Here is a 144,179-nt window from a genome sequence, read left to right on the forward strand (position 1 = left end):
AATACCAGTGGAGAAAACCAAAGAATCACCTAATGTCTATTTCAACTGGAAAAGAAAAAGAAAGCTAGGCATCTAACTACAGATCTAACTAATAGCATTTACAGAGGAAGAAAAAGGAAGTTTGTGGAAGCCATGGCATTGGGGGAGAGGCCATCAGGGAAGGAGGGGGGCTGAAAGGCGTGTCGGAAGAACTGAGGCTGGGAATGAGTGTTGAAAAGTCTGTGCACAGGAAGAGCTGAGGCTGGGAATGAGTATGGAAAGTCTGTGCATCTCCTTTAAATAAAGCCTGAGTCCACTCTTGATAGAAACTCAAATCTGAGTTAGGCGGAGATTTTTCTCTTGTTTATTTTTTATTTGAAAAAAAAAATTAAACATATAAATTTAGTCAACAGTAACATCATGGGAGCCTTAGGAAGGAAGTTTCATTTTACAGGAAGCCTTACTGCCTTACTTTATAGACTTAATTTATTCTACAAGTAATCTGGGAAGATCCAGGAGCAATGGGACATTCTGGCAGATCAATAAATGCCACAAAACACTTACCAGTATGTAAAAAAAAAAAAAAAAAAAAAAAAAAAAAAAAAAAAAAAAAGAAGAAAAAAAAAAAAAAAAAAGAAAAAAAAAATGAGGCTGGAGGGTAATGTCATTCTCCCTTTGCTAAACCATAAACCTGCTTATCCGGTGATAAGATTCCAGTAGTGGGCAGCCCTATGGCTTTTTGGGGGATTCCCAAGCAAATCATTCTGAGTGCCAACTTGTTTGGGAAAATGTCAACAAACACATCCATGGAAATAGTGGGATGGGTTGTATACCACACCCTCCTTATGCCAATCTACTGCTCACTGTCTACACTTGAGAGTTTCTGTTGGCTTCTCCTTTTATCATAAGGTGTCACAAGTTCCCACCATACTCTTTTGTGAAATCACTATAGAATCAGCTTCTCTGAAATAGGACCCTAAAAACTGTAGGACATAGAAACTTAATGTACCCTTTAAGAAAGAGAAAAGGATGGTCACCAAAGCACGAAAGTGACTTAATCTTTCCTACTCACAATTCCGATTCTAGAGTAGGAGAGAAACTCTTCTGATAGCCCTGGATACAAAGCAGTGTTTCCTTCCTTGATCTTCTATGAGATTCCACTGGGTGAACCCGAGTCTGGCACAGGTGTTCTAACCAGGTTTAGGAGGACCATTCTAGGGTCATCCTGATACGCCTCAAAGACTCAAGACTCGTGGTTTAGAAACTGAAGGACCACAGGTCAAGATGGAAGATGGACAGGTGTTTATTATGAATCAACTTACACCCTGCTATGCTTCTGACAAAGTAAACTAAAAAAAAGTCATACTGAACAAAAGACCTCCAGGGTTTGATATTTCAAAAACAAAGATAAATAGCTTACTACAGATAAATAGTGTCACCCTTTGGGGATCTCTCAGAAGCATCTGAAAATTTTCCAGTAGAGAGGGGAGTCTATGAAAAGGGTGTGTAACCTGTACACCTGATCTCCCACCCCACTGGAAAGCAATGCCCAAGGACTGGACTGCTGGAGAGAAAATATGGACCCATTCACATTTCCTCCCAGAGATCAATTCCTCTAAGCCCTGGGGAAAGTCCCTAGCTGGTGGCTGTTACCTGGGACTTAGGGTAGGGAAAAAGTTCAATAGGGACCAAGAATATGCATTTGCTGGAAGCCATCCATAGCATACCCTGGAGATGCAAGACCTCTAGGAAGGAACTGGAAAAATCAAATTCTTAATGGAGTGTTCTTTGGGCCCTCATTTCAGAAAGCAATGCTGCTTTGAAAAATTGGAATGGACTTTTAAAAAAGTAAAAGGAATAGAAAAATTTAAGCTAAAACTATCCCCAATAAAAAATAATCAGTAGCACATTGCATCTGTTAAGGGTCCCAGCTCCCAGTGATGACATGTCTTCAATTTTGGTGTCTTTCCAAGTTAATGGTGTTGGCACTACACCCCAATCTTCATGTCCACGTTCTGCAGATTCCGGGTCTCATCAGCAGTCATACACTGGTCTGGAGTCTCTGATGGTTCCTTATTCACCAAATGCACCATTTCCTGAGACTTGCTGGCCTCCCCGTTGAGCTCGCTTGGTTTCCTGTCCTCCACCTTCCCATTGCCACTGTTGATCACCAGCTTCTTCTTCTGCCCACATCTGTTGATTTTTAAAAAAAATCATCTGAGAAAAGGTGCACAATCAATCAACCTACCAACCATCATCGTCATGACTGACACCACTGGGGATAGTGCCTTCATCGTCAGGAGAGTTTAGCATTGTCTTCTGATGTGCTAAGCACTGAGCATGGTGCCTTTTCTACTTGGCCTTCCTAACTCTTAATGCCAGCATTTGTTTGTTTGTTTGTTTGTTTGTTTGTTTGTTTGGAGAGACAGTTTCCCTGTGTACCCCTGTCCTATCCTGAAACTCCCTCTGGAGACCAGGTTGGTCTTGAACTCACAGAGATCTGCCTGCTTCTGCCTCCTAAGTGCTGGAATTAAAGGTGTCTGCCACCACTGCCCAGCTGACACCAGCACTTCTTAAAGTGAGGTCCCTAGTCTAGCAGCAGAAGCACCTGGGGACTTCTCAGACATGGAAATTATCAACTCTATTGCTTACTGAAGAAGAAATCAGAAAGCAGTGGGACCCAGGATCTGGGGGTTAACAGACTATAATTGCACTTACTCTGGAGGCTGAGACAGGAGGATCACAAGTTCAAGGCCTTCCTGGACTACAAAATGAGTTCAAGACCAATCTGGATAACTCAATGAAACCCAGTCATAAAATAGAAAGGCAAAGAGGTCTGGGGATATGTAGCTCAATGGTAGAGTACTTGCCTAGCATGCATGATGCTCTAGGTTTGGTCCATGGTACTGGATCACAAAACAAACCACCACACTGTGGAGGCTTCTGCTACAGTCAGCTTTGAGAATCAAGACTCTAGAAACCCAAAGATATTATTCCACCCCATCCTCTTTATAGTTGATGACATTCTTGGGGGTCTGAAAACCCAACAGTCTTTCTAAGTTAGTCAACAAGCAAAGAGTCAGTATTCAAATCTTGATCCGTCTGACTGTGGAGTCAGATTCTCCTTCCTCCGTACTGTGCAGTGCAAATGTTTGCCTTTGAAGCATTAAAGTTCCTCGGCCTCACATAAACTATGACGACTGTGATCATAAATCATTTTGATCTGTGTACTCAAAAAAGTTCCGCTACTTCCTCTTTCTGCCAACACCTCATTGCCTTATCAGTATTATTGCAACATGTACAGAGAGTAAGAAACCAACACTGTTCCAGAAGGATAAGGCCATATTGATTTTTCCCCCCAAGGTTGGTTAACTATCTCATAGTCCTGATATAGGACATTTAATACCAATGTAAGGAAAACCATTTGTTGCCACTATAAGGTTTCTTAGTAGTGTTACTCAAGATTCTCAGCTGGGAGAAGGACTTCTGGGGAAAAGTATGACTCTGACCTTGCCCTTGTGATTCTGATAGCACAGCCTGATTCAAAGCTTCCTCTTTGTTGTAACCTGGACACTGCTGTGCATAGAGCTGTCAGATTAGGCTAACAGAAGCAAAGTGTTATAGCTTCCCAACTATGACGGGCGAAAATAGATGAGCACTTAATAAATGTGTGGTCAATTCCAAGGAAAGTACAAGTCATTTTCTGTAACCCTTATTAAAGCAGCTATTGGTCCCATTTTGCAGCAGTGGGGACTGAGGTCCAGAGCACTCGAAGGGCTTGCTTGAGGTCACAGAAGAAGTAAAAATGACACAGTCCATATTCAAATGTTGGGCTTTGGACTGAAAAGGCTGGGCTCCACCTGGCCTTGCCAGTGCCGAAGATTTGGAAACAGAATGAAGTTGGAACACTTCTCTTGGCTGCTGGATATTTCGTGGTCTAGAGTCAAAACATCTATTATTTGTGATCACGGGCTCTTCCCTGTAAGACTGCCAAGGCCATAAACTTTAATCTCCTGTTTAGGGAAGTCAAAAATATACTGCTTCAACAGGAAGCAGATCCTGTATCTTCCTGCATAGGTGTGGGGGAGTGTGGAAGGAAAGATATTCTAATTGTGAAACAAATGGTCACATAGGGGAGGTCCACATAGACAGTGGGGTGCATGGTGAAGGGCTTCAGAAGGCTCCATACTGAGATCTTAAAGCTGTGTGACCTGAAGCAGCTCATTTGACTTCTCTGAACCTCAGTTTATCCCCTGTGAGAACTGCCAGCCTCACAGGATGGGAACAAGTACTTCAAACAGGGAACTCTACAGTTGCTATTGACTGCTTTATGAATAATGTGGGCTGAACAAAATAAGGCCCGGGATAATCAGGAGAGAACCTGGAATATAGGAAGCATTCAGGAAGTGCTAGCCATGGTGTGGTTAACAGGATGAAAACCATGTGGTAGGAATTCTAGTGGTTTCTTCAGCTTCATTCACTGTGACCACCCTGACAGGGATGACGACATCCTACAGAGACCTTTGTGCCTCTCCTTTTGGCTATCAGACTGTCGAAACAAGGGACCCCAAGAAATTAGAATTTCCCCAAGAATCTCATACTGGGGGGGAAGAAAATGGCTAAAATCTTGGGGTCAGCCTTGTCTTTGGGATAGAGTTTCACATAGTTCTCCTAAGCTGTTAACAACTGCCATGCAGGACAGCCTGGAGCCAAGACAATGCTGGGTCAAGGATGGGTGGGATCATGTCTTCCCCAGAGTCATGAAGCTGTCCATACCTCTTGCCCTCTGTTTAAACCTTAACCTCGTGTCTGAACTCTGAAGATGGATGGGGGGAATGGCTTTATTTGTTCCTCTTCCCAACGTTGACTCCCTCTCCTTTCTCTGCTTTTCATGGTGACTTGCTTGTTTAACTGGCCTTTTGGGTATGGGTGGGTAAGTTCGCTGCTAGACCTGACCCTAACCATCCCAGCACGGCACCTGCCTTCCTCTATGCGCTGGTAAGATGGCTCAAAGGCTGGAGGGCACTGCTGTATTATTCCAAACCCAGGTGGCATAGCCTGTGTTCTCAGAGGAAAGTCGCCTAACTTAACTAAGTCTCTCTTGCTTATCAACCAGAGAGTTGAGAGGAAGAATGAAAACAGAGGAAAGTGCTCTGTCAGTATAAAAATAAGCCTGTGCATGCAGGCAGGACCAGATTAATGTTGTTACTCTAAATCAGTGGTCCTCAGCCTTCCTGATGCTGCAACCCTCTCATACAGTTTCTTGTATTGTGGTGACCCCAACCATAAAATTATTTTTGTTGCTACTTTGTAACTATAATTTTGCTATTGCTATGAATCTTAAAATCTGATGTAAATGTAAATATCTGATATGCAGTTGGTTTTAGGTGACCCCTGAGAAAGGGTTGTTCAACTCCCAAAGGGGTCACAACTCATAGGTTGAGAATCAGTGCTCTAAAAAAAAAAAAAAAAAAAACAACTGATTTTTAAGACAAGTAACAGAAAATGTGTAGGCAAGCCCACTGTTTTGACCCACAGCCCTCTAGATTTCTGTCTCTACTACCTGTCTAAGTTTTTTCAGGAAAGTTACTTGGGTTTATCCTAAGAAACAATGCAGTCCTGGGGGCTTTGGACATTTAATGAGCACTTTCAAAAGACTGTTATTTTTCCATTCTTCTTAGTTATAGGGCTCAGCAGAGAAGATGGGTACTGAAGCATCTCTGTAAGCCATAGGTTGAATCAAAGAGTGGTGTCTTATGCCACACTACAGCTGGTATCATCATAGTCATGGCTTAGAGACTACAGGTCCTCACAAAAATTCATTGCATCCCTGACTCTTCTTCCCTTGAATTGCAAGCACTTATAGAGCACTGGGCAAATGCAGGAGAGGGAGCAAGCCAGCCCTAGAAACGGCGGGCAGAGCAGGTGGGCACTGAATTTATATAACATTGTTGGAAGTTTTCCTGTCTCCTGCCTGGTCTGCAGCTGTTCAGACCCAAATAAACACACAGAGGATTATATTAATTATAACTGCTTTGCCCTTAGCTCAGGCTTATTACTGACTAGCTCTTACACTTACTTTTAGAGCATCCTAGAATTTATCTCAACTTAGACAAATAACTTGGTAATGGATGTTATGGCTTTTCTATCTAAAAATCCATTCAGATATTTATGAATACTTTTTGCAGTGTATTAGAACTGTGACATCTAACAAAGTAGCCACCAGCCACTTGTGGCTGTTTATTTATGGATTTGCTTCTTTGTTTGACCTGTTTGTTCTGAGACAGGATTGGCTTCAAGCTTACAGTCCTTCAGCTTCAGCTTGCTAGGATTCCAGGTTTGTGCTACCATGCCCACCCAGTCTTACATACAGTCAAATTTAAAATAAATATAACTTAAAATTCACTTATTAAAATTTATCTTAACAAAATTCATCCTTATGATGAATCCTCTAGCTACCTTGAGGCATCCAACTGAATGCTTTGTCATGCTGCTCTCTTCTCTACTGATGGCAGCCTGAGACCTGTGCTATGATCTGCCCTTCCCTTCCTTCAACTTGCTTCATTTCTAAACAACAGTCTTGCCTAAGGGCGAAACTTCTTACTTCTGTGGTAGAATGAGTCTAAAGTGGTTATGGTTGTAGACAGTGGGCATGAAGACGGCCATCCCTGGAGGATGTCTCATGAATGTCATTAGGCTGCAGAACCAGTTCAGGTGAGCACAGATCGCAAAGATCACAAGGAGCCTGAGTGCTGTAGAATGCAAGGCAAAGCTTGCCAAATCATGGAGGCTTGTTACTAAGGAGAGGTTCCCGAAGAAGACCATTATTCTCATAAAGAGAAGGCTGATGAGGCTGGTTCTGCACAGCCAGCACAGAATCTTTCAAGAGCAGTCCTGAGTTCTGAAGTCTTCTTTGGGAAGGTCCCATGGCTTTTCTCCTCTCTAGACACATCATGGAAATTCTTCAAGGGGAAGGAACCTAAAGGCTGCTGCTATTGGGCCCCATCCAATATCTACCAACCCAAATGGCTCCTGATGCAACTTGCCCTTACAGGGAGCAGAGAAAGTACAGAAAGCTGTAATTCAAGGGCCCTGGTTTCATGCAGGGCAGCAGGGAAAGCTGGTATGGATCATGTTAGTGGTGGGAAAAGTTAAGGAAATTAAAAGTTAAGGGAACATCTCCATGGTGACATCTGCAAAGATACACCATCAGTATCTTTCCTAAACAATGGTTTTGTTTATTATTTTATGTGCATGAGTGCTTTGCCTGCATGTATGTATATGCACCACATATGTGCCTGGTACCTGCAGAGTACAGAGGTCCAGAGCCAGTGCTCATAACTGCTAAGCCACCTTTCTGATCCCTCTCCCCATCAGCTCCTTTAAGATGCTGTGACTCTAAGTGAACTTTGCCACAGACCTTGGGTGTTAGTATCTGTAGCTGATGCATTGAGCACCAAGGATGTCCTCAATAGCAGCTAGATGGAATTGGTAGTGTGTGTGTGTGTGTGTGTGTGTGTGTGTGTGTGTGTGTGTGTGTCTGTGTGTTGTGTGTGCGCAGGTGTGCACATGAGTGTGGAGGCCAAAGGCCGATGATGTTGAGTGTCTTCCTGAGTCAGTGAACCTGGAGCTTACCAATTTGGCTAGACTGACTGTCTAGCAAGCTTCAGGGAGAGACTCTTGGGTCTGCCTCCCCAGTGCTGGAATTGTTAGTTCCCACACTATGAGCAGCTTTCTGTGTAGGTTCTGGGGGTGTGAAACCCAGGCCCTCACTTGTGCTCAGCAATACATTACTAACTGAGCCATCTTCCCAGCTCCCAGTAGGTCTTAGGCCCATTCCATTTAAGCCTCAAGACTGTTTTAAAGAAGAGACAAAGTCTTCATTTTCTCTCATTCCTCATCAGGGCTAACAGCCATAGAAGCCCGAAAAGGATGCTGTTGAATAAATGAATCCCCTCTGGAGGCCTCATTTTCCACCCAACTTTCTTTGATGAAAATAGGGTTCCATATCTCTCTTAAATGCAGTGCTCGAAGCAGAAAGGCTCCTGCCTCCTAACAGGATTAGAGATGGGCTATTAGCTTTAAGAAGACAACACACATTACGGGGCCTGTGCGGCCGTTAACCACCCTTCAGCAGTGTGGCAAATCTGTTTTCAATTATCAAATCAGGACACAGTAATTTATGGCGTCCATGAAGCTGCTTTCCCAGTGAGAGGCTGGTTTAGCCACATTCTGCCTGTCCCTGTTTGCCTGTTGCCAGGGTGATGGCTGGCCTGGGGACAAGAGAAGGAGAGGCCAGGAGGGCCGTTCTCTGCTGCTGAGGAGACAGGGAACTGTGTGGGATAAGATGCCACAATGTGCAGACTCTAACTGCTCTTAGGGACAGCTGAGACGCTTGGGGAGGGCCTCCCACATCAACAGGGAACGTCTCCATGGTAACATCTGCAAAGCTTATGGACTGTATACGTGATACATCCTAGGGTTTGGAATCAAAGGCTGATTCCAAACAAAAGGAAATTCATATTTAATTGAGCAAAAATAATCCAAGAGCAAACAAGGAAGCCAAGAGGAAGAATAGAACCTCTTTGAAGGGCTTCCCTAACTTACATATTTAAGTTGAACTAAAAATAAACTTGTTCCTATCTAGTCATAGGAGCCCAGAGGAGATCTCTTAGATTTCCCCTGGTTTTGGTTCTGAATGTGGTCAGTGCTCATGACTAATATTTTCGTTATGCTCTCGAAGTATATGGATAGCAACGCTGTGACTTGAGTGGGTACTTTAATTAGCTCCAAGCACAGTGACAAAAGCATTACTGGTTTCTGCAGATGATGAGAAAGCCTACAAAGACTGTGTTGGGCACTCGAAATAGTTGCTTATTGCTTCTCAACAACAACAACAACAACAACAACAACAACAACAACAACTTCTTTCCAGACTTCTCAGAATCTGAGGTATTTGTGGGGAGGCTATAAGATGGCTTAGAGGCACTGCAAAGGCAGGCCAGGTTAGCAAGAAGACTAACCTTCCATGAAGCAGTCACAAAGGATATTTATGAAAAGCTTAATGTCTCAGCAGATACTTGGGTAAAAAATACAATGAATCTTTCAAGTGTCTGGGATGGAATGTAGACTTAGATTATATTTGTATAGTATCTGGATTAAAGTTCACATCTCCTGTTGCTAGAGTAACTATGTTTTTGCATTGCACCTTGGGTAGCATTTTAGTGGGAAGCTGGTTATAAATTAATTAAATATATACATTACTTAAATAATTTTCTGAATTTTGAGCCTTTGTTAAGGTGGAGGAGAGGGGCTTCAAGGATGTAAGGAGCCCGTTTGCCCATTCTGTGGTGCTGAACATATTCTCTTGCCTAGGAAATTTCATCATTATTTCATAGGCTTCACTGTGATAAAGATTTTCCTAGGCAATGCCCTGAATCCCTTCAACTTAAACTTTTAGAAAACACAAAATAATATCCTTATAGAGAAACAAACAACAAAACAAACACAAGACCCATGCCAAAATTGGGCAAAGATTATAGAAGGTTCTATAAATTTCCAGTGGTCAAAGGAAGATGACCAATTCTTAATTTGTTATACAGCATTTTGTGAATTATGAACAAACTTAGTAAATGCTTGTTTAATGATCCAATGGCTGAATATATACTTTATATAACTTCCCAGTGACATATTTCATAACTTTTATCAGATAGTCACCATAAGGTTTAACCATAGAAAATTTAAGAACAGTAAGATTCAACCACTGTTTAAAAGGAGGGACTGTGGTGTTTATTTCTCTGAAAAATAGGGCAGAGAAAAGCTTCTTAAACAATGACATGCACAGGACTCCCTGGGATCTAGTTAAAGTACAAGCTCTGATTCAGGAAGTCTGGTATCAGGCCAGAAACCCTATATGTCTAACAAGCCCCAGGGTGCCAAGGCTACAATCAGAGCACAGATAGAAAGCCCAAGTTACAGCACCCCTCAAAGTGGAAAGCTGAAGGTTCTCTCTTACCTTCTCCTGCTGTTGACGGCAATGCAAACAGCAAGAATCAGAGCCAGTGCCAGGAGGGATGCCAGGATGATGAGCCATTCTGATGAGAGTGAACCAAAGAACATACATGAGCCTCACAGACATACTTTATGAAATAAAGAATGCAACTTAAAAATTGTTCTGCTCCAAATAAAACCCCGGTCAACTCTGCAGAGCCGTCTGACCACTAGGTATAGCTGGAACAGTCTAAAACAAGCTTTGCTGTAGATGATCCATCCAACAGGCTTCTTGCATTAGTCTTTTATCAAGTTGTCAAGTCCTGCTGGAAGAAAAATATCCAAAACACATCAAATAGCCTGTGGAAGCCTGTACATGTTTTTGGTGAAATGTTAAGTAGATTAAAGGAAACTTCTATTTCTCTTAACAGAAACATTCCATGTCTATGTAAGAACATCTGCCTTACATCATTCAAAACAAAGATGGAACTCATAATTTAGTGGGTAAAGGACGTTCTGATGGTGAGCATTAAAGTAGATTTCTACCCTCATTCCAGTTATTCGGCTCTACTTGATAGCAGATCCCAAAATGTTCATGCTTTTTCATTTAGAAGTCACACTTCCAAAAAGTTATAGGAGCTCAATGATGGCTGTAAATATGTCCATCCTTGTGCTATTTATAACCATGAAAGTTGAAACTGACCTAATGTCCAATGGTGAGGGATTAGATAAATAAGTCAGGATATACATTTTGTTATGTGCTGTAATTCAAGGGAAAGATATTTAATGACATGGAGAGTGGACTTGACCAACAGAGAACATTCACTGCATGGCATACAGCAGTTTTTAAATAAATTACTTTGAAAAAAAACTATTAGGAAGAACATGTTAAGATGGTTACTTATCTATTTTCAGGTAGTGAGAGAGTAAGTGATTTGCATTTCCATCCATTTGCTAAGTTGTATTTCCTAAAATTTACTTGATAATTGTGCACCACTTGTGGATGAATGCAATATTATGCACATGTTTTAAACTCAGGTTTCAATAAGATTGACAAGTTAAATCAATTCAGTTGCAGATGTGTGCAGTAAATGAGGGCTTGACAAAGAAAAAAGAGAGAGTTGTCGGTCACTGTCCACTTCTCCTTGGAAGTCTTGTTTTCCTCCTTTGTCAGACTGCGCATCCTCTTTGGCTCCCCCAAGAAAGTAGAGGCACTGTTGGGATGACACCATTTCTGTTCTTCGCCTCACTCTGCCTGACTTCCAGTACTGAGCGGTCCATACTCCTTTTCACTACACTGGAATTAATCCACTTGCTTGAATCCAGCCTGTCCACCCCGGCCTGCTCCTCCCTAAAAGTTCACTCCCTCTTTCTACATGTTCTGCCTCCTTAGATGGTCAGCAAGCGGAGGCAAAGGAGTAAGGCCCATGGGAGAAGCTGGTTTGGAGTTCCCCCAAAAGAAAGAGTTAAAGGGGTAATTTACAACATTAAGAGAAACTTCCTTTATGGAATCCCCCCTTTGCACGTGCTCAGTTTCAACCCCAAGCTAAAAGAAGAAATTGAATCAAATGGTAAATCTTGCAACATGGGACAGTCAGGTGTCAAAGCTCCCCCTCCCTGCATATGTAATACTTTCTAAAAAGTTTCTTATGGCTGAATTAACAGGCTGTTCCTCAAGGAAAAGTAGTTTGGGAAGCAGAAGAATGTTTTCACTTCACCCAACACAGACGGTCCAGTATCTCCTCCCTGCCTGCCAATGCAAAGGGAATTATGCATTTCATCTCCAGTCCTAGAAATACAGGAGAAACTGGGTTGAGATAGGAAGGACCTGGGTGTGCCATGGATCATGATCATTTCATGTGGAAAGGGTGCTTTAGTAATTGACATATGAGTTCTTTGAGGAAGGCCTCACAGTGTGAGCTCATTCAGGACATGAGGGACCTACAAGGGTAAAAGAGAGGCCTCTTTCCTTTCGTACAAAGAACGGTAGGTATCATATTTTTGTTTATCTTTAAGCTTGCAAAGAGGTGCCAGACATGCCTTTGATGAGGTCTCTCCTAGGACATTCTGAGAATCTCACCGTAATTATCTTACTTTTGCTTCACAGTGTGAAACTCACCTGGAATCTGAGGTCTCCTCCCAGGACCAGGCGTAGAGTTGGCTCCACTGTCTTGGCTTTCACTTGAGTGTCCTAAGGGGAAAAGCAACAAGCTCTTTCAGTTCAGGTTTGGAATGTATAGCCAGGAGTTCCTTCCAGAGCGTTCTCCTGGGCTACCCTCCAACCTCTGCCTCAGTAGACACTATAAATAGATTCAAGACACAGACGTTTATAAAGCAAAAGATATTATCTCTTTCCTCACCTCCCAAGAAAGTTCAGTGTGACTAAGCTAAGGCTTACAGATTTTATTTTTGTTTCAAGGAACAGTGATGGGCAGTGTTTGAACTTGAACTCCAGTGTTGGTTGACCCTGAGTTTAGAACCTAATTTATCAGCAACTTGTGCCAGGCCAAGTTATCATCTCTGACCCTCTGTTTTCTCACTTATAAAACAAGGATCATAACAGAAACACCTTCATTGTTGTCTTACAGAGGCTTAAAGAAGTATATGATAATAGCAGTTGTGTGTAGTTACAACATTCTGTGTTTAAGACCTTGCCTACAATTTGTGGTCCTGTAGACCAGCAAGACCTCATCACTATGGAGCCTGCTACTAATATAAAAATCTCAAGCTTAGCTCCAAACCTCCAGACACAACATCTTCATGTTAATAATATCCATAATGTATTCATATGCTTCAGAAAGTACACACACACACACACACACACACACACACACACATAATAGGCAGGCAAATCTTTGTGAGTTCGAGGCCAGCCTGGTCTACAGAGCGAGATCCAGGAAAGGCACAAAGCTACACAGAGAAATCCTGTCTTGAAAAACCAAAACCCAAAAAAAAAAAAAAGAAAGAAAAAAGAAAAGAAAAGAAAAGAAAAAGAAAGAAAGTCCAAAGTGAATCTAAAAATCACATGGATTGTGCTAGTTAGTTCTTTGTCAACTTGATGTAAGCAAGTCTGGGTTATCTGTGAAGAAGAAACTTCAATTGAGAAAATGCCTCCATCACAATATCCTGTAAGCAAGTCTATGTGGTATTTTTCTTAATTAATGATTGTGATGGGAGAGCCCAGCTCACCAGGCAGTGCCACTCTGGACAAGTAGTCCTGGGTGGTATAAGAATTCAGGTTGAGTAATTCACGGGGAGCAGTCCATAAGTAGCTCTCTTCCATGGCTTCTGCTTCAGTTTCCACCTCCAGGTTCCTGCCCTGACTTTCTTCAGTAGACTGTGACTCAGGATATGAAAGCCAAATTAGGCTTCCTCCTCAAAGAAAGGTTCTGTTATGGTCTTATCACAGCAATAGAAGGCAAACTAGGACGAATGTTTATAGGCACTAATATGAACACTGATATTTCTTTGAGGGAGGGGAGACACTGGCTTTTTCTGTCTATTAATGAAAGGTTACTAGTCTATGATAATACAGTGAAACATAATAGAAAAACAAATGCTTTCTACTGTTAAAAGACAAAATAAGGAAATGAACAAAAAGCTCAACTTGGAAGGAAGCATTGTGAGACATACAGTCTATGAGTCAGAATTCAGATGCCTTTTTAAAATGAGGAAGACATCACATTTCAAAAGAAACTTCATGGTGTTCTGTTTTCTTTCTTCCTTTACTCTTTGCCACTAAATAGCAACCTGTTCTGGAATCTTGAAAGCCACCAAGAAGAGGAAAACCCAGGTAAGATGTTTGGCTAGTCCATTGACGAGGATGACTGGGCTTCAAAGAAAATATTTTCTGAGAGAGTCAAATGTTAGACTGCAGAGTGGACGCTAAAATCGAACCACATAGGATGATTTCAGCTTGTAGAATTTGGTGCTCTGCTAGAGCTCCCATAAAATGGAAACAAGTAACTTTTGTGCTGTTTCCACAGCTCCCGTACTATTTTGAGAGTGGCCTCTATTTCACAGATCTCAAAGGAGTCTAAGGTAATTTTTCTACCCACCTGCCAGTGTCCTGGCAATGGGCAGGTTTGTGCAAGCACAAGTCATGACATATCAGCCATCCAGACTGGAGAGCTTAGGCCTTGAAAACCATTGTAAAGGAAAAGTCACTCCCACTGGTCTCCTTTGTCTGACTCATGGCAGCCTTTGATATTTGAAAGGGAGGCCATTAATAGATCATAATCTATTTATTTTCCTTTTCCAAAGAAGTGCTCCCAGCAAGGAAAGATCTAGGTGTGTGCACAAGACGAAACCTCCTGTTGGAACAATAGATACCTGCAGAGGAGCCAGAGGAAAAAGACCAGTTCCCGCCCACCTGATTCTCACTTCAAGCGAGAGGATGGGCCAGAGACAGCAGGCTTCCCTTGTACCCAAGAGCTCCGTATCCAATTAGGGTGGAACGGGCCTGGAGAACAAGTTCTGCAAAGCAGGACACTGGGAACACCAGTTTGGAGATGGAGCCCAACCACAGATGTGGGCACAGAGACCATTCAGTTGGCTTCAACGGTGAGAAAAGCAATGGAGAGTGGAGCACACAAGCCAGCAGAAGGGGAGGGGCTTAGATCAACTCAGACTCTGATCCAGTTTGTATCCAGATCGGGCAAAGATTAGGCCCTTCCCGGGAGCTTCTGTGTACAGCTGGTCCACAGACCACATTCCCAGTAGTAGGGGCCTCTTGGCTTTGGAAGCTATGCCTTCAAATAGTAACCTGTTATGTTCTCAATACCTTGCGTTCCACACAAAACCTAGATTACTAAGCTAGGTGACATGATCTTTTTTACTGACAAGAAATCAAAAGCTGGAGAAGACCTTAGCTGTGCTAAGGACCCGGTGAGCTTGAAACATCTTTCTCTACTTCAGGATCATTTCTAACGAACCCTACACCCCAGAGCTCCTACATTTAAGGGCTGTTATCAAAGTCACCATGTAAATATCCATCCTCAGATTCGCTGGAACCCAGGAGGCGGTGCTCATCCCAAACTCAAGCCCACAGCATAGGATGCTAATTTATATGGATTTCCTGGCTCCTGTGGACCACATAGATTTGTGATCATCAGGAGCTCATGGTAGGAAGTGCTTAGAGAGCTTCTCTGTAACCCCAGCATTAAGGATTACAAGTAAGCTTGCCTCATGTCAGATTTTGCTGCCTGGAGTAATATTTTCAGGGGTTGATCTGAGTCATAGCCAACAGCAATCTATTTAATAATGCATGTCTGGCAGTAATTATGGTCATTATGGAATTTTCTTCCAGACCAGACTTAGGAAAGGCAATATGTGACCCCAGGACTGAAACTTGGCTCCACCACTCTCTGGTCATACCAACTTGGTAAGTTGCTTACCTTCTCTTACCTTTCCTTAGTCTCCTCATCTGTAATAAGGAGATGATAATAGTGTTTTCATATATTATAGGGTTTGCAAGGTAATTAGATGAGTTAATAGAAAATGAACTCTAAACTCTGGCATTGGGCTTACTTACCCCACTGAAATATCAATTTCATGTAGTTCAATGTATACAAATGAAAAGTTTTGCTTAATTTTTCTGACACATAGTAAATTCTGAAATGCTAGCTGCTTTATCAGGTGCCAGGAATTGTGCTAAACACTTTCCTGGTATTCATTCTGTCACTGGTCTTTAAAGGGCACCCCATGACACTATCTCAAGATTATCAGCTAAGACATTGAGTCTCAGACCCTGTGATCATCTTGCTCAATTTATAGCTAGAGAAATGAGAATCAAGCCAAGAGATTTTATGTTGAAAGAGTTCTCTTAGTTACCACTGAAATGGGGGCAAAGGTAAATGGGGGTTGTCCTAGTTAGGGTTACTATTGCTGTAATTAAACAACATAACCAAAACCAAGTTGGGGAGGAAAGGTTTATTTGGCTTACACATCACAGTCCACTGAGGGAAGCCAAGACAGGAACTCAAACCTGACTGGAGGCAGGACCTAATGCAGAGGCCATGGAGGAAAGTGGTGCTTACTGGCTTAGTCTTTGTGGCTTGCTCAGTATGTTTCTTATAGAACCCAGGAGCACCAGCTCAGCAGTGGTGCCAGCCACAGTGTGATAGGTCCTCCCACATCAATCACAATGAAAATGCTCCATAGGCTTGCCTACAGCCGGATCCTACTGAGGCATCTTCTCAACTAATGTGCCCTCCTCATCAACGACTCTGGTTTGTGTCAAGCTGACATAACACTAACCAGCACAGAAGTACTATGTGATTTCTTCCAGACCCTTTCAGATGGAAGCTCCTTTTCTAGAGTGCTGTTTCTCAAAGTGTGGTACCCATCCCAGCAGTATCAGGGTGACTGGGAATTTATTAGGCATACAAATGCTTGGGCTCCACCCCAGACCTACTGAATCAGAAACTTCAGGGTGGGGTCCAGCAAAGTGACTTAATAAGCCCTTGCTGTGACTGAAAATACATTTTTTTTAAAACTGTGAAACAATTCTCTAAGGACACTGACTCATGCTTCATTAGCAATCATCAGGTTCAGTGATTATAATAGTAAGTGACTAAACATTTCAAACTCACCATCCAATTCAGATCCATGGGTCACGGTGAATGAACGCCCGCTGGGGTCCTTGGTCAAGTCTCCATCTCCTAGAATAATGGGTAATAAAAAAAAAAGTCAGTGCTGTGTGTCACTCACACTGTCATCTTTCTTTCCATGGGTTGTGTTTTCAGAAAGACATCATCTGCTAACAGCGAAGAAGTCACCGCTCATATTTAAGACACTGATGAGTGGGATAGAGCCTTAATCAAAATTAAGGAGACTGAGGCAGCACAGGCCATCCTGGAAGGCCAATTAAAGTAGGGTGTGGGTAGAACCCCAAGTGCATAGCTAAGGACTATTCTGGGGGAAACAGTATGATGCTTCCACAGGGCTGGGTTTTGAATGGGACACTTCTTAGTTTGGATAAGGGTTTTAATACTGGAATAGGATCACTTAAATAGGTGTACTCTGACTTAGACAATGCAGCATGAAAGAGGTTTCTCTGAGTCTGCAACAAAAGAATCTTAGGGATGAATGAGGCAAAGACTCAAAAGAAAAAATAAATTATCCAGAGAGGAGAAAGGTCAAACATAAGTGAAAACAAAAGTGAAATAATGTGAGTGACATAGAGCTGGGAAATCTCAATTGGTATTTTATTTTTCAAAAGTTATGCCTGAATTTTCAGCTATTACTGTTATGATCCCATCTTCCCAAATATCCATCACCAGAAAACTTTAGGTGGAGACAAACTCAAGAGGGGCTAAATTTAAGTCCAAGGATCAAATTTTAGGTTCATCATATGGGAAACACACACAGAGAAGAAGGGATCCTAAAATTGGTAGAGATCATTACAAAGGTACCTAGAAAGAGAACACAGTGAGCTGCTCATCACCATTCCCTGGTCAGGAGAGGGCTACTTGTAATTGCTTCTAACTTTATGAGAGAGACTGCTTTTTTCCTCGGGTAATGGTTATCATAACAGACAATAGCACTTGCTGGAATGCCACACTGAGAGTCCCACCACCAAAATCACCATTTCCAAAGCCATCACCATCACCAGGCCCATCACCGCCACTACCATTGCATGATTCAGTGCTTTACATTAAGTGTACAGATTGAGAAATATATGTGGACAGAAATATACTTTGTGAATCTTCTGGAAGAGAACAGGGAATGAGAGTCAGGCCATTTACTCATCACTGAATTCACAGAGAACGGAAGGAAATCCAGATACCACCGCCTTTCTTACATTGATCAGATGGGATCAGTACCAATGTGTACTGATTTGGTAGAAAGCATTTTATTTGCTAGCAATTAGACTCTGCAAGCCACCTAAAGAACTACAACTAAGATTGCCTTTTCAAATTGAAATCCATTAAGTTGCATGACAGATGGGGTCATTTAGCATGGGAACACTTGTGGCACTCCTAGATTTGATTGCTTCTGAGGGAATTAACAATAGCACTTGGAGGTCTGAATGAAGAAAAGACAGTTATTAATAAGGACACTTAAGCAAAAGCCTGCAGGGTGTAAGGGGGCTTGGGCTTGCCAATACTGCTGAAGAGTATATTTAAAGCTCCTTTTCCTGATGCCCTGGAGTGAAAAGCCAAAGAAAATATGCCATGCACATGATATTCTGGGTTTTCTTTCCCTCTGTCAATCAGAACTTCCCCATGGCCATCTGTTCTACACATGTGATTCTCATGAGACCATTTTCTTGTCTTTTGGGAAAATAGAGGAGGTAGATGTCTTTCTACAGTGTGTGTGTGTGTGTGTGTGTGTGTGTGTGTGTGTGTGTGTGTGTGTGTGTGTTTAAGGTTATTAATCACTAATGTGTTAGTGATTGAGTGGTAAGAGGTACCTGGATGATAAGCATGAGTGGAAGTAATAGTTTCTTAGCCAGAGAAAGTGCTTTGTACTATCCCTCTCTACAGTGTTAGTTTCTTAATACAAACAAAGAAATAAAGAAATAGAGAAGATTGCCTATTTGAGAGAAAGGTCTCATTCTTGATCCATGTCAAACTTAGTTGAGCAAGTCATATGTTTACAGCTACAGTAAAAGTGAGGATCCCAGTTTATTAACAGTAAATCATGAATTTTGAAGCACACCATAAGTAGAAAAGGTTTATGTACCAACCCATCACCAAAAATGAAATGAACAGTCCATCACCAATTAAAGATAATTTCATAGCAAAGATACTAGTATATGAAAATCATTTGAATGTTTAGTTAAGCTTTAGCAAATAGGCAGAATATGTTAGCTGAATTAAATGAAATTGCTGATATTAAACTGTTTTTATCCACAAAAATATCAGTTTCACATGGTTCAAGTTAATATACCACAGAATGATGAAAAGACAAAGCAAGAAAACCCACCAGGAGAGCCAAGTCACAAAAAATAAATGGAGATTACACCAGGAAATGGAAGCATTATTTTATCTCAAATAAGTCCAAGTTAGCTGGCACTAGAATTGATGACCAATGATGAAAACTATTTCCATGGCAAAATAATAATAATAATAATAATCTAATCACAACCTGCACATAAAATATGCCCTACAATAGGAAAAACATATGTTGTTTCTCCAGAGGAGCCGACCATATGACAAATGGCCAAATTACCTGGTAAGGAGCCGTCAACATTAAAGTTGGAGTCTGCAGCAATAGTAACTTCAGTTTCTCCAAAGACCCCAGTCTTAGCAGGGGTCACTGGGGTGAGAGTCCCATTTTCCATTGTGTCTGGGTAGTGAGGAGTGTAGCCTTCCAGAGAAGTAGTTGCGTCTTTGGGAAGGCTTGAACCTCTTCTTCCGTCTTCACCACCACCCCTAGCTGCGTGGAGGTGGAGTCAATGACAAGCCCACACCTGTATGGTCACCACCCACCATGTGCTTGTCTTCGGAAGGTAAAGTTGCAGAGACAACTTTCTCCTTGTTCTCCAAGACCAGATGCAAATGGGACTGAACAAAAGCGATGTTGTCCAAAAGACACCAGCCGGATAGCACTCAACAGAAGAGATTTCTGTGACTACTACCCAGAAGAGGCATTTACCACAAGATTTGTCTGAGTCATCAAGGGGAGGTTAATCCCATTGTGACCATGAACTCAACTCAGGTACTACAGGATTTTGAGCTTTTTTTCTCAGTTGGATCCACCTCTGGGGAAGGGGAAGAAACAAACTATTGGATGGAAAGGTGAAACCATTCTGTCTACAACTGGAATAATAAGTTCAAGATCCAAAAGACCTGAGTTTACTGACTTAATTTTTTTTCCTGTGCCAGAAGGGTATTGCTTCTTAGTCACCAAAACCATGTAATTGTGGTCCAGAAGACAAATAGAAATAATATTAACATAATGGATATCAAGGAAATCTTAGAGAAACAATAATCATTTTCAAAACCAGGTTACTAATCTAATAGCTTTAAAATTCAGCAGAAAAGTTTGTACATAATGTACAATGGCTTCTGAAAGGTCTATAAAGCAGAAGAATCAGAGACCACCACCAGACACACCTTTTAATTAAAATTAACATATAAAAACAAGCAACGAATGCACCACCACCAAAGATACCACAAAGTACCCATAACTTATAGATTTCCGCTAAATAGCCAAAGCTAGTTGATGTGACTCTTACTGCTGGATGGCAGGATAGAAGTTGTTGGGTGCTCTTTGTCTTCTTCCAGTTCTTCATGTGATGTAGAGAAGTTCTGAGAATGACTCTGTGCTGTTTCAATGAGGGATGAAGCTAGTGTTATTTAGGAACCATGATACAAGTCCTTTGTTATCCACTTACATGAATGAACTAACTATAGGATAGCAGATGGACAGATACAATAGGAGAATGATATTTGTGCCCCTCATCATCTGGTGATTGATAGAAATATACAGAAAAATTATACTTTGTCCCTAGTTAGCTTCTTTGTCTCTCAGTGAAGTTCCAAAGTGAAGCCCAACCCAAAACTTTGCTCTCCACGGACCACTCTGACCCAACTGCACCAAGGATCCCAGAATAACAAAAATCACAGAGACATGGAAAGTGGTGCTGTCGTTTTGGTTGTCCTAGACAATCAAGGTCGACAAGTTGTGGACAAAGAGGTTGTAAGGAAACCAGTGCTATGTAGTGAGTGTGAACACAAAAGAAGCAGCTCAGCTCCAGAGAACTTCACAAGGAAATACATGACTCCCTTGTAGGGAGCATTGCATTTCAGCTACTACTTTATTAGTAGGGCTGTGATCTCACCTGTTACAGGGTTTCTCTTCACTGCACCTAAGAAATGCTTGCCTCAGCAAACACAGGGCCCTCAGTGACAGGTATCAATCTGAGATTGAATCACTGCCCATATCTGAAATCACTTTGACTGTTTTGAGTTCTTTTCTTTTGTATTCTTGAGGTAGGTAGTGAGTGACCTCTGAAGTACAGGTGCAAAGGCTCCATAAAATACACCCATCAACCATGTTCACCAAAAAATAAATATAACCAGGAGAGAGACATTCACCATTATCCCAAACCAACATCAGAACAAAGGCGAACAGTAACACAAACTGGAAATACAAGTTCTGTGTTGGCAAGGGCCATTTATAGGCTTATTTATGTCTCCTTTGATGCCTAACACGGTGCTGTTTACATTGATGACAGTCAGCACAGACCTGCTGGTCTTTTTTCTATGCCCAAAGGGCTCCTATAAGGGACTCTGCCCATTATGTGTAGCAAGCAGTGAAATGAGGCCTTCTTAATTTTGGGATTTCTTTAATATTCTGCCAAGAATTTATGAATTTGGGTTCATAAATTTGGGTTGATCCTTGGGCTATCCTTATACATATGGTGAAAGTTAAGAGTACTAAAAATTTCATATTTCTTCCTGGCAGATATTTAATGACTAAAAAATATGTTAGCAAATGGCTCTTTTTGACTCCAGGGACTCCACCACCTTGGTCAGTTATTAACATGCCTCGCTCCTCCTCTCAAAGCTGAATGTGATTTCTCTATTCGCTCTGATGATCTGGCCCTCACATTACACAATCATGAAAGTAGTCTTTCTCCTTCCTTGACTGGAGGAAGGAGACTGGGAATCAAAAAGAGTCTATTAAGGGATTGGGATTTAGCTCAGTGGTAGAGCGCTTGCCTAGCAAGCACAAGGCCCTGGGTTCGGTCCTCAGCTCCAAAAAAACAAAACCAAAAAAAAAAAAAAAAAAAGTCTATTAAAACATAGAGCAACCACTCTACTAGTGATGGGCTTTGGTGTCACTCACATGAAGTTAGAGAAGAAAAATGGAGATGAATTAAGCCTCCATATCCTTCTACTAATAAAAAGTCATCGACTCTGGAGGGAACCCTGAATAAAGATAAAGTTGGGTTTAAAGAACTCCCATAAGAAAGACAGATGATAAAAACAGATTCACCCCCTGCCTGAGCTGAGCCACCTAGCAAAGACGGCCCATTCTGCCACCAAATGTGACATCTTGACCAATGTGAGCAGATGTGAAGTAGGAAGACAGGTCAGCAAAGGGGCTGTGAGTCATTATCCTTACAAGTCGCCACTGAAAGTGGTCCTGGGCTGCTCAAGTCTTCCGCCGAATGGGTATTTGGAGCTGCAGTAGGCTGCAGGGTTGTACTGTGACTGGAATCCACATCTGAAGGAATTAAATCGGTGTTACTCCCTTATTCCCTATGCCATTGCCCGAGGGCCATTTGTCTTATAGCCAAGCAATTTTTACATTCAGCCTGGAAAGAGGAAAGAAACAGGTTCACGTGTCCAGAACTGGGATAAATGACTGTTTCTTCAAGAGTATCACAGGATATAAATGGTTGTCATTCTAGGGCAGAGCTAGATGAAAGCTATCACACATTTGATTGTTTTGTTTAGTCTGAAAGGAAGTTACATGAGCACAAGATGAGGCTCAGGAACAAAGGGACAGAAATGTACCCCATGTGTGACTTGTTTCATTCCAAGACAGACCAGCACAGTTAGACACATGAAGACAAGTGACACACACAAGCATCGTGTCACCTCCTGCTCACCAGGCCAAACAAAACAAAACAATACCAACAAAAAGTTTTTAAACAGCCATTGGATTCCCTTATTCGGTTATTTCTGTTCTTTTGTTTTTGCCTCACAAACTAAACACAGAAAACAAAAACAAAAACAAAAACATACACATTACTTAATATAACTACATTGAGGAACAGGAAGTACCCATAAACAAAGAAGAATCTTTCTCCCCATAAATACAAGAAAGAAACATCTTAGGAATTCTGATTATAGTGTTCAGTGGTGCAAAATATCCCTGAAGTAATTAAAAAGGCCGCTCTTTCTGATGGTTATCACAGATCTATTGTGGGCTGGAATAACAAGTTCAGAGTGAAATAGAGGCTAAACAGTCCATAAACACCATCAATACTGCTAACTCTACAATTTTCTCAATCCGCCCACACCACTGCCTCTGGGGAGATCTAATCAGTTCCAAAGGCTCCAGTGGGAAGCACTGGGGTGTGGGGCACCCACTTTGGAACTCCAGCCTTTACATGCTAAAAGCAAAGACAGACAAGATCTCTGTTAGAGAAAAAACGTAGGGCTGATTCTACCATCAGGATTTCAAAGAAGAAAGGCCAATTATCCATGTTCAAAATTTCAAATGGATAGCCTACCAGAAATAGGCCTTGTCTGCTGAAGGTTTGCATCCACTCTTGTTCATTTTTCCTTTTATATGTAAAATTCTTTGAGAACTATCATGTCATTGTATGGTTGAAGCTGTCTTGTGTGTGTGAAACATAGCAAAGAAACTGTTGATATGACCACCCCATGACATAGTTCAGGTTTGTATTGTAGATATGAGAGAGAGGAGAGCCAGAGGCATCTGGAAGAGTCCAGAGCAGAGAAAGAAAAATATAGACCAAGCACAATTGGCAGACTGGACATGGCCAGGGGTAGGAAAGAGGGGCAGTGGGAGGGAATAGTGGAGATAGCAAGGGATAGAGTCTAGAACGCAGTGAGAGAGTTAAAGATAGAGAATATAAAAAGGATGAGTAGCTGGGGGGAGGGAAGAGCCAGGAGACTGGCATGGGGGGCTTGGAAATGTTGTAACAAGTACTTGTAAATTGTGATTGAGGGATCTTGGAAGCCAACATGGGCACAGGTATATGTCAATGGAGAGTCCTAGGTCCTTTCTGCCAGAGGTAAGGGAAATGACTCCTTTTGGCAAATGGGAACTGGTTTCACAAGTTCCTGAGGAATGCTGGCCTTTATCTAACCACCAGAAATCCTCCTATAGTCCAGCTTGAGAACTCGTTTCTGGATATTTGGACTGCCTAACAGCTTTTCATTGATGTATTTACCTATGGAATGCAATCTTCCTTTCTTCTTCAGGTTGGACATTTAATAATGATTCTGGAATTCTTTTACTGGGTTTGTTTGTTTGTTTGTTTACTTATTTATTTATTTATTTATTTATTTACTTACTTACTTACTTACTTATTAACATGGGTCTCTTCAGCCCCACCCCCAGGAGCTAAGCACATAAAACTGTGTGCTGGGTTTTGCCTGTGGCACCTCAGAAACTCAACAAAATGGTTCCAGCCTAGCCACTTCCTCTCTTTTAGGACACATTTATCCACTCACAGTGATATACCCATTCCTTGGCTTTTCTTCCTTTATGTATCTGTTCACATGCGTCTCCTTTTCAAAAAATCCTCCATCTTACTTCATTTTTATGACTAGCCAGGTTTTTGTGTTTTTTTGAAAGACCACATTCAGTCCTTTGTTCTCTAGTGGTCGTTGGGAGGTGTGGGGTTATTTATAATAAATAACTCTAGATTTATAATATCTAACTTTAGATTTCTTTAGTGTTCATTATTGAAAATATGAATTTTCTATCCATTACTGACTCATGCTGTCACATCTATTGTGCTGTTAAGTATTTTCTTTTGTCTGCTGACTTCTCAGTCTCTTTAAGCACGAATATGAATTATACATCCTTGTGTCTCCATGATATCTTACACATCTAGTGCATATGCCACATACATGGCTGTTAATGGGGTATCTGTTCACTAATATTAAGATAAGATAGTATTTCTTGAAAAAGGAAGCTATAGATGTTTTTGGATTTACTTTGGAGATAAAAGTGTAGTGATCCAACATGGAGATATATTCACTGCTACTAGAATGTATTTCAATCAGATATGTGTAGAGCATATGGCTGGCAATTTATATCCAGAAAATACATCTAAATGAAAATTCTCTGAAAAAAAGCCCTGTATTGGTTTTTGGAATGTTACATTTTTGTCATAAGGATATTTTGTTAAAAAAAAAAAAAAAAAAAAAAAAAGTAATTCAGCCAGGCAGTGGTGGTGCACGCCTTTAATCCCAGCACTCGGGAGGCAGAGCCAGGCGGATCTCTTTGAGTTCGAGGCCAGCCAGGTGTACAAAGCAAGTTCCAGGAAAGGTGCAAAGCTACACAGAGAAATCCTGTCTTGAAAAAACAAAAAACAAAACAAAACAAACAAACAAACAAAAAGTAATTCTACTCATGAGTGTGGTAGAACCACAAAATCTTCTACCTGTTGAGTCCTGAGAGCACAGAGGCTAGCAGTTCTTCCTGTTTCCCTCAAGCAGCTTGCTGCTGTTCCAGTGAAGGAAAATTGCTTTTAAATATAAAAACTAGTCAAATAATTCATAACCTTCCTTTCTTGCAAAACCACAACTAATATCTTTTGCTTTCTATTTTTAAGTGGCTTGTGTGTAAATAAGAATGAAAGGCAATAGGAAAATAGGAGTTTTGTCTCATGTACAAGTTGTCTATCCATTAAGTTCATAGCCATTCAAGGAGGGCCAAAAGTGGTCTAAATGCTAAATCCTTCAATATCACGTTATCTCTAAATGAGGCAATAATACATAACTTTAACGTTTTCTGAGTCATTATGTTGTTTATTTACATTAACTACTCACCAATTTTTTTCCATCACTTAGATTTGTCTATGAAAACCAAAATTTATCTTTGAATCTATAATGGACTCAGTCACTGAATCGAGTTTCTTTTGAAATCTTTGTACTTAGAAAGGAAAAGGATCTTAAGAATCTCCCGTCCTTAGCTGGACACAGTAGTACATGCAATCCCAGCACTCAGGAAACTAAAGCAGGAGAATCATCAAGTACTGATGACCAGCTCGGGCTCTGTAGTAAAACCACCTTAAAATAAGAAACAACCCATCTCTCCTTTAGGATGAGTAACTTCTACTCTTATCAGTCTAAGACTGACTGTTCTTTAATCTTCCTGCCAAATTCTTCACTGTCGAACTAGAACTTTGTATGTAGAGGGATGTGCACATCCACTCTTTACCAACTTGTATCATGAAATTAATTTTTGAAGGCACACAGGATGCTTAGGAAAGTAGACTGAACTAAAATCAATGGTACATTTCAAAGGGAAAAAGCATTTAGTTGATTCTAAGAAACATAGTATATTTAAAGGTCTCAGGTGTTGTTTACCATTCCTTTCTGTTTGGTGGTCTTGTTCCATTGGATGTGAGATCGGGTCGAAGAACTCAGTCCAGGAGACATCCTCTTGACTCTGCGTTGTCATTCTTTGACTTGGGTGGTTGTTGTAGGCTGAGGCTGGTGTGACCATGAAGTTCAAACAATTGTCAAGATGTTAATTGACATTTGGGCAGGGATATATAGACTGATTTTTTGAAAAGAGAAGATAATGACAATAACTTTCTAGTACTGAGGACAAAGGTGCTGCATCAGTTTAGAGTGTTTTCCCAAGTTTGGTTTCATTTGTGCTCATTTTCTTGGTCACCAGCACACTGGTTGGAGGAAGCATAGCATTGACAAGTGCTGGAATGGATAGAGGATGAGTTATAGGCATCAAGGGAAGATGAAGTCATTCTCAACACATGCTGCCATAGTCCCCTAAAGGAAGAGGGGGAAGAGCTCAAGTGCATGATGTCACTCTGTGACAAGCACATCCCACAGGGAAATGCATAATGAGCTGCTGGGGAGATACAGAGGACATCAGGTAAAGGCTTCCCAAGTGATGGACATGAAAGTGCTGCTTCTCCCAAAAGCACAGATGGAGTCCATTAGAGGCATTGCTTTTGCTCAGTGAGAAACGGCACTTGGGCACGTGGTTAGTGCCTTTGTTTTGTTCTGTGCCACTGGTGAGGCATAGGAAGAAAGGTTACAATAGCATCCCCTAGAAAGAAGCACACCAAGGAACTAGTCACCAAACCCGCTGCTCTACCAGTGATTCATTTACAAGCTGCCGTGCACTGCAAAGAGGTTACGTATCAGATTGCAGATGGAAACATGGAGATATTTTCCACTTATACCAAGCGGTCATGTGGAATTCACACACTTTGCAGGGCAGGGTGAATCACAATGCTTAATCACTCAGACAAAAGCATCATGCACAGGAGCTTGCAGATGCATGTTATCATCTGGCATCCTTCAGAGATGCTAAGATTTAAGTCTATTTCCCACAACCCCACAGTTCCAGAATGGAGAAGATGGCTTATTTGTTAATGTGATTAAACAGTTGTACATTTGAGGAGATATTCAAAACAGATAAGAACAAAAGGTCAGATGACATCACCCAATCACCCAGGTATCTTTCTTTTTCTTGTAATGCTTGGATCCACCCCCAACACTAGATTTCTAGTAGAATTCTTTCTTATAATACTAGTATTTCACATAAACATAAGGAAAAAACAGACTCATGTTATACAGTAAATGATTTTTAGAAAGCAGAAAGGGGGTTTTAATTAGCTAGTGTCTCTGTCATTGTCTCACTATGTGATGCCTCAAACTAGATAGGAAAACCACACACTTCCAGACTAGCTCTATTTCTTCTTTCATGTGCTTCTATCTGCGCCTGGCCATGTAGCTTGTTAAAAGAATTTACAGTCTGGATCTTCGTTCACTTCAATATGATGTGTTAAGAAGCTGAACACCTTGGACAATTCCTTCAGTATCTTTTTTGTGCCATGTTTTCAATGCCTAGCATTGAACTCAGAAGGTAGTTTCCACCCACATTGTGCAACCCTCCATTACCAGTTGCCCCTGCTGTCACATGGGAGTCTTCAGATGGTGTGGTGGGGTACTTCCCCTGCCATCCATTCTCAAACCACTTCTCCTGCTGGGTAGCTGCTTCTTCTGGGGTACTACTAGGAGCTGCCCAAGCTGTGAGGAGAATGCTGATGGTGAGCCATATTGTTCAGTTTCATAATAAGCCTTCTGATACATCTTTCTACATTAAGAGCAGTGATGGGCAGGTAGGTAGATACATACATACACATACAGATACATAGATACATGATGATACATACATGCTATATACATACACATAGATACATACATAGATAAATACATAGATACATGGGTGACAGATAGATAGACAGACAGACAGATAGATACAGAGACAGACAATAAAAGTTAAGGGGATAAGCAACTAATATTCTGACAGGCAGAGTCTGGAAATAAAACTCTTAATTTTCCAATCCTTTAATTTTCCAGATGGGGAAACAAGTTTCATTTGCTAAAAATCCTGTACCCAGAGTAGCACAAAGTCAGGACTAGACCCTAGCCTGTGGATTAAGATTCTAAGTATTATTCTTACTTTGATATTGTCTATGGCCTCACATATTCTGACAGAAAGAGCTTCTGTTGGAAGAATAATCTCTGTGTTCTGGTCATTTTGTAGTGAGAAATGTCTTATCTAGCAACTCACAACACTATTATAGTAGAAGACCTTTGCAAACAGGCTGGACAACTTATGACCATACTCAGCAGAAACATTCTGGCATGGAAGCTATTGGGATGCCTGAGATGTTACTACACTGATCTATCATGTGTTTGTCTAGGGACATTTTAAAAGGCTAAAATCTCTTCTTAACAAAGCTAATTCAGTGGAAGAAAAGACTATTCTAGCCAGTTGGGGAATTATATAAATAATAACAGTATCAGACAGGCTTAACCTTTCAAGCGCTGTTTTAAAAAGGCAAGATGACTGGGATAAAATCCCATCAGGCTGCTTCCTGGAAAAGTCAGAAAGCCACTGACATTTTCATCTGTAGCAGCTCATAGTGAATTTCTGATTCATCAAGATAATTAGAGACTATAAATTACCAAACCAAAATAACTTTCCTGACTTACAAAACTCACTGTATCTCATTATCTTAGAAAATGAAGTGTGAGAGTTTGTAATAGCAAATAATTTGTTAAACGAAACTCATGCTGACTTTGCCTTTGCATTTTCCAAACAATTCCTGGGATTGATTATCCAAAGGGAGGGAGGCCCGAATTGTATGTTATTTTCCCTTAGTTAAGTCACTATCTCCCAACAAATAATAAAGTTAGAACAATTTTGAATGTAATTACTTTAAAAAGTCAACATTCAAAATTGGACTGCCATGCTACCCAAAGTTTAAAGAATAAAGGAGTACACACATGTGCTCACAAACATACACATATGTCTACATTCACTTTATCAATTTTTATGTAGGTATAATGATCCTTCAAGTACCCAACCTTGACCTGGTGTTTTCAGTATAGTCAGGAGTGGGTTAGGAGAACAGAGAGCTTCAATTGCAAACCATAAGGGCTGACTCTACTCTAGAAGTTGAAAAGTCCCCTTGATGAAATCCAGAGGTTACAAATGTGGATTTTGCAAGCACTGACTGTAACTTTTCTTTGTTAACTGTATCTGGATTTTCAAATCCATCATATTTTGACATTGCATGCATTTATCCCACGCTTCTAAAGTAGTATTCTGTTTAAGTGCAAGCTGTGTTACGGTAATTGATAAGAGAGCTGTTCAAACCCAGGGGAGACTGGAATGGGCTCTGTTTTCTCTCTTTTCTTTTTTCAACAGTCTGTTTCTTTGTTAACTCAACCCCCAATCGTTATGCATATATCAAATCAACTAGGGTAATGGATAGAATGCAATGTTTGTCAGACGTGCAGTACAATGCCCAGAACTTATTAACCCATGTCTCAAGCTTTTCCTAGACTGTCTGAACATATCAATCAAACCAGGAATTCCTCAGCTCTTTGTTTCCTAAGTAGCTGTTTCGTACATTTCCTCTTTAAGAGGATTTGAAAATTGTGGTTGAGCCATACTTTTTAAAATGATGCAAGATGTTATCACAAGGATCAGTTATATTCCAAATAAGGTAGGCATCTCTCTGAGATACAGATGAAAGATGAATACATTTCACTTTTTCTTTTTCTTTGTTTTCTTGTCCTAGGTTCATAATCCATTAGTTTTTGGAAAATCTTAGGTATTTGTCTATAAGTAGAAATTACAAGAGCATCAGGGCCTTTCCCAAGTTGCTCTGAGTTGATTTTTTTTAAACGAAAGAAGGATAGCTTAGAATTTGAAAAGAAACCGTATGAGTCCTGACTTTCCATCAAGGACACAGTGGTACCATTCTACCTCAGAGTAAGGAAGAGAGTGTGAGAATAAAGAAACTGGGTGTATCACAGATCTTCATCAAAGATGATTTCAAAGATCTGCCCGCTTGTGAAGTGAGCACAATCCTATCACACATTTCTGAAAACACACACCAACTGCCAAAACAGAACCATTAGGAATCATTCACACAAAACCAGCATCTCATATTTATTTTGTAAGCATTTTGGTCTCTCAGAAAATTTGACAACTTGTCATCTTTCTTCCCTACTTCTAAAAAATTGTGTGCCTATGTGTTCCCTTCCGAGGTCTGTAGATAAATTACTTGGCAGAGACAAAAGTTGTGGTCAACAGCTGAACAACATCTCTGCTAACTTGAGTACCAGTACTTCAGAGCATCATCCTTCTTACTTGTGCTTGTAGCATGTGGGGTCTCCTCTTCATCTTGATACTCATGGTGATTGAAAGGAGGCTGCGGTTCCCAGGTCGAGTTTTCTCCATGAGCAATGGTGCTTTTTCTGTCTATATCTGTTATGATGATGGTTAAGTATACTGTGACTTTTAACCAAACAGTCTTTAATAATCCTTTACTTCCACTAAAGTACATGTTATTATACTGGTCCCATCCCTAAGTACTATCTCTAAGTACTTACTCTCAATAAATCTGAGTGATTTCAGTGATCTATTCTCAGAGAAAATGAACAGGTACAAATTTTTTGATATTACTTATTATTGAACAATAACTACTTTGTCAGAGACAGTTTCATAAACCATTCATATATATTATTTTTTATAACAAAGTGACATAAAATACCTTGTGACCAGGTAGTATGGTTGATAAATGACTCCCATGTGGGGTTGAGTACCCTCATGAAAGTTTGCTAAAGATTTGTGATGAGACATTAATTAAATATCCCACTGCTTCTGGGCATTTGGCCTTCATAGCATCACAGGCTTTGAGGGAAAGTATCATTAACAAAATGTGCATAACTCATTACCAGTCATCCTGGTGGTTGTCTGAGGTAGTGCTTCTGAGTTTGAATGACTTGGCTTCCACTGGGTCCAGTCCTGGTTCTGTTTTGTGTGGTCAGAAACCCGTGGAGTGGATGAAACTGTGACAATGATGAGTGAGGCAATAGAAAAATGTTATTTCTGGAACCTTCACTGTTTGCTTTGTACATGCCGCTCTTCTGTGGTCTACACACCAGCTCATCTATACAGGGCTGTATAGATGGTTGAGTGGAAATGGAGAGAAAGGAGAGAGCCTTCAGCTTCATCCGCCATGTTGTTTTGTATCTCAATGTCCTTCACATTCTCTCAGAGAATACCTTTGGGTTTAGAACATGAGATCTTCTGCATAAAATAGTCAAGGAGGTTGTAGCAGCAGGAAGAACAGCTTTGAAAATGCTAGCCCTCCACCAAGAATGACCAAAGATGTGAAGAGTTTTGCCAATCCATGCGAACTGTAGGAGCCCTCTGCACCTGGAAGTCCAAACCATTTGTTGGTATCACTGACAGGTGTTCTAGTTGTAGAACCTCAAGCTGAAGAGATTGACAGATGAGTTATAACACAAGAATCACTATTTTGATAGTGATTTTGCTGAGGCAAAGAAATAACCACAAGAGCCAAAGATTTCATGTAGATGGCCTTTGGAAAGAATCTCTGCCTTGTAGAACCATTTGGCTTAACTGCTTTTTTTCCAAATATATACCAAAACCCCATGAGATTCTCATTAAATACAGAACATGTTGTAAGCAAGCTACCACAGCCACTGAAAGAGGACCAAGATGCATACGTTCTTAGAAAAGAGTAAGAAGTAACCAATCACCATCAGCACAGCACACTGGAAAACAAGCAATATCATGCAAAACAGGAAGCTGGGCACAGAAGGGGCAAAGGAGATCCATTGTGACAAAAACCAGAAACTATATCTTTTGTAAAAAAGAAAAAAAAAAAGGCTATTTGCAAGTTCATCTTCCTTCAAATTTTACTTTGACACCCAGATAACACAAAACCATTTTACATGTTAAAAAAAATGTTTTTGAGTCATTAACCACATTTTTAATAAGCATGAAAAAGTGGTAGTTAGCCCAAGCCTCCAGGAGAAAGAGAGAATCCTGTTGAATTAAAGGGCGTAAGTGCTAGGAAGAAAAGTGAACTGAAATTGAATACACACCATAAAGATGGGGGGGGGGGGATGGTGTAACAACTTTATCCCCTGGAGTGTGACCAAATTAACACATTTGCAAGTGGGTCTTTTGAGATTGTTGTCTAAGGAAGCTACATCCCAAATCCAGAAGACAGTGTCATAGTAATGCTCAATGTGTGGGGTTCTTTGGGTGCTTTTCTAATATTCCTAAGTTCTGCAGAGTCTCCCGCCTGAGGAATACACCACTGAAGTATGTGTAGAGAAAACCTGGTTTGTCTCTAGTATGTACTGAATTGGTGTCTCACACTCAGATGTCTTTAATCCACAAGCTACCTTTAGATTCTGTCCTCACTAGGAAATGAAATCCTCCAATTGTAATAGGACGGATAAAGCTCCTGCTGTCTGAGAGAGCTGATACTACTCCCAAATCCCTTCTCCAAATGTTAATTGAATCAGGTTTATGATTCTCATCTCTGTCCAGCAAAATTTTAGCTTATGACAAATTTAGGGAAATTGGGCATCGGGCAGAACCTCCTTAGGAGGTTTTATAGAGCTCACAAATTGGCACATGGTTACATAGTGGTGTCACTATCTGCTTTTTATTAATTAACACTGTCTTTTTTTCAAGCTTAGCTGGCATTTATTCTTCCTTCTAGTATCATCCTATCGTATTGGTGTCCAGCAAGTTGGCTGAAACTTTATGAATTTTTTCCTTTGATTGTAACCATTTTTTATTGCTTAAGAAAGTTCTTGAGCTCTGGCTCCCATGTTTTAAGCCATTCTAGGGGCCCCCGGCTTTCAATTCAAGTTCATGTGCAACTTTTAATTCCCATACTCCAAGTGACATTAACATCTGTCCCAGAAGTCCACAAGCCTCCTGAAGGCAAAAGTTCTGGCCTTTTCATCTTTGTGTTCCCATCATCTGGCACAGCAGGGACACAGCGAATATCTGTTGTGGTGTTCTAATATGCCATTCCCTAGCCACACTAGAGAATACAGATATTCTATAAGAGAAGACATTGGAAAACAGGAAGAACACACAGTGTCTGAAACTACACGATGCTATTTTTCTCAACAATGTGTTTTGGTTTCCATTCACAAAATTTTATTTCCTCCTCCAAAATCTTTTCAGAACAGAATTAAGGTAAAATAATAGGTTCACTCATTTTTCATATCACCTGTTTCCCAAAAAAGATATTATATATCATTTAGGTCCCTCAGCAAGCCTAGCATAAGTGGTTCTACTATAATTGATTATTCTTACTGGTGCTGGAGATAAAATCTTCATCATCATCAATGCCTGATCCAGAAAAACTGGGGTATTTGTCTGTTTCATCTTCATTTTCCTCATTTGGCTCCCAGCCTGTTGGGTTGGTATTTGACTCCGTACCTGTTGTGGTGACTTGCATTAGTAGTTGAGCTGGCTACCAAGCAACCCATTTCACCAAGGAGGAAAGTCAGGCATGGGAGGTATTATGGAGTTCCCAAGATTTTAAGATGAAAGTAAAAGAGTAGGTTTGTATATCTGTAAATCCTCATCTCTAAAGCTATTATGTGGACCTTAAACCAAATGGCTATGATCTTTACGAGTCAACATTGTTCAGAGAGGCTAAGAATAAATATAGGTAGAGCTTACCTAAGAAGTCAGAGAAAAACACAGCAATGCAGGGGCCCATGCACATTTCCCCTTGCTTTCAGATGTCTTTCCTATTACAGCTTTAGAATATTCTGCTGAAGCTAGGGTGTCAGGAAAGAATAGGAATGTTTCATGTGTCCCTACTTGCTCTATCAAGACGCTTTCAGTAAAACCCCTATGTCAAGTTCCTAAAATTCCATAGTTATGATCGTATTTTTAAAGTTCATTTGTTTTCTTTTATTCTTACTTCTTATCAGGGTTCATTGGTTATATGAAGTGAGGGGTTTCATTTTGAGATTTCTGAAAAGGTATACACAGTTTCTCAGTCTTTATCTTTTATCAGATCCTGTATGTCCAATGTGAATAGAAGGACCACTGTTCATCCTCAATAAAATTTCCCATGGAGGAAAAAAAATCAACTAACAGAAATTTTCTTGCCATTTATTAATCAGCTGAGAGGGTTCAAAGAGGCTGATGACTGTGGCCCACAGTCCAGATTTTGAGAATTTCTCACTTTCAATTTTTGGATGCTGCTTTAAAAAAGAAAATGGAAACCTTAGACCTCTTCTCAGCAGTTACTGCAAAAGGTGTCTCTTTAATAAAAAGGATTCTTCTAACTTTTGGAAGTCCACATGGTTTTCTTATTATTGGTGTTCAACCCAAGACTAAATCAATTGATAAAAATCCTCTATATTTTGGTAGCCAAGCCTATGCTATTTTACATTCTCAGAAAAAGTTTTTGACTTTGGTAATTTGAATTCCATAAATAAATAAATAAAAGATCCTAGATGATCTTTTAGTGTTGAAATGTTGTTATCACAAACTCCCCCCAACTTCCCAATTAACTTTATCCTAGGCTATATGGATTCCAATAAAGTATAGAGAAGAAAAACCATGTATTAGTGATATTAAAACAAACATAAAGATACCAGAGTTCATGATCCTTCCTAAATTGACACATACATTTATAAGACAGAATGACATTTAGACTTTAACCATATCCCATAGGTTAATGAGAATTATTAAAGGCTGTCAAGCAGGCATATGATACATATCTGTATCTCATTACCAGGCATCTTCGTTGTTGTATGAAGATGACTCTTGGACTCTGATGGTTGAAAAAACCATGAAAACCAGTTCTGGGCTTCTTGCCTCTTGGGCGGTGTTTCAGGGGTGGTCATCAAGGCTGTTGTAACCATGATTGAATTGATTGTTGAAATGTTAATTATCAGTTCCTAAGAAATACCATGGTAAATGTTTTCACTCTCTCCCTACCCAGAGACTCATCTTTTCTTGACATTGGTAGTAGAAAGAAAGGGAGAGAGAGAGAGAGAGAGAGAGAGAGAGAGAGAGAGAGAGAGAGAAAGTTCTGTTTCTTTCAGGAGCCCAAATGGATGTCCATAGAATGTCAGAGGTGGAGGGCCTTAAATATCAAGTGGTTCATGCTTCCATCTTAATATGAAAATCCTGTGCTAGATATTTGTCTGAAATCCAGTTGGCAATGGAGAAGTCTCAAAAATTGCATGAGAATTGTCTAAAGTTTCAGTCTCTAAAATAGAACAAGAATGTTCTTCTAAAAACTGGAATTAAAATATCAGGTGATATTTTAAACAATTTAATATTGAACTAAACAATTTAAGATCCTCTCCAAATCTGAGCATTTGTGATTTTAGTTGCCAGCTCTTAGGAACCCAAACCCTTTGATATTCTTCACAATTGAAGGTGGCCAACCAATATCATTCCCAGGAGTTTAGGGGATGATATTCTGTCGGAAGTCACAGGTACATAACCCTATGAATCCCAAAAGCAAGTGAGAATGGGACAAGTAGAGGGACATAGAAGAAGATGTCTTCCCACCATTTTCCAAGGAGGGTGCATGTACCCTAGAGACATTGCCCATAACCATTTTCATGTCAACACTGTACTTTACAAGAAAGAGCAGTCCATTTTGAGTTCCATTTTTAAAAAATAGTATAACATACCAAGAAAAACAGGGAGAAATGAAGGGACCCAATGACTCCACCAAGATCAAAGCAACAGTCTCGATTTGAACACTCACAAAGGATGTCAATTATGTCATTGTGATACACATGGGAATATAAAATAACAGGAAACTAAAAGACAAGGATAAGTTTAAGCAGAGAAAGCTGAAGCCACCAATAAGTTTCCAAATACAACAATCAATGAAATTTCTTTTGCCAGCTATCAAGAAAGCTGAGAAACAATTCAAGAAGAAACACAGCCACAGAACCCTTCGGTTCACACTCTTTGCCCTATGAAGATGTATCATACATGTCAGCATAACAAACAGCATTTTCCTTATCCTGCCATCTCTTCCCTACACCCACCCACCTCATCATATTAACCATTGTAATGTGCTAAAAACAGCAGAACACCAGCAGAGTTTCCTTACATGATCGTTTGTGGAAAGAAAGATATAGTTCACCAGTGTCTTACAAGGTGAGCAAGTGAATAAGGCCATTTTTCCATTTTTATGACACCCTGTCTGCAGAGAGAATGCCTATTTAGAAATATGGCCATATTATCTGCCCATATAGGTTAATAAAAGAAACCCCTATTACCTCCCATTACTATAGACTGATTCCCTTTCTCAGTTTCCCAGGCAAAACTGCCAAGTCAAATACCTGAGAGCTAATGACCAAGTGTCTCCAGAGCTTTCTTGTGACCCTTACATGATGTTACAAAGCAACAGGTCATTGTCATTTCTTAGAATTTTTTCATAAAAGGTTTTTAGTGTCCAAAGAAATAATAAAAAAATCTATGCTTCTTATTCATGAATCAGCACTTCTCTCTCTTATTGATATGATTATTTGGTCAGTAGATGTCTTTCTGGAGATCACCTCATGAATGACTACCCTAGTTGTAGGGAAAATAATCTGACTCTGTATTCATGTTGCCAAAATGAAAATAGGGCATTTAGGAGACACTAAATCCACAGGTCTCTGTGGCCACTGAATGATATCAGAACGTGATGCCAGCAAGGATGCTGTCTGAATATGATAATGAACACCCACCCTTAATACCTCACTGAAGACAGGTGGCAAGCAAAAGACACAATAGTTTACCTGTAGTTGTTGTCGTGGTGGGCTCCTGAGTCTGAGTCGTGGATTGTGAATTACCAAACCAAAACCATATCCAATTATTTTGTTTCTGAGATGCTGCGTGGCTGTTTGAGTGCACAGTTGAGGCAACTAGATTAATTATGAAAATATCATTTAGTGAGATTTCCCTGTACTCTATGAAACCTGTACTCTCTGTCCTATATAGAATATCTCTTTTTATTATAGAATGAGGATTTTAAAAAGGGAAATTGAGGTCCACTTTTATCTTTTCAGCCTCCTAACATTTCACAAAATCTTAGGACAGCATTAAAAAAAGGCAGATTTGGGCATCAATTCAATGCTTCTCAGTCTTCTCTTCAAACCCCTTCAAATTATGACCAGAGAAATCTCAAGCAGCAAATTAATTGTGATGATCTGGAGGTCTTCAGTGCAGTCCAGCTTACAATGACTTCCGTTCATGTATCTTCAGAGGGTCTTTGAGGAGGTCTGCATCTTTTCTGTCTATTCAGCACTGTGCCCAGGTAGCCTGAGAAACTGCCATTTCAAAGCTCCACCCACATTCATCAAACACAAGTTAAACTTTACAGTTGAGCAAGAATTCTGTAAAAAGTGTATATTTAAAATGTTGTCACTAGATGAAAGTTTCTTCATTATCTATCTATGTATTGCTTTCCCACATAGAATCGACAGAAGCAAAGAACTATTGAACTCTATTCAAGTTAGAGAAAGGATAATAAGAACAGTTGTTAATAAAAAAAAAAAAAAAAGTCTTTCATCTGACTTTCAAGTTGGACTGGTTTCTAGAATGTTCCTCCATAAAAACAAAGTGGCAAATGCCATTGGGATAAATGTCTGAATCAGCTGGGGCTTTGAAAAGAAAATGTTTTAAATCAAACACCTCTCTGAAAATCTGTGATCTTCTCATACTGCAGGTGGTTCCTGCATGCCATGGAGAACCTACTGGATCCCACGTGAAGTCCAGCTTAGAACTGGGACATCACAAATGCCAAAGATCACATTAGTGACAGCAGAGATAGAAGACCCACAATTCCCCCAGTAAGGCACCCACAAGAGTCTACAGACTTCCCACTATAAAAAATGGCACTAAAGATGCTTAGTTTCCAGCCATCACCGTGAAGTACCCTGGAGAAAAGCAGCTAACCAGAAACGGACACGCGGAAGACAAAGGAGCATTATTTCCATCTTCCTAAATAGAGTTGTGTGAGAGGAGACAATGAAAGAAGTGTCAGCCTAGCTATCAGTTTCCAATTTGCCCCACCCAACTAAGGTCATGCGAGACAGAAAACAAATTACTCATTTGACACCCAGAAGACAGGAAGTAGAGCTGTCCAAGGCAGGAGCCTATTTCTAAATTAAATCAGGCTTCTTGATTCCAGAGAATTCCAGATGACCAATAAGAAAGGGCCGATGACACACCTCCAGGCAGACTCTTCCAAAAATAACATTTATAATTAGCAGCCAGTGGGAAAACCCAAGTCTACAGAGCCTGTTGTTCTTGCTAGCTTTCTCTGTGGCCACCCACTGAGCACCCTTGAGGAAGGAACAAGCTGGTTAAGCCAAACACAGCTTCTTCCTTGTCCTTAGCCAGCCTGGCTCTTGACCTCTGCCCTGCTACATGCTAATCTGCATCCACTCCCTCTCACTATGTCTCAGCCCTCCGCCCAACAGTGATAAGTAAGCCCTTGGGAAGCTCTTCTTTGGATTCAGAAAGGAGGATTCTATTCAGAAGGCTTATCAGTGCCAACTCTGGCACACCACATGCTACATCCAAGTAAACTTACCCTGGTGGGTGAATTAGCCTCTCTTCCTTGCCCATTAAAAGGAACTGAGCTACATGCTCTGTAAAAATGAAATCAAAATTCCTTTTCCCTCAAATCCTGAGCTATGTTTTTTGTTAAGCTTCATACACTTCTTTCCTTTGATTTCTGAGCTAGGATGTTGTAGCCACGAAGGTGGATCCACCTCTGACCCCCATAAACTAGAGCAGTGTCTTGAGCAGAGAAGACACACAATGTGGAGTGAATGGATGACAACCTCACTCACCCTGGTTTCTCTTTTGACAGAGAATAAATGACCCGGGAGGGTGTGGGATGCTTGAAAGGATATCCCTTCTGTGGACAGATAGAGTCTGTGTACTAGTGTATGTGTGGAGGCCAGAGGTTGACATAGAGATGTTTGCCTCAATTACTTTCTACCTTAGTTTTTAGATAGGATTTCTCACTGAACCTGGAGCTCATTGATTTGGCTAGACTACCTGGCCAGCAAGCTCCAGGGCTTCTGCCATTGTCCTTTATCAGGATTATAGTCCCATGCTGCCATACCCAAGTTTTTATGTAGATGTGTGGGTCTCAAACGTTAGAATGGGTCTGGTACAAAATTAAGTCCTCAAAATGGATTTGCTGACTGGCCAGCTTGAATGGGGAAGGATCCATGCTTAGGAAATGGGCTAAGGATGACATGAGACTGACGCGCTGCCTACTGCGCTAAGGAGGCGCCTGTCAGGCTAAGGATGATAATATAATTTGCCAATTACATGTGAAACTCCCACCCCAGATAGGCTGTGATTCCAGCTGCATTCAATTCTTATGTGACAGATTTCATCAGAAGGTTCTTTTTGGGTGGGAAATGTGACTTTAGTTAAAACTGTTCTGCTTCCTGATGAGACCATTAATCACTGTGTTGGCCAACATCTGACAACATTGCACACACTAGTCATAAGTACCTTTAACATAAGTTGCATCAAAAGGGTGGGGGACCCAAGAAGCTGCACATTATTAGAAACACCACCTGCCTGCTCTGCAGAAGCCACTGTGGGGAAGTAGTTCCCAGGACACTGCAGACAACAAGGTCATCAGAGAGTAAATGACAGGAGGGTGTGGGAAGCTTGAACAGACATGCCTTGTGTGTAAGTTTGAAGTCTGTATATTTGTCCATGTGTGGAGGCCAGAGGCTGACATAAAGATGTTTGCCTTGATTGTTTTCCACTTTATTCTTTGAGATGGGATCTCTCACTGACCCTGCAGCTCACTCATTTGACTAAACTGGCTGGCCAGCAAGTTGGGGGCTTCTCCTGTCTCTGTCTCCCTAGTATGATGATTGCAAGTGCATGCTGTCATGCTCAAATTTTTATGTGGATGCTGAGGATAAAAAAAAAAAAAAACACCCCAGATCCTCATGCTTGCAAAGCAAGCACTTTACCCATTGAGCTATCTCCAAGCCCCCAGAATTTGATGAAGAATTTTTTTTGGACAGACTTCAAAGAATTTTCTGGGAATGACTAGAATCCCGCACCTGTTCACATCACCCTTTCCCCTCACTCAGCAACCTGATAACAGAATTGAAAACACTCTGAGTGCTGTGGAGGCTTCCTGGCTTCTGAGTGACTGAGTAAAAAGGGCCCTATCTTGAATATTCACAAGCCAGTCCATTCCTGCCAAACCGTGAAGAAGCCAGAGTCCACCCTTGGTGAGTTGCAGCCAGGAACTGAGAAAATACACACCATCCTAGGCTACCCAGTGAAGACTTAGTTGCCCTTTTTGGTTTGAATAATCCTCCACAGAAGGAGCCCAGCCATCTGACACGCCATTCTAAAACAAGCAACAGCGGAAGTACAAAGAGGGGAATGGAGGAGATAAGAAGCTCAGAGCACCTTTCTAACAGAGCCCAGCTGCACAAACCCAAAGTCATCCAATGCAGCACACACACAGCCTTCCTCTGCTGTCACCCGCACACACCCAAAGAGCATTGGGATCTTCCCTGACAGATGGCAACCCTGAGCTCTGCAGCCAACAATGGTGCCCAGAAACCCCCTCCAACCAGTGGGAGTCTGGCCATGCTCCAGTGCCTATATGAGCAACAAAAATTGGGTTTGGTATATTTTTTCTTTTTTGTTGTTCTTTTTCTTCTTATTTGGGGGGAGGTTACTAGGGTGGAGAGTTGGACCTGGGAGGATTGGGAAGTGAGTATGATTGGGGTGCATGATGTGAAATTCCCAAATAATCAATAAAAGTGTGTTTGAAAAAAGAAAACCCTTCACATTTTGTTTCCTTAGACCAAAAACAAGGGAATAGCTTAGAAAATTCTGGTTAAAGAATATGACTGGATATTATACAATCAGAACCGCGAGGGAAAAGAAATCAGGTTAAAACAGGATTTTCAGACAAGGTTACAAAAGGAACCTGTGGAAAGGAGTGCACACTCTGCAGCCCTAACTTTAGTAGAATAGTCTTAGGCACAGTGATAGATGACAAGAATGAGACAAGCAGCACCGAAGATTCTTTCTGGAAGAAGTCTGAGGCATGGCTCAGTCACCAAGAAGAAGAGAAAAGAAGCACCTCTCTGAGGTGCTACCCCTTAGCCCAAGAGAAGAGCTACAGAACTGAATCTGGAAGAATGTGAGGAAGAGTAGACGCACACCGACCAGGAGCCCGCCTCCCCAGAGGAGATCCCCCAGATCGAGATGTCTAGGGAGGACCGAAAACAAACACTGGAGGGTCATTGGTGTTTTGTCTAAGAACTGCTATAGGAAAAACACGGTGGTTCCCTTCTCCTTACTGGTGGTTGGGGTGCTTCTGATGAAGAAGGGATCATCCTGGTCTCCAGTTGAGGGTTCAGTGGGAAGGTAGGTGTGGAAAACGTAGCCTCCTGGGGTGCTCTTCTCACTGGAGAACCCACTGCTGACATCATCATCTGTAGAATTTGCAGCATCGATGTCTTCTTGGTGTTTTCTATACTCGCCCTTCTTGCTGTAGCGGGTACCGTCACGGTTGACGATAGCTGAAGGAGACAGAGGGAAATCTTGAGTATGGGAAACACAGTAGATTGTCGTATAACATGACCTTGAAGCTACTGTCTTTTGCTTAAAAATATCTGTCTGTCTAGTGCTGAGATAGAGTGGGTGAGATGCTCTGAAAAAATGGGGAAGAGAAAGTTGAGGTACTAAGAAGTCCCCACATTTGAATCTGAGCTTTGGATAGCTCTAGACAAGGCCCCCCTGGTAGCTTTAGTTTCCTCATTAGTAAAGGAAAGGCACTGCCTTCTGCATGGGGTCATGTGATCCGTTGTGATTAGCATCCAGCACAGTAGTTAAAATAACTGGAGCTTCCATCAGTGACAACTCTCCCGCCCTATACAGTCCCTTCTGAAATATGTACAAATTTCGTTATTCTTAATTCCATCCATCTCCAGAAAGGATCTGAAATAGCAGTTTTATAGCTTCCACAAAGAAGAGAGACTTGCAATTCATTAGGAGGATTCTTTCCAAGGGGTGGCTCTTGTCAGTTTAAGGAAACCCCTATGTCTGGCTAGAAAACTGGTTTGTCTAAATATTGCCAGAGCTTCAATCAACCTCAAAGAAATAATACCTTAAAATTAGCAAATAAACACACACACACACACACACACACACACACACACACACACACACACACACCAGAATCATCTTTGGTTTAATAAACAACTGACCAGAATGAACCAGAGGAGAAAAAGTACATTTGCTATACAAGGCTACTATGTGTGTACTTCTCTTGAAATATTTTCTGCTGAATTTTATGGATGGTACCAAGGATTCCTTTTCTTTTACTTATCTAGCTTGCTTAAATGAAACTATTAGTAAAACAAATGGTGGAAAACATTCCAAGGTCTCAATCACCCTGATAATGTCTGCAGAGAAAGATCTGATAAGATTACTGACTGCTAATGACTGTATTTTCTGTTGAACTTCAAGTCAGGGCAATTAATATTGCCTTACCATTTTAAAAAACTATTTATGTAATATTTGTGTACATATGTACATCTGTATGAGTTTATGTGCACCGTGTGTGCAGGAATCCACAGAGGCTAGAAGTGGGTATTAGATCTTCTTGAACTGGGAGTTGTAACATCCATATTGGTGCTGGGAACTGAACCTAGGTTCTATGCAAAAGCAGTTAGTGCTCTCAACACTGAGCAGCCATCTTTCCATCCCTAGATAATTTATAAAGAATGGAGGTTTATTTTGCTTATGGCCCTTGTGTCTAGGCTGAGAAGTTCAAGAACACCACCCCAGTGTCTGCTTGGGATCTGCTGAGGGTCTTCTTGACTGCCATCGCATGACAGAGAACATCTTGTGGTAAGACAGCAAGTGAGCCAGCTCAGGCCTCTCTTCCTCACCTTATAAAGCTACCGATATCATCAAGCCTCATCTTCTTTACTCCATCCAATCCTACCTACTACTTCTCAAGAATCTCAACCTCAATTACTATTATGGTATGACACTTGGAGTTATGTTTCCAACACATGAACTCTTGGGGTAGACATAATCAAACCACGGTATTGATCAAATTTACAGAAATCTGGACTTGGGAGGAAATTTTCTGGAACCGTAGGAATTAAGCATTTCTTAAGCATCTGATATGGGCCAGGCACACATGAGACATGTTAGAGTTGCATGATAATTCTTACATGTTGTATCTTAGAAGCTCAGGAACAGTTGTTGCTCTAATATCACACGGTAGCTGTTGGGATGTGAGACATCCTCTGGCTCCGACAGGGCACAGGCCAAGTGAGAGGCTGGATTTACATAGTTCAGGGAGCACTCACCCCAGTACCACTGCCACTTCGTCCACACACTCTGCTGGGGGCTGGCTCCAAGGGAGCAAAAATAAGCCTTTCTCAACATTGCCCTTCTTCCCAATGAGAGAAGAAGCAAAAAGCATGAGGATTTATAAGTTAACCTGTTGGGAAGTTCTGATGAGTGTTTTCCATCTTCTAAATTGGTACACGCAATTTTGTATAGACGATCTGAGGTTGGTGTGGTATAAGAGATATTGAAACACATAACAGGAAGCTTGTGGCCTTCGTCAGCGTGTACTTAGTTATATCAACAAGAAAATCCCCATGGGAGTGTCTCCATCCCTGAGACTGCTGGAACCTGCGCTATTAGACAGAGCATGGCTCAGGTGCAGTCTTCCACAGCTAGAAGTTGAAAACTGTTATCCACCTTGTCCTGTACCTCAATTGATTTTTAAGGTTATTTTCAAATTATGACAAGTGCTGTTATTTTTCCATTTGCGTGTTCTTGGAAAAACAAATGCATTTTATGGAGGAGAAGGAAATGATCAAGTAGATGATGGTGCTGTGGAGTACACAGACAGGTTCCCAATGTGGGAAAGTGGTTTTCAAATGACTGATGTCCCAGGAATGGGGCATTGGAGTCAATCCGAGAACAGTGTCAAGCCAACATGGGAAAGAGAATGGGGTGTGGAATCACAGCCACTCTCCTCTTAGAGAAACAACTTCATAGCCAACTTGAATGGTAACAGTGGAGAACACACCAGATTCCCTTCCCAAGAGTGAGACAAACCACCTGAAACTAGAAGGGTACGTACTTATGGTAACTTGTCCTTCAAAGGAACTGGGTAGGTCTGTGACCGATGTACAGTCTTCTCCAAGGGGAGCTATGGAAAAAACAAAAAAAAAAAAAGCTTGTAATAAAAACAAATAATTAAAACCAACCTCACAGCTAATGTGTCCTATTCATCAGTTAGAACAGAGTTTTACTTCAATTTATCCTAAATGACTTTCTTTTCCTGAAATCTGGTAAATCTATGAGGAGCTTTTCTACCCTTCTTGATGTGTTTTTACAATCTTATTTAACTTCAAAAGTTCCAAAAAACTTATATTCCCACTCCAGCAACTTCATTCATTAAGACAAGAGTGTTTACAACTGTAATCCCAGAGCTGGGGAAATAGACTGGGAATACAAGGACAGAGGAAGGCATGCATTTCATATCTGGCACTGTGGAGTCTGATGTTTCATGTTTGATTAGGAATAAGACAGACATGGCCATCCTCTAATTAAGCATACTATCAAAGAGGATTCTAAAACTCTTTTCAATTGAAAAAGAAATGTGTAATCATGGTGAAAAAAGTTACAATAAAAGCATGTATAGACTATCATAAAAAAAAATCACTTGTAATCCCAGATATCAACATGGATGATGGGAAACTGTAGTGAACACACATAATGGACATGAACATCAAAAGACTATGAAGATTAAAATAGCCTAACCAATGAATTTATCTGATAATCAAACTATTTAGTAACCAACAAATTCCCAGTCTTTTATTAAAGGATTAATGGCTTCATTAATTTGGCTGATATTTATGAGTGCCTACTCCTTGTGCCGGACTTCCCAGCATGCAGCTGGGGCTGGCCACCTTGACATGGGCACCCATGCTACCTTGACATATAACAACTTGGCTTATTTTTTTCTTTATCTTTATCTTCTATTCTCACCTCTTCCTTAGGATTCCATGATATGACGTGGGCTAGCTGGTCACCCCCAGATGTTTCTAGGAGCTTTCTGGCCACTACTGCCTGGCACCCTCAAAGGTAGGACCAATAAGTCCTGACTTTGTGTTATTTCTTGAATTTTAAAAGAAGATGACAACAACTTAACCCGCCACCCCCGAGTCATGCCCAGATGCTCCGTCAGTGAGTGTGGAGCTCTTGAATTCCTGAGAGCTATAAAGTGGTGTTGCTTTAATGCAAAGGGTGGTTCCATTTGGGTACTATAGGGCTACCCGCTTCCTTTGTTTTTCTGAGGCATGGGTTAGTCTTACTCTCATAATCCTCCTGCCTACACATCTTAAGTGCCGGGGTTAGAAGAGTGTCACCATCACACTCAACTGCATGACAGCTTTTAGGATGTGCATGTCTACTTAAATGTTAGGTGACATTTTGTGTGTGTGTTGGTTTCTTCTGGAGTTGCTTTCAGACAAAGAGAAAAGAAGAAGGAAATTGATGGGAGGGTGGGTGCATGCACACACGCATGGCGGTTTGGAGGGACAGGGGCAGAAAACTGCGACAGTTGTCACAAGGAAGGCAGGCCCCAAGCATTTTAGCAAGTTCACTGTCATAAATGGTTGCGCACTCATAACACAGACAGAAACAGAAACTGGGCAGACAGGTAGTGGCTGTTTCTCAGTTACTAGAAACACTTTGCCAAATATAAAGAGACCGTTTTTTTGTTTTTCTTTCTTTCTTTTATTCAATCGGTCCTTGGAAAGCAAAAGCTGCTGAAGGCTGTAGACATTCAACAGGAGGAGAGTGAGTTTTAGGAAAAGTATTCTTGCAAAAGTTGCTGTGAAAAAATTCATAAAAAGAACCTTTAAGCAAAAAAGCCACCAGTGGTGAGGCCAGTATTCCACCCTTCCCGCCACCTGTCTCCATTGCATATCACCTTTTCATTTCCTCTTCATGTGCACTCTGATCTAAAATTCCCTTGCTCATTTTACTTTCATATAAATCTCACACCACCCGCCTCATGCTTTCCACCCCACCACAGAAATGCATGGGCTCTACAAAATGAGCAGTAAGTTCATCTGCTTGGGCCAGAACATTGCCTGAAAACAGAGACACTTAGCGTGTACTATCAGGAAAGGGAGGAAATATCTCAATTCTCCAAGAAAGCACACCTAAGATGCTGTCTCCAAAAATGGTCCACAGACATCAACAGCTCCAGAAGCCTGTAGATAAGCCTGGGAAGTGATGCACTGAGTAGTTATTAAAATGTTAATTGATTCTTTCAAAGGGCCACTCAGCATTTGCAGGTCAGGTCACAGAGGAAAAGAGCAGTAAATGGTGAGCCTACTTCTAGATCTGATTCTTAGGAATTTATAAGGTTGTCAAATATGACGTTTCTCTGGCTCTTTATTCCTTAAAAATATTCTTCAAAACCCTCTTATTTGACAGTGTAGCTAGCTACTGGAGAGATATGGGAGATACCTGCTCTCTTTGTATTAGGGCTGAGTCAATCTAGGAGATGTTTCTGGTATTTGGATGTGGAACACCCTCCAGAAACGGGCCTGTGAGTTTCCAGGGGTGAAGTTGTAATGAGCTGGGCATGTCAACAACACAGAGGCTAGTCTGACAATGATAAGAGTGTGTTCCCACGGAGCCTCTTCACGCTCTATTTCACCTAAAATTTCATACAGAAGTCAAATCTTGCTAGGATGCCAAGATGCATGGTGACCCAAATATGCAGTTACCATATTCATGCCCGTGTCCACTCATGTGACCTCATTAGATGGGGCTTCACTCTCCTAAGCAATGCACTGCTGTGAGTGTCCCTGAGCACAGGGACTTGTTAAAGAAATACTAAACTGGGTTTCCCCAGGGCTGCATTCTCAGAAACCTTGGCTCCACTGGCTCCAAAGGTCGAAGACAATAATTATTCAGTCTAGGTGCCAATCTCTGGATGCCAGGTAGAAAAGGCACTTCCTCTGGGGCTGATACCTTATAGGTGTTCCATGAGTAAATTTTCCAAACAATTCTCAAGTAAATGAGTGAATGGAAAAATCACGAATGTAAAATGTGCTCCTGAATTCTACCCTAAGAAGAGAATGAGACATCTTATGGAAAACAAGATTTAAAACATGGGCTTGAATTAGTCAACTTTATTCCTTCTCTAGAAGTCACCAGGCTCATTCATGTTGGGCCTTAGATACTGAGACATGAGGCAGAAAAAAAAAAAAAATCACAAAGCCTTTCCCTAGGGGCTGCCTTATTTTTCATTGGGAAGTCACAGAAATACGGGTTTTAAGCTTGTAGAAATTATCTGCTATGGTATTGCTGGCTCTTCTCCCTGTTGCTGGTTTACGGGGCTCTCTCCCCTGGGACCTCCTGGTTGCAGTCCCTGGGCTAGGTATAATCTAAGATTCTTTCCAAGACATTCTTGGCAGCAAGCTGGAAGCTGCCAGGATCGCCAGTTCATGTGCCAGGATGTGGACTATGCTTATCCCCAGCCACATTTATTCCTGCCTCTCCTTGCTGTATTTTCTGTTTTATTGCTTCAAGAAGATCGCTAATTCCTTTAAAAGAAGAAGCACACTTTCTGGTTCTTTCTTACCTCAATTTACTTCGCACAATAGTGTGCAGATACTACTAGCAAATAAATATTGTCTTCGAACTTAAAGAAAAATTACAAAAGCTTATCAACCCAGAGTCCATGGACAAAGTAGAAAAAGTGAAAAGTAGCATTATTTTTAAACTTTACTACTTTTAACACAGTCACTTTGGGATGAAGAAGATCTATAGCACTTCTCTTGGTTTGCAACTGAACAAACACCTACTTCTCTAAGGAGCTGAGAGTTTATCAACACTGTTGACCCCTGTGCTGAGGATGGACCCAAACTAAGGGGCATCATGAAGGGTAGGAAGAAAAGCTGCAGTTGCTCTTTGCTCCATGGCTTTGAGTCCTGGCCATAAAATAGTATGTGTTTTGCCTGTTTCAATTAAATTTCTCGGAGCCTTAACTCAAAGTGACACCAACTTGTAAACCAGCTGAGACACACATGTTTGTGTGATTTATTGCATACATTCACTGAACAAGATTCATCAGGAGAAGCAAAAATCAGAATCCAAAGACTGTGAGCAGCTGGCTGGATCACACCAAGCTGAGTCTTCACCGTCTGGTCAACCCCTTCACTCCTGACCTCTTGCACAAAGATGGAAGACCTTAACCCAGGGTGTTCTATACCTTCTTCCTGTTTATCCATCTGAGCGTTGAGTCACTATGTTGAGTATGGACAGTGCTCTGTATAGTTTCTGGTGGACTTCCCCATTTTGATGAAACTCCCTGTATGTGTTTTGTTCATACGATAGAAAGAGGTAAACTGTCTGTGATTTTTCTCCCTGTCTTGTGTATGTGTGTCTCCATGCCCCATAATACTTGGAATAATTCACTGGGTTCATATACTGCATTTCAACTGCTTGGCTTCAATACATCCTCTTCCCCAAACTCTAGATTTCTTTGAATCTCCACTCTGATCCTCGGTGCTTATGAAACAATGGTTAGGCGGCACTGACACAGCCCAAGGACACTAACCTAACCAGCTTCCTACTGTCCTTGATGCCCTCTCTCACCTTAAAAACCCACAGAGATTTTATATCTTGCCACCATATTATATTAGTTATGGTTTCATGGGGATAAAGTCTTCTGCCACTTCCCAGCCTATTGAACATCTTCCTTCCATGTTTCAGGAAAATTTACAGTCCTGGAAGATGTGACAAGTTTACCTCAAAGCTTTTCCTTTCCTGCCACATAGTTTCAACCCTTCAGGGAAATAGAAGATACAGTTTGAGAGCAGACTTTTGATTGTTGGCATTTAAAACTTTGACATTTATGGTTCTTCTCAAAAGATTCTGAAAATGTGTAGTGAACAGAATTCTTTGATTTTTTTTTTTTTTTTGTGGTAGCTTGAATCGACTTGTAAGCATGACTTTTCATGATTGGAAAAGGTTTCATAGACAAAGGATGGAGCCCAGCATCTCTATCTTCACTTAGATTTCTTGTCCTTGGTGATCTCAATCATTGGGTAAGGGGCCTTTTCAAGAAGGTCAGTGGCACCTCCTTGCCTTTTCACTAGCTCCATTAATAATAATATTCTCAGCCATTTGGCTTGCAACCCCAAACTATCAATAAATGCATACCACTTTCCTTTAGAAACTGATTCAATTTCCCAACACACTGAAGGCTCTAGCCACCACTCTATCCTACCTTTCTAACTTCTTTGCCTAGCTCTGTCCTTCTCCCACCAAGCTTTTGCCACCTTGAATTCCCTGGTATTTGTTGAGTAGAATTAAGATACTCCTGTTGCTGGCTTCATATGGCCTTCCCATTTGCCAAGAGCTCCATTCCTTTACTGTGCTCATGGCTCCGCTAAACAGTTGTTCAGATGTACCCTCTCTGTTCACCCCTCAAATGAAAAGCATCCCTGGAGCGTGTGTTTCCCTATGATGCTTTCTTCCTCAGCACTTTCCAACCTTGTGTAAAAGAATTGATATCTAATTGTTCATCATCTGCTTCTCAAGCCTGGCACATTAGTACCACGAATACAGGAATCTAGCTCTTCCTTCTGTTGTAGAGACTCTCAGGACTCTCCTGAGTGGAAGCTTCAAGAAGCTTTTACTGAACTGCTGTCAGCCAACCATGCTCCCACAGACAACCCAAAGACCATGCACTTAGAACCAACCTGAGGCATTGAAGCAATAAGTGTCATAGTGGGAGGTGTTGGATGTGAGGACATACACCCCTGTGTGGTTGGCTGCACAGATGGCATTGGGGGTGATCCTTGGAATCACTACATGGCCTTCTATGAACCCATACCTGCCAAGGAAAAACATGAAGTTATTAACATGCATGGCCAAGATTCGGTTCATAATATCCCATCAAATGACATTTAATGCAACACAACACTTCATTTATTCACCCCTAGGGAAGTTAGGGGTATCAATAACTGAGTTCCATAAATTCCAAAAATAATAGCACAGGAGAGTGAAGGAGAGCAGATCGAAGCTGACAGAGGCAAAGAGATTTTGTTTAAAAACTGGGAGCTGGTGAGTTTTCTTGTCTTTAAACAAAAAGATTCATGAATAAGAAAAAAATCGTTCCGTATAAAATTTATGGCAGCAATATTATTAAAGGCACCAGGAGGACTGAGTTACAGAAGAAAAAAGCTACACTGTGAGATTTGACACTGAATTAACTTTATATTTTCCAAAAATGACATAAAATGACCCAACCCCCATAATAGCAAGCCCTCCTTTCAGTCTGAGATTCCAGATTTGTTTTTTTTTTTTTTCTCATCCTCCTCTTTCCTCTTGTCCTCACTTTCTCCCTTGAGACCCTTGTAGTGGGTAGCCATCCCAGCATTGGCCTGGAAGTTCCAACCCCCATTGAGGCTTCAGTAATGGTCACTCACGCCCACAAGGCGGGGCGGGGGAAGGAATCAGAAGACCCAAGATCGAGAGGAGGTCTCGCTTGGTTCTGGGACCCTGGACGCTGGAGGCAGACAGAGAGAATTCTCCAGAGAACACTGCCGGACTGCGCCATACCTTTGCCAGACCCTATAACCTATCCCTTCATTTGTAAGTTACCCCACAAAATAAACCTCCCTTTTAACTACGTGGAGTGGCCTTAATAATTTCACCAATAGACCCTCACTCCTCCACTATTGCCAACATGAAGCCTTGCCCCTGGGCTGAGCACACAGCACGTCTGACTTTGTGAGCAACCCAGACCCACTGAGATAAATGGGCCATCACTGGGAGCGATCGTAGTTAGGGAAGTAGATGACAGTGGCTCACTTAACGAAGTTCTTCAAGCAACACACCATCCACTCCTGCACCGATCTAGGCATTTCCAGGAGTTTGTTGGAGCTGGAGGCTTTTTCAGGTATAGTATACATCACCACCATCCTGGTGGCCATCTAACAAAAACATGAAATGCCTCCAAACATGGCATGTGGGCCAGAAAAAAAAAAATGCCACTCAATAGGAAAGAGGTGGTGTGCCAGCAAGAGAGAGAGAGAGAGAGAGAGAGAGAGAGAGAGAGAGAGAGAGAGAGAGAGAGAGATATGCAGGGTTTGAGAAGCCCAATTCAGGCTCAAATGCATCTTCTTTTAATCACCTCTGCAGGGATGACAGCACAGACTTCAGCATCCTGCAAGACCTGTGGAAATGAGCAGGACTTGGGAGCCTAAGCTCAAAGTCTTTCATTCTGTCAGTGTTGCAATGGAAGTTGAGTGACTAATTCCTCATCTGAACTGCTTTCCCCAACATCTCCTTAGCTAGCTGGTGGGAGGGCACACAATTAAGTGGTGAGAAGTTCTCATGGACCTGAGAGCTGCCACTAATCAGGGTGGGGCAGACAAGACAGAAGTCCCTGATGAGGCTTTGGCCCAGCCTGTGAGATTATGCTTTCTGTCTGTTGGCAGATATCTGATTCCATAGTTACCTGAGGGAAATTATGAAAGTGAGTTTTGAAACATTTAATACCGGTTGTGGATGCCTTGACGAATTTCTGCAGCAGAGGTTTTTCTTTATGTATTTTTTTTCTAAATAACACTCCACAGTGAAACTATTCTTTACCCTGCCCTCCTGCATCATGTTGACAATGTATATATATTAGACATTCTAGAATTGAATATATTTTTACATTGTCTTGGTGAGTTATTGTGAATTTTCACCACAACATGCTACCTGACACTGTTAACTGCATGTACCGTACATACATGAGTTAAAGACATTAAAATTTCTATACATGTACATTTTATGAATGACTGACTGTCCACAAGGAAGAAAGACATATTTAGCAAGTCCTTACATCCTCCCCCTTACTCAGTCCCTTGTGAGGGCTTGGTCATCACATTCAGACTGCTCACAACCAAACAAGACTCCTCTACATGCAGGCAGTGTGATCCATGACAAGGTGTAAGGCTCTGTGGCTTCATCTAGAAAAAAATCTTAGTAATAAACAGCACAGTGTAAGGATTAAGATCAAGGATGTCTCTAGGATGTGGCCAGCAGCTCAACACTCTGTTTGTTCCTCTGGCTCTCAACAGATGAGAAATCTCTGAGTGTCACAAGTATGTCTTAACTGCATTTCAAAATCATAGGCCAGCTTCCTAAAACCACTTTTTTAGCCCAGTGATCTAGCCTGGGCCTCATTTTAAAATATAGCCTTGGGATTTGAATAATGGTTTTGCTAACTGGCCATCCTTCATGAAGTTAATGGGTCAGGTTCTACAGCTACGGAACCATCACTCATTCTTTAATGTCCGCCCAGACTTAGCTTTGAACACTTATAGACAGATGTCTAGCTGGTGCTGCTCAAGACAACGTTCTTAAACACTGAAACTACTCTCTACATTATCTATGCCATTTGATAGGGCAGCTACCCGGTAAGTAAAACACAGCTTGTGCCATTAAAGAACTCATTTTCATATAACCTAATTTTAATGAACTTAAATGTAACTCACCACATGTGGCTAATGGTTACTCTATTAGACAGCACAAGGGTCTCAGAGACCATGCAAGATGTGGGTGCCTGAGTCTGTAACAGAGGGCCAGGGATAGATGCAATTAACTTCCATTTAATAGCTTCCATGAAGAGGGCTGCAGTCAGACTTTCTAAAAGCATTCTGTTTGCATGTGTGTGCATATGCATGGAAAAGGAAGGGAACTGTACTGCCTAAGAAGGAGGCTGAGGTGGGGATGCAGATCACGTACTAAGATTATCCAGGTATTCTGGCTACTGGCCACGAAAACAAACAAACCTTATAGGATGCTCCTTGCCTCTTGTGATTATCATGGAACAAAATGATTGGAGGAAAGTCCTCTGGGGCCTTGACTACCTTGTACAAGACTTCTCAAGGTTTCTGATAACAACAACTTACTTTAAGGTAATATAGCTTTAAATCCTCCATACCCTTTTACTTACTTTGCCAAACCATAGCAACACAGAAGACAACCTAAAAGCTCAGAGAGAGAAAGGAGGGAGACCAGTTTGAAGAACGTGCTTTGGGTCAAGTCTGCACAGCTAAGATTCTGCCAGCTACCTATTTATTTTAAACACTGTTATTTGGTTTGTGTTTTCTTGTGGTTCCGACAATGATACTGAGTGTTTCTTCAAAGCCAGAGGAGTGCTACAGGAGCACATTAGGCACGGGGTTGCAACTGATATGACCTTAATGGCTTCCCCTGCACCCCCACCCCCACGCATGCTTCACAAAGGTGTCTTTAGCTGACTTTAAGTTCCAGTTGTCATACCGGTTTCAGGTTGACTTGGTCAAATTAATAGGTAGAGTTGCCTCTTTAGGCAAGAAACCCATTCAACTGTCAGGAAGGAGCCTTCCAGCTGTGGCCCTACCCCTCCCCGGTGGGCTCTCCCCAGTGAGGGTGCTCGTTTCTTACCTGCATGTTTCAAACCCCTGGTTCAGGGCCTTCACCATCTGGTCTATGGTGGGCAGAGTGCTATTGAAAGCTTCGCAGAGGTCAGCCGCCTCGGTCCGTGAGATGCTGTAGCGGCCATTTTTCTCCACATGAAATACACCTGCATAGCGGCAGGTTATATTCAAATCTGTGGGATCAAACGGAAATGTTAGAGGCTTTTGCATAAATAATTTGCACAAAATTAAATCAATGGTAAGAAATGCTTAGAAGTAAAGACATTAAAAGAGACAAACGGGGAAAAAGTCAACCAGCAGGTTGGGGTGATGGCTCAGCCAGTACAGGGCTTGCTCTGCACAACAGAACCCGAGTTTAATCCCCCTAAATCCACATGTAAAAAGCTGCCTATGGCCGCCAGCATTTGTAATATGAGGGCTGGATGTGACAGGCTTGGGCTCACTCCCCGGGCAGCTTAGCCTTCTTGGTGAGTTTCAGGCCAATGAGAGACTCTGTGTCTAAAAGCAAGGTGGATGACACCTGAGGAATCACAACAAATGTTTTCTTCTTGCTTCAACATGCATGTGCACATGTGTGAATAGACATGTAAATGTCAACCTACACACATGCACACTCATGAAAGCCAAATAATTGCACATGGTATCTCACACTTGAAATCCCAGCACTTGAGATATTGAGGCAGGAGAATCACCTAAGTTCAAGGCCAGCCTGGGTTCCATGGTGTGTTACAGATCTACCACAGCTACAGTGTAAGACCTTATCTCAACAGCATCAACAAAAATCCAAATAAACATCTCTACTGATATAGCTTTCAATATTTACTCTGGCTTTTGAAAGATAAATCAAGCTTAAATCTGAGATATGATACCATAAAGGACCCCCATCCTTAAAGTATTTCCAATGGCAAAGATTTTTTAAGCCTATTTTTTAATATAAACTCGTGAGAAACTGACAAAATTCCAGGGGAGTAATGAATTAACACATGTCAACTAGTAAGAAAAGTCCACACACACACACACACACACACAGAGAGACACAGACACACTAGAGAAACACACACAGAGAGAGAGAGAGAGAGAGAGAGAGAGAGAGAGAGAGAGAGAGAGAGAGAGAGAGAGAGAGAGGAAATAGTGTTAAAGGTACACTTCTGTATTTGGGACTCTGTTCCCCACATATTCTTATACTGTAGCATGTTTCCACAATCAACTGGTGTTGCTCCTTACTTTATCACTTCTAACACTATGTGCTCAGCTACACCCAAAATAAACTTCCTTCTGGTCAAGACCAATATGATCAGGCTATGGACTCCCTCCCTCTCCAGCCTGGGAGTTGCTGGCTCTGCTCCAATCACCAAGTTTTCTCTGGACTCCGTCAGGTACTCTGAGCTCCTCCAGACCTGAGAACACACACCTGCTTTCTTTTCTATGTGGAATGCTCTATCCTTATAGTCATGGATGGTTCCCTTTTCTTCTCAATTGTCACATCACAACATTTTCTCTCAGCAGTCCTAGGTACCAGGCTAGGACTTAAAAACCACATTTGGAGTCAGAAGGCAGTGGCTTTAACCCAGACTCTGGGCCCTCCAAAGTTCAAGTCATTTACCAACAAGAAAGCTGAAGCCAGAGAAGTGAAATGCTGAAGGAAGTGACTGGATTCTTTCTCTCTAGAACCACAGGCTCCTCCTGAAACTAGCTTCGTCCTATGCTTCAGAGTGGGCTGTAGTGGGAGAGGAGGGCTTTTCCCCCGGAATTGTTCTTTGGTATCTCGAACCTTTGGAGTTCTGTGTTACATAATTGTCACCAGTGTCCCAAAAGGTAAGCTTTGCATATATATATATATTTAAAAGTTAAGAAAAAGAAGCTGGGAAACAGTGGAGCAACTTCCACAGGACCGCAGCTTTTAGAAGGCCGAGGTAGGAACTTCTCTCAGATGTGCTGAACTCCCTCAAACAGGGTTTTGAAGCAGCTTTCTATGTGCCCGAGGTCCATCATGTTTAGAACAGAAAAGGGGCACACCTAAAAAAAAAAACTGCTTCATAATGACAAAAGAGGGACCATTATTATGAATTGTGGTGATTACAGGTGACATCTGCCTTCTCCTAAAGCAGGAAGCAGGTTCCGAACACCACAAAGCAGCGTCAGACAGATGAAAAACAGAGAAACAAGAAGTCACCCTTGAGAGGGCATAAGCCAATGCAAGTTGGTTTCTTTTCCTCGGTTTGTGTCATTAGCAAGCAGGTATGTTAAAAACAAAAACAAAACCCTGAAACCCTGGAAGCAGATGCAATGATGAGGAGATGCGTTGTGTGGCTCATTCCTTATCTACAGGGCCCAAGGTGCTCTCCGAAACCACTCCTGCAGCTCTTGGCTGATCAAGCAATGAGCACACACAGGAAGGAAATGCACAAAGTCCCTTTGAAATGCTATTTATTTTCACTCACATTTGCAGCTTAGATCTCAGGTGGCCAATTTCACAAAGGGAGCCTGTTGCTCAGAGAGACAGCCCTCCCAGGCCTCGCCTTGGGCTAGCATAGGAAAGGAAAGAGAAATGTCTAAATCAGCTTCCTGTAGATGAAGAAGCTGCTGGGGTGACTTCAGTCAGATGACACCTGCCAGCGCCTGCCTGGCCCAGGTGGTTGCTAGTTTCAAAATAAAGGCCGAGGCTTGGACAATGGTTTGGAGATGAGAGGCAGTTTCTTTCTTATGAAAATCCATTCTAGCTTGCCACCTGGCAGATGGAATATGCAAATGCAAGAGAAACTGATGCAAAGCTGAGACTTTTGAGTAAAAATCCCTTGAGTTCCATGTGCAGTAACCACTGTCACTTTAGAGACAGTACGTCGACACATGGGGACTATTCAGTAAGTGTGCCTGAACTTGACTATGTGTGTGCATGGCCATCAAAGACAGCACAAGACAGAGTAACTCAGCTTTCATCTTGCTAGTGTAGCCATAGGCCTGACATACTGCAGACATCTGATATGGCTACTGGGTGACAAGATTTCTCAGTAAATACAAAGTACAAGTTCCTATTTATTTTAATTTTGTGAGAAGGAATCCAGCTCCTAATCCCAATGGCATCTGGCCAGTTAAGAATGGCAATGATGTTGCCCCAGACTTCCAATATGAGTATCATGTGAGTTGTTGATAGTCCCTTAGCTTTGCATCACTCTGGCCTTAAAATGGGCCAAACCTTCAGGTCTGTGTATTATTTAAGCCCTGATGATTTGTGAAGACATCCTAACTCTCTTCCTTATATTTACACAAACCCTATTTTTTTTTTACCCCAAAGGGTATTAACAATACCAAGAGCAATAACAGTAGTAAGTACTTCTGTAGATGCCAAGCACTCTTATAAGCATTTTACAAGTGTTAACTAATCTTCTCCTTAAAACAACTCTAGGAGGTGGGTAATATTAACCACCACTCTCCAGATAGAGAAACTGAGGCCTGGAGAGGAGAAACTATAGAAACATGCCCAAAGCCACAGAGCTGCGGTGGTGGTGCAGATATCCAAAGCCACCTGGACTGAGCTTCTAGGACCCACAAGCTTCACTATCCCTTCTTCTCTTAACCCCAAGGTAGGTAACTCTCCTGGCTTCCTTATTCCTCCAATGTATAGCCAACACTGTTCCCAGGCATCACAAGAAAAGGGTGAGGTGGAAGTAGCATAGACCACAGAGCATCTCTAGCAAAGCACAGGTATCCATGGCAATGATGGGCCAAGCTTCAAGCAGGGAAGAGGAGCTTTGGTGTATCTATCTGCAGTTGTTTCTTCAGAAACAAAAGCCTCAGTTATCTCACTTGAGAGGCAAACATTAGGGCTGGGGAATAACTCAGCCTATATAAAGCTTACTGAACAAGCATGAGTTCCCGTTCTAGACGGCCAGGTGCTAGACTCTCGGAATCCAGTGCTGGGGAAGCAGACAGGCTGGCACCCAGGCCTTACTGGCCAGCTAGCCTAGCTTTCATGGTGATCTCCAGATCAGTGAGAGACATTGTCTCAAAGAAGAAGCAAAAAGATGAACAGCTTCTGAGGAATGAGAGACATGTTGTCTTCTGGCTTCCACATATGTCCAAACACCTAAAAACCTACACATGTGCACCCATATGCATACATGCTCATGTATGGGAACACATACACCATATGTGTGCACATAAAGAAGCTAATATTAAATGGCAATTGCCCATCTCAAACAAGTCCTTCCTTATGAGGATCCATTAAGAATGCTTTCTGCTGAGCTCTCTGGTCTCCAATAAGTCTCCTTTATTTTGCAATGACTTGAACTGTTCGAAGCCCCTCCCTTTGAGGGGTAGAATGGGCTCAGTGAAAGATGTAGACTGAGGCTACTTTCTGGTTCAGAGAGAAGCCTCCAGGGAGTCATGCCACTCCTTTAGAGTGCTCATTACGGTAGGCTTCGAGCAGAGCACAGGTATCCCTGCTCTCATCATCTAAGTCTGGTCTGCCTGTCCCCAGGAAGACCAGGAAAAGGAGACCACATGAGTATCGCCATGGCCACACGGGAAGGGCAATAGCTTCCCTAGTTCTGGTTTTCCCAGCCTCTGTCACTCTTTGCAGATGGCATGGTTAGGTAGCTGCTTAACCTCTCTGATGTTCAGCCTTCTGGAAGTGATCACAGTACCAGCCTGCCAGAGTCTGTGGGACTCATTAAATGAAACTTGGCAAAAGTGGAACTTATCGTAATTAAAGTTGGGAGTACTGCACACTTGTTAACTGACTTAGAAATTTCTCCAACACACTGGTAAAGCCATTTTAAAAATTTATTGTATTGAAATTAAAATATAATTACATAATTTCCCCCTTACATCTCTACATCTCTCCAGACTCCCATAACATCTTTGCTCTCTTTCAAAGCCCTTTTAACTCTCTCTCTCTCTCTCTCTCTCTCTCTCACTCACACACACACACACACACACACACACACACACACACACACACACACTCCATTTAATGTTACTTGTATGTATATGATTTTAGAGCTGACCACTTAATAACTCTGGAAAATCCATTTTAGAGATGAAGACACCAAAGCAGAAAGTGGAGTCTGGAGTCATCCAAGCAGAAGGACTAGACTTCTAACCTGATATGGACAGAAGGGCCAGACTTCTAACCTGATGTAGACTAGACTAAAAATCACTCTCTGAAAAGCCACAACTGACCTACGGCACCATCCACATTAACTCTGGTTTTTCCTAAGCCTTTCAGATCAAGAAAGATAGATCTCACTAGGGAAATCACCCGAGCAATTTAACACTTCGCTTACACTGGAGAGTCAGGGAGAAATGGGTTCTTCCTACACCCAGTCATTTCCTAAGTGGCAGAAAATTGTAACACCATCTGAAAGGGAGCCACTATGTAATTTCCACTCAGGTTTCCATTATGGGCATCTCCCCAAAGTTGCTTGAGAGGTGAGTGGGGGGTGGTTTCTGCTCTAGAAGGCAGGTAGACTCCCCATATCTGCTAAGATCCACCAGCCAGGCTTTGTTGAGAATTCTCTACTGGCCACTAAAAGTGGCTGAGCCTGGAGCTCTGTTCCTGTGACCACTTGTTGTTTTCCAGGAGAGAAACTGTTCCCAAGGACTGCTTGTGTTTTTGTGACTGCCTTTCCCTGTCTGCACAATGAAGTCAGCACCTCTGCAGTGGGTACTATCTGTTCACACTCACACAGGTTTAGGGAGCCATCTATGAGCTAGACCTCCTAAAAGTGGACAACCACATATCCCACCTGAAGACCACCAAAATACACTTACAAACACATTGTGCCCAACAGAGATGGATAGCTCTTCAGATCTCTTCCCCAGATGATCCCAAAAGAATTCAAGCTTGCCAGCATGAGCCAACCACGCACCTGGTTTCTTTCTGCCATCTCCCCACAGGTTATGAAGCAGAATTGGGTAGTTTGCTGTTGATCTAGACTGATCTAGCTGGAACCTGACACCCTTGATGGATGGTCCTCAACAGGATGATGCTCCTAGGAGACAGCCACCCTCTTGGGCAGGGAGGGGCAGCCCAAAGCCCTGGTGAGCACATCCCATGGTTTTCACTTTCACAGTGTCTGTTACTGAAAATCCAAGTATTAATACTGCCCTCTGATTTGCAGAAGATGATGCAATCCCTGAGCTTAATGGAGCCAAGTTTGGTCAGGAGCAGGGGGGAAAGAGCCATTTTTTGAGAACCATATTGGTGATTAGATCATCCATGATTAGAGGTAAGACAATGCAATGCCTTAAACAAATTATCTGTGAGAAAAGAGAAAATAAAATCTAATGACTGAGCATGGTGACCTAGACCATGATGAGGAAAGCACAACCTCAGATGACCTTAATTTCAGAATTCTGACTCCTGCTACAGTGCTCCTGTCACCTAGTGCTTTTTTATAAGAGGTTTGAGCAAGCTGTTCCCAATAAATCCATAACTCATGGTCATGAAGCATCATTCTGAAGCACATCCTGACCAAGTCATTCTTTTTTCCAGCTTCCATCTGGGAGCCTTTCAAGCCAGGATAGCCCCTACTTCCACCAGGCCTGCCAGTGCAGAAGGTTGGCAGCCTTCCCATTGTCCCCACACCACTTGTCCCATCGTCTGACTCCCATGTGATGGGTGCCTAATGAAAGAGCATATTGTTCAACATCCACTTCCAAATGAGGCCAAAATCCTTGTCAGTAGCTGGACTGCCTTTGGCTGCCCACTGCAGACCATGAGTCCCTAGTGACTCAGTCTCTCCCGGAATTGCCCCCAAGGCGGGTGAGGGTTTAATGAGCAGAGAAACCAGTCATGCACAATCATACGGAGAGAGGGAATTTCCTCCAGAATCTGTCTGGGGAGCTTTTAACTGAGCTATTCATCTCTTGGCACTTAGAGAGGAAAGGCACCCCAATGTCTGGGGGCCTGGCTGAACACCCTGACCTCTCAGTCTCTTGTCTAAGGAACAAGGAGTCCATCATAAGCCAATGGGGCTCTATGAAAGAACAACCCTACTAGAAGCCGTCACCCTGGCCATTTCTGCCAAGTCCTCCAAATAGCCAAACCATTGCACAGTCTAGAAATACCTTGTATAGTTTTCAGAATTTGGAGATAAGCCTTCTTCTTGCCTTTTGCTTCAATGTTGGGAACGTGGGCAGTGAGAACCTGCTGATGATCCCACCCTTGGATCTCGGTCCAACACCCTTTGGTGTTACCTCATTATACACGAGTTCTGTAAAGCCAAGTCCTCCTTGGGAGAACAAGCCTCCAGGAACATAGACAAGAGCAAGAAACCACAGTGTGTGCGCTCGCATGTTGCCATGACAACCAGGAAGTCCACTGGCCTCAACACCTTTGTTTTTTTTCTCTTTTGGATCTTATTGATTTAGCAGATTGACTAGCACAAACCCAGGATGTGGTGAGTGAACTGACAAAGCATCAGAAACCCACACAGGGTTTTTCCTGCTGCAGTGAGGAAAAGAAAAAAATGTAGCTCCACTTTGTCTTGCAATTACATTTTTTTCTGGGCCACTGTAATTACATCTATATCATCTAATTAGAGTACAGTTTCTGCACAAGTCTAGAGGCAGCACTTGGAGAATATGATAGATCAAGAGAAGTATGTCATGAGAGATGAGGCAGAATGAGAAGCTGTTGCTTGCTAATATCTGCACTCCAGAATAGATTAGTGGGTCCTGACACGCTGGTATGACAGAACTTCCATCTGGGAGCAGGATACACTGGCCACACCCAAACCTGCTCATTATAAGCTATGTGACCTTGAACAACTCACAATAGCAACCTGGACACATCTAGTCTTCCTCCCTCCTGGGATAAAATAAGAATATGCTCAAAAGACCTTGAATATTTTTGTGGAAATGGCCTTATATAATTCAGGACCGTGCACAATGCATACACGTCAAATGGAAAAACTATATAAAAGAAGACTGTAAGTCATAAATACTAACTAAACAGTATAATCATTGGGAATCTCAAGTCTAAATAAAACCTGGTAGCATAAACATTAGGACATCCTTGGGACTTGCGAGGTAAAAGGTCTCAGAGTATGGGTATGTACACTTGAGGCACATTCAAATCTCAGAAAGGTTTTCAAAATTCTCACAGAAATGAAGACATGATTTGGTTTCACTCTCTGAAGAACAGGATATATCAAAGTACTTTTGGGACCTTTATCGTCTTGTCAAGTAGGAATTTATCTTACCAAATAATGCATTACCCAAAACAGTCCTGTGAAGCCTGGAGAGTGGATGCTATGCACCCATTTTACAGATGGAAAATGGAAGGAATGAGAGATGCAGGGAGAGTTTGATGAGCACAGACATTGCCTCAGATGCTCTGGGTCTACTGGTTTCTGTTGCTTTGGGTCGATACCAGGGACAAGAAGAGCAACAGCAGTCACAGAGGCGTGGTGTTCAGCTTCTTTCCTTGACTGCCAAGATATCTTGGTAAAAACCATGATGGATCAGACGAGTGAAAGTACAGTTGCTTGAGGTGAGGCCAGAATGAGTGCTTCAAAGTAGACCTAGAGCCTGAGTCTGCCTGCTGTTCACCCCACCGCAGTACCCAGCCCTGCCCCATCAGCAACCCTAAGGCAACATCTAAAGCAGTCTGGAAAAGTCTGTGGTAAAGGCCAGTCATTAAATGATAATCATCATTTGGTCAGTCTTAAAATGAAAGTGCCAGGAAAATGGGTCACCCCACATGATGTCTATAGAAACAGGCAATGAGCAATTAACACAGGGTCCTGAAGCTCCAAGGTTGTCCCACATAAAATACATCATGCAAAAAATGCTTTAGACCTAGTATTTTGTAACTTGTATTTCTCCCCTTGTATGAAACATAAAAGCACCTTGCAACTTAAAGTCCTCTATAAAGATCACCATGAATTGACCTTGCAGAGAGGAAATAGCAAAATCAGAACTTTCTTTGTAATCTACCATGACTGTCACTGGGTAAAATGTGGGCCTGACAAAATTTGAAGACCTAGTAACTGAAGTAAGGCTTATTATCCTTCAAGATGGAGTCATCTAGAAGAGGATGTAAGGACCACTACCAGTTCCTACAAAGCTCAGCTACAACCTACAGCTACAGTCAAGTTCCTATTTTGATTTTCCTGCCTTTAATCTGTCTCTTTTCCAGTGAAAGTGGAAAGATTCCAGAATGTATGAAGCTGCTACTCTGTGTGGGATGGTAGCCCAGATGTCCTAAATAGTCTACGTCATGGGACTCTCTGAACAACTTCTGGAAGTTGAATAAATGACCTTCGTCATCTGAGAAGTAAGTGAGGTGCAACTAGCCCAACATCTTTTTATAAAAGTAGCAAAAGCTAGAAGCCAGGCCAATAACACAGAGACTTAGTTTGTGGAAGCCACAGCTGCCTACTTGGGACGTAGAGATTCACACTTAAGATGCAAACCAACTGTAGGGCTGAGTAGGCTGGGGAACTCTGGCTCTGATAACTCCAGCTGAGCCCTTGGCTGGGCTTCTCAGCTGTGCTAACACGAGGGGCACATGGTGTACCCCTCATCTCACAGCTCCCATGAGATAAGTGCTGTGACCATCACAAGCCTTTATGCAGACAGCAAATGACAAAACGGGGCCTGAGAAGTTAAGCAGCCTGTTCAAGGTGGCACCATTAGGTGTCAAGCAAACTCCTTCCTGTCTAGTTATAGCAGCCATGCGTGGCTGTCTCTTACTGCTGCACTATGGCTTCTAGAAGTCCCAGGTGAGAAGTGAAATCATGTCTCTTCCTAGACAGTTTGGAGACCATGGACTCAATACTCTAATTCCATGCAAATAGAGTTGGTGGATGGGAGCTAATTACTACTTTCTTCCCTAAGCTTAGATAATTTCATACAGAAATCTGCACTGCACTGGGACTTAAGAAGCAGAGAGCTGTGCCTAAACAAGGTGGACCTTTTAGGGACCTGCATGAAAAGGAAAATCTTACAGATTGGATTTCTTCTTGGCTGGAGTAGTAAACAGGTCAATTATCTCTGCTCCACCATGATCCCCCCTCCCCCCCAAAAAAAGCCATCAACAAGCAAATAAACAAAAGCCCACCTAGTTCAGATATTACTTAGATTGATACTTTCAGGCTGTGTCTCCACATTGTCACATTCATTCAGAGGAATCATGACGGTCACACTCTAGTGACTACCAGCTCTCTACCTCCAGTAACCTCTGCCTGTTGTTCAAAAGCTTTATCTGAATGAGTTTGGGAGTAAAATTAAGTTGCCCATAAATCTTAACACATATCTGCAAGCAGCCCTTTATCTAGCTCACCATGTAACCAATAAGGTGGATTAAGCTGGAACAACCCCAGAGGCTAAGATGGTGTCTTAGTTAGGGTTACTATTGCTATGATAAAAACACCATGACCAAAAGCAACCTGGGGAAGAAAGGGTTTATTTGGCCTACAGATCCTGAGTCACAGTCCACTGAGGGAAGTCAAGGCAAGAATTCTAGCCATATGGGAACCTGGAGGCAAATGCCATCAGCTCAGGAATTGTCTCACCCATAATGGGTTGGGCTCTCCCTCATCAATCACTAGTTAAGAAAATGTACTACAGACTTTCCTACAGTCTGATATTATGGAGGCATTTTCTCAATTGGAGTTCACTCCACTCAAATAACTCCAGCTGTGTCAAACTGACATAAAACTAGCCAGCACAGTTGGGAATAATAATGAGTTCTGGGCTATGTAGAAAGACCTCACCTCAAACCGAAAATACAAAACAAGATTTATGCCTTTAGATTACTTTTTCACTGTCTTCAAGTATATTAACGAGCAGTAAAGTCATATAGCTATAAAAATATGTATTTGCAACAACAAAGCATTGTAATGAATAGGCAGAGTTCTAGGTCCCCACCAATTCCAAAGCTGAAGGCACAGAAATTATCAGGTCACATTTCAAACTTGCTATCTCCCTTTTCTCATTTTCTCTTTTTGTGCCGAGTGCTAAAGTGAACAAGAAAGGGGTGTGTGTGGAGATGTCTGTCCCTATATAAGAGCCTGGCTGCTGTTCATTCTTCAGACACCTTTGAACACACAAACATTATAAAACAGAGGCTGTTCTGTGGGGAGAGTTTTAAATTCTGGGCTGAAAGATTCCCAGGATTAGGACTTTTCCAATCACCCAGTAAACCTAGGGGTTGTAATTCACACTTCTTCCTGTGCTTTCAACCTGGAAAACTACATTTGTGACAGCAATGCCAGTCCCAATGCCAAGCTCTCAGAACTCATTTCTACTAAGCTTTCAGATCCAAGTCAAGCCACAGGGTTTGGACGAGAATCTTGAGCACTTGTTACACGCTCACACAGAGTGGGCCAAACATAACTTCCTGCTATTAAGGGTTATGGCTCATGCAAAGACCCACGGGTCTGGAAACATAGGAAGATACAAATAACTCCTCTATCTAGTTGTCAAAAGAAAAGAAGGTGTTGATTTCCCTTCAAATAAATGGCCATTCAATATGACAAGGGAGCACACGTGCCAGGGGCTCTTCTTTCACTACAGAAAGCTCTAGAAAGTTCTAGGTGAGAGCAAATTGCCACTTGGGATAAAATGTGTACCTCCCAAAGAACTCGCCATCCTGTAATAAGGGCATGGTGAAAGGTGTTGACTCAGAGGACCATGCATAAAATATGGATGTATGTGCCAGCTATGATTCTGAGTGCAGGAGATAAGGACAAATCCCCGCCATCAAAGTGTATATGAGGAACAGACAGCAAACAGATAAGCCACTAACCCATGGATGAGGCAGTTTCAGGTACCAAACGTGCCATACAGAAAACAAAAGAGGGCATTGCAGGACACAATGGTGGGGCTGCAATGGTGGGTAATCAGGGGTCTTAAGCTCAGTCTCCTAGGAAACCAGGGGCTTCTTCTATTTGTTTGTTTATTCAATTTGGATGGGATCTGACACCTGAAATGATGACTGATCTCCATTGTCAACTTGACTGGACTTGGAGTCACCTGGGAGACACACTCCTGGGGATGCCTGGGAGGTTTTTGCAGAGAAGCTTTACTGAGGAAGGAAGACCCACCCTGATCTTGGCTGGCACCATCCCATGGGCTGGGGTTCTGGACTGAAAGAAAACAGTGAGAGGAATGCCAGAATTCTCTGTTCCCTGTTTTCTTCCCAAAAGTGAGGGGCCCAAGCTGCCCACTCCAGCCACCACAAACTCTGTCATGCTTTCCCTCTCATAATGGACTGGACTCTCCTTAACCACCAGCCTGAAGAAATCCTCTTTCCTTCAGCTCTCTTTCTGTCATAGCCACGAGAAATGTAATGCACTTGACGAAAGGAAATCTCTCCTCTACTCCATCCCCAGATTAAACTAAATTTGGAATTCATCCTTGCCTTCCAGAGTTCAAAAGGAGATGCCCCTAGAATTTGGACTCTGTAAGGTAGACAAGAGAGAATTGGAAGGTAAGTATATGATAACTGAAAGTGCTGGCATTGAGACAAGCCATTCCATTTGGATGATAAGCTGGTTACAGGATTGGGGAAAGTAGGGCTGTATCTGTCCCTCCTAGATCTTAGCCAGAAATCCAAGGCAATGCAGGGTTCCAGAGTGGCCCAACAGTGTGACTCGGTCATCTGTGCCAGTTTTACTTTAATTCCTGGTACTTGGAAATGGCAGGGATTTAACCATGTGAAATGTAAGATTGTAACAGACCAGGTCATTATCCTAAAGTGGGGCCCTACTATCAGCAGCTACAGTATGCAGGGAATATTTAACCTTTAAGCCTCAGGTTCTTCATCAGTAAAGTGAAGGTAATGCTTTCCTCACGGAGTGCTTTGAAGGAGGAAATGAAGAAACACAACTACAGCACTTGGCAAAGTGCCCAAGTCTTGGCAAAGTTCTTGGTAGCTACTGACCAGTATCTCAAAGATACCTCAAAGATTAAGGTGTCTTCAAAGAAGCCTAGAGGTAAAGGTATCTCTTATGCCAACTTAATTTATGGTCACTCACTATATCCTTGATTAAAGCCAAAGACTCCCAGCCCTCAAGTTGATTAGGGACCAGGACATAGACCCTAGTTACCGAGATATGTGGCTTCTTACAATTCAAATGACAAGTAAGAGATTATGGATTAAACACACACACACACACACACACACACACACACACACACACACAGGAAGAGGATGAAAGTAGATAGGTAGATGGATGGATGGATGGATGGATGGATGGATGGATGGATGGATGGATAAGACTTAATGGATCTAGCAAATTAGAGAGATCCAAGTAGTTTCTATAAAGAACACCACACTGGGAAGAAATCTGCCCATCCAGCCAGCGTGGGTCCCATTGGGGCCAGACTCATTTATCTCTATGTCCACAGTGGTGGACATAGAGTGTGGCACCAAATAAATTCCTCTTTGGTTTAGTAGAGGGACGCATTAATTTGACATGGAGCTCAGTGCTTGTCTCCTTACTGATAAGCTGTGAGTACTTGAAGCATCATTTCAGCTCTCTAGACCTAAGTGTTTTCATCAAAGAAGTGGGTGGAGCCCAGGCTCTCTAGGTTCCAACCCAGCCCTCTTCCTCTGGAGAAGGCTGGGTTTCTCTCTAACTAAAGTTCCCAATGCTCCAGGGACCTGGGCGGCTCTTTCTGGCCTGCTGGGTAGTGGCCTTTTGCTCTGCTATCTTGGACAGCTAGGGTGTAATGAATATTTCAAGCAGGGAGGACTGGCCAGCCAAGTAAAAGAGTAGACAAAACAAAAAGATAGCATGACCAGCATCCTGTCCTCGAATTGCAGCAAATGAAGCCCTCTGCACACAGGGCGCAGAGTCCACCGTCAATGGAGCTGCAGGCACAGAAGGGTTTCAATTACCAGAAACACAACAAAGTTGCTAATTTCCTTAGAGAGAATCTTCCTGAATTACCACAAACATCCCCAGAATTCCCTGCAGTGAATTTCGGGATTCAGGGCCAATGCAAACTATTCTTCAGTCCTGGGGAGATCCTGGCCCAAGGAGCTGCTCAGCAGGAACAATGGGGACCTGTCCCACCTTCGGCTGGCTCCCTAGACTCTGGTGGTCTTAGAGGCCTCATTATCTCTGAGAAAAGGGAGGAAACTTCCATTCTCTCCTTTCTTCCTTAGCAGTCTTTCTGAGTTGTTGAAATGGGCCTCTTTACTCAAAGATCCAGTGGGGAATTTTTTTTTTTTAAATCTAAATTCTTCTAAGAACAAAAAAGAGACCTTGGGTTTTCTAGGCTTCTGAGTCCTGAGAGCGGGAGAATAGAATTAACCCCTCAGAGTGGAATGGGACCTGGTGGGATAGTGTTGGAGCAGGAAGGCAACTGGGAATTAGATGCTAGCCCAGGCCCATAGGATCTGAGATATCTTAAACAAGCAATTCCTACCCATGAGCCTCCACTTCTCAGACTCTTTGGACTCTGATGAAATTTTGTCACTTATTTATTCAACACGTATTTACTCAGAAAAATAGATGGGTATAAGACAATAAATAAATCCATGCAAATTGCCAGCAAAGAAGTAGACCATAGTACCTGCTCAGTAAATGTCCTTTCCTAACACAAAGAGAAAAATGTAAGCAACTGGACTTGACTCCCCCAGATACTAAGGAAAACTATGAGCTCTGAATCTATTATATCTTTATACAATGGAAAGTCATCTTTGCTTTGATAATCTGTTGTTTTATTACAAACAAGAGTCTAAAATAATTGAGGCAAACTCTCATGAACTAACAGGAAGATGGGAAGCTGACTCAAATGCAAATACTCCTATTAAAAGGTGCAAAAGCCTTGCTCATTTTTTGGGAGTGGCTGGGAGTGGCTTTTGGAGGACAGCAGAACTAAGCAGTTAGAGGCAATTACAGGTATTTTTGGAGGTGAAAGAATTGAACATCCCAATGACAGACAGGTAGGCATTTACTTTATGCACTGAGAAACTGGCCCCCAAGCTGGGACTTGTGGGAAGGGTGTGGGCCCTGAGAAACTCCAGCAGGAGGAAGCTATCGAATTAAACTACCCCCTAAAGGCTCCTCTGTGCTTGGAGACCACAGAACACTGCAAAGAAGCATTTCTAGGGCTTGGAGATGGCTCAGTAGGAAAAGCCGTTGCTACACAAACGTGAGAAACTGAGATCAGACTTCCAACATCCACTAATAAGTGAGGAGGGAGGCCTGTGCCTGTAACCCCAATGTTGGGGAGGGAGAAAGGGGGGGAAATCTCTGGAAGTCGCCAGGGATTTTGTTTCCTAAGGGACTTTGTCTCAAAGCAGGAAGACAGACGAAGATAAAGACATGCAGGCATCAACCTCTGGCCTCGACATGCACACCTGTACACAAGCATGCTCCCATGCTCCCATCCCATGCTCACGCTACTACACTACACACACACACACACACACACACACACACACACACACACACACACAAGTAAATGCCACTTTTCCTCCAGCCCCACCACCAACTGGACGAACCAGAGGCAGGAAAGGCTGATCCTGCTGAGACAAGCAGCCTGCGAGATTGACTGTAATTTTGCAAGTACAGACAGGACCCAAAGTATGCTTTCCACTTTGCTTTCACCAGCTACAGCCAAGGTTCCCGGAACTTCACAGGCTGCTTCGTCTGCCCAGAAAGTGTTCCAGTAAGCCCATGCGAGTGTCAGCACTCTGAGAGGTTGACCGCACCAGATGAAATGAAAAGTCATTGGCTAACATTGTGCTCAGAAAGGGAATGAAAATTTTTCCCAGGGCGGTTGGAAGTGTTCCTCAAATGTGCCAGCAGCAGTTAGGACTGAATGGGGAAGACAGAGGCCTAGGATCCTTAGGATCATAACAATGATCATAATTATTACTGTTGAATGCTTGTTCCATGCCAGAAACTCTATCAAGAGCTTCGTGTACAGCATCATAGCAGTCCTTAAGCCAGAGGAATTAAAATTCTGTTTCAGGAAAGAGAAAAATGAGGTACAGAGAAGCTAAGTAATCACTTAAGGCGGCATAATTGGTAAGTGGCAGGACTCGAACCCAGCCATGACGCCAGGACCCACATTGCTTTCTGAATATACGTGACACCAGATGATCCTGACAGTCCAGACTTAACTATGTGGTCTGGAGTAAACATTTTCTGTTCCAGCCTTTAGAAAAAGACAAAACGCCTGGCTTTAAGAGACATTGCTTCATGGTCACCTGATTGAAGCTGGGGCCTGTTTCTGAATGTCTTCCAGAGGGTCTGGGAAACTTGTTTGGAAAAACCAGATGAGTTTTCCAAAGTTTTCAACAATGCATACAATGTGGAATCCAGAGGTGGCTGATGACTGTAACATCCAAAGCAGAAACAGGAAGCTCACACACTTAATAGGGCCCTTTTCCCTTACCATTAGGGAGCTGCTGAAGGAAGCCTGGGGGTTACCTAATGTACTCATTTGAAAGGAGAGATGGCTGTTCCAAAGGCATCCCTGAAGACAACCATTGGGGACTTCTGTTTCTGCTTCACCAAGACGAGCCTGGAGTATCCAGTTTTCTCCTGCAAACCTCACCCCAACTGCCCTGTTTCTGGAAGAAGAATGCTTCTTCTCTGTCTTTCACATCCAAGCCTGCACACATTCAGATTCCCAGGTGGTACCCTTGCAGAAAGCCACAGAAGAGAATGTCTTGAGTGATGCCACCCACGGAAGGACTGAGATAATTAGGGTGACATATAGCCAGAAAAAAAGAGTGTTGGGAAGAGATGAGCTTCCTACACATAAGCACTTGTGTATGCATATGTGTGTATGTGTGTGAGAAAGACAGAGATAGAGACAGAGAATATGACAATAGTTTAAAGAGATGCTATTCATTGATAAGCAATAGACTTACAAAGGGAGGGGAAAGATAAACAATACAAATAGATATGCAACTGATAGATATGGAGATAGACTCATAGCAAGATAGAAAATAGATTTTTTTTTCCAAAAATTGAACTTCAAACTTAGCTTAAACTCACCATGTCTAACCACAATCTCACCCAAACCTCTCCAGTACTAAAGTAAACCACAAGCCTTCAGAGAAGGGAATTCTAGTTCCAACCTCATTCATTCAGCAAGGATTCTTCCAATGATTCTACATGCTGAACACTGTGCTACTGACAAACAAACAAGGCACATAGGGTCACAATCCCAGCAGAAGTTATGGCCCAGTGGAGAAGCCAGACATTAGACAAGTCAACCCCACAGCAAAATGAGTCTCAATAGAAACACAAGACTAATTCTAGCCTTTGCTCTGCAAGGTCCCTGATGAATGTAATTTCAGCTGAGTACTAAAGGATGAGTTAAGAACTAATTAACCAAGATGAATGAAGTTCAGCAAGGTGCACAGTCAGGAAATTCACCTCAAAGTAAAGCAGAGCTGGCTCAAGAGAACCCGTTTCCTCTAGCTCCATCACTAGAGAAAAACCTAGCCTCCTTCCTTAGTACAAAACAATCCTTGAAGTCCATCTTTAAACATCCTTGGATAGGGTCATAAATCCTTGAACTTTATTTAGGTGGTCAAAAAGGAATGGAAAATCACCACAGGGAGAGAAGAATGTAAGAGCTGGGGGATAGGGATATGTACTGAAAAAGACATCTTGGACATGACGGGGCTGCAACTCTCATTTACTCTCTGTGGCTGTGGTAACCTCCTACACAAGATTGGGCCTGCCAACGTTTCATCATGGATAGAGGAGATGATAATGTGGCCCCAGCCCTCCCAAAGGAGCTGTCAGCAGTCAGTGGTTGCTAGGAGACAGGGAGCCACTTTCTTCAGTGCTGTAGACAAGTTGCCGATGTCCCAGTAAATAACTTCCCAACCACGCTCATGTAAGCAACTGTAACTAAACCCAGCAGGTGACACACAAAAAGGGACTTGAGAGCAAGAGGGAACCCATTAGGAAGAAGAAAGACTTCAGCAGAAGACAGATGAGAATGGAAGAAGGCGACGAGGAGTAAACATGACTTGAAATCATTACATGCATGTACGAAATGGTCAAATTTTTAAAAATCCTGATGGCCTCTCTTAGGAAGTTCGTCTCATAAGCTAAATGAACTGGGGCAGGAGATTAGCCCAGAAAAAAACCCTCTTGTCTGTTCTCCGGTATATTAAAAGGTTAATTTATTGAACTCTTGATCTTTGAACTGAGAGAGTCAAGTTGGAAGGGCTCCTCCCACCTGTGACAGAACAATATTACTATAAAATTTAGTAGTCAGTTCCAGACTCTCTAAAGCTAAGTCAGGGACCCATGGGTGCTCATGTGGTATGGCGACACAGACTTGAGTTCAGAAGGAATCAGGAATCATCTAGGATTCTAATCCTCAAAGTACACCAATTAACTCTGACCTTGACTTGTAGTGAACTTGGAAAGAAGCATTAAAACTTTGCTATGGTTAGAAAAAAAGTATAATAATGCTAACCATGAAGTTAATGTGAATACTAGACTAGATAATGGAGCTGAAAACACTTCACACACATTAAAACACTCCAATGGAAAAATGTAATAGAAGGGGGAAGCCTGCCATCTCCCTTGGGGGTCATCATCTCAGAACTTACAGGAAGAGATGCTCATCCAAGGTCAAGATAATTCTCTTTTAATGGACCACTGCAGAGAAGTGGTCTTCCTGTGTGGGGCAGCTCCAGCAGTGTGAAGATGGGTTGCAAGTCATGAGTTTCCAGTAATAAGGTGCTCAAGCATGCAAAAGATGAGCCCAGAAGTGATCTCTTATAAATTATAATAAGTTTAAGGTTATTTCTCAATGGTTTTTCTTTTTATGGATAGGAAAAAAAAAAGATACATTTTTAACTACTGGGATCAGAAAAAAAGATCCAGTGAGCTTCAAACTGTAATGAGTCTTCCATAAAGCCTAACCATATGCAGCTTCTTTGAAAAGGCTGAGGGTTGTAGCCCAGAAAAATAAAGAATTGTCTTTGTTTCTTTGTTTCATCCCATATTGAGTCTCAAACCATGCTTCTACCAGATTGATAGACTTTCTGGGGCCTTACACATCATAGCAGACATTGATATGACAGCAGTATAGATCTAACTGAACTCAAATTTGCATGGAAAGCTAGAAAGTTGTGCTGGAGAAGGAAGGACCAGACTCCCATCTCCAATGGATGGATCATGATTGGCTTAAGTCAATCACTGTGGCCTGAGTTCTCCTTGACAGTCATGTGATGCCATTGGTCCAATGAAAGAGGAGTCCATCAAAGCCCTCTGGGAAGGCCATTTCTGCATTTTAACTGAGAGGCTCTTGTGAAGAAAGCATCCCTCCTGCTGATGGACACTGCGATAGTTTTCATGCTCAGAACTGCAGGTGTCAGTTGGGCAGCATGAGGAAGGCTAACTGCCATTAGGGTCAATGAGAATAGTAGGGTGCAAAGTTAGAAAAAGAGTGCCATGGGTCTTGGCAACATCACTGAGCTCCTGAAATTATCTACCCCCACATTTCTTACTGTGGGAGGAGTTATTCTGTGAGAGCTGATTGTTCTGTCACTCACTGAGATGCACTGACAAGTGTGGACCCAGATGCAGGTGGTGGATAGCAAGCATGTGGTTTGCTGCCTCGATGGGGTATAGCTTCTGGTGGGTTGTGATAGTTGTAACTTCACCCTTATCTCACCTACCAGTGGAGATACATCTGAATAAGAGAGGATGTTATCATCATGATGGAGCAGATACCCTGCACGTTTCTCTCTTGTATCAGACATGGTTGCTGACAGTAGATCATTTGGAGCAGCCGCTGCCTATACCATTTGGTAAATATTTTTTGTCATCACCTGTGTTTGCATTTGGATGTTTTCTCATTGTGTCCCCATCACCATTCTGAAAGAATCTACTCCTGTCATTTTAAATGAGTTAGCAATTACCAAGAAGAGAAAGCAGCAAGGACCCTGTTGCCAAATGGGTTGACATTCATATTCCAGAGTGCATAGCTGTTCATCTTGTCTGAACACAAAAGATGTACCTGCATGACCACTGGAAGTCAGTCAGCATACCATCTCAAACACATATGCTATCAAAAAAGTTTTAATCCTACACTCAGGCTTAATATCACAACCTAAAAGTGAATTATGAATTTCCCCATTGCTACACTATGTGTCACCTTCTGTTTCTCCAGAATTTGCCTTTCTTTGCCACTCTGGCACATACTGCTAAAAGTTCAAGTCACTTCATAGATTCCCATGATTCTCTTCCACCACGGTCCATTGCAGAGCAGACATGATTACCAAGAAGCTTCACTGTCTGGAGCGCTTACATTTCTTGTTCTTTTACCCAACCCAGGAGTGGGGCAGCCAAAGTGGGGCTTGGTTTGGTTGATAACATAAAGGGGAACTTTGACCACACCCATCAGACTGTTTTTCACACAGAGCTAGTGGAGTTCTGAGAAATCCAACAAATAAGAACCTCAAAGAACAGGGGATGCTGCAAGCACAGTTAATGTTTGTCACTTTAGGGGACTCAAGAGGCTTGGACCAGATGGGATCCCTTTACTGTAGGGAGCCGCCATTCTAAGATGGCGCCGACTTCCTGGCAGCTTTGCTATAAACAACTCCATATTTGGCTATGCTTGCTGGGCTGCGCGCCTCGAGGCTTGCGCATGCGTGTATATGGTAATTTGGCCTTATGTCCTCAGCCTATCCCGTGGCTCCCCGTGCTTGCATTCTGGTGGGATCCAATAACAGATTGACCCGTTCGATTGGTTCCCCATATAAGCAGCTGCCTTTTGGTTCTTGGGGCCCCTCACCTCCCACTCTCCCTCAATCAAGAGGTGCTCCAATAAAGTGTGATCTGAGAAGAATCCTCGAATGGTGGTCGTTCTTCCTTGCTGATCGAGGAGCTTGCCGCACTTTACTATATGCCTTCACTAGATTGCGGGCATCTCTTTCATAACACAGGACACGTGTAATTAAATAAGGGCTCATTTTTTTTGTTTGGTGTCTATCTCCCAGACACACTGTTGGTTCCAGGAAGCCCTAATGAGATTGTGCTTCTCATCTCAAGTTACATCTTCAGTGGCGAACAGACATTATTGTTGTACACATCTTGTTGACTCAACCCATGAAACATGACCATTGACTCCACTCAGAATGCCAAAGGTTAGGCTAGGTTGCTCTGGGTCTTTTGTTCCAGTTGTCCCATAAGTCATAAAAGATCCAAAGAACACCAAATAAGACAAACAAGGAAGTGCACAGCTCTAATGCAGCAAATGCTCCCCAAAGAGTATAGTCACCTATACTGTTCCCCATTGTGCCACTAATACACTGTTCTTTCAGCTACCTCTCTGTTTACAGTCTAGGTCTTCTTGGTTAGTCATTCAGTGCTAAGTAACTCCTCTACTATTTCAAAGAGGAGAAATGAAAAAAGACCTGTCTAGGAATCAGAACTGGGTAACTAACTAGTTATGTGACCTTGGGCAAGTCACTTGAAGTCTTGATGTTTCCTCCCTTTAGATGTCAAATAAGACAAGGGGGCTATATACTTTCCAACACTTCCTTCTGGCATAGTAGCATCTTTGGCTTGTGGTGCCTAGGCCACAGAAATTTCTCTTTCAGATTCTTTTTCCTCATTCTCCATTTCTCCATCATATTTTGGTGCTGCTGTGGGGATCTAGTTCAGCTGGCACCTTTCAAGCTCACTCTCAGTACTAGAAAAATCACACAATAACCGTCCTGCCTGTCTCCAGGGCTGTGACTGAGTTACCCCACCAAAAGCATTGAGCCCCATCTGTGTAGAACAGTTCAGTCCTCTGTGCCAGCCTGGAAGCATTCTCATGCCTCGGGAAATGGCATACCTAAGAAGCCTGAGCCAGTACGGAGCCCTCTTAGATAAGAAGTGGGTGCAAGCTCTGAGAAGATTGGTGAGCATTCCGACGAATATAGTTTCAACTATTGGGGTCAACCAGCAACAGGAGACACAGATGAAGGTGAAAGCTAACCCGGGTAATAATAGCACCCTGTAGTTTTATTCACGTGCTTCAGCCTGACCAGGGGAAAAAACCAAAAACAAACCTACTTTCACTCCAGCAAGCAAAGGTGCAGAGGTCAAGGGAAGGCAGAGGGATTATTATCCTGGGTGGTTCACACAGTATACCGCAGCATTAGACAGATAAAGCCAATAGCCCAAGGTCACACAATTCGGCTTTCACAGGTTGGGAATTAGAGCAGAGTGTCCTAATCTTACCCAGGGGCTGTTTCTAGTAGACTCTCCATGGAGCCTTTTGTTTATACCTTGGTTCTATCTTATCTTACCTTCCCAGGTAGGGAGCCTACTTTTTCCCTTGGGGATAAGTAGTGGGAAACATGAGTGGCCAGAGTGGGTTGGCTAGCCTGAGCTTAGAATTCAGCTTTCTTGACTTGGATGCCATGAGCTGGGCCAGTCTGTGGAATGTGGCTGCTGTTTTACATTTGGGAAGCACAGGGGAGTGCCCAGTGGCAGCTGAGAATGCAGAGGCTAGGGGCTGATAATAGTTGTAATTAGCATGCGCGTACAACGCTTTCATCTTCAAAGGCTTTCTTCCCATTAGCAGTTATTTCTCCTATCACCCTCATGGGTGAGGCAGCGCCTTTTTTTTTTTTTTTTTTTTTTTTTTTTTGTCTTCTCAGTTTGCAGATGGAGGTGATGTGAAGAAAGGGCCCTTTGCCTGGAAGTCTGGCCTTGGTTCAAACAGGAGACTCCTGGCTGCAAGCATCTGACTTGACATGGGGTGATGGGAAAACAGAATGAGCATGAATCAAAAGAGAAGGCACAAGTGAATGAACCTGTCCTCTGGGTAAAAGACTATTTTTATACTGTTCTAGAAGAGGGGATGAGGGTCACCAGTATGGCTCCTCATCTAGACTCAAGAATGGCTAAACTCCCAGAGGATTCTACTTATGACTTTCACAAACATAAACTAGAAAAGTCTGGTGCTCTAGTATGGTGACTTTGGCGTGACGGCAGACATCACTAATAGATCACAGCATTCTTTGTATAAAGATGAGGCGTTTAAACATAGCACCCCAGGCAGCCTCTATTGATCGGTAATAAATGTCACACGAGCAGAAATCAACCTGTTATTGATGCCAGAGGACTTGTTTGGGAGTCACTTGAATTGCCACTCTCCAAACCAGGGAAAGATAGTAAAATTCTCACTACCACATTGGAGTTCACCTTCTTCCAAATTCTGTTAACCCTGTCTGACAGGACTGAGGGCTTCCTCTGAGTCTCTGAGGCAGTTAGACCTCTACACAATGCCACTATTACCCTGCTACCTGGAAGTTGTTGCATCTCATCCCTTCAACGTGAACTGTCTCACACAGACAGCTGACCCCTTGAACTCCAATGAAGTTGTACTTTTCTCCTTTTCTCCGTGCCGTTTTGTTCATGTTTTACCTTCTTTGTCTCTCATTGCTCTGTGTTCTTTCACACACACACACACACACACACACACACACACACACACACACACACACACACACCTTCTAATTCCCTGAGATCTTCCTACACACAAACATCTCAGGGGCAGGTCTTGCTTTTCCTGATCACCACTCAGTGATACGCCGACGCTGCCATCTTGTTTAGCTCTTCTACTAAAGTGCAGCTGTCTGAGGAAAACCCACCTCCCTCTGTACCCCCTTTCCAGTTGTCGGTCACACAATTCAGGAAACAGAAGCAATGATGAAGGAAGGACCATGCCCACAGTAATTCTGTGACCCAGGAGAAGGCCATCTGCTGGCCGCAGGTGGGTTCTCACTTCTCCTAGAGTAAAACAACTTCGGTGTAACTGGTCGGAAGTGCAGCCAGCTGGGCCATAGTCAACAGCTAAGGGAGCGAATATGACATGAGGCATGAACCTAGCTGGGATTTTATTTCAACCAGTGGTTGGTGGATTCCAGGGTGAGTGTGATGGGACAAGCAGAAAGGATTTCAACCTGACTGAAGACCTTCAGGGACTGGTAGAGGGCTGGAAGCAGACAGGGCATTCAGTCTCTGACCTACTTCGAAAACCTCCACAGTAACACGGTATTTGTGATTTCTTGTTTTCCCCCCACCGAGCAAGAATTTCTCTGGATTGATAAGAAGAAAATTTTAACAAAGATCTAGGAATCTCTTGGTAGAAACATCATCATCTCACTGGCCTGCATTGTGCAGTGCCTTACTTAAGTTCATATATTATATACATGTGTAATATATGTAATGTGTACATGTATGTTATTATCATCATCTTACTTTATGTATATGAGTGCTTTGCCTGCATGTATGTCTATGTGCCATGCCTGAGCTTAGTACCCTCCAAGGCCAGAAGAAAGTGTCAGAGCCCTTGGAGCTAGAACTACAGACAGTTGAGAGCTGCTATGTGGCTGCTGGGAATAGAACCTGGGTCTTCTTAAAGAGCAACCACTGCTCTTAATCTCTGAGCTATCATTGCAGCATATATATGTGTGTGTGTGTGTGTGTGTGTGTGTGTGTGTGTGTGTGTGTGTGTATAATATATATATACAAATATATATATACATATACATATATATATATATACACACACACACATATACATATACATATATTATAGTGGATGCTTTCACTGAGGGCATGGATCATTTTGTACTAACATGCTGTAAAGATTTCTTAAGAGAGGTTGAGAAATCCAGGATGCTCACAAAGCTTTGAGAGTATAGGACATAGTTGTTTCTTCTCTTCAGAAGTTGGATTTCTGGGACCTTTTGTATACTATTGTTTGAATTATCACTTGACGCAAGGACTGTTTCCTTTGAATCCTGCCCATGATCCCAGAGCTGGTTCTCTGCAGTGGAAGCTGTGTGACTGGGAGGTATTATTAACTTCTCTGTCCTGGACTACTGCATCTACCTACTTCCAAGAAGGAGGGAGAATTTGATGGTGTAAAAGGAGGGAAGTACCTTGTCTTTAGGCATCCCTTTGGCCTGCTGGTGTCTATGAAGTGCAGCTGGGTCATTGTGCTTGTTTTTGGCATGGATTAATAATTCACTTCTGACATTTAATCTACACTGGGCACCACATTTTTATTTAGTACTGTATAGTATAGTATTATAGTATTGTTACTGTTCCCCCTAAATTTTATGAAGCATGCCTATTAGGGAACACAGAGAGATGAATTTATAGAGCAGGAGTCCAGTAAAGGGCTGAATGGACTGTGAAGATCACCTGGAGCCTTACTCTCTCCTTCCACATATGGAAAAAATAGAGGAAAGAGGTTGCGAAACATTGTATAGTGAATTAGTAACAGAGAAGAACAAAATAGAAGAATTGTTTCTATACTGAGGGTGTGTCTGTATGCTGTGAAACTTTAGGATACATGAGTTGAATGTTGTTCTGGGCACAACTGCCTGAGCTTACCCTGCTCTTGCCTGACAGAGAGAGAATGGACCAAAATCTCTCTTGTTTCCCAGCCACAGAGTCTTAGACACCGTCCTCCCCAAAAGCAAGCTCCTTATTCCAACAACAAATGTCTGGTTATAAGGAGCAACTCCTTGATCTGGAAATCATCGATGGGAAGGAACTGAACTCATTCTCTCCACCCCACCACACATTTTTAACATAGGGATCAAAAAGCCAGTATCTTTCTTTGGAGTGTTGCTGAGAACAGGATTTTGATGTTTGGAGTTCGCTATTAGAAGGTCAGATTTTAAGGTAGGGACTGAGTCACAGAAGTAGCCAGATCTAAAGAAAATCAAGAGGCCCACTCTAGTGGACAAAATCTAATGGGCCTTTTAACCTCCTTGCCTCTCTTGATATATCAAATCTGAAGAAAGATCCTCTTAAGATGAAGAGGGTGACCAGAAAAGAAACTTCCAGGAGTTTGAGATTTGCTACAAAGAACACTAGGGAGGAAAATGTTTTCTATAGACTGAAAAGAAAAGGCAAAGCTGAAAATAAGATAGCCAGAACTTACAAAAAAAGATCTCAAATAGTTAATGATGATGATTTCTTCCAGATTAAGTCCAGAAATTTTATTCAGTTAACTGTCTAAATATTTAATTGGGGAAATACGCCAATAGCTGAGAGCTATAAATATGCAGAAATGTTCATAAGCCAGCAGTTTTCCAACAGGAGCTTTGAAGATACACAACTTCATCTCTTCTGCTTCTTTTTAATCAAGTCTTTATTGTTTTGTGTATATTGTACACCCATGTACTGTATGTGCATGTTTATATGTGTTCAGGTGCAGGAAGATATGAGGCAGGAAGATAACCTCGTGTCATTTCTTAGAAGTGGTCCTCGATTTTTGGAGAGAAGATCTCCCACTGACCTAGAACTTGTCAAATAGGCTTGGTTGGCTGCCCCAAGACCTCCAGAGATCTTCCCATCTCCCCGGCATTGGGACTACAAATGCACACTGCCACTCCCGGTTTTTTACATGGGAGCTGATGACTTAGCTCAGAGTCTTGTGTTTCCAAGGCAAACATTTACTGACTAAGCCATCACTCTAAGTGATTTTTAATGAATGATCAGGAGGTTCAACTAGTGAACAATAGAGTAATTGCACTTTAGAGTGTCTAAATGGATGAGCCTGACCTCTAAGGCATCATGAAATTGGGTAGCTCCAACACAGAGAATCCAAAGCAAAGACAAACTGTTGGCAGATGTCCTCGCCAAACCTCATCCATACATGCATTACCAGTACTCTTTGGGCTTCCCTGAGCCCATGTCCTCCCTTTGCCAGTGAAGAGACTCTACAACTCTCTGGAAACCGCATAAATGACGATGCAAATAGTCCTCTCTAGGCTTCAAGTTGGAACTAATCTCTGATAGACTTAGCTTTTTGGACGGGGTGAGTGCAGTCATCGTTGGCAGCATTTGTGCCTGACATACTTTTTTGATGCTTTTGGAACCTACAGAGATGGGTTAGGATTATAGTGAAATGACTGTCAAGGCCAAAGGCAAGTGCCAGCTGCATGCAACCACTCTTTTCTCCCTCGTGCATTAGTTTTTCTAATAGGAACACTTGCAAAAAGGCTTCACTATTATTCTTTTAAAAAGTGAAGTAAGGAACAGTGCTGCCTAACTTGTGACTGGAGGAGGGGTGCTTTTGGAAGGCACTGCAGACTCGTTTGATAGTTAGTAAAGAGATGCACAGCATTGGAATAGATGGGGAATCCTGACTGAGTTCCTGTCATGAGGCTAAAAGGCCTACAGCCCTTCCTACAGACTCAATCACATGTGCCCAAAGGGCTTCACATTTTCTCATCCTGGATGGCTTGTTTCTCAGCCAGAGGTACCCAGAGAAAAGGATCCTATTCTCTGAGTGATGTTCACCTACTGCACCACGCAGACTCCAGGTCACCTGGTTTACCATAGAGCTGAGAAGACCGGCTACTATGAGCTAAGTACTCAGTGGCCCCGATATGTAAATCCTAACTCCAGGCACACTCCTTTCTCGGTTTCCTCCCTCCCCTATCAACTCCAGTTTGGAGAGTGAAGACCTGGACTCAGAGGCTCTTAAGCAAAGAGTTAAGTGTTTCCTTTCTACCCATTTGTCCCTCACCTCAGTTTTCTTTAACCCCAAGCCACAGTGTTAGATGCCAAAAAAATATCAGTTAGCAAAGTCCTCCTTCACCCAGGTGGGAAACAAGAAGTGATCTGGACAAATATTCATATCAACATCCATCAATTTACCTCACCAGGTCTACATCATCCTCCCCAACACCTCACCACAAAGAAGGGACTAGACTCCTGTTCAGGCATTAGAATAAGTGAGCCACTCAGAGGGGAATGGGGAAAAGTTTGCATTACATGATCTTTTCCCTTTCACTTTTGTTTTTGTTTTTGTTTTTGTTTTGTTTTGTTTTTTTGCAAGTTGAGCTGTCTCCTCTGACATCATGTTTTAAATGAAAGGCAAGAGGCTAGAGAGACAGCTCAGTGGGTAAGAGTGCCATCTGCTCTTCCAGGGGACCAGAGTTCAGTTCCCCACATCATATCAGGGGGCTTAACAGTTGCCTGTATCTCTAGATCCAGGGCATCTGACACTCTCTTCTGGACTCTGGGTATCTGTACTCACCTGACCTGGGTTTGAATCTCAGCTCCCTCACTTTACAACCATATGGCCTTCAACCATTTACTTAAATTCTGTGCCTAGTTACCTCATATGTGAAAAGGGGGTAATAAAAGAATTGTTTTCATGAGATTGGTATATAATTTAACCAAGTTAGTATATAGAAAACAAAGAGAATGTCAATTCTGTTTATTATGATTATTAACATTGGCAAACAATATTTCAGAAACCTATAATTAGCCACCAAAAAGTTCAAACACAAAAGGTGTAGGAACTCTCAAAATGCATGAACCTCCAGCCGTTGACAAAGGTATGGTATGCTCAAAATCACTGCTCCTATGACTGAGTCCTTCCTCCTGGAGTGTTGCAACTAACCTTTACTTTCAGAAGCTGAAAACTTGAGGAAGGTTCTTGGGACATGAGTTTTGCAAATCTCCTCCTTGGTGACTCAAGCCATCCCCACCCACTTAGAATCTGTCTGCACACACTTGCACAAAGGAGGGACACTTGCCTCAGGAGGGCACACCCAAGCATCTGATGCACCCCAACCTTGTGGTGGGGGTTGGCTCTGTGAGTCTAGCCCCCACAATATCATCCCCTCATCTCTGTGTTTGGCTCTCTGAGCATTGGTGGGAAGCTGGTCCAAGGGAAAGCCGGATCTGGTTCAGTTGTGAGCAACTTTGTACTGGGCAAAAACTATGCAAAGGAAGCCGATAGGGTGTCCTGTTAGCTGCCAGGCTTCCTGCAGATTAGCCACTTTGGGGGAGTAGTGGTGTCATTTTGGATAGCAGGCCATAGAAGATACCAGAATCTTCTGGGAAGTGTTTCTGCTTCTCTCCCTGCTTGCTGCCACCTGCCAGAAGCAAGTGTGGATCAGAGGTTGTGTGGGCCTCTTCCCTAAGGACTCAAGTCTCAGGCCAGCAACTCCCAAAGCCAGCCATTACTGGACAGTATTTCATTTTGAGGTTTAAGTGTGGGTTTGGTGTCAGCACCCCACTCCCTTGTCACCCAGCCGTTCACTAACCCTCCCCTTACACTGGCCCCACGGCCAGCAGCCACCAAAGCCACAGGCAGGCAGACTCTGCTTGGGAAGACAACATATAAGCCCTATTGGAAGCAGCTGGCCAGCCAAGCCTTCTCCTCACCCTGTGCAGGGTGGCAACAGAGTCATCAGCATGCTGTCACATGTAACACGTGTAATACATACACATAAACAGATTTGCACATTCAGTATGTCGGTCAGCATGCCTCTATACATGAAAACTCTTAGTTCTCTATTTGAGATATTATTCAGTTCAACACTTCTGGCCCTCATTGTGGGCCAACACTGGGGTACTGGGCCACAAAGATGGTGGAGATATAATCCTTTACATTAGGGGAGTCCATGGGCCTGCAGAAAACTGATAGCAGAGGAATTCTTCCCATTCTGCTCTAATGGCCCTGGCTCCCCAAACCCTTGCTGGCCAGTTTGGAGCTAGTATGCATACTAGGCAAATACTCCATCACTGAGTTCCACACTGGCCCCAGGAGTACATGTTTAAGAAAAATGTCAACTTGCTCAGTGAGGGGAAAGTGGGGCTCAAATTTAAGCCCCTCCTAAAAAATAAAAAAAATAAACAACTAGTGTCCTCACTCAAGCAGAGGCGCAAAGAAAATTGAGTCATTGGCTTCTGGTTGTGCAAACCCCAAGAACTTCTCTGTGAAGTAGCGAAGATCCCCTTTGAAAACTCCACGGGGCCAGGAAGCTGCTGCCACCTGCTCCAGCTCACTCTTTCACAAGAATCATTTCCCTCTCACGGTCTGGGTGGGGTTGCTAAAATGGAGGTACTGAGGAAACATGCCTGCAGCTCATACCTTGTCCCCAGCCCTAGGACAGGCTGTTGGGGAAGCCATCTCTCCTCCCACACCTCCTGTTCATTAGTGGAGCTGAGTCTACCCACTTGGGTGGCCACATGTCTCCTGGAAGTTCTCAGTGGATTTTGGTTCAAGATCTGTGGCTTCTCTAGAAAGCCATGTCAACCCACTCCTGGGATTTCAAGACTTCCCCTCAAATGGGGTACATATAACCATCCAAAGAGTACATAACAATGGTTCTCAATGGGTCACTGCCTCTAAAATGCCCGTGAGGGAATCATGAGAGCGTCTGCGGGGCCTTTCTTAATTTGCAGGCAGAGGGCATTGCCCTGACTTGTCTCTTAGGCAAGGAGTAACCTCTCCCTTTTTGCCAAGCCTACAAATGAGAGCATGTCTAAAGGGGCAACCGGCCTCTGATAAAGGAACTGACTTATTCTAGCAATAAATAACTAAGTTGGCATCTCTGACAGCTGTGGCTGAGTCCGGGGAAAGGGACAGAGGAGGGCAAGGCAGAGAGCTGCCGAGAATCTACAGTCTGCTGGAGAGTGGCAGGAGAAGCTGTTGACTATCACTCTGCGGACTGCAGGGGACAGGAACAGTGAGAGACAGCATACTGTTTCTGGAATCCTCCAAAGGTTGTGATGGGTGACATTAGATGAGGAGGCACCCCAATTCTACCCCTGTGTCCTTGGATGAGTCCCATTATCTCTGAGCTTCTATATCTTTATCAGGAAAATGGTGTTAGGAAAGTACTAATGTGCATGGCTATTGCAAGGCTGTGTAAGAAAACCTACCGCGCCAGGAGGTGGTGGCGCACGCCTGTAATCCCAGCACTCGGGAGACAGAGGCAGGCAGATCTCTGTGAGTTTGAGGCCAGCCTGGTCTACAGAGTGAGCTCCAGGAAAGGTGCAAAGCTACATAGAGAAACCCTGTCTCAAAAAACAAACAAACAAACAAAAAACAAAAAACAAAAAAGAAAGAAAGAAAACCTACCGCTAAACTCTAAATGCATCCGAGCAGTGGGTGGTGCTTCTTAAGGACTTCATATGCTAAGTGGCAGTAGCAACATGCCATGATTTTAAAATGGGGTACTCCTAGCTTTTCAGTGATGCTCAGGAGGCATCAGAAGCCCTAAAACAAGGAGGAACTGTCTTGAGCATCAATTTCCTTTAGGGGAAGATACAATGATCATTATTCTTAAACTCAAACTGGGTATATTGAGCCACAAAATAAAAAGCTGTGGTGAGTGTGTTAGGTAGTACTGAAGGTGCTAAAACAATGTTAAGCCACACCCCCAACTGGCCACACCCTCCTCCTCAGCTATGCAGTGGGGAGGGTGGGACCCCTTCAGTTCTCCAGAGAATAGAACATTTCAGGGACGTCCTCATGCCCTCACATAGTGGGGAAGTCACCAATCCCTGTCTCCCATGGTCTGCTTCCTCTTGGGAAAAAAAGGAGGGTTTTTTCCCCCGCTAAATGATCTTTAAAGTCCCTATCTCTGAGTCTATGACAGTGAATCAGGGCTTTTCTGGAATGAATGGAAGGAGATCTGTCATAGACCAGGAATTTCACGTGTTCCAGCGTCCCCTCCTGTGTAGGGGGAAGTTGGCAGAAAATAGAAACTTTTCCCTCAGCTGCCAGCATCTCCGCCACATCAACTCATCACTGCTTTGGAAGGAAGTAGATGTCCTTATGTGTGCCGGGGAATAACTGAATGAATCAAGACTAACTTCAGCCAGGATGGAGCTTGCTTCCTTATTTCTTCAAATGGGAAGACTCAGCCAGGGCTCTAACTGCCAGTGGAAAGAGGTTTCCAGAATGCTCTGAGTCAGCAGAAGGACGCCTGCTGCCCCTAAGCCCCAAGACTCTCAGATGCTCCCCTCTTTCTCAACAATGGAGGTATAATTGGCTAGTAATGCTCTCTGGCTATGGAAGAAAGGACACGTACATATGGAGACTCGTTCCCCCTGCCTTCCACCCCGGCTGCTTTCTCCCGGCTGCACAGGGTATCTGGCGCTGCTTGCCTATCTAGGGACACTTCTTCCTTTTGACTTCTGATACAACCTCGGACAGGCTCTCCTGTCACCCCACCTCTGCCCTCTGAAACTTTCCCCGCTCTCAAAGCTTCTTCATCTTCCAAAACCAGTTGCTCCCAGAGTGGGGCAACTGTGATGCCTCTCTTCTCCGCCCTTTCTCCTTCTCCTCTGCCTACCCAGGCCCACATCCTCTAAGTCACATCTCATTTCCGAGTCTCACTTCCTTTCCAACCACTTTACAAGGGCATGAAAGCCAGGCCCAGGCAGTCACTACTACTGGCCCTCTGCCCTGTTTCTCCTGGTGCCACAGTATACAACAGGAAGGTGAAAATCCCAAAGCAGTAGAGGACCTGCTGATCTCTCGGGCCTGACTCCCCCGGTGGGTCAGAAGGGAACCAAAGACCTAGGAGTAGACTTTTTAGAATAGCCCTGGGACAGGCTAGGAAAATACAGGGGCTCCACTCCTCAGCCACAGCCGAAGATGTGGGTGTTGAACCTTTCTCCTCTCTTCAGAAGCCAGGTCCAGGGCTCTCCCTGCCCTTCCCCCACCCATCCTGGATGTTTCTGCTTTCCAAGGGCCGCTTGGAGCTCTGGTTCCCTTTGAAAGCCTCCACTGGCCAGAACGCCTGAAGTCTTACTGGCTTTGTCCAGATATTCAGATGTCCCATCACAGCCCAAGCTATGGGACTTAATGAGCCTGAGTTCACACCCAGCACCCCATGCTATGTGAATACTAGAAGTCACTTAACCTCACCCAGCGGCTGTTTCCCTACTGTTAAAAACAAAAGGCACTTGATAGTGGACACTTGTCACTTAACCACCATGAGGATAAAAATATGATAGCATGGGTAAAATACCTAACACAGAGCCTAGTACAGTAAAGGGGTACAGTAAATGGCCAATAGAGTCATGTTGCTATTATTATTATTTGTATTACTTCTGCATCAGAATTCAAAATTGATGATCTCCATCTAGCACGTGTAAAATAGCCAAGTTGACTACTCCCACCCAACTGGGTTTAATAAATTTCTACTGAGAGGAACTCACTGTAGGCTGAGCTAGCTGACTTAACGACCTAGCTGGCACTTCTTAAAAGAAAACTCAACCGTGCTGGTGCTAAACAAAGCGGTCGTGGAATTATCTGTTCATATATAGACAAAGGAAGGGAATGCTTGGAATTGAGCCATACTGAATACCTGACCCCAACTCCTCCCCACCACAGCCACCAAAGTCACCAACCTTATATAGATGGGATACTGAGGTCTCTATACTAAAGTTTGTGTGTTACCCTGATACAGGTCCCCTCTTGCTCTGAAGCTGCCAGGCAGCGAGTCTGAACAGTGTTGCCCTCTGACTTTGCCCAGACTGGCAGAACCAGGGGGCTACAAGCACTGGGCACTGGGGCTAATCATTGCTTCTGTTATGTGTCCTCCTTGGGCCAGGCTAGAACCTCTTGGGCGCTCAGAGCCTCCTCAACACAGAACCGGTTCAAGCTCCCACAAGCTAAAGCAGTTGGTGACCAAAGCAAACTGTAAGAGTCCCGAAAACCAGTCTGAGCCTGGGACTCACTCTCTTTAGCTTTCCGGGGCTCCTTTCCGAAAAGCTCATTGCCAGCTCTTTGGCTTGCAATTCTGTGGCCACCTTGTGACTTCTCAACAAGTCCCCCGCTCCAATTCTGCCCCAGTCCCCGGCTCTGCTCTGACGCCCAGGGCAAGTCCAGCGGTGCTTGGGGAGCCTCGGGGCACCAGAGCCTGTTAGTCCGAACACCAGCAGCGTGCATCCAAGAGTACAGTTACTTTTGCGCCATGTGCTCCGGCAAGCGCCAGCGACCTCGCCCAAAATCTGCGGTGGGCAACCTGCCCAGCCAACTTTCTTCTCCCTTTCTCTTTTCCTTTCACCAAAGCGGCGCTTCCCAAGAACAAACTCTCTTCAACAGCACAGCCCCGAAACCCAGCTTTGCTTTGCTGAGCCCACTTCACTGCATTCCCTCCCCGGACGATTCAACCCAGGGGTATCCTGGAGGAGTCTTCCTACACTAGACGTTCTCATCCCGCCGCCCAGGCTAGGAGTCACTCACCGATCTGCTGCTGCGCCAGGCTCAGCTGCAAGAGGCAGAGCCCCCATGCTGCTTGCCACCAAAACTTGTCCATGGTGTGCAGGATGGAACCGAGGAATCTAGTCGCCTCTTAAAGAGGGTCTCGGGGAGCGGGGCAAGGAGGATGAATGGAACCTGTCACAGGCTAGGGGCCGCTGGGCAATGAGACCGCCTCGGAAGTTGGCTGCGGTTTTTATTCCAGGCTTTGAAAGAGTGACCTAAGAGGGAGGGAGCGTGCGAAGGACACACCCAAAGCGAGGGGGGCTGTGACTAAGCAGCCAGCGGAGGTTTAAAGACACACCAGCCTGCCTTCGCGGCTGCTCCTAAGCCCTGCTCTCCCTGGTAGCTGAGAATTACCGCCGCCCCCGTCTGCCCATGTCCCATCCCCCAGGCCAGTCCACAGGTTTCCTTCTCTGGCGAGCCTCCTGCCTTTTGGGAGCACTGCCTTGACAGGGAGCTTGACTAGGTCCTGTGACCTCAGCCCTCTGAGTTCAGCCTCAGGCCTCTTCTTTGCCACTAAACTTCTGGGAACCTGGCTTGGGAATGACTGTCTGGGTTTCCCAGGAAGCTGGACATATCCTAGGGAGGAGCTGAGACCAGAAGAAGATCCTGTTGGAAGGATGGTGTCTTCCAGGCCAGGGTGGGGATTGGAAAGAGGGGAATTAGTGGGAGTGCCCATTCCTCTTTCCCTCTGAGAGAAGTCCCAAATGCTCAGTGGATCTTTGCTCAGGGAGACCTAGTGATGACCAGCTCTGGGAATCACATCTGATACTACATGTTCATGCTGTCAGCCTCCTTTCCCAGGCTCTCAAATATCTACTAATTCTTTATGTCCTCCTAGGACTCACACATCCATCCATCCATTCCCCTGTCCACCCATCTTCCTATATATGCACTAACCTAGCCATACTCTGTCTACCAATTCTTACATTCATCCATCTGTACAACTTTTCATCCACCATTCCATAAATCCTTTTCACAGCTCTTCTAAGCTCACACTCCTCCATCACATTCCCAGTTCATCCTCCAACATGCTGATGCACGTACACATTCCCCTTCCATAATTTTATCTATCCTCATATCTACATACACATTTATCATTTCTCTTGTTTGCATATATGATCCTTCTCTACAAACTTTAATACACTCCCCCTTATGTCTTACCTGATAAATCTCAGAGAAGGATGTACAATTGCCATTTTCTTCAAGGGAGACATTTCAAGGTTGAAAACAGGAAAAATCATATTTTAAATCACAATTCCCTATCTTCTCTAATATCCTGTGAGTTACAATTTGGACATCAAAAGCAGTGCTTATTTTTAATGTGAACTACTGAAAGTAAAACTGAGTAGACTTCTTGTCAAATGAGATACATGGAAAACATACCCATGGCAGGACCTTGGAGGAATCATGCCAGAATTTCTGAGGGAAAGTGATACTATGGGATTTATTGAAAGAAAGTGGAAAAAAAATGAGAGAAATACACCCAGCCACCTGTGCATCCATTTTTCATCAAACATGTAGCAAGCGCCCAAGGATATCAAGATAAACCAAACCTGGTTTGTCCCCAGGCACTAGCTTACAGTCACAAGCCAGCTGCTGGCTACATGAAGAAATATACTGTAAAATACAGCCAGGACGGGAAAGATGGCTCAGTGGGAATGTGCTTAATACCAAGCATGTGACCCAAGTTTCATCCTTAGAACCCACATGGTGACTCACAAAAGTAGTCCTCTACCCTTCCATGGCATAAATACACACACACACACACACACACACACACACACACACACACACACACAATTAATAACTGTCACAATGCTTAGAAAATAATTCAGCCAGTCTTTTGCATCTATGGATTTAAATACTCATAAGAATTGCATTTTGTTCCAAGTAACTACAAGCATTTTGCTTTTCATTATTTTGTGAACAACACAGTTTAACATCTATGCATCACATACATAATATACAACATTCCATTGTTTTAGGTACTACAAGTAATCTAGCAGCCAATCGAAGACTTGTGTGGCTTATATGCAAATTCTGGATAATTTTACATAAAAGAACTCATCAGCAAAATGTTTAGTATGAAGTTTGGGTGTTCTGGGAGTAATATCCTGCTGATGAGGAATGATGTGCGTGTGTGTGTGTGTGTGTGTGTGTGTGTGTGTGTGTGTGTGTGTGTTTAAGATGCCACTAGCCCTGCAATATGAAGAAAGAAATCATAATTTTTTGGGGGAACACCAATGAGACATCCCAAGAGGGGCAACACTTGAGCCAGGTGTGGTAAGAGAAGGACTTCTTGAGAAACTGAAGGGACATGTCACCCATAGGGAGTTTTCCTTTCAAGGAATAGCTGGGATTCAAGACTGGAATACTCATGCTTAGTCTTGTTCTGTTTGCTTATTACTTTACTGCATCAAGATAGGTAAGGAGCTTTTATGTGCCTCCATTTCCCCAAGTGTAAAATGGGCTTAATAATAGTATCCACTTCATAGATTAATGAGAAGGGAATGGCTTTGAAAGTCCTGCATCTCTTAAACACTAGATATGTATATTCATGTATGTTCATACACATGCATATACATATATGGACTGTCACAGCTTGAATATTAGGTCAGACGAAGAGACTGAATGGGGTACAGCAAGACAGATGACTAGAGAAGTCTTCAGGGGCTATGTTGTAGATGGCAAGGAACTTTGAACTTGATCCTATAGAAAACCAAGAGCCACTCTAAGTTTTTAAAATGATTTGTACATGAAAATACACACAGCATCAAACATACTGTTTATCCACATGCAAGTGCAGTTAGATGGCATTCACAGTATTATGCCCCCTTTACAACTTCCTTGTAGGTTTTACAGTTAGAGAGAGCCTTACACTAGCGTTTTCAGAGACAGTGATGGGGCTGCAAAATCACTGAACCAGTTCCCTAGCCAGTCTGTGGCTGGCAGGGCATGACTCAAGGATCTGTCTTTCTGAAATGAAGAAGGTACCTTCTGGCCTCATCTGAATGCCAAGTGTTGCCAAGTGCTTTAGACTCTTCTGGTAGCTGGGAAGAGCTGGCCACCCTGCTGCTTGTGACCCAGAGACCATTTACTTCAAATTCTAAAGGCCCACCATTTGGGATAAACATCCTAGTGGGTCTGCTGAACCACGGACAGGGAAGACTGTTGTCTGTTTCTCTTTGGAGGTGGGGAGAGAAATAGGTAGTCACCAGGAATGGTGTTTGTTTTTGTGGATCCTGGGGGTTCCTTTGGGATCCCCTCAGAAAAGGACATAGAGCCCAGAGCTGAGGATTCACAGTGAGCTGTGTTTCTCTCTTCTTCTCATCCTACAGTAGAAATTCCACATGGTCTTTTTTTATAATTTAGAATACCATCAGAGAGTTTAATTTGACAAAAATTTTACTCTTAACAAAATGAAAAACACGAAACTAGATAACCTCAGACACCGCCCCCCAAGCTGGACTCTTTTGTGATTAGTTCAGTAAACAATACTGCCCAAATGTGTGTGGTGGGAGGGAGAAGAGGGAGCTGACTGAAAAGGCTTCACAAGCTGTAGAGAGACATGCAAATTCGCTAGAAATTATTATTAGGATTTTTTTCCCAGGGGGGAAGGGCTTGCTGTATCTTCCCGATAGCTCAGTGAGGGGCTGAGTCCGCTTGCCCCGGTGACACAAATGACTCATTTTCAATAATAAACTTACTGAGTCAGGCTAGCCCTTGGGAATTCCTGGATTATCTCTGAGCCCCCTGTCATGCCCTTTTCAAATACCTTGCCCACACCACGGGCCACAAGTCCTTCTCTGTCATCTTTTTTGTGCCTCTATAAAGGTGAAAATCCTTAAAATAATTTACTTTAGGCTTTGGGCATAAGTTGTGCAGTCGATCAGTCAGCTTTTGTAAATCAAACCATGAATGTGGGAAACTGGAATGGAGAGCTTGAGTTGGTGGGGCTTTTTTGAGATGTGAGATCACAGGATTTGGAAACAAGTCAGAATGCCGTCATCAGCCTTGGAGCTGAGAAAGCCCAAATCTGAGAATCAACTCGGCTGTTATCAGTGACTTAACCTCTGGGAGATTTGGGTTCAAAATGAAGGTAAGGGGACCATTTTTGTAGTTTAGGAATACTAAGAAAAGGAAGACATAAGGATACACTGTTTGGTGGAAAGATCAGTCAGCACCCTATGAGCTGCCTGAGTTAGGGACATGATTGTATTGGGCACCAGTATATCAGTTGCAGTGGCTGACATGTCTCAGTTTCTGGATTTATCTACTATGAACCACAAATAAGCATTGTACAAATGCATGAGTGACCCCTACTCTCTTTTTTTCCCATCACAGCTTATGGAGTGTTTCAGGAGCCGCATGAGCTCATAGATAGATCCATGTAGGCATCATGAGGATTGCTGAACCTGTTTAGGCAGTACTCTGTAAAGTGACCAGTTTAGCAGCCTGCAGGGGAGCCTGTTCATATGAGCAGATTAGATGCTCTTACAGAAACACTGGTGCCTGATGGCCTCTGATGAATGATAATAAATCTCTTCTTCTTAGGCAAAGAAAAATAAAATCTAAACTGAATATGAATGGAAGTGTGAAGGGCAAGGCTGGGAGACCCAGAGATGGATCATGGAACCTTACAAACATTAAACAGTGTTCAATGTTTTCACAGAGTTGTTTCAGAGACGAGAATCAGGCTGTCAAGGTAAAGGTAAAAGTACCGTTCCAGTTCAAATTGAACTCCCAATAGAATCCAGTCTTCGCTCACAGTCGTGGGATGAATTCTACACATACAAACAAGCAATAGTGAGAAACTCTCATGAAATCATCTTAGTGGAGTTTAATAAACTAGGGCTGAGTGAATCCTCATGATAAGTAAGCAACCTTGAGTGGCTTTTCTTCAGCTAACTGTAATCACAGAGTTGGGTCTGTAGGATTAGCAAAGCTTTCACATGAAAGCTTTACAAACGAAGTAGTTGGTGTGACTGCTGCACCCTTGGAATGCCAAGGGGACAGAGGAGCCCAGAATCTATATCAGCCATGTCAGTCACAAAGTGGCTTTCACCTAGAACTTTGGGGGCTAACAAAATAGTACCCACCCCCCAAGTTGGTTGGTAACAAACTTAGAAATGTGATTATTTGAGTATGAAATTGGAATTGATTATTCTCTTCATCCATCTATCCATCCATCCATACATTCATTCATGCACACATGCATACATTATACAACTAATAAATACTTGGTAAATTTTACACATTCTTGGTTTTGAAAGAGTTAACATAACCATTCCACCATCACCGTAATGATTGCCATTATCATCACCAGCACCACCACCAATGCTGTCATCACTATCATTCCCAGCACAGCCATCAACATCATCACCATCATCATCATCATCATCATCATCATCACCACTCTCCTACCTTTGTCTCGGTTGCTGGGATAAAATACCCAAAAAGCAGTCTGGGTAGAAAGGGGTTCATTTTTACTTACAATTCCAGGTTATAGCCCATCATTTTGAAGGAGGGAGGAACTTCAAACAGCTAGTCACTTCATCTCCACAGTCAAGGGCAGAGGGAAATGAATGTGAACATGCTCATTCGCTTTCTTGCTTGCATGCTCTTGCTTATCTTAATTTCTCCATTATTATGAAGGTCAGGGCTCCTTGACTAGGGAATGATGTCACTCACATTGGGCTAGGTCTTCCCAATCAGCTAACTTATAGACAATCCTCTATAGAAATGCCTAAGGGCAAATCAGTGTAGACAGCTCCTCATTGAGACTCTTCTCAGGTGGTTCTAGGGTGTATCAAGTTGACAAATCTAACATCACAACCATCATAAACATTGTCCTTACCATCACTGACAATATCACTGCCATTATTACCACGACCATTACCACCATCTGCTGTCACCACAAACACTGTTACTCTCAGTGTTGTAGAAGTTAGTCTTACTACTTGTCAACCCAATGTTATCTGATTGTAATGGCAACCTTATTGAAGGTTCAACACTGAAGATTGGAAAGTCGGGTGAATGATCCAAAGTCACACCTTCATTTTATGTAACAAAATTTCTTGTCATTAAGAAATATAAAAATAGAAATCTTTTGTTCCTTCATAATTTTTGATCTGGCAAAAACACCAAACCAATGGAGTCCAAATTAGTATCTGTTTTATTTTTATTCTACTCAGTTTCATTTAAGATAGATAAAAAAGAGTTCTCCCCAATGGAGTCACACTGGGTGTATTAATTATGTTTAAGGTTAGGCCCCCTACCCAGAAGTAGATGACCAACACAAAATGAACTCAATGGTGTTATTGTATAATTTTGTCTCATGCTGCTTTGTTTGGACTTTTTTTTTTCTTACTGCCCTTTTGCTTATATATGATGGTTTCCTATCTTGTGTTTTTATGGGGTGTGTGTGTATGCTTCATGTGTTCTCTATTTCTTTTCTTACTGTATCATGGTTTGTTGTTTTTGTTTGCTTGTTTGTTTTCTAAAGAGAGAGAGAAACAGAGAGCCCAGGATTGAGTTGATAGGGAGGTAGGGAGGATCAGAGAAGATGGGAAAGGGAAACCATGATTAGAACATATTGTATAGATTTTTTTTTTTGATTAAAAAAAGAGAGAAATTCCTTTGAAAGCTGTTGCTCACTTGCTGGGAAGAAAGACTGGGATTAATAAGGTGAGGGACAAGACATGCTGATTTTCACAATTTTCTTAAATTGAGGAAAGCTTATTTAATAGCAACTCAAACATTGACGCTCAGTGGACAATCTGAATTTGTGGAGCACGATCTCTCTTTCTCTATGGAACCATCATTAGATAGCTGCATGTTCTGACTAGAAATGAACATTGTTCTCTGTCATGGTACCTTAATGCTTATTCAGTTCCTACACTCCTTGCATGATACTTTTGGGGGTTTTTGGTTTTGTTTGTTTGGTTTGTTTGGTTGGTTGGTTGGTTGGTCAGTCAAGTTTTTTGTTTTTTGTTTTTCTTTGGCTTTTATTTTTTTCCTTTTTGTTGCTGTTGTTATTGTTATTGCCTAACCCACAAGACACAATTCCTTCTCTTACCTTGAAATTTAGTTTCTGACTCGATAACTTTCCTATGTGATTCTCCACTTCCTATGAGTGTGACCAAATGATGCCTATGGCACAGCCTGATACAAGCCTAGCCCTGTTAGAGCTGTTCATGAAATCTGGGAGTAGAATGTAGCTGAACATACATAATGCAAACTTACAGGCTGTGGCACAGCCATATACTTCCATCTATCTGTATGGAAAAGCAAGAGAAAGAAAAATAAGGTAGAGACTCAGAGACAAGCAAAACAATAAGTCCTCCATTCTGATACTTTGCGGTTCACTGGTTGCTGTGAGATACCCATACCCTTATCACTATATAGCCTTCATTTTACCTCTGTTAGCCCGCACTAGTTTCTGTTCCTTACAACCATAAAGACTTAATGAATATAAGACCATCACTTCACTCTACAGAATGGTAGAGAGACTCAAGTGGGTGGTAGAGATGCCCACCGCCTGGTCCAGACCTCAGGATTTGACTGTATAGCTTAGGTTTTCTCTTGCTCTTGCTCCTTTTGTGACTTGGCCCCCTTTTGGTTTTCCTAACATTGTGACATTCTACCCAAAGAATCTAATTATATCTCCTGTACTGTGACAGAAACTAGATTTCTGAGTGATTTGCGTACAGTTGCAAGCCGATCCAAATGAGTAGCAGGTCTTCCAAGGCCTGCCTTCCAAAGTCTTTGTCAGAGAGCCCCTTTCTGCCTGGACACGCCTGATAATCTATTTCAAAGGCAAAATCTTCCAGCTGGCAGACAGTAACAACTTCTCTTCAAAACACCCAAAGGGGAAAACTTCTGGGCTCTGATGCACAGTCATAAGCCTCCAGTCAAGTCCCGATGGGGCTTCACAACAATACTTATGGAGAAGGAACAGGTACAGAACTAGGAGGTGAAGCCAGGCCAAGGCCATACCATTCATTCCCTGACTACAGAAGACTGACTCTAGATGGTGTTTCATGGCTGACAAAGAGTCTTTTTGAACTTGATTAGGAGAGAATGTGGGCAGTGAGAGGGAAGGAGAGAGGAAGACATCTACAATGAGTGTGGTTGTGACTGTATATGAAAGATAAAAGGCACAGATATAACCACCATGACATGAAGGAAAATAAAGCCTTCCAACCACCAAATAGGAATGTGACAGACCCTGTCACCAACCAGGAGTGCAATCGATACCATCTCTGTAGTGCATAGACTATCACCAAGAGACAAAGATGAACAAGGCCTGCCTTCTTTCCTCAGAGAGTGGCTGGAATCCATGTTGGCAAATCAATGACCTTCATTAATTCAAGAGTATTTCATAAGCACCTCTATATTCTAGGCCCTACTCTGGATTCTATTGCTACAACAGCCCAAAGATAGGCTACCTTCTCTTTATCGTTGAGGAAATGGGTCCAGGGTAACTTTAATCCTTGTTTGGGAAGGATTCAATGACAGTTGCAATGGAATGACTTTAGATGGGTGACAATTAAAAGCTCATAGTGCTTAGGTCACAATGATACAAAGGTCACCAAGGTTTTCCCATGCAAAGGGAAAAGGTTCCTTGGTGGAGTCATAGTGTACACTAGGTCTACAGGTTGCAAAAATAATAACATAAGTACTAGGTAGGTAGTTCAGTGGTAGAGCCCCAGCCTGGTGTGCATTATCAAATGAGCTAAATCCTGAGCATGATGAATAACCTGATCATGAAAGGGAATTAAATTATTTTAGTTATAATAGTCTTGGCAATGCCTCAATAACAACAACAGTAAAACTTGAGTTATCTAACACAACAACAAAAGATGATTCTTGTCATGCTAAAGCAATTGTAGGTTATGTGTGGACTAGGGAAGCATAAGCATCCCATTAGCATAATGTAGTCAAGAACCTAAAGAAAAAAGAGGATAAAACTGTAGCACTTTAGAAAAGTCCATTTTTCAAGGAAGTTTGCAATGTACTGGATGAGAAACAGTGTACAGAGCCTGTGAGAGGGCTCAGTGAGTAAGGGTGCTTGCTGCCAAGCCTAACAACCTGAGTACAATCTCCAGGACCCTAATGGTGGAAGGAGAGGACAGTCTCCTGCGAATTGTCCCCTGACCTCCTGACAGGTAATGTGGCACATGAAACACACACACACACAACATATATACACAGACGACACAACATATACACATAGACCACACACACCACACACACATATACCACACACCACACCACACCACACATACCACATACACACACACACACACCTACACACCACACACATACACACCACACCACACACACACCACACACACCACACACACACATATCACAATGTAAAGAGGAATGAGGAGATAATGAAGAGATTCAGAGGGCTGATATTAACTAGTGTGGGTCAGAAAGCCTCTGTAGCATTTGGGTACCTGATCCAGGTCCTGATGGTTGAGCAGAGTTTGACTAGTCATCCTTTACCTCCCCACACCACTGTCTTTCACCTTTCCCCTTTTCCTGGCCATCCTCAGTCTGTAAGTCACTTTAACTGTCTCTTAAGTCTAAGATTCCTTTTTCTCAATGTATCAACTAACTCCAAACGTCATCTACTGGGTAAGTGACCTTGATTGTTCACTCCCTGTTTCTGAGCTTAAGTTCCTCATTTAATGCTTTTTATACCCATTGTGGGAGTCAAAGTATTCAATGCAGCAATGTGCATATTCAATCTACCATAAGATTTAGAATATAACAGGGTCCGAAAAATCATTGAGTATTTCTGACACATTCTTTTTCCAAATTCAATGTTTTGTGACTTTCTATGTACATCCCTCTTCCCTCTTTCATCTTTCAGATGGATTTGTCTTTTTGTGTGGTGGATCTAGTTTTGGTATCAATGAATTTCAATTCAACAATGTACAGTGCCTTTGGCATGTGGCAATTTTATTTTGGGGTAACCTAACACCCATCATCACCCCTGAGTAGTTGGGAAGGTGAGTTTAGGCTGAAGGGGTCTCTACAATTCACAACATCGCTTCCAAGTTCTCTGAAGTCCTTTCCATTCATGTGGTGGAAGAAAAAGAGCCTTGAGATGCTCTTTGTGACATTTCCACAGGCTATGTTTGTTAGTGAGATCACCACTTCCATACCATCGGCTAGAACCTGATCACTAAGCCACAGCCCCATGCAAGACAAGCTAGGGTTGATCTCCAAAACCAGAAAAAGAAAGGAAGGAAGGAGGAAAAGGAGGGGATGTGGGGCAAGTGGACAGATAACTGAAAGCAGACAGGGTGTGGTTGTTGATGTAATTTTCCCCAAAATAAATGAATGTTTAATGGGAGAGTACACACGACACCAAAGGCAGATGGAAACTGAACAGAAAGGCTTGTAAGTATGGACAAGTTCAGTAATCATACAGGTAGAGAGATATATAACGAGTTCCAGAGCACTCATCCACCAGCTTCAACAGTGATTTTTAAGTCCATTTTATCTGTGAGCATCTTCTGCTTCTTTCTTCACAGCTGGATTATTTGGAAAGGCTTCACAAACATCACATCTTTTAATCTGTAGTATTTTAGTATGTGTCTCTGTGAAATAAAGGCTTTTGAAAATAACATAATCACAATCTTAACATTATATCACTGGTCATTTTAGTTTTTATTAGTTAGAAAATCCATTCTTTGATAATTTTCTGCACATATACATTTTGATCATGCTGACTCTTACTGTCATTTCATTTTTTCCACTAGAGGTTTTATGTAAGTAACATAAAAACAGACCACTTTTGAATCCAACATTTTCATTTAAATATCATATTAAAGCCAAGAATGATGGTGTAGGCCTATAATCCCAGCTCAGAAGGCTGAGGCAGGAGGGTTGGAAGTTCAAGGCTTGCCTGGGAAACTTAGTGAAATCTTGTCTCAAAGTAAAGTATACCAAAAGGCTGTGGTAGCTCAGTAGCAGCACCTGTGCCCACCACGGATGAACATTGGCTCCAGTCCCCAGTACTGCATGACTACCACACTGAGCTGCAGGGGACACAGCAGGCGTCTGGCAGATCTCTGGAGTCACACCCTGGCCTCAGTTGAGTCTCTGTTGAATGCTGGGTGGCCCCATGTGGTCTTGCCTACAGAAGGAGGAAAGGAGGCCCTATGTATTTTCTGTAAGTGGGAGCTGAGGAATGGCTTCTTCTGCCTTTCATCCAGCTCACATCAGTGTTGCAAGTGACCCAGTTGGGGAAGGTCACAAAGCTTGGGAAGAGGGTGAAAAGGATACCACTGTGATGTCCTTCAGAGGATGTCCTACCTATCATTTTCTCTTAGCTGGTGCCTCACAGTGTGTCTAAAAAGGACCAGTCCTCTTTGCCTGTGGGTCAGTAAGTTTAGCTGATCTTTCTTTGCCAGCAATGAGACCATGGGAACTAGGAGAAACCAGAGGGAAAGTCCCCCCAAAACAAAATCGGTTTTCGTCTCAATTTTACCTAAGCCAGGTCTTCTCGGGAGTAGCTTCTGGCCCCCTTTCCAACCCTAGGAGGCTATGCCCTGACCCTGCCACTGCCTGCCCTCGTTTGTGTGTAGAAAATTTACATTATTCTGCTCTGGTGTTGGGAAGCAGAAATACCCAGGATAGGGGAGGTCCTGTATCTCTTCAGACCAATGAGCCAGAAGTAGCCTTGCTTCATCCCATGAACACACTGCCCGTACCGTACGTGATGACGTGGTCCACAAAGTGGGGTCCTAACGCAGCTATCCTGAGTATCGATGGATGCACATGTCGGAGGCAGGAGAAAGAACATGCTCTCACTTTCCTGGAAACTGCTCCTCTATCAGACAACCATTTCTTCTGTTTCTTTTAGCCACTTTTCTTGTTACCATGGCCACACACTTGACAGAAGCAGCGTTGGTCCACAGTTTGTGCACACAGCTCACTGTGGCTGGGAAGGTGTGGCAGCGGAACAGTTCCAGCTGCCGCAGCAGGAGCGTGGAAGAGCTGGTTACATCACATCTGTAGTCGGGAAGCAGAAACAAACACTGGTGCCCAGCTCACTTTCTTGCTGTTATTCAGCCGGGGCCCCTGGCCTGTGAGATGGTGTCGCCTGCAGTTACAGTGGGTCTTCCTCCCTCAGCTTACCCAATCTATAAACTTTCTCAGATATGTGAGCAAGGGTTTGTTTTCTAGGGGACCCTGGATCCTGTGGAGATGATCAGAGTCATCCCTTTCTCTTCCCCCATCTTCATAGCCATCCTTCAGCCTCTCTTTTTCCTTGCAGACCTGTCTCTGGACTGGGATCCTCCCTCCCACAAGTTACAAACTACATGTGCCTTTGGGAGGTTGAAATTCTCCATTTCTTCTGCACCTTGGTTCATCTGCACAGCCTGCCACCTCATCGGCCTGGGTTTCTCCCTTTCTCTTCCCCCACCCACAGAGTGTCAGCTCCTAGTGGCTTCCTCCGGGCCCCAGATGTGTCTCTATTCTCACTGCACGCAACCTGGTGACTGGCTGGGTGGCTCTGGTGGAGGGTCAGGGCAGTCCCTTCATACCGCTCCCTTGGGAAAAACAAGCAAGCTTGTCTCACCCCTTTGCTGGGCAGGGAGAAAGAATAACAGGGGTTAAGGGTAAATGCTGCCAAAGCCTTGCGTTCGGGGGCAGAGCCTGGAACAGGCCTACACTGTGAGTGGGTTTACAGAGCCCCATCTCATAAGCAATGGAGAACATGGAGTTCATCATTGATGGTATCAGCCAGACACCCAGAAAAGAGGTGTCGCAGGGTATCCCAATGGGTTCTGTAATGGAGGATTGGCTAAAGCTACTTAAAGAGTCAGAGGACCAGAAGAAAGGTTAAGTGGCTTGCCCAGACTCAAATACACAGAAATCATAGAACCTGACGTCACGTAGAACCTGACATCACCTGAAAGTTCCGTTCGTGCCGCTGTAATGATGTCCCTAAGGATGGAGGACAGAAGGAGACAAACTTACTGTGGTGCCTTTTTCTGGCAGAGCCACCCAAGAAGTTCACTCCATCCCACACCTCAGCATCTGCTTCTCTCTTCCTGTCCTTCACTCATCTGCACCTCACTTCCTCTAAAGGAGTGTTTGTGGTATGTGTCTGCACCTTCTCTCCATCCTGTCCCATGTGTGTCTCTGCCTGTACCTTGGGGATGCTGACAATGACCTGGTCAAGATACAGAAACCCTGATGACTACCTGGAATTTCAGGACCCACATGGTCCAGGGTCAGGGTCAAAGTTTCCCCTCTCTATGATGCTATGGGAAGCTACTCTCAGAGCTCCACTGACTGATTCAAGTTGAAAAGTGAGTTGGTCCAGGAGAGAAAAATGGAGAGGATGAGGAGGAGAAGCTGGCTTGAGTTCAGATTTCTTGAAAGTCTGTCTAATGTCTGCAGGTCTGTTGGTCTGAGCTGTGCCCAAGGCAGAACAAGCCTCCCTTAACATACACAGTCACCCTTCAGCTACCACTGAACTAACTGGTACACACACACACAGACACACACACACACACACACACACGTAGGCACATACAAACATATATATACATGCACACACATGTAGGTATACACAGCCATATGTGAACACACACACACACACACACACACACACACACACACACACACACCAGCTGTCATTCACATGCCCCCAGCATGCCTCTAATTCTCTTCTTACAACTTAATGCCTCTACAAGGATGAAAATATTATTGGTAGAATGAAAAACTTCATCTGAGATCCCTTTATTATTAAAGGGTATTGCTTTATTTTCATGTTTCTCCCTTCAGTTTTTGATTACATGTGGGTGGATTTTTTTTTTTACCCTGTACCTACAAAGTGAACAGCTGTTTTATTTCCTTTATTGTTTGTTTGGATTTTTTTTTTTTTTTTGAGACAGGTCTGTCCCACCTAGGATTTCTGTTGCTGTGATAAAACACCATGATGAAAAGCAACTTGAGGGGAAAGAGTTTACTACAGCTTATACCTCCGTATCACAGTCCACAATCAAAGGGAATTAGGGCAGGAACTCAGGACAGGACCTCAGAAGCAGGAACCAAAGCAGATGCCACAGAGGAGTGGTGCTGACTAGCTGGCACCACATGGCTTACTCAGTTGCCTTCTTATACAACCCATGACCACCAGTGTGGGAACCATCCCTGTGCACAATAGTCTGGAGGCTTCCATCTCAACCATCTATTTAAAAAAGCTCACAACCTTGCCTAGAGGCCATTCTAATGAAGGCGTTTTCTCAACCGAGGGTCTCTCAGCCCTGACCTGTGCCAAGTGGACAAAACAACAACAAAAGAAACAGAACATCAAGTGGGACAAAGTATCACACTCTTTCTCAAGCTAGCTTGGAATTTTCCAAGTTGTCAGGGCTGGCCTCAAACTTACAATAATCCTCCTGCCTCAGCCTCCTGAGTGTTGAGATTATATGCCATCATCACTCAGCTTATTTATATTTTTCATTCCTTATTTTTCTATTTGTTTATTTATTTTACATACCAACCATAGTTTTCCCTCCCTCCTCTCCTCCTCTTCCTTCCCCCCACGTTCCCCCACTCCCCCATCCACTCCTCAGAGAGGGTAAGGCCTCCCACGGGAGTCCACAAAGCCTGGCATATCAAGTTGAGGCAGGACTAAGCTCCTCCCCATGGCATCAAGACTGAGCGAGGCATCCTACCATAGGGAGGGAGCAGGTTCCAAAATGCCATCATTGCTTATTTTTCAATGTAAGTTTTATAATTATCATTTTTACTTGGATCTAGCCTCCCTTTGATCATATATGGCATAATTTATTTAAATAAATCCTAGCTGACATACCCTGAGTTGTTTCTTTCAGCTACAATGATATAAAAAACTTTAATGGAAATGTTTATGCATGCAGCTTAGAGCCTCCTTTAGATTACTTTTTCAGACAGCTGCTCAGAATGGGCATGGTTATGGATAGCTACAACCACACAGCCAATAAAGTTAGTACTGAGAGCAAAGTTCCAAAGCTAGCTGTGGGTACAGGCTAAGGGTACTGGGGAAAGCTAGCTGTGGGCACATGCTAAGGGTACCGAAGAAAGGTAGCTGTGGGCACATGCTTGCAATCTCAGCTGCGGGGAGGCAGAGACAAGTCCCCTGGACTTGCCTGGCAGCCAGCCTAGCCTAAGCATAGAGCCCCAGGTCCCATGACAGACTTTGTCTCAAAGAACTAAGTAGATGTCTCCCAAGGAATAATACCTGAGGTTGACCTCTGAACACAGAGGTACACCTGCAAAATACACACACACACACACACACACACACACACACACACACACACACACACGTCAATAGCCAACAACTGGCTTAACATCCCAGAACTGGCCTGTTCTATCTCTGTGGCTTTGGAAAAAATATTTAATTTCTCAAAGCCTAGTTTGCTTTAAATAAAGAACAAAGCTAAAACAATACACAATCCATATGGTTTTAATGAAAATTGAATAAAATACAATGTATTCAAAAGTATTTTGGTCTCTCCTAGCATTATTGATGCTGTAATTATGACTAGTGTTAAACTAATTTTGGCTTCTTCTAGACTAGGCTGATTCAACAGCATATGGCTGACATTTAACATATTTCCTGGAGGCAAATGTGGTCCAGTCTGGAATCAATGGCTCAGCAGTTCCTCTTAATTCACTCATGATTCTCATCCTTGCAAGGTCAGTGCTATGGTTTGAATGGGTGACTGTCCCTCAAAGGCTCACCTGATAAAATCCTGGCCTCCAAATGCGTGCTATTGATAAGTGGCAGAGCCTTTAAGAGGTGGGACCTTGTGGCAGGTCTCAAGTCATGTCTTCAGAGGAAACTATTAGATGTTAGTCTTCCCCCTCTCTCACTGACCATGAGACAACCAGTCCTCTGACACTTGCTCCTACCACAATACACTGTGTTGTCATGGACACAAAGCCAATTAGTCATGGGCTGAGACCTCCAAAATGGTGAGCCAAAAGAAACCTTTGCTCTTTATTAGCCAATTATTTCAGTTATTTGCTATAGTATCAGAATGTTAGTTCACAGTCAGAGAACTGAGTCAGAACTCAGTCCATACCCCTTTTCTTTTAGGAGTCTTTTAAAGGTTCCTGATTCTCAAGTTTGGACATCATAACCCATGGCTCACTAAGCATATTTATTCTTTTACCACATTCTGCATGTGATAAAATTATGTAAGAGCAATTGATTAATAGATGGATCTAGGGGATTAGCCTCATATACTCTTAGCATTTTTATCTTAATGTTTTTATTGGTGTTATAATTTTTGTTATCAGGATGATGTTTAAGGATCTAATGACTACTTCCTTCCACTTCTCTTTCTGAGTTTAGAACTCAATAAGAAATACATTCAGAGTTGTATATGTGGTCATAAATATTGGCTTTATTATTCTGAAAAGCTGAAAAAAAGAACATAAATGTGTACCCACCTGACCCTTCCCAGTATTAGCTCCTCTATCCACTGCAAAATAACTTGCTTCCAGTTTCTTCAACTTGCCACTGAATGGACAGTATCACTGAAGCCAGGCTGGGATGAGTTCCGTTTTGAGCTCTATCTGTGCATTTGGAAATGATGACTGTCCTAGTTAGGGTTTCTATTACTGTGACGAAACACCATGAATAAACAAAGCAACTTGGGAGGAAGGATTTATTTGGCTCATGCTTTCAACTTGCTGTCCATTATTGAAGGAAGTCAGTACAGGAACTCAAACAGGGCAGGATCCTGGAGGCAGGAGCTGATGCAGAGGTCATGGAGGGATGCTGCTTACTGGCTTGCTTCCTAATGGCTTGCTCAGCCTGCTTTCTTACAGAACCTGGGACCCCTCAGCCCAGGGATGGCACCACCCAGAGTGAGCTGGGCTCTCCCCTATCAATCACTAATTAAGAAAATGCCATACAGCTAAATCTTCTGGAGGCATTCTCTCAATTGAGGTTTCTCTCTTTTTGATGGCTCTAGCTTGTGTCAAGTTGATATAAAACTAGCCAGGACAATGACAAAAGGCTCACTCTCACTGTTTGAACTTTGTTGGTTTCTTGGGGCTACATGTCCTTCCTTCTTCCTTTTCTTCTGGTCCCCCTCTCAGAATTCCCCTGGCCATTCCCTATGCCTGAGACCAGGCTGACCTACCAGGTGGCAGCCCCACAGCAAAGAAGTAACACTCTAACATTTATTCTCTTAAATCAAGTTTTTTTTCCACTTTTCCTGTCAATTTGTGATCTCATTCTCTGTATAATGAGATTAATTCAATTATATTCAAAAACTTTAAAGTTCTCAATCTCAAACCACACTGCAAGAAATAAAGACAGACACATCAGGCAATGATTAGCTGTTGAATGATGCTGTGCCCAGGCTCTGTCTCTCTTTTCTGTTTTGACATCTGCTGCTGGCTTGGTCCTAAGGCTGGTTCCCACACAGCCCTAGGATGCTGCAATTCTAGGCACTCCATCTAGGAACCACATGTCTCAGTTAAAGAAGAGGGGGCATGCCAGCTGGCTTCTGCTTTTTTTAAAATAAGGAAATATTTTCTAAGACTCCTTTCATTCTGCATAAGTGACCGCCACCCTAATGTCTCAGCAGGGGGACAGTACCACCATCACTGTCTCCAACACATTCATGAAGCTAGGATGGGCAGGGTGGGCATCCTAACAAACCAAGACTCTGAAGAAGAGAAAAGGGAAGCAGAAGCTGAGTGGGCAAGCCCTCAGTTCTGTTGAGAATCACTAAGCACAGATTTCAGGGCTCATGATCTGAAGATGTCCTTTTGTCTCTGTTTCCTCATCTCTGAACCTCCATTTCCTCACCTGCCTTCTCCACCTTGTAAGGATGCTCTGATCACCAAGTAGGATAATAAGTGTAAAATGTAAGTGTGGTGTGGACCATGCACCTGATGGATACGGCTCCCAACACGCAAGCTTTCCCCATCAAGTTCAAAGAGAGCACATTTCAGACTTGAGATTAGAAATTCCTGCATGGAAACTGGAAGCCTGTGCTTGCTGGAGGAGTTCCTTTTTGACCTCTAGATACAACAAAAATGCAAATAAGAAGTAAAGCAGGGCACTGGGGAGACAGCTCAGTTACTAAAGTGCTTGCTGCACAAGTGTGAGGACCTGAGTTTGGATCTTCGATACTCACATCAAAGTTAGGTGCTGGTGGTACGTGTCTGTTATCCAAGAACTGGAGGATTGGGGACAGATAGATTCCAGAGGTTCAGTGACCAACTAGCCTAGTCTAAAGGGTAAGCTCTAGGTTCCCTGAAAGACCTCATCTCCAAAAAAAGTAAGATGAAGAGTTAACGACATTGGGTTGCCCTTCTTATGCACACACACGCACACACACACACACACACACACACACACACACACACGAGAGAGAGAGAGAGAGAGAGAGAGAGAGAGAGAGAGAGAGAGAGAGATATTTAAGTGAAACACATTAGACCAATGAACATGTAAAGACGATCCACATTGGGGAATCACAAAATCAGTAAGATACCACCATTAGTATATACTGAATAGTTAATATGGTAATACATACAGATCAGGAATACAGTAGGATCTTAGTATATAAATTTATTAACTCCTTGCAATAGCACTGTTCTTAATTTGGGAATAGAGTCAGAAAAGGAAGCCATCTGGTTGGTAGAGAAAGAATAAAATAAAATTCACACCATTTGATCAGTGCCTTGTTGACCAGATCGCAAAATAATTGCCAACTACGCAATAGTATTTTATGGACCAGCTCTTCAGCATTTAAAAGTTACTCTGTGAAGGAGACAGCATTACTTTATTGAAGATGAGGGAAGAGACATAGGCATGATAAGACACTTACCTGGAGAGGAAGGTCACACTACAGTGGGCGTGGTCCAAATCTACTCATTCTTTCCTGAAAGCAGTGATACATGTATGCCAAACCCACAGGATCTGTCATTTGTCTCATCCATGAAATATTAAGCTTCTGTTTTGGGAACCAAGTCACCACTTTGCATGTGTTGTTGGTGAGAATGGTCCTTAGCACATAGATGTCTGGGGACTGATAGAGTGGTAAATTTTCTGGCATTGCCTGTGTGTGTGTAACAGGACAGAGCTGCAGTGGGAGACTTTCCATTCCTGAGTAACTGAAGAGTGGAGATGCAGGGAGGTAGAAGGGTGGTATCCTCAAAAGAGCAAGCTGGGGGCAGGATAGGGGTGCGGATAGGCCTGGGTCCTTTCTGTAGCCCTGCAGCTCACTGGATGGAGAATTCTGAGCAAACAGTTTCGCCTACTTGATCTTCAGTTCCCTTGTCTGTGAAATGAGGCTGATACCAGTTGGGCTTCACCCTGTCTGAGCTCTTTCCAGTAGACCAAGCAAATCTACATAAAGGATCCCACTCAACTGTCTGGTGTGGAGTGGATGCTGGTGCCTTTATTGCTTCTGCTGCTGCTGCTGCTGTTATCATCACTGCTCCCACAGGAGAACGCCAGAGGCTAGCAGGCCAGCTCTGGGAAAGACATCTGCTGCTTGTGCTCTAGGCATTTCCTCTTTCCTTGAAGCCTCTGGCAACAGCTGCCTTAGCCTCCGTTTCCGCAATGGGCTGTCCAAAGCACATTCACCCAAGCCTGCTGCTGTCCCTGAAGCAAAGGAGGAAAGGGTAAAGGGAGACAGGGAAGGAAGTTTCCTCTAGCCCTTCCCAGAGCCTGAACCCCACCCCAACCCCAGGTCCCAATTTCCCCGGGCAAGAGCCAGTGGCTCTACATCTAAGGCTGTGAATGCCAGCTGTTGGCCACTGGTTCTGGTTGTTAAGCAGAGCAGCACTGAGCTCAAGGCTGGTTATTGGAGCAGTCACCTCCTTCTCTCAGTGTGTGTGGGGTTGAGGGGAGGGCAGGAAGCTGGAGACAGCTTAGCCGCCTGCAGAGCCCTGGGAACCACAGGGTGCTGACTGCCAAAGCAGTGTTCAAATTTCCACATCAAGACATGCCATCGTCTGCCCGACTCCAGCTGGAACCAGAGACTCCCTCAGCAGTCCGGGCTCTTAGCTGCTCCTGGAATCTGCCTGTGAGCTTGGGGGTGCTTAGTCATGGGACATGGAGCTGGCAAAGCCTTCTTCCATCGAAACATTCCGTTTTACAGCTAAAGAAACTGAGGCCTGGAGGGATGAGATGACTAGTGTAGGATGATGGGCCATGAGTCAGGAAGGGCTGGGCAGGAACATCTTACTGCAGACAGTGAGCCTGGGGCTGTTTCATTTTGCGAAACCAGAGGCCACCCTAAGTCTTACTGGTAAGGAACTAGCCTGTGATTCACTTGAGGCCTGAGAGCCCAGGGCACAGCAGAGCTCTCCCTGGGCTGCACACCTCTGACAGAAGACCTACCAGAAAACAGATGGACAAAAGGATGGCAAAGAAAAATGCATGTTGATGTGGAGAGATGCATGCTCAACTGTGAAAAAGAACGAAATGCGCAAGGCAGACGTCATCCAGTAGCCTCAGCTGGATAAGGAGTATACCTATGCATAGAAAAAAGATTGGAGGGAAAGGAAAAGCAGGTGCTACTAGAAGGCAGGATTAAGGGAAGTCTTGGCTATTTATTTATTTATTTATTTATTTATTTATTTATTTATTTATTTATTTTCTGCCTTACATGTATTTTCTACTTTGAGACTGCTTGATTGGAAACAATTTTAAAAGAATACAAAATAAGTGGGCAGGCAAGTGCTTGGGTCCATTGTCACCCTCTAGGCCACTAAAATGGACTGGCTTGCTGCAGCTTGTAGGGCAGACTGTGCCCATTGCATGAGATGGGGGTGTTTTCCTTTCCAGTGAAGAGCGAACAAGCTCAGACCTGAAGGCGGGAAACCACATGGATTCCACCAAAGCCTGGAGGTGCTGGCTCCAGTTCTGGGCACTCCTGGGTCTGCAGTGTCCTCTGGGGCAGGAAAGGGCTGCATCCCAGGCCCCAGGATGAACTCCTGCTCAGTTGAGAGTGTGTGATAGTTGGAGGCAGAAACCAAGGCTGAGGCCTGAAGATGTGGGGAGAGGGAGAGAAGCCTCTCCGAGTCTCCAGCTGTCCCATCTAGGAAACTTCATGACCCAATGTCACCATTCATACACACACATCTTATTTGTACTTCCTTGCCACTTGCCTAATACAATGCCAAGACGCTCAAGGCAGGCCCACCTTTCTGCCTATCCCAGGGAGGCTGCTTCTGTGCAGGAGTCTTCCAACTCCTTTTGCTGACCAGAGGGGAGGGGAGGTTTGGATCTTACGTGTTCCTCAAAGTTCCATGTGTTAAATGTCCAGTCCTCTGCTTGGCCATATAGGGATGTGGTGAGAACCTTAAGAGGGGGGCTCTGGTAGGAGGAGGTCTTTAACTTGTTGAGGGCATGTCCTTGATGGGGTAATGGCTTGTTTGCTTTTGTGTCTCTCTATGTGTGTCCTGGTCGTGAACTGAATAGTTTTTCTTCACATCACACTCTTTCGATGTATTGCACTGCCAACACCCCAGAGCCTAAAAGCAAAAATAAACCCACATTCACCAACTGGAATCTTCAAAAACCTAAGCCAGAATAAAACTTCCCTCTTTATAAGTTGATTGCCCCCAGTTTGTGCGATTATCATGGAAAGCTGATGACCATACTGGGGAAGGGTGGATTTTGCCAGGATTGCTGTGGAGATCAGAACTTTGTTTAGCTGGGACTACCTTCCCAAGCCACACGCCTGTTTTTCCTATGGTGTTGCCTGCCTCATGTTCCAGCTGAGATCTATTGTTTCTCGGAGTTACATGTCCTGAGCAATGGATGCTGCCTCCCAGCAGAGCTGCATACAGCAAATGCCATGGCCGCAATAGAAGGGGCATGGCTTTAGAGCAGCTTCCCTCATTCCATCTACAGCCTTTCCTCAAGGGAGGACAGCTGCAGAGGAAACTAGAGCCGCTAGATCCAAAGGCGTTATGGGAAAGGAAGGCAGAGGACCTGAGTCACAGCTCTTGCTTCTCGGTGGGCTGCATTCTCAGGCCAGTGAGAACCCTTGAGCCTCTGTATCCTCGTGTATACAATGAATCTCGGCAGTTCTGTAGGGAAGTCAATGTCTCCGTGCTTCTACAGTAGGATCTGTGACCTGGAGCCCTCAAGAATCTAGCTTGCTACTTGTTTTTGTAGAATCCTCAAGCTATGGTGTGTGCATGTATGTATGTGGGGTGTGTGTGTGTGTGTGTGTGTGTGTGTGTGTGTTCAAGGGATCAATCCCAGAGCCTCATGCATGTTAGGTAAGTGTTTAGATGCTATGCTACATCCTCTTACTTCGATTTTACATTTTGAAATGGCTGGAAAAAATCAGTTCAAGAACAATAGTTTGTAATATAGGAATTATAATCTTGTGTAATTCAAAATTTACTGCCCACAATAAAGTTTTATTGAAATGCAGCAGTGACCATTTGTTTGATTACCTATGGCTGCTTTAGTGCTAGCATGGATAAGATGAATGGTTGCCATGACCTGAGAAGTTCAAGCTATTTACTGTGTTGCCCTTTACGGAAAAGAGTCGCTGAGTCCTGACCTATTCTGGATCCCAAGTATTAGCAAACGTTCCATCCCCATCTCCTATGGCTCTGATCACCTTTTCTCAATTCCTGCTCACTGGATACCTTTTTATCTTGTGTAAAAGACTGGGCAGCAACTAAGATTATCATTACTGTGGAGAACAGGAAGGATTGTGTGTGCCCAGGAACAAGGGTCATCATTAGGTTTGACGTGGGATCACGCTGTAGAGAGGAAATCATTCTGCTGCCAAGTGGTCATGTGACCTGGAGAAACTTGTTTTGCCTGTCTAAGTCTCAGTGTTCCTCATCTATAAGGTGGGATTTTGATCATGGCTAATGTTCGTGTATCACACGTGGAAGGCTAGATATTACTCCAGTCACACCTCTAACTCATTTAACCCCTGCAGTTCTGTGAGGAAACTATGCCATCATCCTGCTTTAAGGACAAAAAAGCAAACAACAACAACAAAAAAAAACCCAGAAGCCAAGGCCCAGGCTAAACTCAGACTCAAGAACCTCCTATATTAACCACCCAAGTGCTGGGATTATAGGTGTGCACCATCATACCCAGCTTCAATTGATGTGTTGACATATGCATACTTTGTAGGGTGGCCACATTAAGCTACCTACCACATGTGTTAACTCATGTTTTTTTGAAGTGAGAGTATTTAAAATCTCTTCAGCAGCAATTTTTAAGTATACAAATTGTTATCACTGATAGCCACAATATTGTAAATGACTCTCTTGATCTTGCTCTTCTTGACTGAAATTTGTATGTTTTGACCAATGCCTCTTCTTGACTGAAATTTGTATCTTTTGACCAATGCCGGTCTAAGCCTTTTAACTCCCCCTCTCTGGTAATGACCATTTGAGTTTCTGTTTCTGTGAGCCCAACTTTCCACTGTTGTTGTGGAGGAAAGTTCATCCATCCAGAATTAGTCAGGTAGACTCAGTTTGTGTAATCCCAGTTTACCAAAATCATCCAGAGAATTGTAACCAGGAGGCAGAAGAACATGTGGTTTCTTCTCTCTACCCAGGTAGATTTGGCTTTTCAAGATAAGTAAGATTGAATGTATTAATCTTTCCGGGGCCTAGTTTATTGGTTTACTTTGCTCAACATGACACATTTCTTATGTCACCAAGTATGTGTCTTTTCAAGGCAAAGTAATTTCTCTCTGTCTCTCTGTCTCTCACACACACACTTTGTGTGTGTATGTGTGTGTGTTTGTGTGTTTGTGTGTGTGTGTGTGTGTGTGTGTGTGAGTGTGTGTTCTTTTCTCTATCCATTTACCTACTGACAGACACAGCTTGTTTCTGTATCTTGGCTATTGTGATTAATGCTGCAGTGACCATAGACTGTAGATGTCTCTTTCAACATACACATTTTGTGTGTTTTAGGTATACACCCAACAGTAAGGTTGCTGAATCATATGATGGTCTTACTATTTGAATTGAAGAGAAACCTCTATTCCATGTTGTAGAAATTTGAACACTTTTTAATACAATTGTATAGTCGTGCAAGTTTATTGTGAAGGAAGAGGATGGCATAACTAATCTGAATCTCTTGGAATAATGGCCTTACAGTGTAGTACTACCTGAATGGGGAGGGGACACTTGTAGGGTGACATCCAGCCCTACCTGGATCATTTCTACTTCCTTGCTTTCTCTTCATAAGGAAGAAATCCCTGTCCATTTTCAAAGCCATGCAGCATCCTCTTATAACCTGTTCTCAATGGCCTCCCGATCACCTTAGACCACACACTGATTGGAAGCTACTGACTGCCTCCCTCTAGGAGTAGACTCTCCTTTCAGCCACTGCTTCCTACGCTCCCCTAGTGAGATGCTAAGGAATAGCTCATGCCCTTCCACTCTGTGGTGTCAGCTCCATGTGCCTCCTACCTCAATTAAGACCAATTTTTTTAATAAATAATTTTTTTCTTTATTATTATGTGTTTTAAATTTTATACATCAGCCATGGGTTCCCCTGTCCTCCCCCCTCCCGCCCCCATCCCCCTCTGGATAAGTGAGACCATTGAATAGCTTGATCTGTTTGGGAGGCATCCAGTTTGTGGGACCAGGATCTGTCCTTAGTGCATGAGCTGGCTGTTTGAAACCTTGGGCTTACACAGGGACACATGCTCAGCCTGGAAAGAGCGGACTAGACCTGCCTGTACTGGATCCACCAGGTTTAAATGAATCCCCAGGGGAGTCTTGATCCTGGAGGACATGGGAATGGAGGGGAGGGGCTGGGGGGAAGACCAATTCTTCTGGTAGTTTCCTTTCTGAGCAGTCCTGAAATAGTGGCTAAATCCAACCAGGCTACTCTTGACACCCCGGAAGAAAGCTGACAAAGGTTATTATTCACTCCACCTCCCTCTCCACTGTCCTGCCTTCCCACCACTTGCAGGTCCTGATTCTTCATCCCCTAGGCTGCCATGACCTGTGTCTCTGGTAAGCCCTTTCTTTCTGTACCTGCCTCAGGCTCGGCACTGCTTCCCAGCTCCTCACTCCCATGCTCACGTGTGGATGATAACTGAGTGTTAGAAGTTCCAGCAGGTGCTGCCTTGCCCTTTTGTCTTAATTGGTCTGCAGGACAGTGGGGTCTTGTCTATGCTATGAGCTCCCGCGTGGATGGGAGGGTGCACAGATGGCACTAAAGACAAAACATGGTGACGTTTGATTAATCGCTTGTGCTCTGAAACTCCTGTGGGACCTTGAGAAAAGCAGTTCATCTCTCCATCTCTCTGGGCCTCTGGAGAGAGCATTTTCTCTATGCTGTTGTGAGAATTCAGAGAGATATTACACAAAGGACCGATCAGAGTGCCTGGCATATATTTAAACCTGATGAGTGTTTAATGGATACAAGCTCATATTCCTTGTCTCCTTTCAACAGCTTGGGGTGGGGGGGTCAAGAATATGACAGAAGCCTTCTCCACAGCTTAGTGTGATGGTCCCCATCGGAATGTGTGGTGTGCTGGTGCCATCCATGTCTTTGCCTTCATGATTCCCTCACCCTGGAACTGTGAGCCAAATAAACCCATCCGTCCTTAGGATGCTTTCAACAGGTATTTTGTGGCCACAATGAAGAAAGTAACTAATACAGAAGAAAAAAAAAAAAAGCTCAGTTTACCCAATAGGAGCTAAGGGGCTTAAGTTCAGGCACTGTGAGTGTGCAAGGACCTCCCAGACAGGAGGGAAGTGTGAGCCCCAGAGCCAGGGGTTGAGAGTTTGGGAACCTGTGCATCACAGGAGGGATCCTCTGTCCCTGGGAGTGGTGGCAGAGGGGACAGGGAGCAGGGATAAGCTTGCACAGAGCCTCCAATCCTCTTAAAGGCGTCCTTGGACAGGGTACAAAACAAAGGGCACCGTAGACCCCTGAACAGAGTGTCTGGCTCATGCCCTGGTGCTATGCATGGGAAAGGAAAGAACAAGAGGACTAGGCAAGCCTATCTTAGACAGGGCAGATGAGTCTGCCTGAAAATATCTCCTCCCCTCCCCCACCCCCAGGTGTGCACAAAGCCCTGCGGGAGTGAAGAGTAAGTAGGGTCTGGTAGATGACCAACCTTCCCAGTTCCTGTGTGGAGGAAGGGCAGTGGCCAAGACTGGCCTGGAGGAGAATGAGAAACATTTCAAGGGAGCGCTGTAGGGTAAATGCCTTTCCCCTAGTTTCTAATGGAAGAAAGAACCACGGGTTTCCTCTTCCAGGAAATGCTCAGGACCACCTGCACTCAGGCAGACCTGCAAGGCAAAGCCCACCACAGCTGTTCTGGTGGAGATCATGACACATCCTCCCCCTGGGCTTCCTCTTCCTGGAGCCCAAGCTTCTAGCTCAGTTCTGCCCAATGCCACAGCTCTGTTTCCTCTTTGGGGAGCATCGGGAGCTGGAAACAAAGGAGAAGGCACTGAGCCTCAGGAGCTGGGGTCCTGAGTCTTTTTGTATGACTGACTGGTAATGTGAATTAGACACGCTTCACTCTCTTTAGGTCTCCATATCCCTGTCTGTGCAATGGGACCACACACTTGCTCTCCCCAACGCTTGCCTTGGAGGGAATGCTATGACTTGGGCAGGGCAGTGCTCATGGCTCCCTCACTAAGTAAGAGTTTTCCGTGGTGAGAACTCCTTGGTGTAGTTCACTGTTGCATGTCCACATCTAGCACACATCCCTAGCAAGTCTGCGGGTGGTTTGCCTAAAATTGTGGTAGTGTGAGTGAAGTAGACAGAAAGAGAAAGTCACGAGACACAGGAAGGAGAGGAAGACCTCACAACCCAGACTTTGCTTGAGGCCAGCAGGTGAGAGTCAAGAATTCTAACACAGGGCTGTTGAGATAGCTCAGCAGGTAAGAGCACTGGCTGCTTTTCCAGAGGACCTGAGTTAGATTCCCATCACCCACGAGGCGGCTCTGCTTCCAGAAGTCTTCTGCCCTCTGCTGGCACCAGGCATGCATGTGGACCACAGGCATATGTTCAGGCAAACCACACACACACATAAAATAAGAATAAAATTTAAAAAAAAAAAATTCTAACCCGATGAACATCTACTATAAAGGCAACAACACGGAGACTTTTTCTGTAGAAAGACATTTTAAATAAAAATGTTCTAACAGAAACTTAAGCTCTGCTTAAGGCCTAAGTACATATGGTTTTTCTCCCGTCTCTTCCTAGCTGTAAGCCTGCAATTTTCTAGGAACCTCACCAGACACCACATTTGCAGTGAAAGACATGTCCTAAGCCCTGTGCATCCCTCGTGACTCCGTGGTCTTATCTCATCAGAATATCATCCGAGAAGCCACTTCCAGATGCACCCTACTGTCTCATTCATGGAAAAATAAAGGCGGGGGAGTGGGGTGAGGGGTGGGGGGGGGGGGCACGGGGAGCTTTTGAGATGTAATTTGAAAGCAACCAAAATGACGTAGTCTACTGTGAGACACTAGTGTGACTCTTCCTTGAGAAGCTCACACCTATGCTTTCAGGCATGATTAGTCTCCCTAACCATCATCTTTGTTTTCAGGAAACTTCAGCTCTGCTTCCTACTGGCTTGTCCTGCAATTCATTTCTTTACAGAGTCAGGAATCTGGCTTCACCTGAGTTGAAGTTCCTAAGAGATTAAGGGAAGAGCTCATGTTGCCACTAGAGACAGTGTAGAGCTATTGACAAAAGCATGTGATTTCCTGGCTTCCACGGGTCCATGTTCTGCCCCAGGCCTATGGTCACCTACAATGAGAAAGGTTTAGTCTATAGCTAGAAAAGGAACCCTCTGGGCAACAAGAGTGTACAGGGGACCCTGCAGCTTACGTCCTCTGCTCTCACCTCTGGTTACCATTATTCCCCAGGAGCTACCTTCCCTTCTTCTGATGAGCAAAAATCCAGTTGACTTGGATTTGGCAAAATGTAGCACTCGACACTACCCTTCTCACCATCCCCACATCCAGAGGAGCCAACTAGGACACAGCTGTGGCTTCAACAATAAGACAGTTTTGAGATTATGAGGAACCTGGCAGGTTCAGCTATAATTTCGTCATTTGTTCTTCCCTTTGCTCCTGACTGGAATAAAGAATTGACTGATAGAAATTTAAGAGCCGTTTCTGACCATGAGGATGAACACCATATGCTGTGAGTGTGTAAAGGCCCTTATTGGCATGTGTGGACTGTGCCGTATAGCCATTGACTACCTTTTTCTGAAAGTTAAAATTCCTACTTGTTGTACTTATTATGTTGGGGGGGGGGTGAAGATTACAGTAGATCTGCTTTATGTAGATGAGCACAACTATAAATGAAAGCCACTTTCCTCCAAAGGATGCATCCTCATCATCTCGGGCTCTATACTCATCAAAGAGCTTGCCACGCTACACTGTCAAAGCCGATCATTTCCCCGCCCAGCTACAAGCTCAGTCTACAGCAGCTACACATCCTTTGTGATTCCTGTTGCACCCTCAAAGGCACCACTCTTTTTGTTAAACACTGGCTGCTCTTACTGCTTTTCTTGAAACCATGAATAAAAGACTCTGTGCTCTGACTTCAGTGACCATCATTTGGCCATTTTTGAAATCACTATTAGTACATGAAAAGATCAAGATCTAAAGGAATTTACCTGAAGTACATGAAACTCGGGGTACACACGCTTTGTGAACAGTTCTGCTGACCTCCCACAGAATGATACAGGGCCCATTATTGCTCCCTCCAACTGCCACAGGCAAGATAAAGGCAAACACTTGGCAGATTCTGTTGCCAGGTGCACTGAGATATTGTGCATGCCACACAGGGAGCGTTCAGTTGATCATGCGTAAGTGCATAAATGTAACATTCATGTACATATTTGTCAGGTCATTTTCCTATCTTAATCAGACTTGTACGTTACTTGTTCCATGGCTTTGGGATGGTTCCAGCAACATCCTCTTCTTCCTTCCTTTTTTCAGGACTTTCTCCCCAGTACTTGTAGTTTTTAGCATATCCTGAAGTTATTTCCACTTTTGGGGGCAGTCGGTGTGAGGTGTGACTTCATTTACCTCCATATTGAAAATCATAGGATCTCCACACGTTACTAATGAGAACGCAGAGTTCCTCTGTCAAGGTGTCTGTTGGTAGTTGTTTGGAGAAAATCATAGATGGTATATTAGGGCTGCACGATAACCTCTCATGGTCTCTTTTTTCAGGGTTCATGTCAGGACTACATTCTTTGTGCCCTCCCACTTCCCAGAGTTAGGTGAAACCATGTGGGCTGAAATCCTTACTGTCTTTTCATCTACTACATGCACAAGGGAGATGCCAAGTATATAGAGGAAGATGGAGCCACAAGATGGCAGGAATTTTGGTCTCTTGAACAACTACATAAAGTAGTGGTCTGTGGTTGTACTAGCTGTTACAGAAGCTGGAATCAACTGAAAGGTTCTAATTTCCCAGTGTTTTGGAAGTTTGTGGCAGCACTTAGCATTATTGACAAATCACTCTTCATTTATCCACACCAGTGTTGTGGTGTTTCTGTTTTAAGTGCCTCAACAATTTGTTTTTCATTGCAGCTACTTAAATTCATTCCTTTAGTATGTTTACTTTGGTTAATGTCAACCTCAGTGGTATGATAGGAAGCATCTGGGAGCTATGAGAAACTCAAAATCCTTGGATGGTCAAAACCTAAGAGCATCAGATGCTCTTTCAGAGGTTCAATCCCCAGCACCCATGAGGCAGCACACAATTGTCTCTAGTTCCAGCCCCTTGGGATCTGACACCATCTTCTGGCCTCTATGGGCACAAGGCATGCACACGATACAAAGACATACTTGCAGACAAAACACCCATACACATAAAATAAAATAAAATAACTTTTTTGTTTGTTTTTCAAAATAGGGTTTCTCTGTGTAGCTCTGGCTATTCTGGAATTCGCTTTGTAGACCAGGCTAGTCTTGAACTCATGGAGATCCACCTGCCTCTGCCTCCTGAGTGCTGAGATTAAAGGCATGAGCCACCACACTCTACCAAAATAACATTTTCTTTAAAAAATGGACTCCACAGCTGATTTTTTTACAGGACATCCAGGGTTTAGGGCCATTCATCTGAAGTGGGGATCATCAAACTGAGCGTACATAAGAGCACTTGAGGGGCTTGTTGTGACAACCGGGTCTTGTCCCTATACGCTCTGTATAGCTATGATGCAACTTGAGAATTTCTTCATTTCTATGTGAGGCCTATGTTGTTGGTTCAGTAGTCAAAATTTGAAAACAGATTCTAGATCTTTGTGTCCCTTTAATGACAAAAATAGTGTTAGTCACTTAATAATTCAGCAGATAGTTGAGTTAAAAATAAAGGTATATAGGGATATATACTTAATAAGGCACAAGGTCAGTTTGAGTTTACTTAGCTGGTCTGTCTAGCCAAGACATTCTGGAAGGACAGGAAGAAAGGATTACAGGCAAGAAAAAATGTAATGCTTTGAGTTGACATGTCGAAGTAAGTATTTACTGGGCACTTTGTATGGACATAACACTGTATAGTCCGTCTCTGTTTTTACTTCCTGCTAAGGGAAAGTTCCAGAAGAAAGAGAGAATTGCAGATTCCCGATACTCTGAGCAGTGAAATAGAGACAAATGAAAAGTTTTAAAAATAATAAGCTAGAACATGTGCGTGCGCGCGCGCACACACACACACACACACACACACACACACACACACACATACACACACACCCCCCACTCATTCATACAAATGTTTATAAAGAAACCAGAGTTGGATTTAGTACCTCAAGGAGACACAGAATCATGGTGGATGGAGGGTCAGAGTATCTAATGATGCAGCCATAAACACTTTTGCAGCCCTCTGGCCAACTGGACCTCTTCTATCTCCCAAGCAGAACACAGCTCCAGTTAGAGCCTGAATAAAACTTGGCATGTAAGCTCCACTTTCCATAGCATATATCTTCCCATATATATATGGAGAGAGATAGACAGACAGACACAGATAAACAGACACATATAAATGATTCACTTGGCAATAAATCTATTCAAATTTAGTACTTTGCACTTTGCATTGTTTATGTGACGATTTCAGTCATTGATTCCACTTTCTAAATCTATCGATTAATTTAATACTACATACCCAGAAGGCACTGTATCCTATTTATTAGCTACTTCATAAAATACAGTGACAGATTCTGGCCATTATAGCAGAAACCATGAGAAAGGGGATTCTCTTGAGAGACACTGGTTCCCTTAAAACTGCAAGGGCAGCTGACGAAACAGCCAAGGATGACAGCCAAAACCATGCCTTGATTTCTCCAATGCCATTAGAAGCATTTTCTTGGGCGTGGGATATTATTGCTGTAATTGTGACACTGCGGCTTTAAGGGATTAAATGAAGCTGTCCCAGCTGCCATCAGTTTGCAGCCAGGATTCCTGAGTTCGCCTCTCTAGGCCTCTCTTGGTCGGTCTCTGGGATACAATATCTGATTGGTGGAGCCCAGATCACATGTGAATGACTTTGCTGTAAGGGAGCTTATGGAGTGTTTTCTCCCTCCCATTTAGAATCCTGGGTAGGAGCTGGGGATGTGAGCCAGTAGTAAAACACTTGCCTAGTATGCACAAGGCTTTGGGTTCACTCCTTAGAATCTCAAAAATAAATGTTATCAGGTGGGAAACATAGAAAAAAGAAGCCTTGATTCAAAGGAGTTGATTATCATGAAAGCTGCCCATTCTATTAATTGTAACCATGAACTAGATTTGAGCTCATTGTGAGCTTCCTTCTCCAGACATGCTCATTATCTGTCAGAGTTTCAACACAAAAATGATTAGAAGGATGGAAGAGTTGAGGGAGAAGCTGATTATAAAGGTGTCTACCTCCTCAGTGGAAACAAACAAGGAATAAATAACAAAGAACAGGAAGCCTCCATTATGGGTCAAATGGAAGAAGCAGACCTGGGACTCGTGTGTCTTTAAGAGCAAGAAGATGCTGCTGAGGCATCTTGGTTATCCTGATACACCCTGTGGACCCACAGTCCATCTAACCTTAAGATAATATGATGGACTGTTCCCTGCACTTTTCCATGTCTTACATCAAGGACAAAAGGAGACTGTTCAAGACGTCTCTCCACCTTGTCGCTTCAGTATTTCTCTAAAGTTACGTAAAGACGTTTAAGGGGTATAGCAGAATAATGACTTGAGTTCTTGTCCCTCAATCTGAATAGATTCAGGAGATTGGGGATGAGAAGTCCATGGAGAACTGCCTCAGATTTCTTAAGTTTTGGGAAACTGTTCTGAGGTACAACTAAAGTTTCCCCAGAGGGTCCCCAAGATGATTACACCCTAGGTGCTCATGACGACAACCAGATTGTTAATAAACCTTCTATTGGGTTCTCTCCCTTACCTCTGCTTCCTGGAGTCAGTTTCCAAATTAGCTGCTGGGACTCAAATTCTTGTCATAGAAACTGCCTTTGGGAGGACCCACACTTAGTCACAGATGCCAACCTTTGACAGAAAAACTCTAACTTCAAATATCCACTGACATAAGGAGCAGGGAGGATAAACAACTCTATTTCCACCATCTGGAGTCTTGCCCACTCCTCTCTGATCCCCCATTTCTCGGGACCTGTAAATATATCAGCCCCCTGGAGCACAAGGGTAGAGCGCAGAGGACGATGGGCAGAAGTGAGTGGCCGCTGCTTGTTCCTGTCTACTTCCTTCACCTCTTTGCCTCTGAGAAGTCTCAACTACTGTGTCATGTCAGGGAGACGGACTCGGTTATACTCTCACTTGAAATAGTATTTAGTCACAATGTGTGCTCTTCCTGGAAGGTAGTGGGAGAAAACAGAGGCAAAGATGCAATTATCCTAAATGACAGCCTCTGTAGACCCCATCTCTACTTAGTCCTTCGGCCGGAAGCGATGACTATTGTTCCTTTCTTCTGTTGCCCAATTCCGTGTTCCCCTTTGCCAACATCACCACTCATTCTTTTCCCTGTTGTAACCCAGATAAACATCGGAGTCCTCTTCATTTGGAGACCACATGATCAGGACTCCAAGGCAGAGTAGTATCAGGTCACAGTCCCATACTAGTCACTGCTGCACTACTGTGGCAGAATTCCTGCCAACGGCAAGTTAAGGGAAGAAAGGGTCATTTGGCTCAGTTTCAGAGGAGCTGGTCCCTTTGGGTATGGAGGATGAGACAAAACAGAGCAAGTCATGTCATGATATGTCAGGAAGGAAAGGGGATGATGTCCCACCACCAGCTTTCTCTTTTACCCCTTTTATTCCACAGGAGTCTTCCCCTTCTGGGATGGTGCTACCACATTCAGGGCAAGTCTTCCATCCCCAATCAATCCTCACTGCAAACAGCCTCATGGGTGCATCCATAAGTATGTCTCACTCGTCTTAGATTATTCAAAAATCCAGGCAAGTTGACAATCATATGAACCACCAGCACCTCTGATCTTTCTCAATTGAAATCCCCCAAGTGTCAAACATAATCCTTCTTGCCTCCCTTGTATGGTGGCACTCTTATTGTACCTTAGAAAAGAAATGACCTTCTCCTTCTCTTTTGTGTTTCTCCTCATAGCTATGGCACTTAGGGGAAACACTCCATCCTTGGGCATTAGAACCTCCAAAGCCACTGAGCTTGAGAATACAAGGAAGAGGCAACCATCTCCAAATCAGGTTATTTCTTGAGCTAGTGTGGTGGCTGAATGTGGATACTTCAACCTGTACTCATTTTTCCAGAGCTATCCTTTCTCTGGATGGTGGAGACAGTACCACAGAACCTCTTAGTAGCTTCTAGCCATATCCTGCATACTGCAGAAGCGTACTCTGCCCACACAAGCTGTGGCCTTCTGGATAGAGACATAACCTTAAGCAGGTTCTCTTATTGTTGTTCCCAGGGTTATATTATAGCCTCTCAGGTGGTTCCCAAATGACCCCTGCTTCTAGGCATTCTTGGTCCTGTGTACTCCTTCCCCTTGAATATGTATAGACCTAGTGACTTGCTTCTAATGAGTAGAATATAGCACAATGAGGTGATGTCACTGTCTAAGACTAGGCTGAAGGAAAGCTATGTCCTGTTTATTTTCCTTCGCTCTTTTGTTTGCTTGCTCTTATGGAATCTAGCTGCTTTGTTGTGAATTGCTCTCCAGAGAGATCTGCCTGGCAAGAAGCTGTCATCTTCTGCCAATAGCCATATAAGCAGGAGTAGTTATTCCCAGGAGACAAGTCTTGAGATGTTTATAGCCCTGGCCAATGCCTAGCTTGAGGCCTAGTGGAAGTTCCTAAGTAAAAGTTCTTAGCTGAGCCAAGTTCAAGCACCTAGACCACAGGAACCTGGGCACGGTGTTTATTGTGGTTCAGGGGTCTTGGTTATATAGTAGTGCTTCCAGACACCTCCTTCTGGATGAGAGGGCACACCAGAAAATTCTTTAGCCTTGAGCCCCAATGCTGTGTTCCTCTTGTTGTTATAAAATGAGAAATGACAGCAGTGATGCACAGAATAGCATCAGACTAGGTAATATTATCCGCATATCCCCAAATGAGAGTGTCGATTGGAGCATTTTAAGGAAAGAAATTTCAATGATCAAAACAGGCATCTTTTCCCATGAAGACAAATCTTTCCTTTTCCTTAACAGGAAACATCCATTGTAAGCATCCTGCTATCAGATAGTTGCAGTCATTAAAGGTTTATTTATTGGTTTTTTTTTCCCCCAGGATGATGTTGGTAATGGTGATAGCCAGGTCAGTGTTGGTGAGGGGATGCCTTTTTCTTGAACACATGCAAACACTTTATCTGTGTTTATGTCATACATGGATCCAGTACAAGGTTAACTGAAAGAGACATGCACAATGTTCTTGCTTTGGTAGTGTACTAAAAAGAGACCAATATCACTCAGAAAATCACCCTGACCATCTGATTGGAGCTCTATCTATAGCAAGTGCCCTTGTTAGAAAACTTAGAGGCTGGTGGTCATAATCTGGGCCCCAAGTAAGGTCTGGGCACCCATCTTCCATAAGCCAGTTAAAAGGGCCAAATTAAAAGTGGAAAATAGAAAAAAGAGATTTATTCCATGTAGCCACATTGGAAAGAAGGACAAAGAGGACATCCTAAGTCCATCTTCAGAGTCCTGAAGTAAAACCAAAGCTTAAGTAGAGGACTGAAATAGAGGGCTGAAGATATGCATGTTGGAGCAGGCCAAATCCAGATGAGGTCCTGCCTGTCTGCTGACCTGTCTTTTCTGGCTTCAACCTCATCCTATGAGATGGCATGACAAGCTGTTAGAACGGTGTGAAATCTCTTTTTGGAGACTTTTACTTCTCCCAGCATGAGAGTCCTGGGGAAATTCTCATTTTGGGAGGTCTATTGTTTCAACTGTCTGACAGATCAGATTGAGAGACACGTGTCTCTTTAGAACATCTTCATTCCTGCCAGGCCAGTTATACTCTCAGAGGTAAACATCTTCACATAGGTATCTTCAGACTCAGTTTCCATTTCCAGAACTGCATCCTTGCCTTTCTCTCCAGACTTCCTTGTCACCTGTTTTTCCAGTGCTGCTCACTCCAAGTTCTTCACTTCCAAAAGCCCTACCCACTTGGAGGACTGGCCACCTCCACTATCTGTTTAGCATCACTGCCGAGCAGATCTACAGGTGAGGGTCAGCATTCCAGGTTGATTCCAGAATATTCTGTAGACCCATCCATAAACTGATTTGTAATGTCATTCTTTTTTAACTAGCCATCAGGAACTCCTCAAGAAACCTTGGGAGAGGAAGAATAAGTGACCTGGGGCTTTGAATCACCTTCTTATACAGGTTCTGTCTTACAGACCTCAGAGGCTTTCTAATTCTCTATTTGTGTTCTTGGTTGGACATACAGCCTTTCATTGGCTTTTTGTGCTGTGTATACTCACTAAAGTATGTGGCCAGATCACACCACAGTCTTTGTCACTTTGTCAACATCATTGTCAAGAAAGTGACTAGAGACCCAGGGCCATTGATTACAAAATCTGTACTCTCTGTATGCATCCCATTCCATCCCATGCTACAACTAGTGAGTTACATAATCATAAGGCCATTATAAAACATAACAACCAGTGTTGCTCACATGATATGCCCATGTCAGCTAAATGAACATGTGAGCAGCCCGAGTCCAGAGTCCCACTTTTAAGGGCTGCTTTCTTAGGCTGTTTCTGGTTCCATTTGCTATTAGGGTCGTGAACAAAAACAAATGACATTTTGACATGATAGACTGAAGAGAGCCCAATGAGTCATATGGACAAAGACATAATTGGAATGGTAAAGTGCTCTGGAGTTGATAGCTGAATAAGCCACAGCACTCTGAACCTAATGAGCTGAAAGAATGGAGGTGCCTCAAGAAAGCCAGTGCACCTCTAGCTGGGGAACACAACCTGCCTCAGTCAAAGAGAACAGAGACTACCAACCTGAGGCCTGGCAAGGAGGAAGCCGGGTCTGTGAACACTCTGACTGTCACGATATCTTATTCACCCCCTTGTCTACCACCAGCCAAACCCAACCAAAGGTTACAATGTAAGAGAGGCAGGCAAGAGATACCAGCTTTGAGTGTTAAGGTCCAAGTGGAGAAGGATGACATGTAGAGCTGGAGAGGCAAAGATCACTCAGTGCACGTCTCATGCAACTAAAGAGAAGCTCATCTTCTCTAAAATGTAGGTGTGAAGTGGATCTAAATGGTGGAAGGTTCCATTTCTATGGTTTCCTTTGTTAGAGTGTTAGTCTCTTCATCTCTTCAGGGAGAAGCCAGCTTGGCCCCTGGGCTTGTTAACCATCTTACTAGAAATGCCAGCACAGGTAAAGTACACAAAAGATGGATGCAGACCATGACTTTTGCTTTAACATTATAAAGGTGTGGTTGCAACAGTTGAAACTCCTAATAAAAATACTTCTTAAATGCATTATGAAATAGAATATTATGTTTCTTCTATTTGTTTTCTAGTTATAAAGACCACAACCAAAAGCAAATTGGAAGAAAAGGGTTTATTTCAGATTATAGTTTACAGTCCACCATGAAGGGTAGAAACTGAAGGAGAGGCCATAGAGGAGTACTGCTTACTGGATTGCTCCTCATGGCTTGCTCAGCCTGCTTATTTTCTTTATTAAGACAATTTTTATTCATTTTCTATACCAACCACAGATCCCCCTCTCGTCCCTCCTCCTGCTCTCCTCCTCCAGCCTTCTCCCCCCACCAACCCACTCCTCATCTCCTCCTCCAGAAAGGTAAGGGCTACCTTTCATGAGTTCCCACTAGTTTAGTTTGGTTGTCTCTGTAGATTCCCCATCACAATCTTGATGTCCCTTGTTCATAGATTCCCTCTTCCCTCTCTTCCACTAGACTCCCAGAGCTCAGTCTGGTGCTTAGTTGTGGATCTCTGCCTCTGCTTCCATCCATAAAGGCTCTATGATGACAGTTAGGATATTCACCAATCGGAAATGTGTGTGTGTGTGTGTGTGTGTGTGTGTGTGTGTGTGTGTGTATGTGTGTGTGCGTATAAAATCCAGGATCACCTACCCATGGATAGTATTGCCTACAGTGAACTGGGACCTCTCACATTGGTTAGTAATAAAAGCAATATCCCACAGGCCACAATACCCCACAGACTGACCCTTGAGTCAATCTGACATATGTAATTTTTCAGTTTAGATTCTCTCTTCCCAGGTATATCTAGGTTTGTGTCAAGTTGACAAAGACCAACCAGTGCAATGTTCTAATGAATTATTGAAGTTGAAAAAATTATGGAGATATAGTGTAAACATTGACTCAGTTTCCATGTGGAGAGATATGACATTCAGATCTGCCATTAGGTAGGCTGGGGTAGAGATGTTTGAGAAACACTAGGTGTAAGGGTTCCTCCATGGCTGATGTCTGAACTTTATAGATTGAAACTTCTGCACCTTGACTTCTATTCCCTAAGAACCCAGGTTTATTTTTTTTTTCAAATAAGCTCATAGACAAAGAGAGATTTAACTATAAAGCTCCCTCAAAAATGTGTCTGAGTTCATGAGTCCTTCACAATTTGGAGCCCTGCCCACAAAGATCTACAAGCGAGGCAGCACTGCTCCTGATTGGCATCCTAGCACTCGGTTTTCCCCCAGAGGCCTGCGAGTTTCTCTGAGGGCCAAGAATTGGGCCAGAGAGTTGGCAGAGTGGAAGGCAAGAAGGTACTGGCAGTTAGGAGTGTCAGCACAAAGGAAAAAAATTAACATAATGAGAGTGAGAGGCAGGGGCAGAGGAAAGCTTGGCAGTGGATCATGGAACTGCTGTAAAAACTAGGAGGTTGAAGGTATTTTATGATGAATACTAAACTTTTTGTTGTTTCTGTTGAGCAAAAGGAAATAGACCTGGTCCATCTGGTCTACCATTATTTATTGGCTTTGTGTCAGGCTAGTAAAACCACCCAGATCAAGACAGATGAGTCCTTCAAGTTGAAGGCATTTCTATTCTTGTCAGGGAAAAAAGTTAAAAGCAAACAACATAGGAAGCAGTTTGTTTTACCAGTTAAAATACTGCTATGCAATGTGAATAAATGACACTATGCAATACAGGGATTAGAAATCTTTCCCCGAGTAAACCAGATGATGAATACTACAGCTTGTAAACTGTGTAGTCTCTGTTTCCACGCCTCGTAGATAATATTCAGCCTGCTCTTGCAGCACAAAAGAATCTATAGACAATAGGTTTCACCCACTAGCCATAACAGGACAGGGTAGATGAAAGTGGGGAGATTAGCACACAAGATACCCTGTGGACATAGATGATGAGAAAGGGACAATCATAGGTTGCCTTGGTGATGAACACTCCTGGGAGGAGAAAAGTTCTTGTGAAAAGGCTTGAGTTGTTGGGGCTCAGCCCATTCTAGAGACAGAAGGAAGGCTGGCACATCTGAAGTATATAAACTAAGTGTGAGGTAACGTCACAGGGTAGGATGCCGCTTTATCTTGATGTTTCTACAAAGTATGATGGGGAGTTGCTGGAGGGGTCTAAGAGGAGTGAGTGATGGTGAGGAAAACAACCAATAATAAATGAGAAATTGGTTTTTTTCTTCCTGCTAGTGCTTGACACAGGAGAAGTCATGCCTTCTTGTATACTGGATGACAGAGCACTGTGCTTCCAAAGGGTCAAGTCCTGGAACAGGAGGGAACTTAGTTATCTAGCACATAGTTTACACATGAGTACAATGAAACCAAGAGCGCTTAAATGCTTTGCCCACTCATGTCCCTGCGCATTCATCATGAACATGTAGCAGCTCCTTGAGTGTCTATCTACTGCCACTTCTGAGGTTATTCTCAAAGAAGTACAAATAGCATCAGTGAATCCAAATCTGTGCCAAAAGCCAGCTTGGACAACCTGGCACACTGGTCTGGGCAGGATGCTGAGAGACGGAGAGTTACACACTTCATATGGAATATAGCTGGGTGTGGCAGCAGGAGGGCCTTGTCCAGGGGTGTGAAGTCAGATACCAAGAGATGGGGCCTCTCTTCAAGAAGAGAAGCAGAGCCTTGTGAAGTTAAGACTCTGCTGCCTCAACATCTAGGGTAACTTTCTATTCCCCGGACAGGCCCCTAATTCTCTTCTCTTCAACCAGCAAAGCTATGGTTCTAATTAGAGAGGAAACAATGCAATGGTATGTAATCTACCAACTTCAAGGCTCCCACATAGGCTCCATTTCTGGTGACCAACTGGAAAAAGATCTCTCATTCTGCATGTGCATATTTGAAATACAGCCAGTGGCTTACAACTCCACTCCCTGGAGAGAATTTGCAGGAGAATCATTCTAAACAATGACAGAGCCATGCTTTTGGGAGAGTGTCACCTTGCATTTTGCAGAAAGGCGTTAACCTCCATGGTTAATGATCCCACCACCTTCAGCCACAGGGAAATTTGAGTCATGTGTTGTTGTTCTAGAATATTCAATTATAGCCTTGGGGCCTTCTGCTCATGGAAAGGATGAAACTTTGGGTCATCTATAAATAAAGTAACTGTAATTTCCAAGGGAGTGCAGGCCCTTCCTGAGTGCCTCCTGTTGTTCCACTTCTGGCAGGAACTGTGACTCTTTTATGTGTGTGCATATGTTTCTATGTGTGTACATTTATGTACATGCATGCATGTGCATGCTAAGGCCAGAGGTAGATTTTGGGTATCATTCCTGTGTGAGCCCCAGGGATCTGCCTGTCTCTGTCTCCCTACTATTGGGATTACAGGTGTGTATCACTATGCCTGGCTTTTTTTTTTTTTTACATCGGTTTGGGGAACTCAAAGCTCATGTTCTCATGCTTTCGGGGTAAGAACCTTACTGACTGAGCCACTGTCCCAGCCTCCAACAGGAATTGTTAACTATGACAGAAGAATGGCCTAATGCTTCAATATGAACAAAGCTAAAAGTTGCACATGAATTCAAATCACTTTCACTGCATAGAATATAAGCACACAGGTCAAAGAGGGCTAGGAAGACATGAAAACCAACCCTGAGAGACTGAAAGGTGATCTTCACAGTGCGACTAATGGTTCCTGCAGTCAAAGACCCAGACGTGAGTTATGTACCTGATACCATGTATCTCCTAGAAGGTAGACAAGGGATAGCTACAAATTGGTAGCTAAAAAGTAATGTTCAGGTAGACAAGGGATAGCTTAGGCCCACTGCCAACCACTTGCTATGTTTTGAAAGTCATTCTCTTCAAGAACTAGTCCACATATAGCAGCTGAAATTTACTCTTTAATCTTCTCTTATAGCAATGTCATGGGTGAGCCTTACGCTGCGCTGTGCACACCCAACCACTCAACACTGTCAACTTCAGTGTTCCTGATAATACGGGAGAGGGCAACACTCTGGCAGGGCCACCCATTTCTACACGGAGCAGCGACACATCTTTCCATCAGGTCCCTAGTGGGGTTAAATTGCCTCAACCTGGCTGGAATACTAAAACGAAGGCCAGTCCCACTGGTATTCTCTGGGCAGGCCCAGAAGGTGACTTGGTCATGTTTCTAATATGCAGAGGGCTCAGCACACTCCATCTTCTACAGAATCCATGGTTCTGTCTCAACAGTTACAATAGACTCTATCATATTCAGCCAAGACCTGGATCCAACCCATTTGGACATATGATCAAATCCAGGAGTTACACAAATCTTAGAAATAAAATGTGAGGTGGCATTGAAATCTCATGCCTGTGTTGGGCATTTGGGTCTGAATCATTTTTATTCTTTTTTAGTTATCAGAGGCATTTTTGTGGAAACATTTGAAAATTCCTGGCCTAAGGTGCAGGCATAAAAAAATGGAAAAAAAAAAGGAAGAAAGAAAGAGGGAAAGAAAGAGAGAAATGAAGGAAGGAAGAGAAAGAAGGGAAGGAAGGTCAGAGAGTAAGGAGGATAAAGGAATTAGAACAAGGGACAGAGAGAAAGCAAGTGAGTAAATGAAATCTGTGTGCACAAAACTTCCTGCCTTTAAAAGGCAAAGGCACACATTCATTTCTATGGTCCTCAAGTTGAAGTTGTGACTGGCCCCTAACACAGTTGCAGAATTTGAGTTTGTACAGAGAGTTTGCACAACTTCCCAAGAGCATGTAGATGGCAGGCTGAAGAAGTAAGTGTCAAGCCATCACGATCAAGTGTCTGTGGCCTTCCCTACCCTGTCCCACAGTGGGGCAGAGGCTCTCTCATCTGGGGTCCTTGTTCCTTGAGAGTAAAGGAGAGCAAAGCTGGAAGAGCAAGAACTGGAGGACCCCTGCCACTCTGCCCAGTGACCATTTTCTTAGCTCCCTAACCCCGTCCTACCCCACAAACCTCACATCTCTGACAGACTCTGACAGCTGTTTTTCTGGCTCAGGGATCAGCATCTTCCTCCCCTACATAGCGGACTCCTTGGCAGTGCTAATGGTCTTTGGCAGAAACAGTTTGGCTCCCCAGGGGCTGTGGGCTTTGGTTGGAGCAGCCCTGCTTCTCCTTCTCCCCTGTCCTGCCTGCCACTCAGATTTCACGTACTGGGCATTGTTGGGAGTGACACATCCCAAGAATGGCCTGGGAATGGGAGCCAGGCTGCTGAGGAAGCAGCATCTCTATTTGGAAGTTTGTGCCCCAGCCCATGGCCTAAGCTCACAGGGCAGATGGGCCACTTAGAACCTGTGGCCAGAGCTTCCTACAGAGAGAAGTTAAAAATCCATCTGTCTTTGTTGAGGCAGCTGTAGAATTGACCGTTGTCTGAGGAGCTTATCAATAAGAGAACTTTGTTTCCCACAGTGATGAAGGGCAATAAGTCCGAAATAAGGTTCCAACTTTTTTAGTGGCATGGAGATCCACTTTTTCTTTTTCTTTTTGGTGTTTATGTGTGTGGTATGAATGTATGTGGTGTGTGTGTATGTGTGTGTGTGTGTGGTGTTAGTATGTGTGTGTTGTATGTGTGTTGGTGATACATATATGTGATGTGGTATCTGTGGTGCACCTGTGTGTGTTGTGTGTATGTATATGTGTGAGTGGAAATGTTGTATATGTACATAGGGTACAGATGTGTGTGTTGGGTGTGTGTATTGTGTGTATATATGAGTAAGTATGGTGTGAGTGTTCCTGTATGTGATGCAGTGGTGGTGGTGTGTGTGTATGTATATGTGGTATGATATACATATATGGTGTGGTATGTATGGTGTGTGTAGAATGTTGTGTGTGTGTGTTGTGCATGTATGTATATGTGTGAGTGGATGTGGGGTGTATGGTGTGATATGTGACGTGATGTGTGTTTATGTATTGTATACCCATGTTTCAGTGGGTGTGTACATGCATTTGAAGGCCCAAGGTTGATGCTGGGAATCATCATCCCTTGCTGTTCCATCTTCATCAAGGCAGGTCTCACAATCAAACCAAGAGCTTGTCAGTAAGGTTGGTCTTCTAGCCAGTGTGCTTCTGGGGAGCCTCTGCCTCAGTCTCCCAAGCTGGAATTACAGGCAGGCTATCAGGCCCACTGCCATTTATGGCATTTGTGTGGTTCTGACGAGTCAACTCTGGTCCTCACACTTGTATGGCAAACACTTTAACAAACGAGCCATCTCCCAGCCCAGGGCTCACATTTGGACCTGCTTCAAAGGAGGAACAGTCTCTCTTCAGTCTCTTTTTTAAGGACAACAATTCCATGCACAAGAGCTATACTCTCACATCTTTCAAAAGGCTCCATCATGCTGGAGATTAGTGTTTTACTGTATGAATTTTAGGAGTCACAAACATTCAGGCCATAACACCGATGTGCTTTTGGGTAGATAGGAGAAAATGGGAAGGGTTATGGTAAGGGTGGTCCAGAAGAGCTCTTCATTGTGATTGTTGCCACAGTTCTGTGTCCCAGCTGTCTTTGGGCATGCCATATGCTCATTTTATGTTCACAAGAACCATGAGACAAGCACTGCTATTGTGTCCATTTTTTCATGCAGAGACCTTGAACTTACCATGTTGGGGACAGGAATGTTGTTTGTTTTTGAAGTGCCAGGAATTGAATTTGGGATCTTGTACATGCTGGGCAAACCCCTGCCACTAGATCAACAGCCTCTGTTCATTTTTTAATTTTGAGATAGGGTCTCACTAAGTTGCACAGGATGGCCTCAAACTTGTTCTTTAACACGGGTGCACCTTCAACTAGTGATCATCCTGCTTCAGTCTCCTGAGCAGTTGGCGTTTGAGCCTGGGGAAGGGTGGAAAACATTGATGGAACAGAGCCTTGGGGATGGGCCTTGCAAACTACAAAAGCCAGGTTCATCCAGCCCTCTGCCTTTTGAGTTCTAGTTATTTCAGAAAACAAACAGAACTTCCAGAATAGGATAGGACAGTAAATGTAAAGTCTCTTTATTTATATTGTATTTTTATTAGTATATTAATTATACATGTTTAAGTAACTTGATATGATATTTTAGTACATACAGAATAGATTACTCAATCAAAGTAATTAGCATTTCCTTCTTGTCATTTCTTCCTGCTTAGAGTATTCAAGCTTCTCTCTTCATAAACTATATAACACGTTTTAATGAACTATAATCACCTGCTGTGGATATTGCTCTGTGTAAATAAAGTTCTGATTGGCCAGTAGCCAGGCAGGAAGTATAGGGGGGACAAGAGAGAAGAGAATTCTGGGAAGTAGAAGGCTGGAGAGAGACACTGCCAGCCGCCGCCATGAAAAGCAACATGTAAAGACACTGGTAAGCCACAAGCCATGTGGCAAAGTATAGACTAACAGAAATGGGTTAATTTAAGATAGAAGAAGTAGATAACAAGAAGCCTGCCATGGCCATACATTTTCTAAACAATGTAAATTTCTGTGTGCTTTCTTGGTTGGGTCTGAGCGACTGTGGGACTGGCGGGTAAGAGAGATTTGTCCTGACTGGGCCAGGCAGGAAAACTCTAACTACAAATGGTGCCCAACGTGTTGGCAAGAATTTCCACCTCAAACCTGAGAAAAAAGATTCTAAAACAGAGCTAAAAACAGCTTCCTAGTTGTCTCTCTCAAGTTAGCTGCAGCCTGCCTGTTTGAGCTACTATGGCAGGTTTCTGGTGTGTGCATCTGACCTGCAGTGTGGTGGGAATGAGGAGTCTACAAGCAACACTTTACTCTGCTGCATGGTGGATTTAGCCTTTGCTAGTTAAAAAAAAAAAAAAAAAAAAAAAAAAAAAAAAAGTTTCTGGGCTATGCACTGCTTTGATAGAACTGCTTCTGATAGTTGATGGTACACATGGCTCCAGACCCAGAGCTGGCAGTAAACTGTACCACTGCCATGTTGGGAAGCAGAGGTGGGCAGAGCCACAGCGGCGTTTCAGTCTTACAAAGATGGATATTACACAGAGAATCTGGTTTGTCTTGTCTTTGGGACTTTTAACTGCAGAAAAAGATTTGGTCGTAAAAGCTGTTGAGTTAAACAAATATGTAAATTTTAAAGGTACCTTGACTTCAAAATTTGGATATAAGGATATGTTGCTTTGGAAAAGAGTCTCTGCTTTTGTTTCCACAGAAAGCCAGAGGCTATGGATTTGTTCCAGATTAAGATACATCAGGTTTGATCAGCCAAGACCACCTGAAAGGTCTCTGATGACACAATGGCGCAGATGATCCAACATCTAGAATGGTTTCAAGGCAACAGGCTCAGAGGTTTACCCTCATGGACTACTCCATAATCGTAAAATTTTCTTTGTGTCCCCATAAGATACAGCGCCCCCCTCCAGCAGGAAGTAGTAAGAAAAACTACGCCCAAATTCCCAGCTGGCTTTGGAGATGGAATTGGCTCACTCCTTCTCTAAACCCAGCACATTGTTAAAAGAAAAGGTTAAGAGCTTCTTGTGTCCCAAATCAGAAGAGCCCTCTGGTGTGGGACAGAGAAAAACCAATATTTTATTTAAAACAGGTTGATTATAAATACAATCACTTTCTAAAGATAAAAAGGGGATATGATATAGATATGATAGGATGAAAGGGTAGATTAATGAACTTACTTCTAAAAGAGCAACAACTCATTTAAAATGTTTTACATTGGTATAGATTTTAGTCCATTGATACAAACTTAAAGTTAATTTTGTTATACTGTGGGGATATTTCTAATCGTGTTTAAGGTATTATGTTTGTATAGCTCATTTTAAATTGAAATGGATAATTAAAAATAGATTAATAATTAGTCATCTATGATAATCATACTCGTAGCCATGTTAGTTAAGTCTTCTAGATATACATAGAGATATTTCAGATAGATAGGCAATCTTCAAATACTTCAAAGACCTACAGAATATGGCATTTAAAATACTTTTATAATTTAGACTTTCTGGACAGTGAGACATGTCTGCTCCTGGCAGCACCAATTTACTTCAGAGAGGAGGATGGGCATTGAAGACACTTCATATCTTATCTTCACCTTGGCAAAAATAACTATTTGGGCAAGAAACTGTTCTTGCCTGGACTGCTTGATCGACTGGACATGCAGGACCCATAGAAAGGTGACCACTAAACTTTGCTTGACAAAATGGTCCTTCAGGTTCCTGCTTTGCAGAGGAAACTTCCAGACATTCTACAGGACACTGAGAGAAGTGACCGAGAGACTCTAGCCCTGTGGGCTGAAGACAAATGCCCCAACTTTACAAAGGAACATTAGGTGACTATCCAGGCTGCCAGCTGTCTCTGTCTACTCTTGGAAAACTCCCGAAAAATGCTTGCATCCTTCTCCCGGTTCTCAGGTAATATTATATCCTTCTGAGGTCTTTGATGTGGTTGAAGGCTATATAGTTATAATTTTCTCAGTTATGATAAAAGATAAGTTAGATATAAAACCTTAGACTCACAAATATAAGATAGATAGGATATCTTCTTTAATATTGTAACTGTAATTCTTGCTTGATAATTGTTTTGTTATATGTAATTTTACTATGTAAAAGTTAAAACCTTCCTAAAAAAAAAAAAAAAAAGGGCAAGTGCTGTGGATATTGCTCTGTGTAAATAAAGTTCTGATTGGCCAGTAGCCAGGCAGGAAGTATAGGCGGGACAAGAGAGAAGAGAATTCTGGGAAGTAGAAGGCTGGAGAGAGACACTGCCAGCCGCCGCCATGAAAAGCAACATGTAAAGACACTGGTAAGCCACAAGCCATGTGGCAAAGTATAGACTAACAGAAATGGGTTAATTTAAGATAGAAGAAGTAGATAACAAGAAGCCTGCCATGGCCATACATTTTCTAAACAATGTAAATTTCTGTGTGCTTTCTTGGTTGGGTCTGAGCGACTATGGGACTGGCGGGTAAGAGAGATTTGTCCTGACTGGGCCAGGCAGGAAAACTCTAACTACAATCACCTCACTGGGTATGGAACATGAGGACATATTCCCACCAGTTGTATTCAGTACCTGCCATCTGGTCTTCCTCTATGCCTGTGTCCATTCTCACTCCTAACCACTTTACATGTAAGGGAGAATATGTGGTTTTTGTTTTTCTATTTGTCCATTTATTTAACATAACAGTCTCCAATTCCATTGGTTTTGCTGCAAATAACAGAATTTCATTCTTCCTTTTAGCTGAATAATACTCATTGGATATATGTACCATGGTTTCCTTACCCATTCATCTTTGGTTGCCTCATCTCCCAGACAGCTGAATGAGTGTTACACATTGTCAATGCTCCTGGAGAGCCATTGAGAACTCTTGCCAACACTTTCCAGTTCTCATGGACTTCCAAGGCCGTCAACAGAGTAACCAAATTCATGGTAGATAAATACAATAAATCTGACTGAATTTTATTTTGTTGCCTGTGGACCCATGTCACTGTGGGCTGGTGTCACTCTAGTGCTAATTTTCAATATAATATTTTTATTCTTTGAGAATTTCATAAGTGTATAATTCATTTTCACCCCCCTCCCCACTCCCACCCCCTTCTAGTCCCACCCCTTATTCCACCATCCCCATCCCAACTTGGTGTCCTCTTTTAACTCAGAGAGTGTAATTTATTCTATCCATATACTCAAAGACTGTGGGCATCCCCTGGAGCATGGTTGACCTACCAGGGGCCCCATCCTTAAAGAAAACTGACTCTGCCTCCCCCAGGAGCCATCAACTGTCTACAATTACTCAGACAGGAGGAGGAGCTCATGAGCTCCTCCCCATTCTGTGCTCGAACATTGATTGGCTTGGTTGTGTGCATGTCTTGTGCAGAGGATCACTGCTGCTGTGAGCTCATGAGTGCAGTAGCAATGCCTTCTCCTGAAGATATCCATATTTCCTAATGTCCACTAGCCTGTGACAGTCTCCTCATGGGCTGGCAGCCTACCTTACAATGCATCTATCTCCCCACTACATAGTCTAACATAATGCAATCAGAATAGACCTCAATATTTGTTGAGTAAATAAACAAATAAAATAATGACTTAATATAACTAACTACACAGATGTGACTATGTCTTCCACTTTAGGTACCACTTTCTCCTTCTAAGCAATTGGACTACACAGAATATTCTGGATGCCAAAATTATGTTTTGTTCAGAGACATTCTCTCATACTGACTTGGCTTGGCAACATTTTATACTAATACTCTTTTATTATTATTTCATTTATTTATATGTGTTTATTCATGTGCCTGTGCCGCGGCATTTGTGTGGAGGTCAGAAGGCATCTTTTGGGAATCAGTTCTTGCCTTCCACACTGTGAGAAAAGGTCTTCTTTGCTGTCTCCCCTGCTGAGCTGAGTCCTCCAGGTCAGCTGGCTTTCAAGCTTCTGGATAGTTCTCCTATCTCTGCTTCTCACCTCACAGAGTAGATTACAGATGAACATCATAGCATCAGGCTTTTTAAAAGGCCTTTGGGGGATTGAACTCAGGCCATGATGTTTACATGGTAAGTGCTTTTTCCTGCTGATCCATTTCCCTGGCTCCACATTAAATCTAAAGTTAGAGCCCTTGGGACATGGTGTCTCACAAGCTATCCTTGAATTAAGCCTTTCAGCCTCTTTCTTTCTTATACCTGCAACTGTGGGAGACAAATGAGAATCTACTGTGCCTTAGCCGGGAGACCCATCAGAGTGGTAGGTACTATGATGGACTTTCTTGGCCTACGATGACCATGTCTTTGTTCCTGGCCTTCTCTGTTTGACTTATTCTTCTCTGAGGATGAATTTTGTCCCTGAATGTAAACAGTCTTCTAAGAGACCTGTCTCTCCACTTCCTCAGTTTCTTGCTCATAATTGAGTTCCAATAGTAAACACAACATCAATTCAATCTCAGGTCCTCCCCCTCTTCACCCTGCATGATGCAGACAGCTGTATAATTAATGTTGTATAACAAACCACCCCCAAATTAAGCGATGTAAGCAACAACGGTTCTTTTTTCCTCATAATTATTTCTCATGATTTCTACTGGTCGCTGGGTGGTTCTGCTAATCTGGGTGGAGCTTGGCTGATGTCAGCTGGACTCACTCATGTGCTTGTGGTTAATTTGTTAGGTGACTGGGGTAACGGGTGTAGGATGGCCGGGTCTTGATGACTGGGCTTTTTCCATGTATCACTGATTTACCTCCAGCAAGACCAGCCCAGACAGGCATGTCTCACAGAGAAGGCAAAGGTCAAGAAGGAAAAGGGTGTTTGAAGCTTTTTTCTCATGTCAGAGTACACTACATAGCTAACAGAAGAATCAGTGTGGGAAGGAGCTACCAAAGAAGCAGGTTCAGGGGACATTGAAAAGCTGAGATTGTAGATGTAACCGGCTTGTTAAATAAGAAACACAGAACCGATTGCAGAGTTAAAAACCATGAGGTCAGAGCAAGAGCAGAAAACCTTACCCTTCACTGCTTCTGCTGTTCTTCCTCTCTGCTAGAGACCTACTTCTGTGCATCCTGTCTATTTAAAAACTTTCTGTTCTGTTTTCTCATTGGTTGTAAACCCAGCCACATGACCTCCTTGTCACTGCCTGTTTGTACAGACCTCCAGGTCTTCTATGGTTGGTATTAAGATTAAAGGCGTGTGTCTGCCATGCTGGCTGTGTCCTTGAACACACAGAGATCTGCCTAGCTCTGCCTCCCAAGTGCTGGGATTAAAGGCGTGCCCCACTACTGCTCAGCTTCTGCTCTGGCTTGCTCTGACCTCAAGGCAACTTTATTGACATACAAATAAAATCACATTTCAATACAAATAAAATATCACTACATGAGATCATTATGTATCCACTACACGATGGAAGTAACGTAGCTTCCCCAGTGGAAGAACTTTGAAAGAGAGCCTGAAACCCACCCAAGGCCACTCTAATGATGAAGAAAGGCCCAAGTCAGTGACATTTGACTCTCAGATGAAAATGCCCCAGCCAAATCTCCTCTCGTAAGGGGCAGCTCTTAGCCAGTCATCCAGGCTGCCCCCAAGGGCCTCAGCAAAGGATTACAAAAATGAAAAATTTCTCTGGATATCCTAAGCTACCTCTGTTATTTTCAGACACTCTCACCTCAGTAACATGAAAGTATTTCCTTCGGACCTTTGGCACAGATAGCTGCATTCTCACTGCCTGTAGTCTCTTGTCTAGCTGGAGCTCAACACATCACCACTTGCCTTTATTCCCACAGTAGCTGTTATCATCTGGGTACCTACACTTTACACTTTACACTGGTACCTACCCGGAATGGAGTGAGAGAATCCATTCTTTGTGCTTCCAGAATCTTGGTTTCTGTCTGCATCCAGCTGTGACTCTCCAGTGGAAGCAAGTTCTCACCCACCACCGCAGCAGAGATAATATTTAGAAAGTCCCGGGGACTGTTCCTTCCTAAAGGGGAAGTTCTCCCCTAGACCATCACTCCTGCTTACCTTGAGCTTGCTGAGTCGTCTTGGAGATTTGCTGTTGCTCAGAGAGGGAGTCAGCAGCTCTTCAGGAGTTGTCACAGTAGAAGTAGAAGGCAAGCTGGCAAGCACCCTTGGGGGCCATCTCAACTGAAGAGATCTGAAAAGAAAGTGCTTGCTTCATGTTTCTCCCATTTTTGGTGAGATTCCCTACTTCCAGGATGAACGAGGGAATTTCATGGCTTCTGCTCCTCAGATGGGCTGATAAACCCCTGTTCTCTAAATCCTGTGTACAAGACAACAAAACAGAAAACATCAATAATCTTTATAACACCAGATGTCATCTCACGGCCCTTCCGTTTGCAATATCTCATCTAATAGCTCCAATTGGTTAGAACTGACAACTGAAAATGAGTAAATATTATTTACCATGTTGGATCAGAATGAACACAGGAACAAGTAAAGGTTGTTACTGTTGGATTGCGTTTCTCTCTAGTTCTGAAATCCTACAAAAAAAAAAAAAAAAAAAAAAAAAGCCTCAGAATGTGAACTGATTTGAGGGAAAAAGTCTTTGTAAACAGAGTTAGTTATGATGATATAGATAGGGATGATCCCTAACCTGTTTGGTATCTTATCGAAAGGGAAATTTGGATTCAGATGCAGATAGGAAAACACCACGTGAACACAAAGTCAGAATTCTCCAAGACAAGGACTCTGTCAGAAATGTCCAAAAAGTTGGAAGCAGGGGGATATGTATGAATTAATCCTCCCTCCCAGCCTTCAGAAAAAGCAAACTTCTGACACCTAGATCTGTGTCTTCCGGAACTGAGTGGCAGTCGATTTCTGCTGTTCAACACTGTGGTACTTTGCTGGGGCAGCTATAGGAAATGCATACATAGGTCAAAAAGAATCTTGCCTGCAGAGAACAGACTAATTCTAGAAAGTTCAAAAAGTCAGGGGATTTCTAAACAGAAATGCAACTTGGAGAGCTTATGGACACCTTCTCTTCCCCTAGTCACAAATCTATGTCACAATGAAAGAGGACAAAGATGAGAGAAGTCATGGGGCTTGATCAAAGTCACTGAGCCAGCTGAGGTCAGAGCCAAGACCTAACTGAATTCTGATAGTTGCCTTCTCATAGCCTATTTCTACACATGCTGGAGTCATTTTCTTACTCGTCTATCTTTTTGTAAACTTCTCATGATGTCTTGAGTAGAAGAGCTTTGTCACTAAAATCTAACATGGTGCTTACACCACAAGTATCTCATAACGTTTATTATAGTAATATTCCTAAGGTCTACCACAAGGGTATTATTTATATTGTTTTTTTTTTTAATGTGGTGTTTTTTCTAAAGCAACTTCTAGAGAAAGAACAGAAAGCAAGGCTCTGTGTCAGGCTGTGGACAGCAACTCCCAGTGGACTGAAGTTATCAGCCTGGTCCACAATCAGCCAGGCCAAGCAGCCTTCTGCTGACAGTGAGGGACACAGGGGAATAAACCACTGACTGAGGTCTGACAGCTACCCATGAGCTGGGGCCATCTCCTGGGAGCTAGAAATGTATATCCTTCCCAGGTGAGAGGCTTATTGTGTCTTAAGGCAGGGGCTGTCTAGTTTATTTCTACAATTTTCATATTCATAGCAGATGCCTAGCAAAAGTGTAGCTTCAGCTAAGCTCCTATGTAGTTGCTTAGCTGCTAAGCAAAAAGGAGAGGGACATTTGATAAATTATTTCAACATATATGTTTGTGTTTGGGTCAGAGAAACTCAGACTTCATTATTTGTGATTCTTCTTTTCCAAAGCTGGCATGAATGTTGAAAGGAAATCACTATCTGATTGCATGTTTTACCACATAAAATGCCAGATGGAAGTTTGAGAACAAACTCTTTAATCAATCTGTCTCTATAGGAAAATTCCCCACAAAGCATGGTATAAATTTTACTTTGTGCATGACATGATTTTCCATAATAAATGCATATAAGAGCTTGGGGTGGGTTGCATTTGATAGTTACATTTGAAAATTCTGATTTTGTTTGTTTATAAGCTGCCTTCTCTGTAACCAAACCAGAATCATTAGTCTGTCCCAAATCCAGTCTCAATGATGTACTTGCATGGGAGACCAGTTTTTCATATGGGCCTTGGTATTTGTGTCCATCATTTACAGACTGTGCAGTTTGGTTGATTATAGGAACGGTTTATTCATAGGTTGTAAGATCTTAGTGTTGGTCGAGAGGCAGAAATGATTTCACTCATGCTCCCTCCAAAGCACTTGGTTGCTATTGACTCACAAATGAACTATCATCCACAACATATATCATATATTCCACGGTGAGACACAGACGGAGATGTCAAGAGTTGAAAACCTTTTTGGTTGCATGTATGTTGCAGTTTGAATTGTGTGGCAACGCGAACTTAATTTCTAACCAAGAAATCACTCCAGCAGCACTTGAGGATCTCTGGCAGAAGGGTTCACTTCAAGGGGCGATGTGGGAGCAAAGATTGAAATGGGAGGTTTCTGAGAAAGATGTTCACTGGCTCAGAACTTCAGTTCACACCACTGGTACATGTGCATCACAGAGCAATTTTGATTCTTTGGGGAGAATTAGGTAATACATACAGTTGAAAATTGTAAGAAAAAATGGAAGACATGCCTTCAACGTTGTGGTTAAAAGCTAGAAACCATAGCCTCTCTCTTCCTTAATGCTTAATAAGAAAATCCTTTCCTAACTCTATGAATAATTATTTGGAAACGGCAGCAGGAGATGAGGCCTTTCTGTTATATGCAGTTCAAATACCTATCGCATGCATTCACTTGCTCTCTGCTGTTTGAAACCTTCATGCCAAAATAGTTGTCTGGAGAAGTCATGGAGCCTGAAGATAGAAATAGCCCTGCCCGCTGGGAGAAAGAGGATCTTGGAGGGCCCTCCTCTCATCCTCTTACACATAGTGAGGAGGCATTTTTGCATCTCTGCCAGTTGCTATGGAGACTGAATTGGGAATACATGTAAATACTCGGCATTCGTGAGACACACTGAGGTCCTCCTGCAATGTGGTTCCTCTTCTCGTTGGCTCTTCCTCTTAATGGCTTTGAGCTACAGTTTGCAACCTCATCTGTAGGCTCTGTGGTTTCATGCCCTAGACTCGTGCACAGCTCGTTTTTAAGGAACTTGTCTACCACAAGAGACTGAGAAACACCCTACATTACAGCCATAAGACCTAGAATTGAAATGCTTTTTGGCTACTTTTTTTGGCACTTTTTTTGGTGACTCCATTTCCCCAGGCTCCATCTTCTCATCTGGAAAATGGGGAAAGCAAGCCTTCTTTATGTAGGGTATATGAGAGGCACATGCGTTGGGGGAACAGTGGGGTGGGACTTGACCAGCTGGGTAAAGATGAAAGGACAGGGTGTGTTTAGGAATTACTGAACACTCCCAAATGCTTGTCAGACCACTGTCTTACCTGGACACTGACATGTGGAAAGTGGCAGTTGATTTTTAGAGTTAGCTCAATGTTAGAAGGCTCAATGGCTTCTTTTTTCAAACTTATTTTTATTTTATATGCATTGGTGTTTTTGCCTTCATATATGTCTGTGTGAGGGTGTCGTGGCCCCTTGGAACTGGAGTCACAGACAGTTGTGAGCTGCCATGTGGGTGCTGGAAATGGAACCCTGGTCTTCTGGAAGAGCAGTCGGTGCTCTTAACTGAGCTGAGCCAATGCTCCAGCCCCCTAGAGAGTTTCTTCATGAAGATCATTGAGCATGTTCTATGTGTTGTGCTTTGTTCCACGTGTGTGCAAAGGAGGGATCCGGGCCTTGGGGTTTTGCTCTTGGCTAGTTTCCTCACTTGCCAAGCCCTGAGGTAAACAGCTTCAGCTCACACAGCTGTACATTCAAACAGATCAGGTTTACTCAGCTACCTATCTTTTCTGACCCTAAGGAAAACAAAACAAAGCAAATAAACAAACCCCACACCCAAGCCCCTCAACCAGGTGTTTTCTTTAGAATGCGCAAACACACCCTCAAAGCTGAGAAGTCAGCAGCTCCAGCAGCAACAACCTCCGGAAAGAGCCACAGAGGACCTTGGAGGAGGTGTTGGGGTTGAATTTCAAAGGCAGCACCCCTCCCCATTCCAGCTCCTCCGGTGGCTTCTTTTGGGATGTGGGAGGGGCAGAGTGAGGGGTTAGGGCGTTGGCCTCCAGCCTCATTCACTGTCAGCTGCCACCCAGCCACCCATGCAGCAGAGATCTCTTCAGAATGTTCCTTCCTTGGTGACAGGAGGAAACCTTGCAGAGAATTCTTCCAGTGGTCTGGGCTGGGCCTCTGCACACCACTTGCCATTCCAGAATTCTAGCTTTGTACTTGTGATTTACTCTGTGGACTAATAGAGTCTGCAGCCTGGCTCTGGGCAGTAGCCCAGTGCATGTATTTCTGGAGCAAGGCTGTCAATGAGCAGGGGGTTGGGGGTTGGGGAGGAGTGAAAACTTAGCACCTGTCCGGCAGTTGCTAGTCCAGCCCAAGCTCCACTCACTTTGTTGAGGAGCCAACTGGAACTCACTAGGCAGGAATGTGAGTGTGGAAGCTTCAGGAGATGAAGGAGGCTGAGTGGCGCCTGGGACAGTGGAAAAGGCCAGGCAGGTCAAGAACCCCAACCCAGATCTCATTCTGTCCACCCCCCACCCCCACCCCCCGCCACTGCCCATCTAGAAGGAGAAAATAAACACGTTTATGTATGAATTTCGTAAGTTGAGAAAAGGGAGTATCATTGCATCTAGCAAGTGTTTGGTTTTGTGTTTGCTTTGATACAAAGGAAGCCAGAGGAAAGGAAGCCACATTGATAAGAAGTTGGGGGGGGGGATGCTCATGGGGAGGTAGAGCTTCATGCATTTAATTAGTAAATATGATGTAAGTAGCCACTGCCTACTAGGCCCTGTTTAAAGTGTGGGGTTCCACAGTGAGCAAAATAGGCAGAAGTTTCTGAGCTCATGGAAAGAGCCAATATCTAGTAAGAGGTATAGATGGTAAAAATCACATATTTAAAGAGCACAACAGGTTTACAAATAAGAAAACTATATTGTACTTCACACATACAGAGAGCAGTGGGGTCGGGAATGGAGAAGGAATTTGTAATTCTACCGAGGACAGCCAGGGGCTCATGGCCAGGGTTCTGTCAGGGTCAACAACATTTGACAGATGGCAGAAACTGTTGTGCTGGAATCCAGGGAAAGAACATTCCACAGGGGCCACTGTGGCTGAGGAAGAAAATGAGAGGGGAGTAGTGGAGGTGAGGCCCGAGGCAACACATCAACTCCAGGGTCTCTGAGGGACTCGGGCTTCTCCTCAGTGTTAAACAGGAAGCCATGGGAACGTCCTAAGTGGAGAAGTGACTTGACTTCTCTTCAGGATCATTTGGGCTTCGTGAAAAACGGGGTGGGGGGGGGCTGATACGGTATCATGTAACTTCTACTGTTCAAAGGGGTACTACAGGAAAGTGTCAAGATGCCACCAACACATTCTGTTGTGATCAAGCTGGGAATGGGATGGTGATTCAGGGTTAATGAATGGTACCCACACACCACCTGAAACCATCTTGGCTCTTTTCAGTGGCTCCTCTCTCTCCTTGGAAAAATGTGTTCTAGAGAGAAGCCAGACTTTCACCACACAGAAGCTCTACTTATTCAGCCATTGGAGGCTTTTTCAGGCAGCTGTGATTCGGATATGAGTTAAAAGACTCCAAGTTTGGTCATCCTTGGTCTTAGTCTATAGCTTGGACCAAAATTCACACTGAAAATGTTTCATACAACCACTCTGTGATAATCAATAGATGCACGTGCCTTTCAGGTGTGCAAAAATACGCAATTTGTTTCCCATAGTTGACCAAGTCTCCCTTGTGCTCCCTCAATCTTACAAAGTTTGGAAGAAAAGAGTAGATGTGTATGATCAATATATATATTGGCATCCACCAGTAAGTATCCTCTGTTCCTTGTACATTAGTACCTGAATTTGTTGTTGGCATTGACATATGGCTATGAGTGTGGAAATCGACATGGTGACCTAAAGTCCTCATAGGCACCTCTGTGGGGTTGAATTGGGTTCTGTACTAATGTCTCTCAAGGTTCTCCTGGTCCAGATTGTCCTTTGGCATGCAGTAGTGTTCATATGCATGGAACACTGAAGATATCTTGCCACCAGAAATCAAAATGTTTCATTTCAATGGCTACCACTTCCCAGCCTCAGGCCTCTGCATTTCCACTGATCACCTTGAACTTCTCTGTCCTTAACCAGAATCCATTGTCGCACATGGATACACCACATTGCTATCTATAAAGGTCCTTTGCAGC

General features: G+C 43.1%; 1 protein-coding gene and 1 long non-coding RNA gene across 7 annotated transcripts; one reads left to right on the top strand and one right to left on the bottom strand.

Moving 5' to 3' along the window:
* Positions 1-1,266: 1,266 nt before the first annotated feature.
* Positions 1,267-87,745, bottom strand: Cd44 (CD44 molecule (Indian blood group)). Of its 5 annotated transcripts, XM_036184576.1 has the most exons (19): positions 87,531-87,745; positions 53,557-53,722; positions 49,836-49,969; positions 44,186-44,254; positions 41,373-41,594; positions 36,801-36,926; positions 34,784-34,900; positions 33,343-33,468; positions 30,927-31,040; positions 30,340-30,456; positions 27,570-27,689; positions 26,004-26,129; positions 22,051-22,152; positions 20,156-20,245; positions 19,147-19,353; positions 16,563-16,631; positions 12,089-12,160; positions 9,995-10,073; positions 1,267-2,172 (listed from the first exon to the last, which is right to left on the bottom strand). In XM_036184576.1, the coding sequence occupies exons 1-19, from the start codon at positions 87,601-87,603 to the stop codon at positions 1,968-1,970; spliced, it is 2,334 nt and encodes a 777-aa protein (XP_036040469.1). In that variant the 5' UTR covers positions 87,604-87,745; the 3' UTR covers positions 1,267-1,967. The 5 variants fall into 5 exon arrangements, with proteins under 5 accessions (XP_036040469.1, XP_036040470.1, XP_036040466.1 ...); XM_036184577.1 differs by lacking the exon at positions 36,801-36,926 and having other exon boundaries at positions 27,570-27,698; XM_036184573.1 differs by lacking the exons at positions 33,343-33,468; positions 34,784-34,900; positions 36,801-36,926.
* LOC118582077 lies at positions 12,976-39,845 on the top strand. 2 transcript variants are annotated; one of them, XR_004944727.1, is made up of 4 exons: positions 12,976-13,762; positions 13,956-14,532; positions 15,278-15,352; positions 37,730-39,845. It is a non-coding gene; the product is annotated as an uncharacterized LOC118582077 (long non-coding RNA). The 2 variants fall into 2 exon arrangements; XR_004944726.1 differs by having other exon boundaries at positions 12,976-14,532.
* Positions 87,746-144,179: the final 56,434 nt, after the last annotated feature.

Source organism: Onychomys torridus, chromosome 4 (assembly GCF_903995425.1).
Source record: "Onychomys torridus chromosome 4, mOncTor1.1, whole genome shotgun sequence".
In the NCBI taxonomy this organism is placed as follows: Eukaryota; Metazoa; Chordata; class Mammalia; order Rodentia; family Cricetidae; genus Onychomys; species Onychomys torridus.

Coding starts and splice junctions, on each gene's coding strand:
- Cd44 (XM_036184576.1), bottom strand. CDS start 87,603: ATGGACAAGTTTTGGTGGCAAGCAGCATGGGGGCTCTGCCTCTTGCAG. Junction 41,595..44,185: donor TGAAGGACAAGTTACCATAA/GTACGTACCCTT, acceptor TGTCTCCTTCAG/CTATCGTCAACCGTGACGGT. Junction 31,041..33,342: donor AGATTTTATCTCCAGCACCA/GTAAGAATAATC, acceptor TCATTGTCACAG/TTTCATCCACTCCACGGGTT.